Source organism: Anomaloglossus baeobatrachus, chromosome 1 (assembly GCF_048569485.1).
Source record: "Anomaloglossus baeobatrachus isolate aAnoBae1 chromosome 1, aAnoBae1.hap1, whole genome shotgun sequence".
NCBI lineage: Eukaryota > Metazoa > Chordata > Amphibia > Anura > Aromobatidae > Anomaloglossus > Anomaloglossus baeobatrachus.
In genome coordinates, this window is record NC_134353.1 from 898,584,699 (window position 1) to 898,696,081 (window position 111,383).

Here is a 111,383-nt window from a genome sequence, read left to right on the forward strand (position 1 = left end):
CAGCACAATAGGAAGGACCGGGCGTCCTCCCACATACTTGCTGCGGCTGGGGGTTGAGCCGGGCTTCCTCACACCTGGGGGTTGGCTCCTGGCCCCAGGCTCGGCCCATTTAAAGGACAGCGTCGTGCAATGTGGCCCGCCTGGCTGCAGCGGTGGCAGATCGGTTGTCCCGTTGAATCATACCGGTCTGTGTCTCTGCCTCGGGTCGGCGGAATCCTCCTCTGTCGCATCCAGGGGACGTCATCTGGGCTGGAAGCCAACTCGAGTCTTGGAGGCGATGGGGTCACTTGTAGAGACTGCACGGTCTTGGCCAGGGCAGCTACAGTCTTGGTCAGCTCCTGGACCTGCTGTCTGAGCTCTGCAGTGGGGTCCTTATCCAGGGACTGCGCCTCAGCCCCTGCAGCGGCTCGTGTTGCAGGCACCACCCCGGGGTACGTGATAGCAAGAGGCCGGAGGGACACTGGGTCATTCAGTGTAGATTCTCTCAGTACCCGGATGGCCTGGTCCTTAAACTTTGCAAAGTCCAGAGCAGGGTTCTGCAGGACCATGATACGCAGCTGTGTCCTGTGGGCATCTGACAGGAGCCCTTCTATGAACTGCTCAGTTAGGAGTTTGTGTTCTTCTTGTACACTCTCTGGGTCCACCTGTTTAACTGCTTTCAGGGCCTCCTGCAAGTTTAAGGCATAGTCCCTTATGCTGTCTGTGGCCCGTTGCTTGCACCCAAAGAATCTCATCTTTATCTCTGCTGCGGTGCGGGTGTCAAAAGTACTCTTTAGCTTGGCCAATATCTGGGTTACTGTCCCTTTATCTGTATCAGGCCAGGACTTCACTTCACGCTGGGCCTCGCCTGCTAGCTGCCCCATTAATATGCCCACCTTCTGGCTCTCAGTCAGAGGATACACCCGGAACAAGCTGTGCAGGCTTTCCCTGAAGTCGCTCAAGGTATGGGACTCTCCGGAGTACTGCGGTAGCCATTCTGCTCCCGGGATGTACGGCATTGTGATCGGCATTACCGGCGCTGCAGCGGGGGCTGGGGCGACGGCGACTGGGATTGCTTCGGCTGGTGCTGCGGCGTCTCGGGCTATGGCAGCCACCTGCTTTCCCTCTGAGTCGGACATCTTCCTCCCCCTTAGTGAACCTTACCAGGCTCCGTTCACTTTTCAAATTTCCTTCCGGGTCGCGCGGGGTTAACAGCGCTCTGCTCTGATGGCGCGCTCCCTTCGCGCTCTTTGTCAGGCACGCCCCCCTTCTTCCTGCGCTCGGCGAGGCTAATGGCGACGGCGGTTTGCAGACAGTACACAGTCTTTTAAGCAGAATTCCTGCAGGCGCACAGTACCCGGTGTGACCGGGCACGAAATCCTGTTCGTGACGCTAAAAGTGACTCGCCCACCCCAGGGCTATGGGACACCCGGTGCCGGGCCGGACTAGTCCGGTTGTAGTCAGTGGTGGCTGGGCCCGGCTCCGTGGCCCTGGTGGGTGTCAGTAGAATATGTGGCTGACGACTTTAAGTTTGTGTTCGTGACGCCACCTGTGGTATGCGGCTATTAAGCCGCCGCTGCTGTGTAAGGCCTCCGGGGTGATGAAGTGGCAGCAATGGTGATACTGCTCCCCACAGGTGGAGTGGTGCCCCGGGACACAGTTGGTGCTTGTGGAAGTCTATGGTGTTGTGTGACTAACACGGTGCAGGGCCGACAAGCAATGAAAGAAACAGGCACAAACGGTAGTCTCTTTACCTTCTCCTCTTTTACTCGTCAGAAGTGTAGTCCGGGGAGACCATCACAGATGGTAAAGATGGTCCGGCCGGCCTGGAAGTTCCTGGGGTGATCTTTGGCCAGTTGAGTATGAGGCCTACTCCCTAATCTTTCTTTGCTGTTTTTGGACACTGCACTTTGGGTTCGCAATTGCCCTCTTGCTGCTGGGACTGGTTGTTCGTCCCTTTTTCTGTGTGGTAGACTGCGCAGGCCCTCTCTGGTGCTTCTCTGCTGGAGTCCACACCGGGCCTTTGGAATGCAGCTGTACCTTCAGATTACTTCTGGGCCAGGGGGCTTGCAGCTCTCCTGCCCTCCGGATTCAGCTACCAGGGATGGATTTTATGCCCTGGCAACCACAGACTCCGATGTCCGAGTCTCTGCTGTGCCTCTCTGCACCTCTTGCTTCACTGGGCCAAGCTATCCCAGCTCTAGGCCCCAGTTCTACAAGGCAGCACTACTCTCCGTCTGTCCTCCTTCACTCCTGTCTACAGACTAACCACTACTTCCTCCCTCCAGCCAGACTTAAGGAATGCTCCATGAAGTTCCAGGTTCAGAGCTCCCCCTGCTGGCCGGAGGGAGAACTGCGTTTGATGTTACACTTACTGGCCAATAGATCTCCCAATTACCTCCAGGCTCAGCATTAACCCTTTGGAAGGGCAATGCTGTTGTGGCGACCAGGTCCTGGGGCGCCACACATGCAAATAGTGTGTGAGTACCCGCCCCCTTCCCTGCACCCGCCCACACATCCCCTCGCACCCCGTACTCTCCCCGCCCACGGTGTCACCGCCAGCACCGGGCCCCCTGCTCAGGAGAGCAGCAGGAGTGCCCGTGGAGTCTGTGTCCCGCTCCAGCCCCGCGGCTGCCTTCATTGCAGTGTGTGTCTGCCCGCATGCAGATTCTCACCCTGCACTGCTGGCAGCCGTGGGGATAACGAGCGCTGCTGCCAGGAGGCAGATGAGATCATTACCTGCTGTGACGATCTCCTCTTCACTCCTGTCAGCGCGGTCACTGCCGCCTATGCCCGCTGCGTTCTCACGTCACTAGCGATGACGTCACGGTCGATACTGCTGAGAACGCGGCGGGCATAGAAGGCAGTGACATCAGTTGAGAGGAGTGTAGTGAAGATCATCACAGCAGGTAATGATCTTATCTGCCTCCTGCCAGCAGCGCTCGTCATCCCCTGCAGTGATCTGGGCTATTGATGTTAGCTCAGGTCACTGCATTGCTCCCCAGCCAATGGGGAACATTCTGTTCTTCATTGACTATGGTATAGTGGACTATGGATAGTCATGTGTCCCCCTTATTGGATTACGCAGGACCCGGATTTGATTGTTCTTTTCAATAAATTGGTGAAAGAGGGAATGTTTTGGGGAGTGTTTTTTCAAATAAAACTTTTTTTGTTGTCTATTTCTTATATTACTGACTGGGTTGGTGATGTCGGGTATCTGATAGACACGTGACATCACTAACCCCAGGGCTTGATGCCAGGTGACATTACACATCTGGCATCAACCCCATATATTACCCTGTTTGCCACCGCACCAGGGCAATGGGATGAGTTGGGGAAAAGCGCCAGGATTGGCACATCTAATGGATGCGCCACTTCTGGGGCAGCTGTAGCCTGCTATTTTTAGGCTGGGGAGTGTCCAATAACAGTGGATCTCCATAGTCTGAGAATACCAGACCCCAGCTGTCCGCTTTACCTTGGCTGGTGATCCAATTTGGGGGGGACCCCATGTTTTTTGTTTTAAATTATTTATTTAATTTAAAATAACAGCATGGGGTGCCCTCTGTTTTGGATTATCAGCCAAGGAGAAGCTGCCAACTGTGGTTTGCAGGCTGCAGCCATCTGCTTTACCCTAGCTGGCTACAAAATATAGGGGGGACCCCACGTCGTTTTTTTTTTTTAATTATTATTTTTTGGCTAAATACAAGGCTAAGCACCCTTTAGTGCCACATGAAAGTCACTAAAGGGTGCCAGCTTAGAATATGCGGGGGGATAGGACATTATATGTCTTTCTCATCTATCTATCTATTCGTCTATCCATTATCTGTCTAACAATCTATCTATCCCTCTATTCATTCATTCATTCATTCACCCCTCTATCTCTGTCTCTATATCTATCTATTCATCTCTATATCTACTCATCTATTTATCTATCTTGCTGCTTCCATTTTTTGCGGTCCGCAAAAAAACGGAAGGCACATGGATGCATCCGTTAAAAAATGGACTGTGTTTTGCGGACCGCAAAAACGGAACGGTCATGTGAATGTAGCCCACATGTGTTCCCTATGGGGGTAGGGGTCGGTACAGAACAATGGTGGGGGGGGGGGGGGGGTGTCGGTACCGAGCGCCGTGTGTGGGTTTGTGTGTGTGGGTGGAGGGAGGGTTGGAGAGCCTGATGTGATGTGATGTGGGGCACAGAGCCGTGTGTGTGTGTGTGTGTGTGTGCAGAGCCCGATGTGGGGCTGTTTTTTCCATTGCTAGAGTGATACCAGGTCAGGTGCTGGGCAGAATACTGAAGGAATGTGTGTGCAGGGGGCGGGCAGAGGGTGCGGCTGGACACTGGGGTGGGGCTGGACACTGAGGCTGGGCGGTGCCAGCTCTGACTGGGAGGTTTAGCACAGGAAGTGGTCAGTTTGTTGGAGCTGAATGTAAACAAAGAGCTGCAGAGAATAAAGGGATAATTCAAGAGTAACAAAAGTTAGAAAAGAAAAAATAACAATGTAGGGGTGATTTATATGACAATACAGCACAGATAAACTCAACATTTTTTGGTAAGCTAATGTCGGACAACTCTTTTAAGTGTCTTTCTGTCTCTCTCCCACTCTCCCTGTCTGACACTCTCACTCTCCCTCTCTACCGGTCTCTCTCCCTCTCTGTCTGTCTGACTCCCTCTCTCTATGCCTCTCTGCCTGTCTGTCTGCCTGCCTCTGTCTTTCTCTGTCTTTCTCTGTCTGTCTCTGTCTTTCTTTATGTCTGTCTCTGTCTCTTTGTCTGTGTCTCTCTCTCTGCCTCTCTGTCTGCCTGCCTCTGTCTTTCTCTATCTGTCTCTCTTTCTTTATGTCTGTCTCTGTCTCTTTGTCTCTGTCTCTCTGTCTGTCGCTGTCTCTCTGTCTGTCGCTGTCTCTCTGTCTGTCGCTGTCTCTCTGTCTCTCTGTCGCTGTCTTTCTGTCTGTCTTTTTCTGTGTCTGTCCCTGTCTGTTCCTGCCTGTGTGTCTTTCTTTGTCCGTGTCTTTCTCTGTCTATCTGTCTCTGTTTCTCTCTCCGTCTCTCCACCAATATCATATTACCTCACACATAAGCTTCTTATACTAAGAATGTCCTTCGTTGCTTATAGCAACCAATCACAGTTCCTATTAACCCCTTAACGACCCATGACATACTGGATACGTCATGGATCGTGTGCCGGTAAGCCCCGCCCCCTGCAGGCGGCGGCGAGACGCGCACATATCAGCTGTTATCAACAGCTGACATGTGTGCCTGCTAGCTGCGGGTGAAATCGCTTCCACCCGCGGCCATTAACCCCTTACATTTTGCTGCTAAAGTCTTGGCAGCGATATGTATATGGGCGCCGCCATGACAGTGACTTACCCCGCCCCCACCGGAAGTCACGTGACATGATCACGTGACTTTCGGCGGTTGCCATGGTAGCACAGGGTCATGTGATGATGCCTGTAGCTAACATGACTCACTTCCTCTCAATGCCGGAATACAGCCGGCATTGAAAGTGAAGCAGCAAATCTGCAGTTCTCAGCTCTGTAGCTGAGATCTGCAGATAGTGCAGAGCGATCGGATTGCTGATCGCTATAGCCCCCTAGGGGGACTAGTAAAATAAAAAAAAAGTTAAAAAAAGTTTTAAAAAATTAAAAAAAAATAAAAAAACCTAAAAGTTCAAATCACCCCCCTTTCACCCCATTGAAAATTAAAGGGTTAAAAAAATAAAAAAATACACACATATTTGATATCGCCACGTTCAGAAATGCCCGATCTATCAAAATATAAAATCAATAAATCTGATCAGTAAACGGCGTAGCGGCAAAAAAATTCCAAACGCCAAAATTACGTTTTTTGGTCGCTGCAAATTTTGCACAAAATGCAATAACAGGCGATCAAAACGTAGCATCTGCGCAAAAATGGTACCGTTAAGAACGTCAGGTTGAGACGCAAAAAATAAGCCATCACTGAGCCTCAAATCCTGAAAAATGAGAACACTACGGGTTTTGGAAAATGGCGCAAAACGTGCGCCACGTTTTTTGGACAAGCTTGTGAATTTTTTTTAACCCCTTAGATACAAGTAAACCTATACATGTTTGGTGTCTACAAATTCGCACTGACCTGAGGCATCACATAGATACCTCAGTTTTACCATATAGTGAACACGGTGAATAAAATATCCCAAAAACTATTGTACAATCCCACTTTTTTTGCAATTTTTCCGCACTTGGAATTTTTTCGCCGTTTTCCAGTACACTATATGGTAAAACTTATGGTTTCATTTAAAAGTACAACTCATCCCGCAAAAAACAAGCCCTCATATGGCAAGATTCATGGAAAAATAAAAAAAGTTACGCCTCTCGGAAGAAGGGGAGCAAAAAACAAAAACGCAAAAACGGAAAGTGCCCGGGGGCTGAAGGGGTTAATAGCCTGTAGTTCCGAGCTCCATTGACTTTAATGTAAGCAGATTTTTTGGCTAATAACTGTAAAGCGCGGGGTTAATTCGTCAATTGCGGTGTCTGTGCAAAATTTCGTGATTGTAAATGCAACGGTGCGAATTCCTTTAGTGGACATACATATACACACACACACACGCACACGCACACACATAGCTTTATATATTAGATGATTTTGCACAAGATCACAATAGAATTTGATTGTTTTTATCTCAGTTAAAGACTCTGGCCTTTAATAACACAAAATGGCTCTTGTATTTGAAATGTTTTTTGACATCACTCCATCATGAGCTTAAACCTCAATCATCACCAAGGCTCCATCATAATTCACACAAACCACATCTTATGAACATTGGCGGAGATCCCATATACTCATACAAAGTACATAGAGGTGGAGTCCTAATGAGATTATCCGTGTGGCATCTGGTTTTTCTCACATCCACTTGCATTGGCGAGTCTTGTCTGATTTACATAACCACTTGCAACACAATATGGTGAAATTTTTTTTATTTTTTTTTCCTCAGCTGAGAAAAAAATAAATAAAAAAATCGCAGAACTGCAGTGTCTCATTGAATAACATTGGTCTGAGTGCATTCACTTATGTTCTCGCATTACACTCTTCCGAACTATACGCCAGTTTGAGCAGACCATTCTAACGGGTTCTTTTTGGGGTTTTTTAAACTGGTTTCAATTGGATGCGTTTTTCTTTCATTGAAATCTATAGAAAACTGATCTGTTAAATAGTTGTCCATTAGTCTTGTATTTGAAAAAAGGATCCATTTTTGGTGGATCAGTTTCAAATACAAGATAACAGATTCGTTTTCCATAGACTTCAATGTAAAATAAAAAGATTCAGCTGAAATAAGTTTTTTAAAAACGGAGAAAAAAAGTTGTGTCTGTACAACTTTTTTTGCTAAGGGATTGTTGCTGGATCCGATCTAATGGATGATTACTGGACATGTGAACAGAGCCTAAGCCAAAACCACAAGTGGGTAAAAAATGGTGCCGGTGTTTCTATTATACTTTTCCTTTGGCCTCTGACACACATCCGCTAAAAACGTGCGTGTTTTGTCCGTTTCCGTATATACCGGAGACACGGACAAACGTGCACGAATGTTAATCTATGTTTGTGGTCAAACTTGCGTTTTTCATCATGTCCGTGTGTCCGTGATCCGTATGTGTTTCCGTTTTTAATGGCAGCATGTCCGTTTCCTGCACGGAACATGCACACACGGACACCATGAAACTCAATATTTGGTGCGCACAAGTACGTGACACGGATGCATCTCTGTCTGCTCCATGTACGTTTTGTGCTAATTTCTAGCGATGTCGGTTATTCTTTCTTTTCCTGTGTATGTCGGTCAATCTCCCTCAGTCCGTCGGTCGGTCTCTCTGTGTCTGTCTGTCTCTCTCTGTCTTGTCTGTCCCTCTCTCTGTCTGTCGGTCAGTCTCCCCCCTCTCTCATATTTACCGATCCCCGATCACCAGTGCGGCGCTGCACGGCATTCACACTGCTCCGGCGGCTTTTACTATTTTGAAAAAGCCGGCCGCTCATTAATCAATCTATTATTCCCTGCTTTCCACGCCCACAGGCGCCTATGATTAGTTGCAGTTAGACACGCCCACACGCTGAGTGACAGGTGTCTCACTGCAATCAATCACAGCCGACGGTGGGCGGGTCTATAATGTGCAGTAAAAAAAAAATAATGAACTAAAAAAAAAACGGCGTGCTGTCCCCCCCATTTTGATACCAGCCAGGGTAGAGTCGCACGGCTGAAGGCTGGTATTCTCAGGATGGGGAGCTCCACGTTATGGGGAGCCCCCCAGCCTAACAATATCAGCCAGCAGCCGCCCAGAAATGCCACATCCATTAGATGCGACAGTTCTGGGACTCTACCCGGCTCTTCCCGAATTGCCCTGGTACGTTGGCAATCGGGGTAATAAGGAGTTAATGGCTGCAGCCCATAGCTGCCAATAAGTCCTAGATTAATCATTGCAGGCGTCTATGAGACTCCTCCAATGATTAACCTGTAATTTAAAGTTAATAAACACACACAACGAAAAAACCTTTATTTGCAATAATAAACACTAACAAATACCCTTTGTCACCACTTTATTAACCCCCAAAAACCCATCCATGTCCGGCGTAATCCACGGAGGTCCCGCGTCGCTTCCAGCCCTGCTTCATGAAGGTGACAGGAGCTGCAGAAGAACACCGCCGCTCCTGGCAGCACCATGCAGCAACTGATGTAAGTATCGTGATCAGCGAAGACATCACTCAGGTAACTCGCGGCCACCGCTGGATCCTCCAACTGTGACAGCAAGTCGCCCGGGTGACAGCGATGAAATCACAGGTGAGTTGCGGTCTCGGGTGAGTGACTCCAGCAGGCCTCGGGTAACCTGAGTGACAGCAGCGAAAATCACGCTGCTCACTTCAGTTACTCTGGGGATTAGCGGTCACCGGTGATTCCTTCACGGGTGACCGCTAATCAGTATGCGACACAGACAGAGCCGCGGTATGACAATGAAGTCGGGTGAAGTTCACCCAAGTTCATTCTCATCGCACGTCACTGTCTGCTGTCAGCGGGTAAGAAAGCCATGGACCCCATAGGGGGGAGGGGCGACATGACCAGTGGGAAGGGAGGGAGTGAGGGGTTAATAAAGTGAATTAAAGGGCATTATGGGCCCTTATAGGGGATTGGTGGAATAGGGTCACTGTAGGGTGGGGAGGGGGCTAGTATATAAACTATAGGGGAGGGGTCTTACCTTCCTTGTGACTCCGGACAGCAAAGGATTCAGACCCAGGACCACGGACCCAGCATGGCGGACCTCCAGGAGCTCGATAGGCTCCTCAGATCGGCGATGGCGGTGCACGGGGCCCAGGCAGTGCAGTCCCACGTCAGGGCTGCCTGGGCTTCCCCGTCGGCACCTGCCCCTTGCACCCCCCCATAGATGCGGGCGGCGTTCCAGGCCCCCCCCCATCCGATATTCCCCAGGCGCAGGGGGGGCAAGGAGGCACAGCGAGAGCCCCCCTCGGGACCCTCCGCGGCGGGGCGGGCAGCGGCAGCTCCCTGCGTCTGCCCCGGCCGCCGGGAGGAATCTCCGGCGAGGCCGCGGTGGCCGAGAAGGGGGTGTGGCCAGTCCGGGGGCCTTCTTCCGGTCTCCGGCCTCGGGCTGGAGTCCGAACCCCTGCGGCGTCTCCCGGCCGGGAGCGAGCCCGGCGATGATGTGAGGCCAGCGGTGGCCTGGATGGGGGCGGGCCCGGCCTGGGGCCTACTTCCGGTCCCAGGCCTCGGGCTCAATTTTCCAGGCCGGCGGCAGCCCGGGATCGGGGGCGTGTCCGGCGCGGGACGGAGGCCCGGGGAGGGGGCGTGTCCAGCCTGGGGCCCGCTCTGGACGCCAGGCCCCCGGCGGTGGGGCACGTCCTGGCGGCAGCTACCACACAGGAGCGTGCCCGGCAGAGGAATGAGGCCGGCAGTACCCTCCAAGGACCGTGGGGGAGCCGAGCGCAGGCAGCCAGCAGGGGGACCGGTGTGGGCAGGCGCCACCCGGATACCTGCAAGGCTGGGGAGAGTAGGGGGGACGGCGGGAGCCCGGCGGTGACTGCCAGGTCCCTCATATCAGCTGCACTGCGCCCGGCGGCCGCGGTCTCCCCCGGGCGGGGGAGGACCAGTGGAAGGTTCTGGTCGGAGGCCCTGGAGGGCGAGGGACGACGGTGGGGAGCCCCCTGAGTCCGGGGAGCGGCTCCTCCAGGAAGAGGCCTCGGTCAGCGGCGGCCCAGGGGACAGGACGGTCTCGTGGGCTGTCGCCGCACAGCAAGCGACGGATGTCGACCACCAGTGCCCACGCGGCGGCCCAGGAGGGCGGCCGTGGTGGAGGGGACGCATCGGCTGCGTCCTCTGGAGCTGGAATGGTGGAGGACGCCTACAGCGAGGAAGAAGAGGGAGCCCTCAGGTCGGGGGACGAATCTGACGAGTAGATGGCGGAGGACGTCGCGGTACCAATTTCCATTTCTGCGCCACGGTCGGGTGAGCTAGCCGTGGATTCGGCATTGCTTGCGGCGCGGGTTGCTAGTTTTGGGGAGGTGGCTGCGGGCACGGCAGCGCCAGAGGGGGGGGTCAGCATTGTTTAGTCAGTTGCTAGGCTTGTTGCGGGGTTTAGCGCGCGCGCGCGCCGGCGGCAGCAGCGGCATGGACGGGTCGGCGGTGGATGGCGCAGCGTCGGTCAGCAGCGAGGCGGCGCCGATAGGGACGGGTGCGGTTGGTGGAGTAGTGGAGCCCGCGGGGTAAACAGCGGTAGAAAGGTAAATGGGGATGAGGTGGTGCGTTTGGATGATAGGGCCAAGTTTACGTGTGCTTTGAGGGACCGTTAGGGGCTCACCTCAAGAGGGAGGTGAGGGACAAGATTTGGAAGGGGGAGTATGTGAAGATATTTTCCCTGCTACCCTAAAAAAAAAAAAAATTTAATCTGGACAAGGTGAAGCCGAACGACTCCAAGAAGGAAAGGGAAGAGGAAGAAAAACGCCGTTATAGGCTCATTCCTCGTTCCTTTTCCAATTGGCTGCAGGCGTTCGCAATTTTGGCAAGTGTAATAGGGGAAAAGGAGCCGGAGCACTGCTCGGCTCTGTTTGGTTATCTGGATGCAATGGGGGAGGCGTATCGCACGGACAGGGGCTTGCCATGGCTGCGGTATGATGAGCAGTTTAGGCAGCGGAAGGCGTTGCGGCCCGGCATGCGGTGGGACCATGAGGACATTTCCTTATGGATGCGTTTAATGGCGGCCCCGAGCCAGCCCTTTCATGGCGGCGCCGGGGGGAACGGGAGCCGGGCCCTCGGGTACCCAGAAAAAGGGAGTGTGCTGGCAAGTTAACGACGGCCGGTGCAAATTTGGGGCAGCATGCAGGTTCGAGCATGAGTGCTCCGGCTGCGGGGGGACGGGTTTGGTAAAAGGGAGGACGCCAGTGAACATAGGGGCAATGGCGCCATTTACATAGGTATCCGGACGGGGCAGCGGCGTCAATTTTGCGGTTTGGTTTTATACGGTTTTCAGATTCCGTCAGCGGTTGAGGCATTGCCTCCGGTTTTGTCGTACTTTACGGTCGGCGAGGGACCACCCTATGGTTGTGGGTGGGAAGTTGGGGACAGAGGTTGAGTTGGGCAGGATGGGGGGTCCATTTGAGAGCCCGCCGTGCAGTAATCTGGTGGTGTCCCTGTTGGTGGTGGTGCCAAAGACGGAGCCGGATAAATTTTGGCTCATCCATCATCTTTCATTTCCGGGGGGGTCGTCAGTGAATGATGGCATCGCTCCAGAATTGTCGGCAGTGTACTACGTCTCGTTTGACAAGGCGCTGGACTTGGTGCGGGCGGCGGGACGCGGTGCATTGATGGCAAAGGTGGATGTAGAATCGGCGTTTCGTTTGCTGCCGGTGCATCCGGAGAGCCAGCACCTTCTGGGTTGCTGGTGGGGTGATGAGTTTATGTTGATCGTTGTTTGCCTATGGGCTGTTTCAATTTCTTGTTGTATTTTGTGGCGTTTAGTTCCTTGGCTGAGTGGGTGGTGCGGGACGTGTCTGGCTTGTCCTCCATTATCCACTATCTAGATGATTTTCTTGGTGTCGGTCCGGCGGGATCCATGGTTTGCGCTGGCTCGTTGTTCGCCTTACAGAGAGTGGCGGATAGCTTTGGGATTCCTTTTGGCACAGGATAAATCGGAGGGGCCGGCGATGGTTATGCGGTTTTTTTGGGGATTGAGATTGCCTCTTTGGCTATGGAATGCAGGCTGCCGGAGGGGAAGATGGTGGACTTGTGGTGAGTGGTAGCAGCACTGCTGGCAGCACGGAAAGGGCGGCTGAAGGTGGTGCAGTCTTTGCTCGGGAAGTTGAACTTAACGTGCAGGCTTATGCCAATGGGGCGGGTGTTCGCCAGGATTTTGGCGGCAGCTATGGCAGGCGTACGGCCCCCCGGCGCACTTTGTGCGGGTCACGCGGGAGATCAAGGAGGATTTTCTGGTTTGGGATGTTTTTCTTGCAATGTTTTAACGGCCGAGCCTTGTGGTTGAAGACGGTGGTGCCCAATGGTGTGCTCGAACTGTACAGGGACGCGGCCGGGTCGGCGGGTTTCGTCACCCCCTTTTTCAGGGACATTGGTACATTGGGAGGTGGCCTGAGGAATGGCGGCAGGTTGGTCTGGTAAGGAATCTGGCCTTGCTTTGGTTATTTCCGATCGTGGTGACGGTGGAATTGTGGGGGGGTCGCAATTTTTCAGAACGTAAAGTGTGCTATCACTGCGATAATCGGGCGATGGTGCATGCGATAAACAGCTTGTCAGCAGAAGTCCGGACCGGTAGTGGCTTATCTGCGGCATTTGGTGCTCAAGTGTTTACTGTGAAACGTTCATGTAGTTGCGAAACATGTGGTGGGGGTGATAACGGGGTGGCGGACGCTTTATCTCATTTTCAGTCCGCAGGTTGTGGGAGTTAATGCCGGGGGGCAGACGAGATCGGAGCAGCGTGTCCAGAGGACTTGTGGAGCCTGGTGAGGCATTGATTGCGGGTTTAATTAGGAATTCGGTGAGTGGCAGGAGCTGCTGGGAGTTATGTTTGGTGACGGGCGAGCAAATTACTTGTTGGCGCTACTGGCACTGGTGAGCGGGGATTTCAGGGCTGGGAAGTCAGCATCAGCAGTGATACTTAGGGTGGCGGCTGTGGCCTTTTTTGGTTGAAGGTCAGGGGTGAGTGGGGCGTGCCGCGGAATTTTGGGTGCGGCAGGCCTTGAAGGGTTTTCGTAAAGGGGCGAAGGAGCGGGACACTAGGCGGCCCGTTTCTTTGGTTTTGTTATGGCGATTGGTGGATGGTTTGCGGGAAATTTGTGTCTCAGTTTATGAGAGGGTGCTTTTGAAACGGCTTTTGTGTTAGCCTTTTTTTTTTTTGGGGCGTTGGTGAGCCCTTCCAGGTTCAGGGGGGGTGGTCTGATGTCCGAGGTTGTGGCAGTGGTGGGACGGAGAGTAGAGTGTCGGCTTAAGCGGTCCAAAAACAGACCAGATGGGTCGAGGCAGGTTGGTTGTGATGGATGCGTTGTGCCCGGTGCAGATGGTGAGGAAGGCGGTCTTCTGGGCTCGCTGTTACGACACGTGGATGGGTCTTGGTTGTCTCGTTACCAGTTTGTGACCGTACTGAGGAGTTGTTTGCGCTGTGCGGGGGAATGCCCGGGAGATTACGGGCCTCATTCCTTCAGGATCGGGGCGGCTGCGGAGGCTTCGCGTTGTGGCCTGGGTGATGACATGGTGAGACGAATCGGTTGGTGGGAGTCTTATCGTTTTCGGGGTTATGTACGCCCACAGTTGTTGTCCCAGTGAGGGCTTTATGGAGTAGTTGGTTGTGGCTTTGTCGGGGTTCCTTGCTGCAAATTGGTGTTGGTGGGGTGTGTTTGTTAAAGTTTCTGTGGTTGTAGGAATTTGCCTGATATGGATTCTGGGGTACTCCTTCGTGTTCTGGGGGGCCCGTCGGGCCGACGCTCGCCTGAATGGTCAGTTTGGTGGGGACAGATCGCTTGCGTTGGTCAAGTGGTTCGGTGTGCGGGGCATGGAATGGAGCAGGGTCGTGACGGAGTTTGAATGCTATGGCAGGGTGGATAGACCTCCGAACGTGTTGGTTTTGCACGTGGGGGGGGAAATGACTTGGGAGCGCAGGCATCACGTGATTTGATCCGGGACATCAAGATGGATCTATTGCGTTTATGGACCAGGTATCCGGGTTTGATAGTGGTATGGTCGGATTGTGGCCACATTGGTGTGGAGGGGGGCACGGTCCGTTGAGAAGCTGAATTGCGCCCGGGCTCATGTGAACAGGGTGGTTGCGTGTTTCGTGCGGAGAAACGGCGGTATTGTAGTGTGACGTGCGGATCTGGAGTCGCCAAAGTAGCAGTTTCGAAAGGGTGATGGGGTTCACCTTACTGTGATTGGTTCTGACCTATGGGCCTTGGGTTTGCGTGATGGTGGAGCAAGCCTTGGGTGTGTGGCGGGTCCAGGCCACGTAAGGTGTCACGTGTCCTGTCCTGTGGCGGGGGTAGGTCTGGTCCAGAGGCGGTTGTAAGGGATTGGTGGCTGGACTGAGAGGCACTGTCTTGGTATGGTGTCTCCGGGTTCCGGTAAATTGCAGGCACGGGGTTCTGCAAGGTTTGGGGGGTATTAATCCACGGGGTGATTAATACCTCATCTCTGGGTCGGAGTGTTGCGGCCAGGGATATTGGTGGAGGAAGTGGTTTCTGGACCGGGCCTACATGGGGTTACATGTACTGTTATTATTTATGTGTTACCTATTATTTGTTTGGGGTCGCCCGTTGGACGGCGCCCCCTTGTGTTAGAATGTTAATAATAGGTAATAAAGGCTGCTGTGGCCAATTTGTTTAACCAAGTCACATGCAGTCGGTGTGTTATTTATTAGGTTAAGTTGGGTATACTAACCATCACGACCGGAGAATCCTTCCTCAGTGGTCAAGAAAGCCATGGACCCCATAGGGGGGAGGGGCGACATGACCAGTGGGAAGGGAGGGAGTGAGGGGTTAATAAAGTGAATTAAAGGGCATTATGGGCCCTTATAGGGGATTGGTGGAATAGGGTCACTGTAGGGTGGGGAGGGGGCTAGTATATAAACTATAGGGGAGGGGTCTTACCTTCCTTGTGACTCCGGACAGCAAAGGATTCCCGCCCACCCGCCCTTGTGTTTTGCGAGTTCGTTTTGGCTATGTTTTGTTTTTTTTAAAAAAAAAAAAAAAAAAGTGAAAACAAAATGAGAAAATGGAATGATGCAGTTTTTTAAAAAAAAAAAAAAAAAAAGGGAATGCAGGTTAAAAAGAGTCGTATGTTCTGTCGCAGCAGCGGGGGTAGGTCTGGTCCAGAGGCGGTTGTAAGGGATTGGTGGCTGGACTGAGAGGCACTGTCTTGGTATGGTGTCTCCGGGTTCCGGTAAATTGCAGGCACGGGGTTCTGCAAGGTTTGGGGGGTATTAATCCACGGGGTGATTAATACCTCATCTCTGGGTCGGAGTGTTGCGGCCAGGGATATTGGTGGAGGAAGTGGTTTCTGGACCGGGCCTACATGGGGTTACATGTACTGTTATTATTTATGTGTTACCTATTATTTGTTTGGGGTCGCCCGTTGGACGGCGCCCCCTTGTGTTAGAATGTTAATAATAGGTAATAAAGGCTGCTGTGGCCAATTTGTTTAACCAAGTCGCATGCAGTCGGTGTGTTATTTATTAGGTTAAGTTGGGTATACTAACCATCACGACCGGAGAATCCTTCCTCAGTGGTCAAGCATCAACGTCATTATGCATCAAACACTTACCATTTCACTCGGACAAAACACACACACGTCAGTTATGTATCTCACGCACACACGGACATTCCACACGCACACACGGCTAGCATACGCTGTTCACACGGATGCCACACGTACCATAAAAACAGACATAAAAATGGATCACGGACCTGAAAAACGGCCCGTATTACACGTGCGTGAGTTTGTCGGAGGCCTTTGACTGTGCCACTCCTGGTTTTGGCTTTTAAGTACTGGAGTAAAAAATTCACGAAATACTCAAACGTGTGAACGTGGCCTTACAGAAGCGAAAGAATGACAAACCTTTTACATTTGGTCAAGATTCCTACCACATCCATTTATCATTTGTTTCTACCCTGGAAGGAAGAGATGTTAAAGGGGGCATAGGACTGTGCTGGTGTATCTGAAACAGCTGGGACCTATGATTTAATTTTTTTTTTTTCTTTCATAGTTTTTTTTTAATTTAAGCCTTACTATATGACGTCTTGCTTGTTTGCAAGGTGAGCTGTAGTTTTGTTGGGTTTTTTTTAGTACCATTTTGCTAAACATGCCTGTAGGGCTGCATTTTTTTTCTACTGCATGGTGCCCGCACCAAAACCATGCCATAAAAATCTTCTCATTGTTATTGCCAAACAGGTGTATCAGCAGAAATATAAAATAAAAAAAGATATAGATCTCAGAATATAGCAATGCAAAAACAATTATTTTTTTCTATAAAATAGTTTTTATTGCACAAAACTAGCAAAACATAAAAAAAGATATATCGTATTTTTCGTTTTATAAGACGCACCACTAGAGGCACCCCAAATTTAGAGATAAAAAATGTAAAAAAAAAAAATGGGGTCCGTCTTATACTCCGGTGTTGTCTTACAGGAGGGGGGTGACAGTGGTGGTAGAGCGGAGTCGCAGGAGGCAGAGGCTGTGCTGGCAGTGACGGCGAGTCAGTGGTGGCAGCGGCGGGTCAGAGGTGGCAGCGGGTTGTCGACGGGTCAGTGGTGTCAGCGGCGGGTCAGTTGTGGCAGCAGAAGCTGCAATGGTTGTGTGCTAGAGCAGGCCGGTGCGGCGAGTGTCCCAGTCTGTCCGCGGTCCGGGCTTCAAAGAAATGGCGCCTGGAGCGGCGCGTGCGCAGATGGAGCTCTCATCCAAAAGTGCCATCTGCGCACGCGCCGACTTCCGGCACCATTGTTTGAAGCCGGGACAGCGGACAGACTAGGACACCCGCCGCACAGCCACCCGGCCGACCGCCCGCACAGAGTGGCAGCCAGCAGGCCACCCGCCCACCCGCACAGAGAGGCAGCCGGCCACTGGGACAGAGAGGCAGCCGGCTGCCAGGACAGAGAGGTACCCGGCTGCCTACATGCACCGACAGGCACCCGGCCACCCGCACACAGAGCCGCACAGACAACCCTCCGCTAATTCTCCGCCTCCTGGTAAGCTATAATCAGATTTTAAGAGGCACCCCTTATTTTCCTCACAAATTTTTGGGAGGAAAAGTGCATCTTAAAATCTGAAAAATACAGTAAATAACTCTTTCAGTATAAGTGCAAAAAAATCATAGCTTCCAAAATATGACAATGCAAAAACCTTTTTCATGAAAACATAAAAAAGTGTGTCTTAGTGTGCAGTAGTAGTAAAGCATAAAAAAAGGATATAAAAATCGTATTGCTGTAATTGTACTGATCCGAAGAATAAACCTGTCTTATCACTTTTGCTACATGGTGAACGGCATAAACTCCTCCCCCCCCCCCAAAAATAAAATAAAAGAAACAATTCCTGAATTGCTGCTTTATGTTCATTCTGCCTAATTAAAAATCAAAACAGAAAGCGATCAAAAAACATAATGTACCCAAAAATGGTACTAATAAATACGTCAAGTCGTCCCACAAAAAATAAGATCTCACGTGACTCATTCAGCATAAGTATAGAAAATCATAGCTCCCAAAATATGACAATGCAAAAATGTTTTCATGGAAACATAAAAAAGTGTTTCTTAGTGTGCGATAGTAGTCAAACATAAAAAAGGATATAAACCTGGTAGCGCAGTAATCATAGTGACCCGAAGAATAAAGTCATCTAATCACAAATACTACACAAGAAACAACCTCAGGCCCCCTTCACAGATCCGTGTCTCTGGTACAGGTGACGTCCGTTTTCACATGTAATAGAGACATGGGCACTCATAGACCCATTAAAATCAATGGGTTTGCGCATACGTGCGTGTTTTAACATGGACCGTGTGGAGCATACGTGTGTCCATGTGCTCCACACGTAGACATGTCTAGTTTTCTCCGGCAGCACGGGTGTCACACAGACCGCACGGATTTGATCCATGTGACATCAGTGAGACACGGTCCGGAGAAAACCACGTTTCTGTGAAATAAAATTAATTTCTACCCTCACCTTCTCCAGCGCTGCTGTCTCTGCCGCTGCTGTCACTTGCTTATGACCCCCGCTCATTATGGTCATCGCAAATGCACTGCACCGTGGACCGGAAGCAGCAGCAGCGGGCAGTCAGCAGGGCCGGAGACCGCAGAGTGGAAGACATAAGCACCACGGACAGCAACGCCAGGGACAGGGGACCAGAAAGTTCCTGTTCTCATCACGGATAGCACACGGAGAACACTCATGTGCCAAAATCACAGCACACTGAGAACAATACACATCTTTTACACGTCCGTGCAAAACGTGCATTGTTTTTCATGGACATGTGAAAGAGGCCTAAAAAAGTAATAATCAATTCTTGACCTGCTGTTGATTTTTTTTTTTTATTTTGCCTCCTAAAGATCACAGTAAGGCTCACATTTAGGTTACATTCCCGTGATAATTAACAGTTGAATTTCTGCACCATCTCCGCACTTTAGTTTACTTCATTGTGTTTTTCATGCTGCATTCTTATTGCATTTTTTATTCAGCATTTTTTCTCTGTTTGGTGTGTTACCCTTTCAATAAAGCCATTTTATTTTTGAAACTTCTTGGTTTTGACTTTCTTAGGTGTGGATAACATGCGTCCTTGATGCATTTCCGCCTTGTAAACGCATCAAAAACGCATGTGTGTCTTACCAGCAGATTTTCCACCATTAATGCAATTCTATTGGGAAAATCCGCAGTGAAATCTGAGCATTCCTGCAAAAGAAATCAACATGCTGCGGCTTGGAAAAACCCACCACAGGTCAGATTACACAGCGTAAAACAGAAGTGCAGTGGACATCAGATTTCTATAAATCCAATCCACTTTGCCTGTACTGGAGATTGTTGCCCGTGCCCTGAGAGAGAAGGGCCATTTAAGGAAGGCCACCTTCCGTGTCAGAGGGCCGTGGCGCAAGGGCCATGTGAAACATTTTGACAAAGGTGGGGGTTCCTCTGGGAAGCGAGCCTCCCGGAAGAGGTGTTTGTCTCTCGGAGAGATATAGAACAACATCTCCCGAGGGGACACCCGGGCCGTAACCTGGAGCCGGGAGAGGTGGTTACCTACACTCAGCATTGGAGTGAACGGGGTTGGTATGCCCTAGATGTGAAGAGGTTCGCTATGGTTAACGAGCAGGTTCTACCAGCCGCCGCCGTTGATTACCAGCCTCCAAGTGAGCATATCTGCAATGTGAAAAGTATAACTAGTTAGGTATCTGTGTTTTCTTTTATTGTTTTTCAAAGTTTATTGTTTTCCATATAGAGTAATATTATGAAACAAAAGAGTTTTAATCAACCAGGTTTAAATCAATAGAGAAAGTCACCTGATTACGAAGAAGTTGATATAGTGTGTGAATCAGGTGCATGGACTTCATTATATTTATGCATCTGTAGTTTAGTAGTAAATGGACCATGGTCACGGGACTGGTTGTGACCAATACAGACTTGTGTATTGTAAATAGTTGCACCTCCTGTGCCCACCAGAGTCGTCTTTTACAACACCCAGGACCTTAACCTGGTCACGGACCCATGAATAGGTATGCAGCAGATTATTTTGGTGGTGGGTTGATGGGATGCGGGACGCTGGGGCTGGACTGTCGCAGGAAGAGGCTGCAATGGAGCAGGTTGAGCCTCCGCTACTAACATAACCGGTAGCGTTCCATTGTTGATATAACGAACTCAAAAGTTATCGTAACGTTTAAGCAAAAAGCCTCCCTAATGTGGGATGAAACTAGTTAATAAATATGTTCTTCTTTTTCTATTCTACTATTCTATTTTTGGAAAAAAAAATAAAAAATAAACCTCTGATGTCCTGTAGCTCGAGGACGAGTTACATTTAACCAAGGGGGAATGTGACGCCCCTGGACTATCAGGTCGTCATAGGGTATTGCACAATCTGCCCTCCCGTGCAGTATCCACCTCCTTCTTGGTTTAGGGTCCCTAACTACATGTTGTTGCCTACATCAGCTAATCAAATCCTAGATACACCCTGCACCACACCCACCAAACACACAAGTGAACGGCTTGAGTGGAATAGAGTCGCCCACCTGGGGGATTGGGGAGAGGAGGTCAGGAGTGTCAAGAGAGAGTAGAGTCTGAGAAGTGAAAGTGAGAGGAGGTTGGGAGCTGGGCTCCTGGGAAGTAATCTAGGTGGCAGACGGTGGTCTGGGCATAGAGGAGCTGGACTCCTAGTCGCAGGGCAAGGGGCACGGATCTATCGAGGACGACAGCCGGTGGCCTTGCACCATCACCGGGCTGGGTCCAAGGCACGACTGGGTACGTGGACCCTAGGTCAGGGAGTACCTGCAGGCAACTCGATAATTTACCCGAGGAGAACGGAGCCTTCAAGATCCGTTCCCACCCGCTCCAAAATCGGGGCATTAGTGCAACGAGGGGGATAGGACTTTCCAATTCAAAACGGTCCAGAAAATCCCAAGCGTGAGCCCTGAGAGCAAACTCCCACACTTAGCCATAGTGGGGAGCGGGACCCGGCAAGTTTCACACTACCGGGACCACCAAAGAAGTTAACTTAGTGCCAGGAGGCAGGTCACGGATCACCAGGCAGCACCATTGGGGACGGGACCCGAACTAAGCTCCCCTCAGTGGCAGCGGCATCCAGAGACTTGTTTGACCAGTTGTCGGTGTCAGCTTAATGGACTGAGTGAGTACCAAAATGACCCCTTTGCATCCAACGGCACTCCCCCTTCAATCACCGAGTCCCGGGGTATCACCCCTACCCGTGGAGGGTCACAACACCTGGTTGCCCCACTCCATCATCCCCGGGTATTCCCAACTGCAGCGGTGGTACTCCTAATTACCACACACCACGGGTGGCGTTGCGAACTCTATACACTCCCCTTGTAAATACCCCCCTTCATTTGAGTAGCCGCACGACCCCCGGGTCCGGAGACCCTCGAGCCACTGAGAATCCGTATTCGAGCAGCTCGGCTGCTGGCACGGGGGCGGCACACCTCCATCCAAAACATGAGTAAAAGGGATTGAGCACTCTAATCCTGCGCTCTATGTGGAGTGCTTAAAGTGAGGTTTCCGTGTAAATCTCTAAAATACATGATTCAGTCATTGAAAGAAGCTGCTCCACTGTAACCAGAGCACCACACAATACTAGTCACTCGACTGAGCACCCCAACGCTGACCAAGTAACGAGCAGTGGCGAGCACGCTCATCCATCACTAATTGTGACGACATGGACACCCAATGCCTAGCATGGGTTAAAGTTTCTTAAAATTCAGCCAGATGTATTGTTCTTCTGTGTGTTAACTCATGTTTGCTAAACTATTGTTTGGGACCAGACCTTCTGAGCATTCATTGTAATGTAGTTGTGTATTGCTAATCTAATGTAAATTACCTTAGTAGCCATTGTCTAGTCTGTGACTTGCAGACTACATGTAGATATCCTCAGTCTTTCTATCCACATCATTTAAATGAACATTATCCATGCAGCTTGAAATTCATCCAATAAGAGAAGCAACCTTGTACAACCAATCCGATAAGGGCACAGTTTATCCTAAGGGAAGGTTATGGCTATAAAAGGGATTTCTTTAAGTCACCAATGGTTGATGGATGTGCATGATCCAGTCTAAGCTCTTAGGAGCTGGCTAGAGGATCAGGATACCTTGTGGCTTCAATCTAGGGACTCCGGTTCCGATTGGAGACCATATCCACAGTCTAGGGATTTCGACTCCGGCTGCCAGGATTATATCATCATACCAGAGACTACTTAAGGAGGAAATCCAGGTTGGGACAATTTGGTCACCTGGCTACAGACTTTGCAGACCTCAGCCAGCTTCCTAAATCTGGCGTTATTCCAGTCTCGGGTGCCCGCCAAAAGCGGGATGCTGCTGGATTGGAGTAAGTAGCCCTAGAAGCTCTGAGGCATGGACATTCTAAATCCCTGGTGAGCCAGCGGAAGGGTGAGACTCTGTTGCCTATTACATTTGTGTGTTTTGCTGGTTATGTGTTATGTGCCGTTAATATTTTGGGGATCCAATAAAGTCTTAATATTGTGATTCCCTCACTCTGTGTTGTCTGAGTAGTGTTCCGCCCACGGTTAAGGAGGTCGTGCATTCAGTTGGGATGGGCCCTGGACCATGCTGTCTTTCTAAAGGCGGTCGGTTCAGCGGACGAGAGCACCCACTGAGCCCCGTGTTTCCACAATTGGTGGCAGCGGTGGGACACTACTCAGCCTGGGTTATCCAGGGGAGCTGTAGAGGACTGGTGTTCATGGACACCGTCCAGGGCTCAACAACCAGGGAGGCACATAAGCATACCCAGCAGGCCATAGGGGAGGCATTCAGGTTTCGGACGCTGCCATGTCCAACCCCACCAGCTCAGCCATGGGACAAGGACCAGAGAGGAGATATGACCGAAGCAGTAAATGGATGCTACAGGATCTGTGCCAGAGGCTAAAGATTAACTACAGGAACTCTGACACTCAGTTGGACTTGATCCGGAAATTAGTCCGTTGGGATGCCCAGAATGATGCAGAGGACGATGAGGATCCCGCCGATATTGACCCAGAAGATTTAATCTATGTGCCACATCATGGATCTAGTGACAATCGGGAATCAACTTGGTCCAAAATGGCCCAAGCCACAGCGTTGTTGACTGCATTGGGGCCTAAATCCTCAAGAGAAGAGAGGGCTTGGGTTCTGGAATATGTTTATGGGGTTCCAGCTGCCATACTGCTAACACCAGCCCCTCGAGAAGGATGGTCCCGCTACCCAGCAGAAGCTGCACCAAAACAAAGGTCTACAAACAGGGCCTGTGACTTGCCCAATCTATGGCGCTGTTATACATGTGGGTGCTTTGGACATATGGATAAAGATTGCCTCCAAAACCGAGGCTCCAGGCTTGGAGCCCATCTGCCAGCTCAGCCGGTCAAGGTCTGTGACATACAGAGCCAGGGACTACGAGATACTGGTTCCTCCATTATCCTGGTAAGCCCAGTTATTGTTTCCCCAGAAGACCATTTACCAGATTCCCAATTATCCATCTCCCTGGCTGAGGGCCAGCGCTCGGACATCCCTCTGGCATGTGTCCAGTTAGACCTAAGGACCGACCATGGAGAGGTCGAGGTGGAGCTTGTGGACAGCCTCCCCACACCTGGTATTTTGGGGACTAACCAGGAAGCGATCGATGTGGGACTTGTGAACAGCCTCCCCACACCTGGTATTTTGGGGACTAACCAGGAAGCGATCGATGTGGGACTTGTGAACAGCCTCCCCACACCTGGTATTTTGGGGACCAACCAGGAAGTGATCAATGTGGGGATTGTGAACAGCCTCCCCATACCGGTCATTGTGGAGACTGATCAGAGCAAGGCTGATGTGGAGCTTATGAACAGCATCCCCACCCCTGTTATTTTGGGGTCTGACCAGGAAGAGGTCCATATGGAGCTTATGGACAGCCTCCCCACACCTGTTGTTTCGGGGACTAACCAGGAGGAAGTAGATGTAGGGCTCATGGATGGTCTCCCCACTTCTGTTGTTTCGTGGACTAGCCAGGAGGAAGTTGAAGTGGGGTTCATAGATGGCCCCACCAAGCCTGTTTCGGATACCACTCAAAGGGAAGTGAAAGTGGGGCTTGTGGATTACCTGCTCACACCAGTCATTTTGGAGAATGACCTAGGACAAGGACTATCCAGCTAGTTTGCTACCGCCATCACCCGCAGCCAAGCCAAACACCATCCTTGTGCAGATGTTTCTACCAACCCATCCAAGGGGAACCCTCCTCCTCAATATTCAGCCTCCTCCTCAGATGCAACGAATGTGAGTACCTCAGACCCAACTGTGGCCATTGACTGGGTGGAGATAGATCATAAGGAATTCAGGGAAGCCCAACTCACGGACCCCACCTTATTGCTTGTCTGAAATATGGCTGCTCAACCTGGGGGAGGTAATCAGGAGGAGGTGTATAGATGCGACCCTCTGTTGTTGACCTCACCATTAAAAAGGACAATGCCGTCAAGAGGAGAAGGGTGATCGAAAGCCCATCTTGTCTGGCTAATATTAAGAAGGGGGAGGAATGTGACGACATGGACACCCAATGCCTAGCATGGGTTAAAGTTTCTTAAAATTCAGCCAGACGTATTGTTCTTCTGTGTGTTAACTCATGTTTGCTAAACTATTGTTTGGGACCAGACCCTCTGAGCATTCATTGTAATGTAGTTGTGTATTGCTAATCTAATGTAAATTACCTTAGTAGCCATTGTCTAGTCTGTGACTTGCAGACTACATGTAGATATCCTCAGTCTTTCTATCCACATCATTTAAATGAACATTATCCATGCAGCTTGAAATTCATCCAATAAGAGAAGCAACCTTGTACAACCAATCCGATAAGGGCACAGTTTATCCTAAGGGAAGGTTATGGCTATAAAAGGGATTTCTTTAAGTCACCAATGGTTGATGGATGTGCATGATCAAGTCTAAGCTCTTAGGAGCTGGCTAGAGGATCAGGATACCTTGTGGCTTCAATCTAGGGACTCCGGTTCCGATTGGAGACCATATCCACAGTCTAGGGATTTCGACTCCGGCTGCCAGGATTATATCATCATACCAGAGACTACTTAAGGAGGAAATCCAGGTTGGGACAATTTGGTCACCTGGCAACAGACTTTGCAGACCTCAGCCAGCTTCCTAAATCTGGCGTTATTCCAGACTCGGTGGGTGCCCGCCAAAAGCGAGTGCTGCTGGATTGGAGTAAGTAGCCCTGGAAACTCTGAGGCATGGACATTCTAAATCCCTGGTGAGCCAGCGGAAGGGTGAGAAACTGTTGCCTATTACATTTGTGTGTTTTGCTGGTTATGTGTTATGTGCCGTTAATATTTTGGGGATCCAATAAAGTCTTAATATTGTGATTCCCTCACCCTGTGTTGTCTGAGTAGTGTTCCACCCACGGTTAAGGAGGTCGTGCGTTCAGTTGGGATGAGCCCTGAGCCACGCTGTCTTTCTAAAGGCGGCTGGGCCAGCGGACAAGAGCACCCACTGAGCCCCGTGTCTCCACACTAATTACTACCAATAAAGAATTTCTTTAGCTTAATTTCAATTGTATTACACCTGTCATTGTGCTTAGATTTGTGATTGGTTGGCTTCTCTCATGTGATAGTTGCAGGATATGACATAATATGCTAACAACTCGCTTTTTTGTATTCAATGATCAAGGACTCAAGTCCCAAATGCTGTATATCTGCTGCATTTAACTGTCTTTAATGGTGCTTCAGCTGCTGGACTCTCTATTTCTTCCTTACATTTAATGTTCTGCAGTGCCCAAGGATTGGAGCTTTCTTTGGGTTAGCTGACTATAGAGATTTACTCTACCTTTTTTTGCATACTATAATACTGCCTGCTAAGCACAAGAATATAACTATTATAATACTGCTCCTGTGTACAAGAATATACGATAACTACTATAAAACTGTCTCTATGTATAAGATTATAACTACTACAATACTGCTCCCTATGTACAAGAATATAACCACTATAATACACCCCTATGTACAAGAATATAACCACTATAATACTACCTCCTATGTACAAGAATGTAACTACTATAATACTGCCCCCTATGTACAAAAATATAACTACTATAATACTGCCCCCTATGTACAAGAATATAACTACTATAATACGCCCCTATGTCCAAGAATATAACCACTATAATACTACCTCCTATGTACAAGAATGTAACTACTATAATACTGCCCCCTATGAGCAAAAATATAACTACTATAATACTGCCCCCTATGTACAAGAATATAATTACTATAATACTGCCCCCTATGTACAAGAATATAACTACTATAATACTGCCCCTTATGTAAAAGAATATAACTACTATAATACTGCCCCCCACATACAAGAATATAACTACTATAATACTGCCACTATGTATAAATACTATAATACTGCCCCCTACAGTATATGCAAGAATATAACTGCTATTATACTGCTCCCTATGTACAAGAATATAACCACTATAATACTGTCCCGTATATACCACAATATTACTATAATACCAAAAAGGGTCAGATATATTCTTTTACATAGTGGGCAGTATTAATGTTTTCAATTGCAACACCAGATGCGGAATTTTGGCACAGATTTATAAAAATAAAAATATAACATTAGAAGAATAAATTGAACGTTTTACTTTATGTTCAAGTCTTCCTGAATGAATCATGAAGTTTCCTGTCTGAAATGTTCTCAGGTTTTCAGACAATAATAATGAACTATTGTCTTCAGGAACCAAAAATTAAATAATCGCAGCGGGAGCAGATTTCTGATGCTATGTGCTCCTGCCAGTAAATGTTATATAATATAGCTATAAATATGGGTGTATATATATACATAACATATATATATATATACTAGAAGGTGGCCCGATTCTACGCATCGGGTATTCTAGAATTTACGTATTGTGTAGTTAATGTATGATTTTTGTTATATATATATATATAGATGTTGTTGTCTGTAGTTACCAAGTGTTTGTGTAGGGGCTGTACATGTTCTGGGTGTTGTCTGGGTGTGGCGGGGGGTGAGAGCGGTGTTGTTTGTGTGTTGCGTTGTTTGTAGAGCGCTGTGTGTCTGTAGCGTTGTGTGTGTGTGTGTTGCGCGGTTTGTGTGGGTGTGGTGTGTTTTGGGGGGAGGTATGTTTTGTGCAATGTGTGTGTGTTGCGTGGTATGTGCGTATATTTATGTGTGCCGCAGTGTTTGTGTGTTGGGTGTTGTGTGTGTGCAGCGTTGTCTGTGTGTGTGTGGGTGTCTGTGTAGGGCGGTGTTTGTGGTTCCCAGTGTGTGTGTGTGTGTGTGTGTGTGTGTGTTGGGGGGAGGTGTGCACCTCCCCTCGTGCTCCATCCCCCATGCTGCGCACCCCCCATTGTGCTCCATCCGCCATGCTGCGCACTCCCAAACATGCTCCATCCGCCATGCTGCGCACTCCCAAACGTGGTCCATCCGCCATGCTGCGCACTCCCAAACGTGGTCCATCCGCCATGCTGCGCACTCCCAAACGTGCTCCATCCGCCATGCTGCGCACTCCCAAACGTGCTCCATCCACCATGCTGCGCACTCCCAAACATGCTCCATCCGCCATGCTGCGCACTCCCAAACGTGGTCCATCCGCCATGCTGTGCAGTCCCAAACGTGCTCCATCTGCCATGCTGCGCACTCCCAAACGTGCTCCATCCCCCATGCTGCGCACTCCCCATCGTGCTCCATCCCCCATGCTGCACCAGCATCAGCCTCTCTCCTCCCAGCATCAGCCTCTCTCCTCCCAGCATCAGCCTCTCTCCTCCCAGCATTAGCCTCTCTGTCCCCAGCATCAGCCTCTCTCCTCCCAGCCTCAGCCTCCCCCAGCATCAGCCTCTCTTCTCTCAGCCTCCCCCCTCCCAGCCTCCCCCAGCATCAGCCTCTCCCCTCCCAGCCTCCCCCTCCCAGCCTCCCCCAGCATCAGCCTCCCCCAGCATCAGCCTCTCTCCTTCCAGCCTCCCCCAGCATCAGCCTCCCCCAGCATCAGCCTCTCTCCTCCCAGCCTTCCCCAGCATCAGCCTCTCTCCTCCCAGCCTCCCTCTTCCCAGCCTTCCCCAGCATCAGCCTCCACCTCCCAGCCTCCCCCAGCATCAGCCTCTCTCCTTCCAGCCTCCCCCAGCATCAGCCTCCCCCAGCATCAGCCTCCGCCTCCCAGCCTCCCCCAGCATCAGCCTCCGCCTCCCAGCCTCCCCCAGCATCAGCCTCTCTCCTCCCAGCCTCCCCCAGCATCAGCCTCTCTCCTCCCAGCCTCCCCTAGCATCAGTCTCCCCTTCCCAGCCTCCCCCAGCATCAGCCTCTCTCCTTCCAGCCTTCCCCAGCATCAGCCTCCCCCAGCATCAGCCTCTCTCCTCCAAGCCTCCCCCAGCATCAGCCTCCCCCTCCCAGCATGAGCCTCCCCCAGCATCAGCCTCTCTCCTTCCAGCCTCCCCCAGCATCAGCCTCCCCCAGCATCAGCCTCCGCCTCCCAGCCTCCCCCAGCATCAGCCTCCGCCTCCCAGCCTCCCCCAGCATCAGCCTCTCTCCTCCCAGCCTCCCCCAGCATCAGCCTCCGCCTCCCAGCCTCCCCCAGCATCAGCCTCTCTCCTCCCAGCCTCCCCTAGCATCAGCCTCCCCCTCCCAGCCTCCCCCAGCATCAGCCTCCCCCAGCATCAGCCTCTCTCCTTCCAGCCTCCCCCAGCATCAGCCTCCCCCAGCATCAGCCTCTCTCCTCCCAGCCTCCCCCAGCATCAGCCTCCCCCTCCCAGCCTCTCCCAGCATCAGCCTCCCCCAGCATCAGCCTCTCTCCTTCCAGCCTCCCCCAGCATCAGCCTCCCCCAGCATCAGCCTCCCCCAGCATCAGCCTACACCCTCCCAGCCTCCCCCAACATCAGCCTCCCCCAGCATCAGCCTCTCTCCTTCCAGCCTCCCCCAGTATCAGCCTCTCTCATCCCAGCCACCCCCAGCATCAGCCTCCCCCAGCATCAGCCTCTCTCCTCCCAGCCTCCCCCAGCATCAGCCTCCCCCAGCATCAGCCTACACCCTCCCAGCCTACCCCAACATCAGCCTCCCCCTCCCAGCCTTCCCCAGGATCAGCCTCTCTCCTCCCAGCCTCCTCCAGCACGCCGTGCTCCTCTGCCGACACTCACAGATCCGATCGCATACACTCACACACTCACACACCCACCCGATCGCATACACTCATACCCACCCGATCGCATACACTCACACCCACCCGATCGCATACACTCACACCCACCCGATCGCATACACTCACACACACCCGATCGCATACACTCACACACACACACCCGATCGCATACACTCACACACACCCGATCGCATACACTCACACACACACACATTGACGATATTGCACATACGCGCTCACTCACAACATCCGGAGATACCACATGCTTCTGGCCATGTGATCCTCCGGCAGGTCCTGGAAGCTCACTGCAGCACAGTATCGCGGCCGAGAAGCAAGTGACTCGCCCACCCCAGGGCTATGGGACACCCGGTGCCGGGCCGGACTAGTCCGGTGGTAGTCAGTGGTGGTTGGGCCCGGCTCCGTGGCCCTGGTGGGTGTCAGTAAAATATGTGGCTAGATGAATAGAGTTTGTGTTCGTGACGCCACCTGTGGTATGCGGCTAATAGGCCGCCGCTGCTGTATGAGGCCTCCGGGGGATGTGATAGCAGCAATGGTGGTACTGCTCCCCACAGGTGGAGCAATGCCCGGGGCACTGTTGATGCTTGTGAGTGTCTATGCAGCTGAAATAACAGGGACCACTTCAAGGGTGCAGTTCAAGTTCTTTTACTCACACTTCTTGTCACAGCTGTAGGGACCCTCGGACTGCTGGGACCACTGTCAGGGACCTCCGCCGTTTCTGGGTGATTCTGAGAGTGAAAGCCGGTACCCTTCTCTTAGTGTCTCTTTCTTCTGCTGTCTTCCTTAGCCTTGCCTTTGTTAGGATGGACCTGGCTTGGCCTCCACTACAGCCTCCAGGCTGGGGGGTCACCTGTCGGCTGATTACCCCTTTTCTGGAAGTCTGCTATGGGTTCTAGCCCTGGGAATTTACAACGTTCCCTGGGCCTCAGTTTTTACTGTTTGGAGATGATTTTGCACTCCTCCAGTCTCTAGGGACCGTCCCCTGTTGCAGCTTAATCCCTCCACCGATGTGATTGTGGAACAGGCCACCGCAGCCTACAACTACCCGTGGCGCCTCTAGGCCCTCTCTGTTACGGTTGCTGTGAGCACTGGAGACTATGTCCAGATTTCTTGCTACTGCACATGTGCGAGCGCTGGAGACTAAGTCCAGATTTCTTGCTACTGCACATGTGCGAGCGCTGGAGACTAAGTCCAGATTTCTTGCTACTGCACATGTGCGAGCGCCGGAGACTAAGTCCAATCTTGGAGCCATTGCACATGTGCGGGTGACATCATCGCTGACACGAGGTCACATGTCTCTGACACCTTCTATGCCGATTGGTCGCTGGTCATGTGCTTGTGACGTCTTGCTCGGTGATAGGCCAGCATGACGTCACTCCTGTCGTTCTGGAAGCGGATTGGCTCTGGTGTCCTCCATCTTGGATGAGGCACAGAGTCTATATAAGACCCTGACACACGCCGCATGGTGCTCAGTCCTCTTGGTTCATGCATATGAGTAGACGCTCTGTGCGCGTTCCTCTAGGCATTCCTCTGTCTATGCTAGGTGAGCGCTACCGGCAGGGTAGCGTTCTTATACCTTACAGCTTCGGCTGCTGTCCGTATCCTTACCTCTTAGGGGAGCGGACATAGGCAGGTGCCTGAGGCACATGGTCTGGCTGGGCCTTGTGATTGTACTCGTAGGGGGACGTTGCCGCTAGGGTAACGTTCCTTATACTGCGTCTGGCAGTTGTTCGTATCCTCGCACACTAGGGGAGCGAACAGAGGTAGGAGCTTTGTGCGGCTTACGCTGCTGTTCGTCTCTTTTGCACCACTAGAAGAGCGGACCTAGGCAGGTGCCATATCTAGTGGTTCGTGTCCTCGCACACTAGTGGAGCGAACGCAGGTAGGAGCTTTGTGCGGCTTACGCTGCTGTTCGTCTCTTTTGCACCACTAGAAGAGCGGACCTAGGTAGGTGCCATTTCGCACACATTGCCTTTGTCTCTGTGATTATTAACAGAGATCATTCCACACACCCTCCAAGTAAGGGAGGAATTGCTTTACTTTCTTATTATATCCTTCTGTGAGTTAACAGAGGTATTGCACTCTGCCATAGTCTGCAGCAAAGTCTTTGCACGGTGGACCCTGACTGTCTGATACGCCTTTCGGTTATTATCAGACAGCCCCCCGTAACACTCTCCTTGGTACCTCTAGGACTGCTCGTGGTACCTCTAGGACTACCCGTGGCCCTGCGACTCCTTCTGTCTTCGTGTGGTGTCACCTGGACCTCTGGGTCCCAGGATCTTCACCAGGAAGCGTCTCCTGTCTTCTTTCCAACCCCTGACTGACTTGGGGCTTTTCTTTCTGTCTTTCCTTCTTTCTTTCTTTTCCCCTCCTTGCCTGCCTCCAGCAGGCCTCCTCCTCCCTCCTTTCTCTTGTTCTTCTTCTCCAACTACATGCTCACTCTCTCACTCCCTGAGGTAGACTTCCTAAACTTGACCTTCCTCTCTGTGTTTGCTCTCTTGTGGCTCCTCCCACCTCCCCAGTTGCTAAGCTGTACCCTATAGGAGCAGGGATGGGTCTTACGACCCCTCCCAGCATGCAGCATGGAAGGCTGTCTGCCACTTTCCCTGGTCCCAGTATGTACCTAACAATGGGTGTAGTGTGGATTTACCAGGGGACCGGAGTTCACTCTCTTCCTCTCTCAGAATGGGGCATCACACCGCTGGATGGGGTGCAATGACCTGTGGCGACGGAAGCCTCAGGGGCGCCACACTAGCAATATCTCCGGATGCTGTGAGTGTGTGGATGGGATCTGATGTGTGTGTGAGGTGTGTGTGAGAGTGAGTCTGATGTGTGTGTGTGTGTGTGTGTCTGTTGTTATGTGTGTGCGTGTGGATGTTCCGCCGTTGCAGGACCTTGATGCGCTGGTAACTATGCTACCATGGTTACCAGCGCATCCTGTCCCCCACTCGCACGGGAGCCCACACCAGCATACGGCGGCAAACCCCAGCAATGTGAGGGTTTGTGTCGGCTGGGTTGGCGGCGTATGCTGGTGTGGGCTCCCGGGGGTACAGTACTCACCTGGGAGTCGTGTCTCCGTGTCAGTTCGGGGGATGGGGGCGGGGCCAGAGCGAGCGTGCATTGCGTGAGGGGGGTGGGGCGTGGCCGAGTTGCCAATACGTGCAGGGTGCCGGGGCGAGAGGCCAATCCGTGTGGGGGGCGGAGCCTGTGCGAGCGGCCGGCCAATCCGTGTGGAGGGGGAGCCAGGGCGAGCGACCAATCCGTGCGGGGGGGCGGGGCCATGGCGAGGCCAGCGGCCAATCCGCTTTGTGTCACCGTAAGGACACAATTTTGGAGCAAGACAGACAGACAGACAGAATAAGGCAATTATATATATATATAATACACACACACTTGAAATCAGAAGTTTCCCTCCACTCTCTATAAAGACACATATGCAGGTTTTTCCCTCCACTCTCTATAAAGACACATCTGCAGGTTTTTCCCTCCGTTCTCTATAAGAAACATCTGCAGGTTTTTCTCACTATCTGACATGAAATCAGAATAAACCTTTCCCGTTTCCGGTCAATTAGGAACCAAAATTATTTATATTTGCCAAATGCCAGAATAATGAAAGGGTGAGAGAGAATGTTTTATGTCATTTTTATTACTTTCTGCAAAGTGAAACATTTCCATACATTTCATTAGTATTTGGTACCATTGCTCTTACACTGTATGACTTGGGTGAAACGTTTTGGATCTAGATTACACCTGCTTCTCACAATAGTTGGTAGGAATTTGGGCTCATTCTCCCTGACAGAACTGGTGTAACTGAGCCATGTTTGTAGGTCACTTTGCTCGCATCAGCCTTTTCAGCTTTGCCCAAAATTTTCAATAGGATTAAGATCAGGGCTTTGTGATGGCCACTCCAAAACATTGACTTTGTTATCCTTAAGCCACTTTGTAACCAGTTTGGCAGTAGCTTCGGGTCATTGTCTGTTTGGAAGACCCATTTCTGCCCAAGCTTTAAGTTCCTGGTTGATGTCTTGAGATGTTGCTTCACTATTGCCACATAATCTTCTGCCCTCATGATGTTATCTATTTTGTGAAGTGTTCCAATCCCTCCTGCAGCCAAACAACCCCACAACATGATGCTGCAACCCCCAGGTTTCACAGTTGGGATGGTGTGCTAAGGCTTCAAAGCTTTTCCCTTTTCCCTCCAAGCATAACATTAGTCATTATGGCCAAACAGTGCAATTTTAGTTTTGTCAGACCACAGGACAGGTCTCCAAACATTAAGGTATTTGTTCCTGTGTGCATTTACAAACATTAATCTGTCTTTTTTATGTTTATTTTGGAGTAATGGCTTCTTCCTGTCAGAGTGGCCTTTCAGCCCATGTTGATACAGTACTCATTTCACTGTGGATAATGACACAATCTTACCAGCTTCCACCAGCATCTTCAAAAGGTCTTTTGTTTTTGTTCTTGGTTTGATATGCACATGTCTGACCCAAAGCACGTTCATCTCTGGTACAGAGAACCCGTCTCCTTCCTGAGCAGTATTATGGCTGGATCTTTCCATCTTGTTTGTACTTGCGAATAATTGTTTGTACAGATGAACAAGGCACCTTCACGTATATGGAAATTGTACCTAAGGATGAACCAAACTTGTGCAAGTCCACTATTCTCCTCCTGAGATCCTGGCTGATTTCTTTTGACTGTCCCATGATGCTACACAAAGGAGCAGTGTTTTTCAGATGGCATTAAAATACATCCACAGGTGTGTCTCTAAGTCAGATGTTGCCTATAAACATCTGCTTGTTGCTTGTCTGTGTACATGTGGCCAGAATTGCATTAAAGCGAATTTGTCAGCAGAGTTTGCTATGTTAGCTGAAGCCAGTATTCTGCAAGGGTTTATAACACAAAAAATTCAGGTCTGCCTGTCTTGTCGCAGTCCAATCTCTTGTTTATTTGCTGTTTGTTTAAGCAGCAGTGCCCTTATCATTGTAGGACTACAAAGTCACACGCACAAGAGTCCGCACCCCCACACCTCTGCTTGACATCTCAGTGTACAATCTGTGTATAGAGAGCCTGATGTGGGCAGGGAAGCTTTCTCCGCTCTACTACAAGACTAAAGCTAAAAATTCTGATTGCGACACAACGGCTACAGCCAGTATTCCAAGTGAATCAGAATCTCTTTGCCTACATCCTGCTCCTCTCAGATGAGGTAGCAAAAACCTGCTGCCAGATTCCCTGTATGTTAACACCTTGTGACATAAGTCAATTACTCATGGGTGAGCTGAGAGGCAGGGTAATTGGATGTTCCGGAGTCAGGTATCAGGAGAGCTCGTCGTGGATACAGGCAGTAAACAGAGGCGTAGTCAGATCACGGTTATGGGGTCAGAATACCAAAAGGATAGCGGAACAGAGCCAAGGGTCAAGACAAATTGGTTGTTTGAAGGTCCAGTATCATTGGTCAGAACAAACAGAGCACAGGAATTCAGGCCTGCTGCACCACTGAGCAGAATGCTGCAACTGGCAGAGTTCTGGGAGAAACTGCTCAGCTAAGTAGGTGGGCAATCACCGGAAACAGGGAACACTGGAATAACCCAGTAAATCCCAGAATAAGATTGGGTGACTGAGCTGTCATTCAACTCACCAACATCTCAGCACGCCCCAGCACCCAATGGGATGACTGAGCTGTCACTTACCAAACTGACAGCTCAGCACGCCCTGGTTCCATAGTTACAGCAGACAGTCATTCATTGCGTCCTAGATGCACCGAGCAGAGAATCGTGACACACTTGTGAACGTAATAAAGTGCAAAGCATGAAACATCCGCACTATGTGTCACAGTTCTTGTGTAATCGGTATAACAGAATCCTTAACCGGGCACCCTTCTCTGACGGGCATCACTCCAATACTAGATGTGGTCTGACGGATGACACGGGAATGGATGGGAGGGGATAATGGATTCTGAGTCCACTTTTCCTGATTAACATTCTCCCCTCAACCTCTGGCTGCTGCCGCCTGACAAAAGAAAACTCCTTCAAAGTTTTTCTTTTCCATACGCGAGGCCTGATTTCCCATCATTGTGCAGACCTCCTTCCCTTACAGGAATGGGCACTCCACCCTAATACTGAGAAGCCGGACTCCCTGCATCTCCGAGGAGTTCACATCTTACCGAACTCAGGGCTAGAGATAAGAGTTTAGTCTGATATTACAGGAGATAATGGGGATTCCCAGTCTGTGGCTGCTGGCGTCTCTCTGCATCCTCCCGAAGGGTAAGAAATATTATTCTACAAATGATGATACCAAATACTGGCAAAATAATAATAATAATAATAATAATAATAATAACAATAATAATATAGCACTAATTAATTATGTTGATGATTATGTTCCTAGAATTATTCAATTGTATTGTTATGATTTTTAGTACATTATACTACATACACATATATTATTATTCTATTGTTTTTGTATTATGTTATACTATTGGATTATTATTATTATTTTTAATAATAATAATAACAACAACAACGTGTTTTTGTTATCAATAATATATTATTATGCTGTTGTTATCAATATTTTTTCATTGTTATTTTTATTTTTTATTATTATTTTTATTTTTTATTATTATTATTATTATTATTATTATTATTATTATTATTTTGTTGTTATCTATATATTCTTATTTATTATTATTATTACTATTATTATTTTGTTGTTATCTATATATTCTTATTTATTATTATTATTACTATTACTATTATTATGTTATCAATCATTTTTTTATATTGTTATTATTATTATATTATTATTATGGTGTTGTTATCAATATATTATTAGTATTATTATTAAACAGATCAAAGAGTCAAGCACAATAATTCTTAGGTCCCAGGTACAGCAGCCGAGTCTATGCTTCATGGCAAACCTCCTACTCCCTGCCGGCATCTTGGGTGCCTATTCTGATTTATATGCCCTGCAATGTCATGATGTGTCAGCACAGTGGATGTTATGACATAGTCATGTTGTCTTGGAGGTCTACTAATAAGAAGCGGCACCAAAGATTCCGGCAAGTAGTTGCAAATTCACAGGATTCTAATCCAGCTGCCACCATTTTTATCCTGATCTATAAACACATATATATATTTGTGGCTCGCCAATGGTTCGGATTTCTGTGAACCTATATGAATGTCAAATTTATATATATATATATATATATATATATATATATATATATATATATATATAATTTTTTTTTTTTTTTTGCATAATTTGACATTCATATAGGTTCACAAAAATCCGAACCACTGGCGAGCCACAAAAATATGCACCAGGAGGATAGTTTCATATTTTTATAGTGCTCTTAACGTTGAAGGTAGACTTAAGTCTATCAAGTTCAACCCATGACCTAACATGCTAATCCAAAGGAAGGCAAAACCCCCCATAGGGCAGACACAAAGCTCCATGTCAAGGGAAAAATCTGCATCTGTTATTATGATTAAGCCTTCTTCCCACTAGATATAGTGGATGCCCCCTTGTCCCTGTTGCAGGCCTAGGTGTAAAAAGATCATTAGAGAGCTCTGTACTGTCCCCTCATATATTTCTTCATTGTAATAAGATCGCCCTGAAGCCTTCGTTTTTCCAAACTGAATATCCCCAAGTTTAATAACCTGTCTTGGTATTGCATTACCTCCATCCATTCCTCTAATAGGCCTGGTTGGTCTTCTCTGCTCTAGTTCAGCTCTGTCCTTCATATGCACTGGAGACCAAAATTGTACACAGTATTGTAAGTGTGGTCGCACTAGTGACTTGTATAGAGGTAAACCTATATTCTTCTCATGAGCATCTATACCTCTTTTAATGCATCCCATTATTTTATTAGCCTTGGCAACAGCTGCCTGACACTGGTTAGTAAAGCTGAGTTTGCCGTCCACCCATACAACCAAGTCTTTTTCAATGACCGTTTTACACAGTGTTTTATAATTGAGTATATAATTATACATTTTATTTCCTCTACCAAAGTGTATGACCTTACATTTATCCACATAAAACTTCAATTGCCATTTCTCTGCCCAAGCCTCTAGCCTACATAAGTCCCTCTGCAATAATAAATTATCTTCCTCTCTATTGATTACCTTGCATAGTTTAGAATCATCTGCAAATATTGAAATTCTACCGTCAATGCCCCCTACAAGGTCATTAATAAATATGTTAAGAAGAAGAAGGCCCAATACTGACCCCATTGCGACTTTTTGAACCTGCAACGTACAGTGACGTCCTTAGAGGAGATGAGGGGTTTAGAGATTTTCACGGAGACTCAAGTTCCAGAGAGGTAAAAAAATACACATGCGTTTTTAGTGTGTTCCTGCTGCATCTAGCCCGCACCTATGTATATTAATAAAGTTTTATCAAAGCCAAATTCCAGGAAATATAAAAAACAAAGCAACTTTATATAAAGCATGACATTCCAGAAAGAGTAAAAAATGTGATCTAAACACATGATAAAATAACACAAACAAAAACACCATGAAAAACGCTAGTCCCCTAATTTAAAAAAACAGGTGCAAAAATAGTGCCGAAATCCTGCAACATCAAAAGCTCACAGCTCAATACATTTCGGCAGGGTTTCTGAACCCTGAAGTAGTTAAAGAGGTTTTCCACTGGTTTTTACATAGATGGCGTATCCTTAGCATATAGGTCATCAATGTCTTGTTGACCTGGTTCCGATACCCCTCACACACGCCAATCAGCTGTACTCTATGCCGGCGGCAGCAGCCACAAATGATTAGTGCTGGAGCTTCCCTGTCTTCTGATAGCGGCCAAGGCTGGAAACTGCACATCCGCCTCCTATTGAATTGAATCCTAAGGATAGTTCACTCAGTATCTCAGTACTCAATGAAAGCAGTTGGACACTCGCATGGGCGCGACTCGAGCACCCAAGTATAATGGAAGTCAATAGGGAACTTGAGGACTGACTTCTATTGTCCCCCATTGACTTTCAGTAAACTTATGTGCTTGAGTCACACCCATTTAAGCATCAACTGCTCTTATTGAGTACTGAGCACGCAAGCATGGTAGAGCTCGTTCTTCACAAGTCATCAATTTTTAAGTAGTGGATAGTGATGATTGACCGTGCTCGGCACTGCTCGTTGCTTGACTGAGCTTGGGTACTTGCGAAGCTCGGCCGAGTATCGCGGGTGTTTGGATATTTCGAAACAACGACCACAATGCACAGGCTTGCTTCACTGCATGATGTGTGCAGGCACCCCAAGGAGAGCCATTCCCATTTACAGTCTGTGAATGGCTCTCCTGGGGGATAAAACTATGTTCTTGGACGTACTGTGACCAACAACAGAAAAAAACCCAACAAAATCCGCCCTCCCTTCTGCTGGAAATGCTCTGTTTATGGCTGCTGTATGTGGGCAGAGACCCCCAACAAGCCAATCATTGACTTTCCATACTGCTCGTTACTTGTGTAGAGCTCGTCTCACTTGAATCAAGTAGCAAGTATTCAAGCATTTTAGTCCTTGCCCCTCACTAGCCATGGACAACCTCTTTAAGGCTTTGGTTCCACTTGTGCATCGCTTGAGATGCGAGAGTATCGGAAGCGATATGGTAATGACCCTCTGCTGCGAGGGTCAGCCGAGAGTCATGCGACTGTGATGCGATCTTGTGATCGGATCACAGCTGCAGAGAAGAGGTAGAACTTTCTCTCCATCTCCGCTGCCTGTCTCTGCGTACATCACACTGCAGTCGGATGACATGCGAGTACAGTGCGATGTTTCACATGCACCCATAGACTTGTATGGGTGCATGTGAGCCGAGAATTGCTGCCAAACGCAGCATACTGCGATTCATTTCTCATATTGACATGGCAGGAGAAATCAATCTCAGATGGACACTGTCCCGTAGTTTTGCACTGGTGTGAGTGCAGTCCAATGTTTTATCGGATTGACTTGTAGCACCCACGGGGGTAGGTGTTAACTGTACTCGTCACCGGGCCTAGTGATGTCGGGTCTGGGGATGTCACGGGTGGCCCGGCCCGGCTTTGTGGCCCCGAGGCATACAATAAAAAAGGGGGTAGGATGATGGGGATGATTTGTCTCCTGACGCCAGCTGTGGAACACGGCCAGGGATTAGCCGCCGCTACTGTCGCTGTCCTCCGGGGCGGATGGTTGTAGCAGCTAAGATGTTTCTGCTCCCCACAGGTGGAGCGGGCCCCGGGGAGGATGATGAGGTGGCTGTTGGTGCCGAAGCGCAGGGCGACGGAGTCGGCAAGGACAGATGGACACAGTCTCTGCGGGTTCAAGGTTTCTTTACTTACAGTTCTAGATCACTTGGCAGATACCGGTCACCGCCGTGATGGGCCCCAGTCGATCCCAGATCCGTTGGATGTCAGATCTCTAACGGTGGACGGTGGACCCTTCCTCCTTGCGCCTTTAAAGGTGGATCCCCATGGCCTGAAGCTACTTGGGGACCCCGGTTCTTGAAAAGTGAACTCCTGTCCCGTATGCAGGTGCCGCAGGTCCGTAGTGGGGCCTGACTTAGACCACGACTCCAGACCCTACTGTGCTCCGAGAACTGTGGTGGCCAGGGGGACATATCCCCCTGTCCTGCAGATTTTGGTGATATAACTCAAAGTCTGTTCCACCCTAGGATTCTGCACCCTTAACTGCGCCGGTCCCGAGGGAGCAATTAAGCTCTCCCCTCGGCGACCGTCTTGACTCCTGCGTCCCACCAGAGCCACCAGTCAACCCGTCTGCTCTCTTCTTCTGCTGGAGAACTCCCTAACTGTTGTGTGTCTCCTAACTCCCCTGGTGGCTGCTCCTCCCCCAGTTTCCTGTCACTAGTGGGTGGCAGCCCCCAATGTTTGGTGACTACCTTAAGACCCAACCCTAGCCCTGTCCTCAATGGTGAGGGCAACCTATTGGTGCATATGAGTTTGTGTGTAATGGAACCGGTACTGACCTCCTCTGGATCCAGGATGATTACCGCACCTTAAGTGAGGTGCAGTACCCTGTGGCGATTGAAGCCTCAGAGGCGCCACACACTCGTCTGTGCAAACCGCAAGTGGAACCAAGGCCTAACAGTAGTAACAAAATACTGAACATGTGCACTGCAATGCCGCTTTCATATTGCTTTACAGTAAGTACATTTTTTACATTGCTTCTTCAGTGCTTGTTCAGACGGACTTTTTTGAGAATCTGCCTGAAAAAGATGTAGTATCCACATAACCACAAGGCAGAAACTTTCAAGTCATCTTCAAAAACTTAAGACTTCTCAAAGACTTGGAATTTCCACTCCAAGAACTCGGCAAAATTATTTCTTGTGAACACACCCTAATTGTTCCCGGACGAGTTTACATCATTTACCTACTATTGGTTTTCTTAGGAATTTTGCTTATTTCAGCTAGTGAGAAAAGCTCTATAGAAAAACTGAAAGCATTAATTGGTAAAACTTTAGCCTACCCACACACTTTCTTGGCAGCATGACATTGCAAAAAAAAAAAAAGTGTCAAACTTCCAAACGTAGATGCCTGAACAATGAACATGTTGCTTTATTTATCACCTCTAGGGTTTTTTGTTGTATTTTTTTAAAGTTGTGTATTTAATATTTGCAGTCAAGTCATTGAGAGATTCTTCTTAGGCCGGAGTCACACTTGCATGTGATTTGCGCGAGAACTGAGTCACATCACTTAGCACGGCCTGACGCTATCCGGGAAGGAGTGTATAGCTGCATGTATTTCTATGTATTTGCACGTTCCTGTTTGAAGAGCGGCAGGCCGTGCCGGGTGATGTGACTCGGTTGTCGCGCAATTCACATACAAGTGTGACTCCGGCCTAAGGCGGGCTTTGCACGTTGCGACATCGCAAGCCGATGCTGCGATGTCGCACGCGATAGTCCCCGCCCCCATCGCAGGTACAATATCTTGTGAAAGCTGGCGTAGCGAAAATTATCGCTATGCCGGCTTCACATGCACTCACCTGCCCTGCGACCGTCGCTCTGGCCGGCGACCCGCCTCCTTATTAAGGGGGCGGGTTGTGCGGCGTCACTGCGACGTCACACGGCAGGCGGCCAATAGGAGCGGAGGGGCGGAGATGAGCAGGATGTAAACATCCCGCCCACCTCCTTCCTTCCGCATAACCTACGGAAGCCGGGGTGACGCCGGTAGGAGATGTTCCTCGCTCCTGCGACTTCACACAGCGATGTGTGCTGCCGCAGGAGCGAGGAACAACATCGGACCGTTGCGTCAGCGTAATTACGCCGACGTTGCACCGATGATACGATTACGACGCTTTTGCGCTCGTTAATCGTATCATCTAGGCTTTACACACTGCGATGTCGCATGCGATGCCGGATGTGCGTCACTTTCAATTTGACCCCACCGACATCGCACCTGCGATGTCGTAGTGTGCAAAGCCCGCCTAAGAATCACGAGTGATAATCAGTAGATGGAAAACAATCAGTTATGCAAATGAAGACTGATGATCAGGGAAGTACTATTGGTGAAAATTAGGATACATACAGACATAAAATGCCCTCTTTACTCTTCTGCCACTGATTTCTGCAACTAGAGGTAAGTGGCGCTGATGACGCCCCCTCAGGAGGTCCTTCGCCAGCGCTGATCACCTTGCGATGCAGAAGTCAGGGTATGTACACATGATGAGTTTTTCTAGGGAATTCCACCACAGAAACCCTCGAAATAATGAACAAACAGATTACTATGTAAATACGACTTGCTGCTCATGTCGCGGGCGGCGGGGCGCTGCGCTCGCTAACGCTCGGGTCCGGCGCTACTGCTGCTGCTGCTCGGTGGCTCGAGCGGTGGGCCGGATACAGGGATTTGAGCGGCGCTCCTCGCCCATGAGTGAAAAGGGGGGTGGTTTGGTTTGGGGATTTAGTCCGTGACGCCACCCACGGGTTGTGGTGAAGATGGGCACCACCGCTGCTGGTAACGGGGATCCCGGGAGCGATGGTTGGGAGCAGCTGGGATGTTGTTTTCCCCCTCCGTGGGTAGGGGTTGGTGGTCCCGGGGCCCGGTGGTGTGACGGGGAGGCAGGGTCGGTGAGGTGCAGGGTTGCAGGGGCAGCGCGGCACGGTGCCGGTTGGCACGGGTGTACTCACTCAGCAAGACATGCACAAAGTCTCCGGTAAACCAAACGGCTGGATGGACAGGTCCCGCAGCCGGCTGCTGTATCTCTCCCTGGACAGGTGATGGTGGCTGTCTTTCCCTGCACCTTTGTCAATATCTTGACTACCATGGGTCCCCAACGGTAGTCCGCTCCCCGGTGTATGGATGCCGGAGGAGCCCGTTTTTCCCACAGGCGCTGGCCCTTGGGTCTCTAGCCGTTGGCGGCCACAAACCCAGACACTCTCCACTTTACTCCTCTCACTTCAGCCTCCTGAACTTCACTGCTCCTTTTCCCGCCTCCAGGCCTGTGAACTCCTCGGTGGGTGGGGCCATCCACCTGGCTCCGCCCCACCTGGTGTGGACATCAGACCCTGGAGGGAGGCAACAAGGGTTTTATGGCTTCAGATGTCTAAAAATGACAAATCGTTAAAGGGAATTTGCCACTACATTTGACCTATCTAACCTATTAATGTAGGCTTACTGGTTATAGAATGCTGAATAAACTCCTACCTGTCTTCCTCATATCAGAAGCCTTGCTGTGGATAAATTTATATTTTTTATCACTTTATATAAATGTGGTGAAGACTGATTCGCAGCGGCGCACGTGCAGATGTAAAAAAAAGTAATGTACGTGTCCCTGCCACTCATAAGGGTACTTTACACGCTGCAATATCGCTATTGATATCACTAGCGAGCATACCCGTCCCCCGTCGGTTGTGTGTCACGGGCAAATCGCTGCCCGTGGCGCACAACATCGCTTACACCCGTCACACGGGCTTACCTTCCCTGTGACGTCGCTGTGGCTGCGAACCACCTCCTTTCTAAGGGGGCGGTTCGTGCAGCGTCACAGCGACGTCACACGGCAGCCGTCCAATAGAAGCAGAGGGGCGGAGATGAGCAGGCGGAATATTCCACCCACCTTCTTCCTTCCCCATTGCCGGTGGACGCAGGTAAGGAGATGTTTGTCGTTCCTGCGGCGTCACACATAGCGATGGAACGACGAACAACCAGCAGCATGCACCACCAATGATATTATGAAAAGGAGCGATGTAGCAACCATTTTTGACGTTTTTGCAAACGTTTATCGTCGCTCCTAGCTGTCACACGCTGCGATGTCGCTAACGACGCCGGATGTGCGTCACAAACACCGTGACCCCGACGATATATCGTTAGCGATGTCGCAGCGTGTGAAGCACCCTATAGTCTTCTCCACAGCGTCTTCAATAAAATGGCGCTAGAGATTGCGGTACATGCATGCGCGGACTCTGGCACCATTTTAATGAAGACATAACTACTGTGGCAATGCGCATGTGTAGTGCCCCTGAGCCACTCAGGGCACTACTAGGTACTACAGAAATAACGTCTGGAACACCAGTTCTGAGTCTGAACTGGGAGCAAAAACCTAAAAAAATCTACACTATATGAAGAGAAGGTATGCACACCAGTGACTATGTAAGGGGAATATATGAAAAGCAGAAATTGCTGTGTGAATACTGACATGAAAAATCCAATAGCTAAAAATATGAAAATGGAATCTGCATTACTGCCATGAATATATGAATAAAGAGAAATTTAGCTACTGAATTGATCAATGCAATAGAGCCCCAACACTACACCAAAGTATTTCTCTACGTTGGGGTCCCTAGCTTGTGTGTGTCCTCTCATGCAGTTAAAAAACTTACCGTGTATGGGAAGCTGAGACCCAGGCTATTTATGCGTATAATGTGAACTGGCAATAGGTGTGGTGGGGCCGGGTTCACAAACGAAAAACTACAAAGCAATTAAGAAATAACATCTGGAACACCATTCTAAGTCTGAACTGGGTGCAAAAACCTAAAAAATCTACACTATATGGAGAGAAATTGCCAGTCCACATTATACGCATATATAGCCTGGGTCCCAGCTTCCCAACACGGTAAGTTTTTTAACTGCATGAGAGGACACACACAAGCTAGGGACCCCAACGTAGAGAAATACTTTGGCGTAGTGTTGGGGCTCTATTGCATTGATCAATTGAATAGCTAAATTTCTCTTTATTCATATGTTCATGGCAGTAATGCAGATTCCATTTTTCATACTTTCATTCTTACATATAGCTATTGGATTTTTCATGTCAGTATTCACACAGCAGTTTCTGCTTTTCACATATTCCCCTTAGGGTAAGAACGCACTTTGCTTACCTGCTTTTTTGCTGCTTTTCCAACTGCAGAGTTTATTGCCAAAATCGATGTGTTCTGCTTTTCAAGCAAAGTCTATGGGAATTTGGTTTTCTAAACCGCACTATGCAGTTCAAAATGCTGCATTTTTGTGGCAAAAACTCTGCTTTGCAGTTCAAAACTCAAATGGCAAAAACAATTGACATGTCAATTGTTTTTGCCACGGGGAAAATCGCTGATCGCCCGGCGGCCGGCTTTTGAGAGTGATCAGCTAATTGCCCGGCGGCAGGCTTTTGAGAGCGACCAGCTGATCGTTCACAATAGCCTGCCGCCGGTTAAAACGGTAAAAAAAACAAAAAAAACAAACGGATCGTTGTTTTGCAGCATTTTTGCGGTCGGTCTCTCTATGTCTGTCTGTCTGTCTGTCTGTCAGTCTCTCTCTCTCTGTCGGTGGGTCTGTCGGTTGGTCTCTCTCTCGGTCTCTATCTCTCTCTGTTGGTGGGTCTCTCCCTTTCACCCCCTCTCTCATACTCACCAATCACCGGCGTGGTGCTGCACGGCTGTCACAAATCTCCGGCAGCTTTTCCTCTTTTGAAAATGCCGGACGCTCATTATTCCAACTCGTATTCCCTGCTTACCCCGCCCACTGATGCCTATGATTGCTTGCAGTCAGACATGCCCCCATGCTGAGTGACAGCTGTCTCACTGCAACCAATCACAGCCGCCGGTGGACGGGTCTATATCGTGCAATACAATAAATAAATAATTAAAGAGAAACGGCATGCGGTCCCCTCCAATTTTGATACTAGCCAAGATAAAGCCACACAGCTGAAGGCTGGTATTCTCAGGATGGGGAGCCACATGTTATGGGGAGCCCCCCAGCCTAAAAATATCAGCGAGCAGCCGCCCGGAATTGCCACATCCATTAGATGCGACAGTCCCGGGACTCTACCCGGCTCATCCCGAATTGCCCTGGTGGGGTGGAAATCGGGGTAATAAGGAGTTAATGGCAAAAGCCCATAGCTGCCATTAAGTCCTAGCTAAATCATGGCAGGCGTCTATGAGACACCCACATGATAAATCTTTAGTGAAAGTAAATAAACACAAACAACGAAAAATCCTTTATTTGAAATAAAAGACAAAAAAAACACCCTCTTTTCCCACTTTATTAACCCCCAAATACCCCTCCAGGTGCAGCGTAATCCACACGAGGTCCCACGACGCTTTCAACTCTGCTACATCGGAAGCTGACAGGAGCAGCAGTAGAACACCGCCGCTCCTGTGAGCTCCACGCAGAAATTGCATTGAATCGCGCTGTCGGCGGGGATGTCACTGAGGTAGTGCCGGTGTGTGCAGTGATTATGAGGGCAGTAGTGCTTGGGTGTGTGCGGTGATGATAGGGCCAGTAGTGCCGTGGTGTGTGCGGTGATGATGGGTGCGGTAGTGCCGGGGTGTGTGCAGTGATGATGGGGGCGGCATTTTTTACGCCCAAAATGCCGACCCCCCTGACACGTGCCGCCCGGAGCGGACCACCCTCTCCGCCCCCCCCCCCTTTGCAACGCCACTGGTGGCCAGATGCCTAGGGGGCTGCATTATACATGGATATTTATGAGACTGCATTATACATGGCGGTCTATGGGGCTGCATTATACATGGAGGTCAATAGGTCTGCATAATACAATATGAAGGACACCTTATACATGGACTATGGGAGTGCATTATAAAATATGGAGTACTATGTGGTAGATTATAGTATATATAGAACTATGGGGTGAATTATAATACATGGAGGACTACGGACGTTGCATTATAATAATTGGAGGACTACTTTATACATGGAGGACTATAGGAAATGCATTATAATATATAGAGGACTATGGGGGTGCATTCTAAGATATGAAGGGTTATGTGGGACCCTTTATACTATATGGAGGGCTATGTGGGTGCCATTATTGTCTTTGGAGAACTATATATGAGGAGGGACAAAGATAGAAGCGGGGATGGGAAAGTTTTGTGCTGAGGGAAAAAGTCTCTTTACCTCAGCACCCAGCTTTTCCATGCTCTGATATACATCTTCTCTCAGCACCCAGCTTTCCCATGCTCTGATATGGGAAAGCTGGGTGCTGAGAGAAATATGTATAACCGAGCATGGGGAAGCTGAGTGCCTAGGACACGATGGATATCAGAACATAGGAAAGCTGGGTGCTGATAGAGGGATTTCAGATCATGGGAATCCTGGGTGCTGAGGGAAAGAGCCAAGTGTCAGCATCATTATCAAGTACCCCGAGTGTCAGCGGAATTATCCCATACCCCAAATGTCGTTGTACGTGGAGGGCGGGGCCCAGGTCCAAACTTTGCACCAGAGCCCATCATACTCTAGTTACACCACTGCAAATGAAGCTCTGATCGCTAGCACTGCCAGGTCAGGGCGACGTCAGAGAAGTTAGATGATAGTAAGGTAAGCACTCCAAGTGAGCAAGAGAAACAGGAGTGTTATTGGTGGGAGTGTAATCTTGTGAGGTGACTTGTATGGAGGAAAGGAAAAATGTGAGGGGACAGTATGTGGGGAAAAGTGGTGTGAGACTGTATGATGGGAGGAAAGTGTGAGAGGTCTATAAGAGGGGGGGAGTGTTCAGGGATAATATTAAGGAGAATATTGGGACGGGACAGTATATTCAGAAAAAATGTTAGGAGACAATATGGAGGGAAATTGTGAGGGGGCAGTAATGAGTAAGAAAAGTATTAGAAAGTAAAATGAGGTGAGAAGTATGAGGGGACGGTATGGGGGGAAAAGTTTGAGGTGATAGTAATGGGGAGAAAAGTGTGAGGGAACAGTATTGAGGGGAATACTGTGAGGAGACAGTATGGGGCGGAAAATTGTGAGGGGAACTAATGGTGGTTCAGAAGATGTATGACTGTACTTTTGGTGGTTCTAGTGTTGTATTTCTGTATTGTTGGTGATTCTGGTGTTGTATTGGTTCTAATCCTGTACACATGTGGCAAGCCATAACATGTCAGATAGCTTGATACATGGCCATGTTATTAGTGCATTGTGTTCCTTGACATCAGTTACAACATATGTATTTATTTTAGGAGTCTTAATTATAAAATTAAGCACTGTATCATGCCAAATCCTAACAATGTGTAATATACTCACTGTTTGGATTTGGTTCTGCTTGCCGATTCCAGCATTCATGACATAACCACTAATGTGATTTTCATACTTACAGTCACATGACAACTTGTTTCTTCTTGCTTTTTTTTTCAGTGAAGCAGTTGCTGTAGATTTTTACTGAACAGTAAGTAAATTAAGAAGAGCAACTAGCTGGCATGTGACAGTAAGGCTATCTTCACATGCAATGTTTTTGCAGCATTTTTTTTTCTGCAAATTAAAAGCAGCAAAATTTGCAACAGGTCAGTTCTTTCAGCATTTTTGCAGCGCTTTTTATCCATAGAAAGCAGTGAGAAAATGCTAAAACGTAAAAAAAATTGCAGCAAATAGTCCTTAGTGCATTTTTAGTGAATATAATTAACTTTAATGAACATGTACTGTAGAAAATCATATATGTATTCCACACCAAAAAAGCTGGAAAAAATGTGAGGCAGCATTTGCAAGAGAACAGGCTTTGGAAAGAAATTAAGCATGTGATCATAGCCTAAGTATGGCAATCGCATATGAGCAGTCACATAATGACTACTCGCACTGCTTCAGCTGTGTATGGGGAGGGGGGACGCCACAAATGAATCTTAATTATTTTTTTATTTGTGTTCATTGTTTATTAAAAAAAACACTACAGCTCTGCAGCCTTAGTTTCTTGCACCATATTGTTCTCTGGCCATGGTATGTATAAATTAGGTATCATAGTAGGAATTCTGCAGGAGAAATAAAATGAAGGAGCCGTCTGTATGTAAATGTCTTCTGCGCTCTTGTCCGAGTGCGGGTATAAAAGCCCCTCTGTCTGCGCTCAGCAGCTTAGAAATAATCACTAGTTGACTTTTCTTCATTTACACTTTTCTAGATGCAGCCTCCTTATTGGAGGATCAAAGATTTCATTATTTAATATATAGAGATAGATATGCGGTATATTTATATTTATGTGTTATTGTTTAATTTAATTAATATTGTAATATTACCATATCTTCTCTGCTATGGTGGTGGTTGACCATCCAAATTCTGCAGTTATAAAAGACTAGAAGGTGGCCTGATTCTAACGTATCGGGTAGTCTAGAATGTGTATGTAGGTTAGCAGATTGTATAATAATATAATCATCAAGTCTTGAATAATGATGGTTCATTTCTTGCTCGTTGGTCTCGGTGTATCCATGTGTCGCGGGCGGAGGAGGGGACGCTGCACTCACCCACTGCTCGGGTCCGGCTGCTGCTGCTGCTCGGTGGCTCGAGCGGTGGGCCGGATCCCGGGTACTCGAGCGGCGCTCCTCGCCCGTGAGTGAAAGGGGGTGGTTTGGTTTAGGGATATTGTCCGTGACGCCACCCACGGTTGTGGTGAGGATGTAACACCACCGCTGCTCTGGACGGGGATCCCGGGAGCGATGACAGGGAGCAGCTTGGATGTTGGTTCTCCCCTCCGTGGGTAGGGGGGTTGGTTGTCCCGGGGCCCCGGTGAGGGTTAGGGATGGCAGGCGGGTTACGGGGCCTGGTGAGGTGCAGGGTCGAGGGGGCAGCGCTGTGCTGCACGGCACGGTGGTACTCACTCAGCCAATGATGAATGCAAAGTCTCTGGTAAAACAAACGGCTGGATGGACGGGTCCCACAGACGGCTGCGGTAGCTCTCCCGGTAGGTTGATGGTGACTGCCTTTCCCTGCACCTGTGTTGTGTCTACGGTTCCAATGGCTTCCCACCGGTAACCCGCTCCCCAGCTTGGATGGGTGCTGAAGGAGCCCCTTTTGCCCGCAGGCTCTGGCCCTGGGAACTGTAGCCTTGGCGGTGACTGTGTTTCCCTTCACGGTGTGAGCTGTTGCCTTCAATCGGGTCTTGACTGCTGGGAAACCCCGGAGGTTCCCTTCGCTAACGGATTTCACCAGTATTACGGCGACTCCTAGCCTGGTCGGGGTCCATAAGCCCTGCCGGATGGTGCTGGCTTCTCTTTGCTCTCCGATCCGGTACCGTCGGGCCACCGCCCGTCCACTGTCCTTACGGTTCGCTCCAATCAGCCTCTCCTGCAGACTGTCACCACCGTCTGCCAACCTTACTGTACCGTCCGGGCCACACACCCGGACGCCGTCAGACTGCTCCTCTACCACTTCACTCCCTCCAACTTCAAAACTCAACTCTAATCGGACTCCTTTTCCCGCCTCCAGGACTGTGAACTCCTCGGTGGGCAGGACCAACCGCCTGGCCCACCCCCTGGTGTGGACATCAGCCCCTGGAGGAAGGCAACAAGGATTTTTGTGTTTGACTTCGGTGAGCCTAACCAGGGTGTGGGGTGTGTTGGTGTAGTTCTGTGACGACCTGGCTTGTCCAGGGCGCCACACATGTGTGTCTGCTGTGTGTGTATACACATGCATGTGTGCTATGTGTGACACGGACGTCTGAAAGCAGCCGTACACTGTGTACAGGACAGTGGCTGCGCCGCAACTTCCTGGCCACATGACAATATGTGATCGGAGCTTATCGCGCGGCAACTGTAGTGTACACAGTGCACGGGAGCGCGCCGACAAAGTGGAGAAAAGGTAACTATTAAAAGCGACAGTGCCGACGTGTGCGGGACCCGGGGTAAGCTAGTTACATCGGGTAACTAAGGAAAGCGGTTTCTATAGTTACCCGATGTGTACTATAGTTCCCAGCCTACGCCGTCTCCGGCACACGTGTGCCAGCAGGCGGGGTAAGCTAGTGGCTTTTCTCCACTTAGTCCTGCCGGTGTGGGCTTCCGGGGCTGCAGCAGTCACCTGGAAGTCGGGCGTCTCCGTGTGGGTTCGGGGAATGCGTGCGGGGGGCGTGGACAGGGCGAGCATCCAATGCGTGAGGGGGCGGGGCCTGGCCGAGCGCCCAATACGTGCAGGGGGCCGGGGCCAGGCCGAGCCGAGCGGCCAATCCGCTGGTTGTCAATGTACCGACACCATTTTGGAGCAAGACAGACAGACAGACAAAATAAGGCACTTATATATATAGATTTATTCTACTCGTGGCTTGTTTCATATATACCAGAATGTTTATTTGGGTTCCTTCAGATTTAAAATATAAAAGAAAAAAATCTTCTGTCATAGAAGAATTAAAAATATCCAAATTCCAACCACAGGACTACAAGGCAGACCCTAATTTTAACATAACATTTTTTTTTTCTTCGTACTTAGTATTTTTCTTCCTCCTCTAAATTTGAGGTGCACCTTAAAGGTCAGTGCATTTTATAATCCAAAAAATACAGTAATTCTATTAGAATTACCCAGCCATCACTGAATTAATTGTTACAACATCAAGACCTTTGTCATGCTTAGGGGTACTTCACACACAGCGAGATCGCTGCTGAGTCACGGTTTTTGTGACGCAGCAGTGACCTCATTAGCGATCTCGCTGTGTGTGACACTGAGCGGCGATGCAGCCCCTACTGTGACACACTGTTACACACAGAGTTGGGTCATTTTTGGTCTTTGTGTGGCGCCCTGGACAAGCCAGGGGCCACAGAGCACAACACCCACACACCCCACACTCCTGGTCAGGCACACCGAAGTCAGACACAAAACCCTTGTTGCCTTCCTCCAGGGGCTGATGTCCACACCAGGGGGTGGGCCAGGCGGTTTGTCCCGCCCACCGAGGAGTTCACAGTCCTGGAGGCGGGAAAAGTAAGCAGTTGAGTTTGAGAGTGGAAAGTGGAAGGAAGGAAAGTGGTAGTGGAGCAACTAACTGACAGCGTCCGGGTGTGTGGCCCGGGCGGTACAGCAAGGTTGGCAGACGGTGGTGACCGTCTGCAGGAGTGGCCTATCGGAGTCTACAATAAGGACCGTGGAAGGGCGGTGGCCCGGCGGTACCGGACCGGTACGCAAAGAGAAGCCAGCACCATCTGGCAGGGGCTTACGGACCCCGGCAAGGCTAGGAGTCGCCGTGAATTTGCCGAATTCGTTAGTGAAGGGAACCTCCTGGGTTTCCCAGCAGCGAAGTCCCGACAGAAGGCAACAGTCCAACCAAGAGAGGGAGACACCGCCACCGCCAAGGCAACCGTTTCTCAGGGCCAGAGCCTGCGGGCAAAAGGGACTCCTCCAGCCCATATCCAAGCTGGGGAGCGGGGTACCGGTGGGAACCCATTGGAACCATCTACCGTACATAGGTGCAGGGAAAGGCAGTCACCATCAACCTGCCGGGAGAAACACCGCAGCCGTCTGTGGGACCCGTCCATCCAGCCGTGTGTTTTACCGAGAACTGTGTCCTCATCATTGGCTGAGTGAGTACCACCGTGCCGTGCGGCACAGCGCTGCCCCCGCCACCCTGCACCTCACCAGGCCCTGTAACCCGCCTGCCATCCATCCCTACCCCATCACCGGGCCCCGGGACAACTAACCCCCCTACCCACGGAGGGGAGAACTAAAAACAAAGCTGCTCCCTGTCACCGCTCCCGGGATCCCCGTCCAGAGCAGCGGTGGTGTCACTAACTTCACCACAACCGTGGGTGGCGTCACGGACAACAATCCAATCCCCACCATACAATCAAACCCCCTTTCACTCACGGGCGAGGAGCGCCGCTCGAGTCCCCGGGATCCGACCCACCGCTTGAGCCACCACAGAGCAGCGGCAGCAGCAGCCGGACCCGAGCAGTGGGAGAGCGCAGCGTCCCCTCCTCCGCCCGCGACAACTTGGCGTCACGAACAGGATCCTACCATTCTACCAACTGGTGGAAGTGCGCCTTGTGTAACCGCCAGAGGTGTCCGGCCGAAAAATTTGTGAAGCCGCCATCTTGGGCGCGAAGAATTCCCGCTCGAGCGTCTCCTCGAGTAGTGGAAGCGCGAAGGCCAAAACCCCGCCCATGTACAGGAGGAGACGGAAAGAGACTAAGGGGGACGAAATGGTGGCTGGCCGCATGTAGCCGCGGCTATAAAAGCAGGGACGCCAGGACCCTGTGGCCATCTTGTTCCTGGGAGAGGCCGCCAGCAAGATGTACATGCCGTCCTGTAGCACCGTAGCCCCCGCGCCTGGAACCGCGGCATGGGTGGAGATCCGGACCGCGCAGCTCCAGCAGAGGCTACAGGTCAAAATGCAGCTCCTCTTGGAGGAGTGGGAGACCGACATGACGGAGGTCATAGCGACCGTGCGGAGACGCGAGGAGGAAGTTGCGGAAGGGAGGGTGAGTGACCCATGCCCCGGTACCCCAAGTGGGTCGGTCATCGTGGCTGTGGGGCCCGGTCTGAACCCGCTCGCCCTGCTGCCTCCCTCGCTACCCGTCCCGGCTGCCGTGACCCCGCCACTAGGCCCGCTACCACCGCAACCGGTAGCGATACCCCGCATGTCCGCCCAGGCGGACCAACCTGTAGCCGGAGCCCGTGACCGACCGGAAGTGCTGCCCTGGAAAGTCCAGAAGCCTGAGCCGGAGGCAATTACAGAGACTTCCCCCGAGCCGGAGCAGACAGGCCGCTCCGTGCAGAAGGCCCAACGGAAGAAAGCCCCTGTGCCCATCCCCCACACCTCGGCTGAGGTTGCGCCGGGTTGCCGCTGCAAAGCAGCACCCCAGGCCAAGTCACCGCGGGACCTTCCACCCAGATCACCAGTGATGGGCAGTGTTCAGAAGGTCTCGCGGGGCCCGACCCGTGCGCCGAAGCTCGCAGCAGCACCGTACTGGGATAGGTAGCCGGTACCGTTGGGCCCGGAGATCGCAGAACGGGAGAAGAAGAAGGCAGAGATGGTGGCCCGTACAATCCGGGAGAAGGAGAGCCTGAGGCAAGCGACCTTCCGTGTCCAGGGCCCCCTGTATGAAGGGCAGGTGAGGCGGTTTGATGTCCGCCGGGGCTATGGCTTCATATATGAGCCGGGCCTAGAGGCCGAGGTCTTCATAGCCCGGCGGGACGTTAACGCCCACCTGCCAGAAGAACACCCAGGCCGCAACTTGATGCCAGGGGACCTGGTACAATACACCCGGCACTGCGGGGAGAGGGGGTGGTTTGCGCTGGATGCGAAGTTGAGGGGCAGCCAGGAGGCCCGTGTGTGCACCGCGCTCCCTCCCCCAAGTGATACCGAGGACTCAGAGTGATGGCAGCGGAATACCGTTGTCCTTGTCCCCGTTGGGACCACCAGTGTGCTTGAAGTTAAAATGAATGATAAGTGAATGATTACCGTGGAAGTTACCTGATTTGCTGCTGATTTGCACCGGCAACTGGTCCCCGTTGGGACCCCCTATACAATTAGGCATAAGGAACTCCTTATGGACAAGCCTGAGAACTTGCAAGGCAACCACAAACTTGTGGCAGGTAAATAATGTTGTTATGGCTTTTACCGTTACCGCCTCTGGAGAGGCAGATTGGAGGAAGGGCCCGCAGTGGAGCAGGCTGGGGCACAGCCACCACCAGAACCGGTGGCGATCCTCTGGGGGTTTCAGGGGTTCCCCGTGGACGTGGGTCCCCTGAAAAGGACAGAACCCGCTCGGGCAACTTGTGCAGGACTGGGGTCAAGGGGTGCTGCCTGTTTGATTAGGGGCAGCATCAGGGCCAGGTTGCTTGGGTGGGAGAGAGCGGAAGCCGTAACCGTAACGTTTAAGTAAGAGTACCTCCCGATGTGGGAAGATGTTATTTTAATTGTAATCCCTGTTTTACCGTTTTTCATATTTTTCAGTTGTAAAAATAAAACCGGTGATGGACGGGCAGCCCGCGGATGGTCTGCATTTAACTAAGGGGGAATGTGGCGCCCTGGACAAGCCAGGGGCCACAGAGCACAACACCCACACACCCCACACTCCCGGTCAGGCACACCGAAGTCAGACACAAAACCCTTGTTGCCTTCCTCCAGGGGCTGATGTCCACACCAGGGGGTGGGCCAGGCGGTTGGTCCCGCCCACTGAGGAGTTCACAGTCCTGGAGGCGGGAAAAGTAAGCAGTTGAGTTTGAGAGTGGAAAGTGGAAGGAAGGAAAGTGGTAGTGGAGCAACTAACTGACAGCGTCCGGGTGTGTGGCCCGGGCGGTACAGCAAGGTTGGCAGACGGTGGTGACCGTCTGTAGGAGTGGCCTATCGGAGTCTACAATAAGGACCGTGGAAGGGCGGTGGCCCGGCGGTACCGGACCGGTACGCAAAGAGAAGCCAGCACCATCTGGCAGGGGCTTACGGACCCCGGCAAGGCTAGGAGTCGCCATGAATTTGCCGAATTCGTTAGTGAAGGGAACCTCCTGGGTTTCCCAGCAGCGAAGTCCCGACAGAAGGCAACAGTCCAACCAAGAGAGGGAGACACCGCCACCGCCAAGGCAACCGTTTCTCAGGGCCAGAGCCTGCGGGCAAAAGGGGCTCCTCCAGCCCATATCCAAGCTGGGGAGCAGGAACCCATTGGAACCATCTACCGTACATAGGTGCAGGGAAAGGCAGTCACCATCAACCTGCAGGGAGAAACAACACCGCAGCCGTCTGTGGGACCCGTCCATCCAGCCGTGTGTTTTACCGAGAACTGTGTCCTCATCATTGGCTGAGTGAGTACCACCGTGCCGTGCGGCACAGAGCTGCCCCCACGACCCTGCATCTCACCAGGCCCTGTAACCCGCCTGCCATCCATCCCTACCCCATCACCGGGCCCCGGGACAACTAACCCCCCTACCCACGGAGGGGAGAACTAACAACAAAGCTGCTCCCTGTCACCGCTCCCGGGATCCCTGTCCAGAGCAGCGGTGGTGTCACTAACTTCACCACAACCGTGAGTGGCGTCACGGACAACAATCCAATCCCCACCATACAATCAAACCCCTTTTCACTCACGGGCTCGAGTCCCCGGAATCCGGCCCACCGCTCGAGCCACCACAGAGCAGCGGCAGCAGCAGCCGGACCCGAGCAGTGGGAGAGCGCAGCGTCCCCTCCTCCGCCCGCGACATTTTCTCTCCTGCTGTGAAGCACACATCACTGTGTGTGACAGCGAGAGAGCAATGATCTGAATGTGCAGGGAGCCGGTGTCTGGCAGTCTGCAGTAAGCTGTAACTAAGGTAAACATCGGGTAACCAAGGTGGTTACCCGATATTTACCTTCGATACCAGCGTCTGCAGCTCTCATGCTGCCAGTGCCGGCTCCTACTCCCTGCACGCATAGCCGGATTACACATCGGGTAAATAAGCAAAGGTTTGCTTATTAACCCGATGTGTACTGTAGCTACGAGTGCAGGGAGCCAGCGCTAAGTGGTGTGCGCTGGTAACCAAGGTAAATATCGGGTATCCATACCCGATGTTTACTGTGGTTACCAGTGTCAGCAGCTTCCAGACGCCAGCTCCCTGCAAGCGCAGCGTCGCTTGCACATCGCTGCTGGCTGGGGGCTGGTCACTGGTCGCTGGTGAGATCTGCCTGTTTGACAGCTCACCAGTGACCATGTAGCGACGCAGCAGCGATCCTGACCAGGTCAGATCGCTGGTGGGATCGCTGCTGCGTCGCTAAAGTGTGACGGTACCCTTAGAGGTTCAGGGTGAACTTCATTTAGCATCATGCGCAGAACACTTGTATGTGTTCACTAAGATAACACAGTCCTAAACCATGGATGGCAGGAAGAACAAACAAATCAATTTTGGAACAAATCATGCCAGACCTGTCACTTGAAGCAAGGATCACCAAGCTACAACTCATCTACACATCATACGAAGATAGCGATCACTGGAGAAGGACATCATGGTGAGAAGAATAGAAGGAACATGGCGAAGAGGAAAACCAGTAACCCGATGGCTTGATACTATCTAGATCAGGGGTCTCAAACACGCGGCCCGCGGGCGCATGCGGCCCCTCAGGGTAGCTCGTGCGGCCTCCAGGCCCGTGCCCCTGGTCACTATCGCGGCAGGTGCAGGGGCCGCAACCACTGTCTGCACTTTATGTCAGATGAATGTGTTGCTGGGGCTGCGCTCTCGCGCCGGCATTACAATCATCTCATATAAATCACTGACAGTGACACTGCAACTGCTGCGATAGTGACCGGGGGCACAGGCCTGGGGGCCGCACGAAGCAGAGATGAGGCAGCGGAGGGAGCGCGGGACAGGTGAGAAGAATGGTGTGTGTGTGTGTGTGTGTGTGTGTGTGTGTGTGTGTTGGACGTTAACCCCTTAGCGACCTATGATGTACTGGGTACGTTATGGCTCCCTGGTACATAAGGACCCATGACGTACCCAGTACGTCATGGTGAAATCGCGGCCCCGGTTTCTGCGATGGCTTCAAATACCTTAGATCCAGGGAGGAGGGGACCTCAGGAGGGGTGGTGTCTTCTCCCCGGACCTACGGAGGCTGTGATTGGCTGAGCGGCGTTTGTCAGCCAATCACAGCAACTAATGTTTCAGCCATTGAAAATCGCTGAAACATTGAAATCCAGCCAAGATCAGGGCAGCTGTAGCCCTGATCATTGGCTGGAGCTGGGTGACCTGTGTTTCACCCGCCCCCAGCTCTGATTGGAGAGACCGGCCTTGTGACCGATCTCTCCAATCACTGTGGATCTGGGGCCGGAGACCGCCCCCTCAGCTTCACTCCGGCGTCTGTGGAAGGTGAGGGGAGCTGCTGACCCATTACTACAGGATGGGGACAAAGTGCGCACATTACTATGAGATGGGGATAAGGCTGGGGACATTACTATAGGATTGGGACATTACAAGGATGGGCACAATACTATTGGATGGGGACATTATTACTATAGTATGGGGACATTAGGATAGGGACTAGGATGGGCACATTACTATAGGATAGGGACTAGGATGGGCACATTACTATAGGATAGGGACTAGGATGGGTACATGACTATAGGATGGGGACAAGGCTGGGGACATTACTATAGGATGGGAACAAGGTGGGCACAGTACTATAGGATAGGGACATTACTACAAGGGGACAAGGATGGGAAACATTACTATAGAATAGGGATAATGCTGGGGACATTACTATAGGGTGGGGACAAGGTTGGCACATTACTATGGAATGGGGACAGTACTATAGGATGGGGACATTGCTACGAGGGGACAAGGATGGGGAACATTACTATAAGATGGGGGACATTACTATAGGATGGGGACAAGGATGAACACATTACTATAGGATGGGGACAAGGATGAACACATTACTATAGGATAGGGACTAGGATGGGCACATGACTATAGGATGGGGACAAGGATGAACACATTACTATAGGATGGGGACAAGGATGAACACATTACTATAGGATAGGGACTAGGATGGGCACATGACTATAGGATGGGGACAAGGCTGGGGACATTACTATAGGATGGGGACATTACTACAGGATGGGGACAAGGTGGGCACATTACTGTAGTATAGGGACATTACTACAAGGGGACTAGGATGGGCACATTACTATAGATTAGGGACATTACTACAAGCGGACTAGGATGGGCACATTACTATAGAATAGGGATAATGCTGGGGACATTACTATAGGGTGGGGACAAGGTTGGCACATTACTAAAGGATGGGCACATTACTATAGAATGGGGATAGTACTATAGGATGGGGACATTGCTACAAGGGGACAAGGATGAGGAACATTACTATAAGATGGGGGACATTACTATAGGATGGGGACAAGGATGGGGAACATTACATTAGGATGGGGACAAGGATGAGCACATTACTGTGGGATGGGGACTGGGATGGGGCACATAACTACAAGGGGACAAGGATGAGCACATTACTGCAAAATGGGGACAAGGATGGGGAACATTACTTTAGGATGGGGACAAGGATGAGCACATTACTGTGGGATGGGGCACAATACTACAAGGGGACAAGGATGGGCACGTTACAACAATATGGGGAACATTACTAAAAGATGTTGGTCAAAATTTCTATATAGTGCTAATTGTAAGACTATTAGTTACAAGAAAGGGATAAAATGTAAAAAAAAAAAAAAAAAAAAAAAAAAAGTTTATATTTAAACAAAGAATGTGCACGTTTGCTATAATGAACAAGTGAATAAGATCGAACTTAATACGGAGTGTTCATCCATCAAGTCGCCATGGCACAAGATCAAGTTGAAAGCCGTAAAACCTCCACCACAAATCCCTAGATGCACTGGTGGACACAGGCAAAAAAGAGCCCCTGTGCAACAAGTCTATTGGAAAGGGTGTAACAATTGCAGTCGCAGAGATCGTAACCGGGCAAGGCGCCCGCCCTGCAGAGAAGCAGCCGGCTCATCTCAGTGAGAGAGGAACTACGCTGTTCAGTGGGGTACTGCCAATGTCAGCAGACCATGCGGCTGCTATGGGGCCGGTGAGTTAGGGGGATCAATGGACCCCCAATCCCATGGGCCCTCATCCGTCATCACACAAAGCAATGATAAGAGAGGGAGCAGAACACTCCATCCTTCATTCTGTGCCTTCACTCAATATCTCAGCGTAGCGGAGCGAGGTGACGTCAGTACTGCGTGCCACTGTGCTGAGATATGCAGGACACGCTCACCGGAGCAGTGGGGGAACAAGGAGAGGTGAGTACATGTTTATTTTTTTTAATCAGCGAGTACACAATGACCAGAGGCCTATGGGGGTGCAATAAATGGTATGTGGGCTGCATAATACAATATGAAAGACTATGGACGATACCTTATGCATGGACTTTGGGTGTGCATTATAATACATGGAGGAATATTGGAGTGTATTATAATATATAGAGGACTATGGGGTGCATTATAATATATGGAGGACTATAGGGAGTACATTATACAGTAATATATGGAGGACTATGGGGCAGCATTAGAATACATGCAGGACTATGGGGGCTGCATGATAATATAGGGAGAATTATAGAGGCTACCTTATACATAATTATGTAGGTGCATTATAAAACATGGAGGACTATCTGGGTGCAGTATAATATATGGAGAACTATGGGGTGAATTATAATATATGGAGGACTATGGAAGGTGCATTATAATTGGAGGACTATGGCGCTGCATTCTAATTTATGAAGCATTATGTGGGACCCATTATACTACATGGAAAGCTATGTGGGGGCCTTTATAGTATTTGGAGAGTTATGAGGAAGCCTTTATACTTTAGAGGCCCATTATTCTGTATGCAAGCAATTATGCAGTGTGAAGTTTTGTGTGCTGAGGGAAAGATGTATAGCAGAGCATGGGGAAGCTGGGTGCTGAGGGAAAGATGTATAGCAGAGCATGGGGAAGCTGGGTGCTGAGGACAAGATGGATATCAGAACACAGGAAGGCTGGGTGCTGATAGAAAAAGGGATTTCAGATCATGGGAAACCTCGGTGCTGAGGAAAAGAGGAAAGACCCAAGTGTCAGCGTCAATGTCCCATACCTCGAGTGTCGATGTCATTTCATTTACCCAGACTATTGGTGTATGGTGGGGGGGACAAATTTTGCACGGGGGCCCATCAAACTCTAGTTACACCACTGTCTATAGGGGCCCTTTTCAGTGCAATAACTCCAAATACACAATTCCACCTGACTTGGAGGTAGTCATGGGCTCTCTTACCTCTTGGGCCCCTGTGCACAGGGTGAACCAATGATGTGCACAGGTTGAACCAATGATATGCCCAGATGTATGAACAGGTACCCGAAGTGTTAAAATATTACTGCCATCTAGTGGTGAACTATCACACTGCACAAACAAATTTTCCTATCTATAAGCAACAAATCCCTGGAAATAAAAATGTAATCGTAGTTCATCCTGATAATGGCATTGTGGCAAAGGATCAGATCACTGCAGAATAAAAAACTGTATATACATTTTTGCATTTATTGTTATTGCATTTTTCCTTTTAAAGGAGCAATTCTAGGGATGAGAAAAAGGCCAAAAAACCCCATTATGAACCCCCTAAAAAAACATTTTTTTTACCTTAATATTTGAATGGGATTTCTGAAAAATAACATTCACTTCAAGGATAAGTTCCTTGATAGATCTCCAGAAATAATGTAGAACTATACAGTTCATATTCATTAACATTATCAATTTTTATAATCAAATAATATTTGCCACGTTTAGTCTCACAGGTTTTCTGTAGCATAAGGCAAAGTTTTTTGGGGCATTCAAAACAATACGTTTTTCATAATCCTCTTTTTTTTGGACATATTAGAAGTTTTTCATTTCCTTAAGAGTTTTTGAAGAGTTTAGAGGAAATAGGTTTTGGTTTTTTTCAGCTTTTATTTGCAGAGTTTTCTTTAGGATCTACTTCAAACAAGTCACAAGCACTATTTTTCCCACCAGAAGTTTTTCAAAACCTTTTCAGGATAAAAAAAATAAAAAAGGTAAAATAAAAAACTCTTTATTTGGTGGATTTTTCATAATAATGCATAGGAAGAGATTTTCAAGTATTTTAGACTAATTATCAAGAGGAACCACTGCCAAAAAAATCCTCCGAAAGCTCCATTTGAACATAGTCTGAAGGGTATGTGCACATAAAGTGTTTGTCAAGTGGATTCAGATTTGGAATCTGCCCGAAAAAAAGTATTAGAAAATGCTAAAAAGAAAGAATATTTACATTTGTATGTAAAAATTGACTTGCTGTTTATATGTTCCGGCATTTGAATGTCTTTAAACCTTTTCTTTCTAAAAATGTCCAATGGTTTAAAGAAATTACTTGTCCTTACTTCAGGTGCTTTCTACTCGGATACTCAGAAGACACTTTGTACTTTACAATACAGGTCAAAGGGAAATCTTAAGACATGCCTAGATGTGTTTTGTCATCGTTTTTGCTTTTTTTTTAAAAAAAAAAATACTAGTGGTTTTTTCATTATTCAAAGGAATAAGAAAACAGTAAAAAAAGTTACAAAAACCATGAGAAAACTCTCCCAAAAAACTCAAGCAGTTAAACTGTCAGAAAAATACACTCAAACTGAGAAAGCGACACAAAAGATCCATCAGGAAAATAAACTCCAGAGTTTCCTAAAGCGTCTTTTACTTGAGTTTAAAATAAGTCATGTGCATATAGCTTAAATTTAGGCCATTCAGATACCTGGCCGTCCATTTAATGCTTGATCCAGCTTTCCACTACTCAAACAACTCCTTCTCAATCCTTGTTTACCCCCAACAAAAGACCAACAACTACAGTAAACTCACCTCCGGCACCATTCAAGCTGTGTCGACACTTGTTCTTTTGGGGATTACATAGCATTGTTATGTCAGGTGATCCCTATTGCCAATCAGCACCGGCTTCATTCTTCCTCCTTTGGAGAAATCAGACATCCAGACTAAGGCCATGTGCGCACTAGAAAGTGCCTTTTTCTTAAAAAAAAAAAAACCCGGACCCTCTGAAAGAATCCCGCACCCGTGGTAAAAACTGCGGTAAAACCGCATCCGCGTTTTTGCTGCGATTTACCGCGGATTTTCCGCAAGTTGATCCCTGCGGTTTTTACCATTATCTATGGCAAAAACCGCAGGTACCTGTGGAAAAGAAGTGACATACTCATTAATTCCGCAGCGGAAAATCCGCGGGTAAATCCATGGGTATAAAAATACGCAGTGTGCGCACAGCATTTTTTTAAAACCCTCAGGATTTGCTGGGGAATGACTGGAGCAATGTTAGACACTTTTTCTGCAGCAATTACGCGGAAAATCCTCGGCAAAATCCACGGTAAATCTGCAGCGTGCACACAGGGCCTAAGTGAGATATTTGGCTATCCTCGCACTGATTGCGGATGGCAATTACATTCATAGAAAAGGAGAGTGAAGCGGGTGAGAGTGAATTGCAGGAAGAGGCAGTGCCAACACCGCTGGAAAAGTGCCGGCACCAGAGGTGAGTATAGGTGTTATTCTTTTGTACACACTGATTGAGAAGGGGGGTTGTCCGAGTTGTGGACAACCCCTTTGAGTGCACTGGAAAGGGAGATCCCCTTGTAGAACGGCTTTTTCTTCTGGCTCATACTCGGGATCGTAAGTGGAACCCCCTTGTGTATGACATTCACATGCCTAAATGTCAGTGCACAATTAAACTTAATAAATTTATTAGAAAGTATGGAATTAGATATATTGAAGAAATCCGACAAACAGATCAGAAATAATTTGCATAGCAAATATATAACCTCATTGTCCTTTTGCTGTGTGTATCCGGCAGGAGCAGGTATTTCCTGTCTGACTTCTTAATGTTACTGTTTCTTCCCATCTTGTGATCTGCGAGACAATGGCCTTCCCTCTGGGCTCCTAACAACTTTTATGTATAGCGGCCAATGTTTACATTTCTTATCAGTATATCCATAGCTCACAATCTGCGCTGATATGAGAACAAACACACACTAGTGAAAATGATTTCTGGACACACAACATGTTATAAGAATTCCCATAAAAGCGAGAACAAAAATGAGCGTATTCCATTATCACATGCAACATTAGAGAAGGCACCTACTGTTATCACCGATATCTCAGTCTATATCAGTGATGGAACATGTATGAGCATTGCACACTGCAATATAACAGGTGGTATAATATAATATAACAATATAACAAGGGGCAGAGCCCCTGTGCAAGAAGTGTGTTTGGGCCCCCTTCCTTTTATGTGGACAAACCTACAGATTATATATATATATATAGATTACATAGTCTACTCTTGTTATGTACTGTATATTACTTTCATTTATTACATAGTGTCCTCTCTTGTTGGGTAAAGGACTGTACCTGAAATATTAGTTCCTCTTTTATTATTTTATAGCGCTCTGTCTTAATTTTATAGTGTCCTCTCTTATTAGATATAAAATCAAATGACTGCTGAGGAAATATGGTAAAGCCTGTTTTGTTATGGAGGAGGCAGATGAACTGGTCTTTTGGATCAGCTGCTGCTCCATCAGCAGTTATTTTATATCTAACAAGAGAGGACTATCTATTAAAGATAGGGCGCTGTGAATAACAAAATAATGAGAATACGCTGTGTAAGGGGCAATGCTATACTTAACAAGGTATGATACTATGTAATAATGGGATGGTGCTGTACATAACAGAAGACACTATATAATAAGGGATGGCGCCATACATAACTAGAAAAATGCTGTGTTAAAAACAAGTGGTATGCATAATAAAAGAGATGATATGTAAGGATGATACTACAGTTAGGTCCAGAAATATTTGGACAGTGTCACCAAAACATATTCAAAATATTAGAAAAACAGAGACCAAGTAGAGCGGACCTCATATTTGTTGTAATATACATGGATCCCATAGAATACATACAAAAACTTGTGAACAAGAAGGGGTATTTATCATGTTTTTTTAAGTAAAACTACTGTACCACAGATGTGAAAAAATATACAGTTTTTATTATTACAAAAAGTGCAAATATCAAAAATCACATGTGATGACAATTAGTAGTTAGACATACATAGTTAAAATCCAATTAGATGAGACAGAGAGAGAAAAAGGTCCCAGGGAGGGAGACAGACTACCCTAGAAAGGGAGTCTGTCAGCCTCACATGTGGACCCGGTCCCGACATGTGTTTCGCATGTGCTTCAACGGGGTCCTGTTGAAGCACATGCGAAACACGTGTCGGGACCGGGTCCACATGTGAGGCTGAAAGACTCCCTTTCTGGGTGCTATACATACCACAGGTAGGTCCTTCAGGTGCCAATTTACCCACCACTATATGACCTTTTCTTTTTTTTTTCTGAGATTATTCTGGTGGTGTTACATACTGGTGTACTCAGGCCCTGATTTGGACCTTATCCTGATGGTTACTGTTTAATGTATGGACATTCCATCACTCCACTAGCCCAGGGGGTATACTATTGATATCTTTTGGTTACTTATATGCCCCCCCCTCCCCCCCGGATATAGTAATACTACTTTCTTACCAGTTTTAGTTAAGGGGTAGTCTGTCTCCCTCCCTGGGACCTTTTTCTCTCTCTGTCTCATCTAATTGGATTTTAACTATGTATGTCTAACTACTAATTGTCATCACATGTGATTTTTGATATTTGCACTTTTTGTAATAATAAAAACTGTATACTTTTTCACAACTGTGGTACAGTAGTTTCACTTAAAAAAAACATGATAAATATTCAAAATATTGTTATATAATCAATATGGGCTTAAAGTGCAAAATCTCAGCTTTAAATTGTGGGTATCACATACTAATTGGAGTAAGGGTTTAGCAATTACAGCTTTTTCATATAGAGCTGCCTGTTTTTCAAGGAACCAAAAGTCGGTCAACTATCTCAAAAGCTCTTCAATGGGCTGCATGGGCAATACCCTCATTAGAACATTATCAATTAAGGTGGTAAAATGTCTGGAGCTGATTCCAGGTGTAGCATTTGCATTTGGAAGCTGTTGCTCTGAACCCACAATATGCGGTCACGGGAGCTCTCAGTGGATGAGAAACAGACCATTATTAGGCTGAAAAAAAGAAGAAATCCATCAGAGAGATAGCAGAAATGTTAGAAGTGGCCAAACCAACAGGTTGGTACATTCTTCAGAAAAATGAGCACGCTGGTGAGCTTGGGAACTCAAAAAGGCCTGGATGTCCCCAATAATACAATAGTGCTGGATGACAGTTGGAAGCATATGAAATGAAGTCTCTCAATGTATTCAAAAGCCAAGAGGTGTATGTCCAGGCCAATTATTGGAGTCAACAAGTCAGCTCATCACAAGGTTCTATCAGTTCTTGCACAACAAACACTGCAGTGGAGGCGGCTTGTGTGCTTCATGATAGTGAGATCACAGATATCCATGCAAGCACCGTGTGACGCATTTTACACAAGTCTCGAATGGTGGCCCGAAAAAGGTGAAGAAGCCTCGACTTCAATATTGTCATAGAAGACTTGGCTCAAGTTTACATAGCAGTACAAAAAGTGGACAGTAGAAGATTGGAAACAGGCGATTTGGAGCGATGAGACAAAACTCAGTAGACTAGGCTCTGATGGGTGCAAATGGGTCTGGAAAAAACAAGGGAAAAAGAGGTTAACGGATCAAGAAATTGAAGGAACCGGCAAGTTTGGTGGAGGAAGCCTGATGATATGGGGTTGTTTCTCAGCCAAAGACGTTGGATACTTGACAAGGATTGATGGTGGTCTCAATGCTGAGCTGTATGTGAGAATCCTACAGGATGAGTTACTTCATACACTCGAGTACTATGGGTATGAAAAGGATGACATAGTGTTCCAGCAGGACAATGACCCAAAGCATATGTAGAGATTGATGAAGAAATGGTTCAATGACAATGAAGTAGAGGAGCTTGATTGGCCCCACAGTCCCCAGACCTCAATCCAATTGAACACTTCAGGGTAGAGTTTAAGAAAAAGCTGTGCACATCCCCAAGTGAGTGACCAGTATACAACAACATTGGGACTGTGTAGAAGAGACCCTGTAGATCAGATTTTGGTGTAGACATGCTTGAATCTGATTATGAGCCCAGAAGGATTCAGGCAGTGCTGAAAGCCAAAAGTGGATTTACAGAATACTAACAAATAATACAAACTTAACTAGATTTTTAGGAGCAAATGCAGTGACATGACAAGAATCTGCATAACTAAACATATGCTAAATAGTTACAAGTCAAATGTATGTATGAGATGGCCAAGATGATTGTCTATAAAATGAAGGTTGTCTTATGTGCAAAGTTGTAGTGAATGGTGAGATATGGAGCCTGAAAGGCAAAAGTTCAAAACAGTGTTACCCTTTTGCTTGTCAGTGTAAACCTCGCTGTCCCTATGCTAATTAGTCCTTGAACAGTCACAGGAGTGTTAGTTCCCCGGACTTGTTTCTATATGTAAAAAGTCCCTACCATATTTGTCTATGACTTTTGAGACCTGTTTGGTCAAAGATATTTGGCTAATGTTATTGGCAGATGCAATGGATGGAGTTTTCAATTAAAGGACTTTTCCCTAAATCTCAACTTTTCCCATTCATATTGTTCCATTCAAGATGGAGTCCTTTTTTCGAGGTTTCGGAATCCTGTTCTTAGGATTGGTCAAGGGTCCAACCCATCCTATAGAAAGGGAATAACCTGTCCGGGCTCTTCCTGTATGCCAAACGCCTTTTCCTCATCTCTGTCATTAGTATGTTAACGATAGTATAAAATGCTTGGACTCGAAAAGTGTCTCTTGCAGTTATTTCCTTTTCTGTTTCTCCTTCAAACCAGATATTTATTTAGCATTTTCTGTCTAAGCTTTGTTTACACTCTGCATTCGGAAGAAGCTCTTTTGCAGCCTTTTCAAACTAATTGAATTTTTCTTCATTTCGAATATTAGCCAAGTATTGCATATCCGTCATATAAGTTAGCGATTGTGCATAACTCTATTCCAGGTTCTTGAACTGTTTTGATTAACAAGTTGATGTTTTTTAAGATATCTTCCCAAATGATGGTCATTAAAACCATTTCTAATCTGTTCAAATGTGTTAGAAAAGCATTGAGTTAGTGAACAACTGCTGGTTTTTGTCCTTCACTGTCAGGAATATGAACTAATACTGTCAATATAAGACTATAATCTATATAATATAATTGCCTTATTCTGTCTGTCTGTCTGTCTGTCTTGCTCCAAAATTGTGTCCTTACAGTCACAACCGTCGGATTGGCCGCTGGGCTCGGCCTGGCCCCACCCCCCCACGGATTGGGTGCTGGGCTCGGCCTCGCCCCGCCCCCGCATGGATTGGCCGTTTGGCCAGGCCACGCCCCCTCACGCGGTGTCACTAGGCTACGTCCCTCACACGGTACCGCTAGGCCCCGCCCCCTCACACTATGCCGCTAGGCCACGCCCTCACACTATGCTGCTGGGCCACGCCTCCGCACTATGCCGTTAGGCCACGCCCCTCATACGGTCCCGCTAGGCTATGCCCCCTCACACTATGTCGCTACGCCACGCCCTCACACTGTGCTGCTAGGCCATGCCCCCTGACACTATGCCACTAGGCCACGCCCCTCACACTATGCCGCTAGGCCACGCCCCCTCACTATGCAGCTAGGCCACGCCCTCCCCTATGCCGCTAGGCCACGCCCCCTCACAATATGTCGCTAGGCCACTCCCCCTCACGCTATGCAGCTAGGCCACGCTCCCTCACACTGGCGCTAGGCCACGCCCCTCACACTATGCAGCTAGGCCACGTCCCCTCATACTTTGCTGCTAGGCCATGCCCCCTCACACTATGCAGCTAGGTCACGCCCCCTCACGATCCCACTAGGCCACGCCCTCTCATGATCCCACTAGGCCATGCCCCCTCAGACTATGACGCTAGGCCACGCCCTCACACTATGCCGCTAGGCCATGCCCCCTCACAATATGTCGCTAGGCCACGCCCCCTCACACTATGCAGCTAGGCCACGCTCCCTCACACTGGCGCTAGGCCACGCCCCTCACACTATGCAGCTAGGCCACGTCCCCTCATACTTTGCCGCTAGGCCACGCCCCCTCACACTGTGCCGCTAGGCCACGCCCCCTGACACTATGCCACTAGGCCACGCCCTCACACTATGCTGCTAGGCCATGCCCCCTCACACTATGCAGCTAGGTCACGCCCCCTCATGATCCCACTAGGCCACGCCCTCTCATGATCCCACTAGGCCACGCCCTCACACTGCTGCTAGGCCACGCCCCCTCACACTGGCGCTGGGCCACGCCCCCTCACACTATGCCGCTAGGTCACGCCCCTCACACTATGCCGCTAGGCCACGCCCCCACTGTGCCGCCAGGCCACGCCCCCCGCACACATTGGGCACCTGTACACCTCCCCCCAGGACAACTCCTCCCATTATACTCCTCCTATTATACTCCTCTCTGAGGGGTTTTCAGCATGGGGGATGGAGCACGATGGGGGGTGGACCATGATGGGGGGTGCCCAGAATGGGGGGATGAAACACGATGGGGGGTTCGCAGCATGGGGGATGGAGCACGATGGGGGGGTGCAGCATGGGGGATAGTGCACGTTGGGGGGTGCCCAGAATGGGAGGTTGAAACATGATGGGGGGTGCGCAGCATGGGGGATGGAGCACGATGGGGGGTGCAGCATGGGGGGATGGAGCACGATGGGGGGTGCCCAGAATGGGGGGGATGAAACACGATGGGGGGTGCCCAGAATGGGGTGATGAAACACGATTGGGGGTGAGCAGCATGGGGGATGGAGCACGATGGGGGTGTGCAGCATGGGGGATGGAGCACGATGGGGGGTGCACACCTCCCCCCAAAACACACACACACCGCCACACACGCACCGCACAACACACCACACACACTGGCAACTACAAACACCCCCCTACACAGACACCCACACACACAGACAACGCCGCACACACACAACACACAAACACCGCAGCATACACAAATATACGCACATACCGCACAACACACACACATTGCACAAAACATACCTCCCCCAAAACACACACACGCACTCCACACCCACTCGCACATAAACTGCGCAACACACACAGCACCACACACAGACAACACTGCAGACACACAGCGCTCCACAAACAACGCAACACACACAACGAAACACACAAACAACACCGCTCTCACCCCCCACACCCAGAACATTTACAGCGCCCTACACAAACACTTGACAACTACACACAACAACATCTATATATATAACAAAAATCATACATTAACTACACAATAAATTCTAGAATACCCGATGCGTTAGAATCGGGCCACCTTCTAGTACTATATAAAATAATCTAATATATAAAGCTGAGTGTATCTATGTGTATGTGTATGTGTGTGAGTATGTGTGTATGTCCACTAAAGGAATCCGCACCATCGCATTTACAATCACAAAATTTTGCAGACACAGACACCCCATGCGACTCCGGGAAAATCATAGACTATGTTTTGACAGGAAAATTTAACCCCGCGCTTTACAGTTACTCTCCAAAAAATCTGCCTCCATTAAAGTCAATGGAGCTGCGAGCTGTTAGGTTATTAATAGGAGCTGTAATTGGTTGCTATAGAAATGAAAGACATTGTTAGTATAAGAAGGTTATGTGTGAGGTAATATGATGTCGGTGGAGAGACGGCTAGAGAGAGACAGAGACAGAAAGAGACAGACAGACAGGGAAAGAGACAGAGAGAGACAGACAGTAAAAGAGACAGACAGAGGCAGATAGACACAGACAGACAGGGAAAGAGAGGCAGACAGGGAAAGAGACAGAGAGACAGGGAAAAATACAGACAGAGAGACAGAGACAAGGAAAGAGACAGACAAGTAAAGAGACAGAGAAAGAGAGACGGAGAAAGAGAGACGGGGAAAGAGACAGACCTGGAACGAGACAGAAGGGGAAAGAGAGAGACAGACAGACACAGAGACAGAGAGAGACAGACAGATACAGAGATAGAGAGAGAAAAACAGAGAGACTGATACAGACAGACAAAGACACAGACAGACATCAGAGACAGACAGACACTAGGAGAGAGACAGAGGGACAGTTACTATCCCGGGCAACGCCCGGGTACTACAGCTAGTATTATTATATTATATACTAGAAGGGGGCCCGATTCTACGCATCGGGTATTCTAGAATTTACGTATTGTGTAGTTCATGTATGATTTTTGTTATATATATATATATATAGATGTTGTTGTGTGTAGTTACCAAGTGTTTGTGTAGGGGCTGTACATGTTCTGGGTGTTGTCTGGGTGTGGCGGGGGTGAGAGCGGTGTTGTATGTGTGTTGCGTTGTTTGTGGAGCGCTGTGTGTCTGTAGCGTTGTGTGTGTGTGTGTTGCGCGGTTTGTGTGTGTGTGGTGTGTTTTGGGGGGAGGTATGTTTTGTGCAATGTGTGTGTTGTGCGGTATGTGCGTATATTTGTGTGTGCCGCGGTGTTTGTGTGTTGGGTGTTGTGTGTGTGCAGCGTTGTCTGTGTGTGTGGGTGTCTGTGTAGGGCAGTTGTTTGTGGTTCCCAGTGTGTGTGTGTGGTGTGTTGTGCAGTGCGCGCGCGCGTGTGTGTGTGTGTGTTGGGGGGAGGTGTGCACTTCCCATCGTGCTCCATCCCCCATGCTGCGCACCCCCCATCGTGCTCCATCTCCTATGCTGCGCACTCCCAAACGTGCTCCATCCGCCATGCTGCGCACTCCCAAACGTGGTCCATCCGCCATGCTGCGCACTCCCAAACGTGCTCCATCCACCATACTCCGCACTCCCCATCGTGCTGCATCCCCCATGCTGCGCACTCCCAAACGTGCTCCATCCGCCATTCTGAGCACTCCCAAACATGCTCCATCCGCCATGCTGCGCACTCCCAAACGTGCTCCATCCGCCATGCTGCGCACTCCCAAACGTGGTGCATCCGCCATGCTGCGCACTCCCAAACGTGCTCCATCCGCCATGCTGCGCACTCCCAAATGTGCTCCATCCGCCATGCTGCGCACTCCCAAACGTGCTCCATCCGCCATGCTGCGCACTCCCAAACGTGCTCCATCCCCCATGCTGCACCAGCATCAGCCTCTCTACCCGCAGCATCAGCCTCTCTGCCCGCAGCATCAGCCTCTCTCCTCCCAGCATCAGCCTCTCTACCCGCAGCATCAGCCTCTCTCCTCCCAGCATCAGCCTCTCTGTCCCCAGCATCAACCTCTCTGTCCCCAGCATCAGCCTCTCTGTCCCCAGCATCAGCCTCTCTCCTCCCAGCATCAGCCTCTCTCCTCCCAGCATCAGCCTCTCTCCTCCCAGCATCAGCCTCTCTCCTCCCAGCATCAGCCTTTTCTGTCCCCAGCATCAGCCTCTCTCCTCCCAGCCTACCCCAGCCTCAGCCTACCCCAGCCTCAGCCTACCCCAGCCTCAGCCTCCCCCAGCATCAGCCTCCCCCAGCATCAGCCTCTCTCTTCCCAGCATCAGCCTCTCTCCTTCCAGCCTACCCCAGTCTCAGCCTCCCCCAGCATCAGCCTCTCTCCTCCCAGCATCAGCCTCTCTCCTCCCAGCCTACCCCAGCCTCAGCCTCCCCCAGCATCAGACTCTCTCCTCCCAGCATCAGCCTTTTCGGTCCCCAGAATCAGCCTCTCTCCTCCCAGCCTACCCCAGCCTCAGCCTCCCCAGCATCAGCCTCTCTCCTCCCAGCTTCCTCCAGCATGCCGTGCTCCTCTGCCGACACTCACAGATCCGATCGCATACACTCACACACACACACACACACCCGATCGCATACACACACACACACCCGATCGCATACACTCACACACACCCGATCGCATACACTCACACACACCCGATCGCATACACTCACGCACACACACATTGACGATATTGCACATACGCGCTCACACTCACAACATCCGGAGATACTACATGCTTCTGGCCATGTGATCCTCCGGCAGGTCCTGGAAGCTCACAGCACAGTATCGCCGCCGAGAAGCAAGCGATATCCCAAGATGTTGTGAGTGTGTGGATGCGATGTGATGTGTGTGTGAGGTGTGTGTGAGAGTGAGTGTGATCTGATGTGTGTGTGTGTGTATGTGTGTGTGCTGTTATGTGTGTGCGTGTGTGTATGTTCCGCCGCTGCAGGACCTTGATGCGCTGATAACTATGCTACCATGGTTACCAGCGTATCTCGTCCCCCGCTCGCACGGGAGCCCACACCAGCATACGCCGGCCAGCCCCAGCAGTGCGAGGGTATGTGTCGGCTGGTTTGGCGGCGTACACTGATGTCGGCTCCCGGGGGTACAGTACTCACCTGGGAGTCGTAGCTCCATGTCGGTTCGGGAAATGCGTGGGGGGGCGGGGCCAGAGCTAGCGTGCATTGCATGAGGGGGGCGGGGCGTGGCCGAGTTGCCAATGCCTGCAGGGTGCCGGGGCGAGAGGCCAATCTGTGGGGGTGGTGGAGCCTGGGCGAGCGGCCGGCCAATCCATGTGGGGGCGCAGCCTTGGCGAGCGGCCAATCCGTGCGGGGGGGCGGGGCCATGGCGAGCCCAGCGGCCAATCAGCTTTGTGTCACCGTAAGGACACAATTTTGGAGCAAGACAGACAGATAGACAGACAGACAGAATAAGGCAATTATATATATATAGATAATATATCTAATATATAAAGCTGAATGTATGTATGTATGTATGTATGTATGTCCGGGATTGGCATCTGCACCGTCGCAGCTACAGCCACAAAATTTTGCACACCCCGAGAGCGTCATAGGCTATGTTGTGAGGTGAAAGTTTAATCCCGCGCGTTCCAATTTACCAATCAATTTTGCCCCTATCTACATAATGGGGAAAAAGTGAAACGAAAAGTGTATACGCACCGTCGCATTTACAATCACAAAATTTTGCACAGACACCTCATGTGACCCAGGGAACGTCGTAGACTATGTTTTGACAGGAAAATTTAACCATGGGCTTTACAGTTACTCTCCAAAAAACATGCCTCCATTAAAGTAAATGGAGCCTGGAACTACAGGTTATTAGTAGGAGCTGTGATTGGTTGCTATAGGAACAAAAGACATTCATAGTATCAGAAGCTTATATGTGAGGTAATAAGATGTCAGTGGGGAGACGGATAGAGAGAGACAGACAGAGAGACAGACAGAGAGACAGACAGAGAGACAGACAGGGAAAGAGACAGAGAGATAGAGACAGATAGGGAAAGAGACAGGGAAAGAGACAGACAGAGACAGACCTGGAAAGAGACAGACCTGGAAAGAGACAGATGGGGAAAGAGACAGATGGGGAAAGAGACAGACATATATGCAGACAGGGACAGAGACAGGCAGATAGGGAAGGAGGAGACAGCTAGAGAGACAGACAAAGATAGATGGGGAAAGATACAGACCTTGATAGAGACAGACGGTGAAAGAGACAGAGAAATAGAGACAGACAAGGAAAGAGACAGACAGAGACAGGCAGACAGGGAAAGAGACAGACAGGAAAAGACACAGACAAAGAGACGGGGAGACAGACCTGGGAAAGAGACAGACATAGAAAGAGACAGATGGGGAAAGAAACAGAGAGATAGAGACAGACAGAGACACGCAGAAGGGGAAAGAGACAGACAGGGAAAGAGACAGACGGGGAAAGAGACAGACCTGGAAAGAGACAGACGGAGCACATTACTTGGCCAATTTAGTTAAATCTGTGTGGAATATCTGTGGTGTTGAAATATATGTTGTGAAATGCTTCTATTAGCTTAGTTTTTGCCTTTTAATAATTACATTTCTATCTATTTGTTTTGTGTTTTTTGTGTGCACAATACATTTTTAATACATTCTATTTTGTTAACAACAGTTATTAATCCGGGCGAAGTCGGGTAGTACAGCTAGTATTATTATATAATACATAATAATAGTAATAATAATTTTTTATTATTATTATTATACTATAATATAATACTATAATATAAGCAATATAATACTAATACTAATATAATCACTGAAGTTTATTTTCAATGTCCTAACAGCCTCATAATATGAAGACCGCCTTTTATCTGATAACTTTTTCACTGAAATTGTATTTTCAAATGTTTTAAGTCCGCTAGACCATCTTTGTGGCAAAGCTGCAAAAAAAGAAAATAGTGCTTGTAACATGCCGAAAAAGTTAACAGCAGCCAAGCAGATTTCTGCAGCAGTTGTTGCCACTAAATTACTGTTTCCAATGGAGTATGGAAACTTTCCATACATTTTATATTTAGGTTGGTGTGCCTAGGGAAAGACCTAAATCCAGCTCTGGTCAGATGTTTTATTAGACAGGGTCATTAGGGTCATCTGAGTTTGACCAACAACACTAAAACTACTGGAGGACAGATCAAATGACAACAGACGGTAAAGAGAGGCCTAGGGAGTCATCATTGGGGAATGATAACTGTAAAACACTACAGATTTAAAAATAAGTGTAACACCCGCCAGTGATGAGGTGACGAATGGGAGTGGACCCACTGAAACACCTGGGTGGACCCGGACTTACCCTGATGTGGCAGGGGCTTATCTAAAGGTCCAGTCACACTAAGCAACTTACCAGCGATCCCAACAACGATAGGGATCGCTGGTAAGTTGCTAGGAGGTTGCTGGTGAGCTGTCACACTGCGACGCTCCAGCGATCCCACCAGCAACCTGACCTGGCAGGGATCGCTGGAGCGTGGCTACACGAGTTGCTGGTGAGCTCACCAGCAACCAGTGACCAGCCCCCAGTCTCCTAGTTACAGCACACATCAGGTTAATTAACCCGATGTGTGCTGCAGCTAAATGTGCACAGAGCAGGGAGCAGCGCACACTGCTTAGTGCTGGCTCCTTGCTCTCCTAGTTACAGCACACATCGGGTTAATTACCTGATGTGTGCTGCAGCTAAATGTGCTCAGAGCAGGAGCCGGCACTGACAGTGAGAGAGGCGGAGGCTGGTATCATAGGTAAATATCGGGTAACCAAGGACAGGGCTTCTTGGTTACCCGATGTTTACATTGGATACCAGCCTCCGCAGAAGCCGGCTCCCTGCTCACTGCACATTAGTTGTTGCTGTCTCGCTGTCACACACAGCGATCTGTGCTTCACAGCAGGACAGCAACAACTAAAAAATGGCCCAGGACATTCAGCAACAACCAACGACCTCACAGCAGGGGCCAGGTTGTTGCTGGATGTCACACACAGCAACATCGCTAGCAACGTCACAAAAGTTGTTCGTTACCAGCGATGTTGCTAGCGATGTTGCTTAGTGTGACGGGGCCTTTAAGCGACTGCAGGGTAGATGGCAGTTGCCATTCCCAGGGCAGTGTGCCGCCCTTGTGGCGGCAGCCTGCCACTGCTCGGGTCTGGGCCTTCTGGTGGGTGGCTAGAGGGTCTCCGGACCCGGGGGATCCCGCGGACACTCCGAATGAAAAGGGTTGGGGGATGGTGGATGTAGGACGTATACAGTTAGGTCCAGAAATATTTGGACAGTGACACAATTTTCGCGAGTTGGGCTCTGCATGCCACCACATTGGATTTGAAATGAAACCTCTACAACAGAATTTAAGTGCAGATTGTAACGTTTAATTTGAAGGTTTGAACAAAAATATCTGATAGAAATTGTAGGAATTGTACACATTTCTTTACAAACACTCCACATTTTAGGAGCTCAAAAGTAATTGGACAAATAAACCAAACCCAAACAAAATATTTTTATTTTCAATATTTTGTTGCGAATCCTTTGGAGGCAATTACTGCCTTAAGTCTGGAACCCATGGACATCACCAAACGCTGGGTTTCCTCCTTCTTAATGCTTTGTCAGGCCTTTGCAGCCGCAGCCTTCAGGTCTTGCTTGTTTGTGGGTCTTTCCGTCTTAAGTCTGGATTTGAGCAAGTGAAATGCATGCTCAATTGGGTTAAGATCTGGTGATTGACTTGGCCATTGCAAAATGTTCCACTTTTTTGCACTCATGAACTCCTGGGTAGCTTTGGCTGTATGCTTGGGGTCATTGTCCATCTGTACTATGAAGCGCCGTCCGATCAACTTTGCGGCATTTGGCTGAATCTGGGCTGAAAGTATATCCCGTTACACTTCAGAATTCATCCGGCTACTCTTGTCTGCTGTTATGTCATCAATAAACACAAGTGACCCAGTGCCATTGAAAGCCATGCATGCCCATGCCATCACGTTGCCTCCACCATGTTTTACAGAGGATGTGGTGTGCCTTGGATCATGTGCCGTTCCCTTTCTTCTCCAAACTTTTTTCTTCCCATCATTCTGGTACAGGTTGATCTTTGTCTCATCTGTCCATAGAATACTTTTCCAGAACTGAGCTGGCTTCATGAGGTGTATTTCAGCAAATTTAACTCTGGCCTGTCTATTTTTGGAATTGATGAATGGTTTGCATCTAGATGTGAACCCTTTGTATTTACTTTCATGGAGTCTTCTCTTTACTGTTGACTTAGAGACAGATACACCTACTTCACTGAGAGTGTTCTGGACTTCAGTTGATGTTGTGAACGGGTTCTTCTTCACCAAAGAAAGTATGCGGCGATCATCCACCACTGTTGTCATCCGTGGACGCCCAGGCCTTTTTGAATTCCCAAGCTCACCAGTCAATTCTTTTTTTCTCAGAATGTACCCGACTGTTGATTTTGCTACTCCAAGCATGTCTGCTATCTCTCTGATGGATTTTTTCTTTTTTTTTTCAGCCTCAGGATGTTCTGCTTCACCTCAATTGAGAGTTCTTTAGACCGCATGTTGTCTGGTCACAGCAACAGCTTCCAAATGCAAAACCACACACCTGTAATCAACCCCAGACCTTTTAACTACTTCATTGATTACAGGTTAACGAGGGAGACGCCTTCAGAGTTAATTGCAGCCCTTAGAGTCCCTTGTCCAATTACTTTTGGTCCCTTGAAAAAGAGGAGGCTATGCATTACAGAGCTATGATTCCTAAACCCTTTCTCCGATTTGGATGTGAAAACTCTCATATTGCAGCTGGGAGTGTGTACTTTCAGCCCATATTATATATATAATTGTATTTCTGAACATGTTTTTGTAAACAGCTAAAATAACAAAACTTGTGCCACGGTCCAAATATTTCTGGACCTAACTGTATGTACGGGCTGGGCCGTACTAGGTTCGTGACGCCACCCACGGTATGTGGTGAGTTTGAACACCACCGCTGCAGTTACGGGGCACCCGGGGGAGATGTTGTGCAGCAAGTTGTTAACCCCTCTGTGGGCAGGGATGGTGGCCTCGGGACCCGTTGGGTGCTTTGTTGGTGCAGGGAGATGGGTGGCCGCAGGGTACTGGTGTACTCACTATTGAAGGAAACACACGAGTCTCTGGTAAACCAAGGTGATGGTGGTTGGTGCCCGCAGCCGGCTGCATTCTGGTTCCCCCACCCAGCTGGTGGTCTCAGTCTTTCTCCTGCACCTTTGTGTAATGGTGGACTGCCTGTGCTTGCAACTTCAGGAGTCCGCTCCCGGCTGGATGTGGCCTAAGGAGCCCTTGCCCACAGACGCTGGCCCGTGGGATCTCTGAGCCCTGGCGGTGGCCTTTTATCCCCCTCGTTGGGCTGTTGTCTTCTAATAGGGAGTTTGGGTGGGACAGGACCTCTAGTCCTGGCCTCAATCGGTTAATTAGCTGGTTCCAGTTGCTTCTGGTCCGGGCTTCAGGGTCCGTGTACCCCCCTGTGTGCTTCGGTTTCCAAGTCAGTTCCCCGGGTCGGTACCGGCGGGCCACTACCCTGTCCCGGTCCACCTCGGTTCCACTGAGCCGTCTTCCCGGCTCCTGCAGACGGAGACCGCCGTCTGCCTCCTAGCCAAAGGCACCAGGGCTCCTACTCTGGTGCCGTTCAATTTGGGGTATTCGCCTCTGCTGGAGCTGGACACAGCTCCAGCCCACACTCCTCTCCAACTTGAACTCTAAACTGAACTCACTACTTTCCCGCCCCGGACTGTCTAGACTCCTTGGTGGGCGTCTTCCAACCGCCTAGTTCCGCCCCCTGGTGTGTCCATCTAGCCCTGAGGGGGGGTGACTAGGGTTTTGAAGGTGGCTGATGTCACCTGTGAGGGAAAGGTGTTGTGCAGGGGCCTATTTGTGACTACCTGGTCCGGCCAGGGCGTCACAGCAGTGTCTGGGACTGTGGTAACTGACCCCCGGGGTAGGAACGTGCTCAGGTACGGACAGGCAGAGTCTCTAGTGCTGACAGGTGCAGGCGGGACAGCTGGTAAAGACAGGAGAGCAGATACGGGCACGTATGGATAGCATGGCAGATACTAACAAGTATGAGACACAGGTATGTGTAGCGGGCAGTGGACAAACAGGACCTGACAACTAGTTAGTTAGACAGACAGTAGCTGACTGAGCATGTTGCTCAAATCCCTCACCTAGTGGAAGGATACCTTAAATACGCAGTGTCTCTCAGCAATAGGCTGAGAGGCAGGTCTAGGTAAAAGGGTGCTGGTCCTTTATGATAAGGGAAGGCGCACACGCCCTAAGTGCACTCCTGGGAGACCTGTGCGGCGTGCGCAGGCACCAGGAGCAGGAGGCAGCAGATACCCATGTGAAGGACATGAGGAGGCGATGCAGGGTGCAGTCCAGTCATGGTGGTGAGTGAGTCGGCGTCCCTGCTGTGGAGAGGCCTGGTAGTGTAGGGACGCCCGCGCTACAATAGGTTGTATTACACAAATTATTAACTATGTACATAAGAAAGCTGAGACCAAACTCTGATTTTGGGAATATCTCTATAAGTATGTTGAAAGCCTAAAAATAAAGGCATTACCGTAATCCAAGTAGGTAATAAGGAACACTTTTATTTTCTGAATTTTTTTTTTCTCTCCACAATGAATGATTATTGGGTAAAATGTGACAAAGTTTTTATAGTATTGCTTTTTTTTATTCACAGTCACCCAAGGTCAGCACTTTATGATAAGAAACTTCCAGCTGGAGAAGTGTATCCACGCGGCTGAAGACACCGGCAGAGTCTCACTGGCCAAGTGTAAAGTTTCTTCTCATCACCAGTACTGGACCTGGGAGCTTGGCACCAACTCCATCATCAATGTTCATAGTGACAAGTGCCTAACAGTGATAAAGTTCCACAGCCTTCACACCCTGAAGATAGAAGCTTGTGAGGGAAGAAGGAACCAGGCCTGGATGTGTGACCCGAGGGGTTACCTTACGCTCTATGGTCATAACTTACATCTGACCGCCAAGCAAGGGACCAAAAAAGTGTTCATGTCAAGTGGAGTGGATAAGTTCAGCAAATGGAAAACGCTGTTGGACTCATCAGTTTGTGGAGAAAGCCATAGTCCAGGAAGCTTCACCCCAGCGTCTTCTCCTGACCAAAGTATCCAGGAAGATCCAGAGCAAGTGACAACAGTCGCCTCGGAAAGTAAGACAAGAATTGCATTTTAGAGACTATCTCATATCTAAATAATAATCTTTATTTCTATAGCGCCAACATATTCCACAGCGTTTTACAATTCAGGAGGATCATATACAAACATCCATATGTAAAAGTCAAAGAAAATACAATAATTAAAGCAAAAATAATGACATCCCTGCTCGTAAGAGCTTATAATCTACAATGGAGTGAGGTGGGGGTGACAAGGTACAGCTGCTTATTTACAACGATGGTCTAGCCATCTGAGAGAAATGGGGGATAGATAATGCGGCATGAGCCGGTCATCAGCCAATCTTTGTGATACTTTTGGGTGCGGTGGAGTCTGACGGGGAGTTATGTTCTGAGAAATAGTGGAGGGGATATATATGAATTGACTTCGATTAGGGAGTGTGATAGGTCACCCTAAAATGATGTGTCTTTAAGGAGCATCTGAAGCTAAGTTTTGAATCGTCATAGTTTCTTGGGGTAGAGCATTCCAGAGGATTGGTGCAGCTCGGGAGAAGTCTTGGAGCTGGGAGAGGGAGGTTCGGATTAATGTGGATGTTAGTTGAAAGTCATTTGGGGAGTGTAGAGAATGGGTAGAGTGATAGACAGAGATATGGGTGGAGATGTGGGGAGCGCCGCACTGTGAAAAGCTTTGTGGGTGAGAACAAGCAATTAAATTTGGATCCTATGATACATAGGCAGACAGTGCAATGACTGGCACAGAGCAGAAGCATCTGAGTAACGATTATCCAGATAGGTGACCCTGACTGCAGCATTAAAGATGGACTGTAGAGGAGAAAGTCGAGTGAAGTGGAGGGCAATTAATAGAGAGTTACAGTAGTCAAGGCGGGAGTGGATCAGGGCCACGGTGAGGGTTTTTGTTGTTTCCATGGTGAGAAAGGGGCGGATTCTAAAGATGTTCTTCAGGTGTAAACGACAAGAGCGGGCAAGAGATTGTATATAGGAGGAGCGTAATTAGGGGATATGACATGCATAATGTATGTATCGTTGTAATATTAGCCATGTGACAATCTCATTACAGCTCGAAAACCACAAAAAATGTAATATAATTTTTGAGAACAAGGCATAAATGCATCAGAGAAAAAGAATTTAGGTGTTTTTTTAATATTTCCCATTCCTTTTATATCCATTAGGTGCTTAGGCTAATGAAATTATCCCAAAAGCGATTCCAGGCTCACAGACAACCATATTTTTGGTCATTGTGCTGTCCGTGTACACAATGCACCCCACACAGCCAGCAAGTTGACCAGTGTTTTATGACAAGCAGGTCTGACTCCCATCCACAAAGCAACCGGCACAAGGAGCTGCACATAGAGCCAGACACATCCGCAATTTGCTTTGTTACTTGCATGACAATGTCAACATTTATATAGTGCATGCCTAAGGAAATCTCCCAGCATATCCCCAAATGTAAAGGCTTGATGTATTCCTCTGTTTGCCATAAGGTGGCATATGTCATCCATAGGTTCATGGACAAGAACATGTGAAAAGGCCCGATCATTGCAATGGATCCATGATCTATCCGTAAAAAGAATGGACAGCATGTGTACCAAAAATACTACTGTATGAAAGAGGCTAGTTAGGGAATCTGCAACACAATTATTTTCTTAAAACTAACCACATGGTTTTGAAGGTGGAATAATAATAAAAATTGTAATTTTTGTTTTTAACTCCGCTAATCCATTGCCCCAAAATAGTTTATTGTATATATGCAAATGGTGCTTGATGTACCCTTGGCATGGCTATATACCTGAGTGCATCGTTCCACCCACTTATTTAAATTACTGTCGCTCCTATGTTGATTGACAGAGCTGGTTTGCCCAGAGCCTGCACAGTCTGAAAATACAGCTCCGTTATGTGATCACTGTTCTTGTGCAGGAGAGAGCACAAATCACTATCTCTTTGCAGCTGATATTACTACTCAGCTATACACGAGCGATGTCATCAGCGAGGAGAGAGTGATGTGTGTGTTCTCTCCTGCACTGAAGGGATAGCAGAGGACACAAGCAATGTCAGAAGCCTGGAGAGAGTGATTTGTGTGTTCTCTCCTACACCGACGTGATAGAGGACACAAGCTTTGTCAGAAGCATGGAGAGAGTGATTGGTGTGTTGTCTCCTGCACTCAAGTTATAGCCGAGGACACAAGCAATGTCAGAAGCGTGGGGAGTGTGATTTGTGTGTTCTCCTGCATTCAAGTGATAGCAGAGGATATAAGCAATGTCAGAAATATGGAGAGAATGGTTTGTGTGTTCTCTCCTACACTGATGTGGCAGCAGAGGACAAAAGCACTGTCAGAAGCTTGGAGAGAGTGATTTGTGTATTCTCTCCTGCACTCCAGTGATAGCAGAGGACATAAGCCTGGAGAGAGTGATTGGTGTTCTCTTCTGCAATCAAGTGATAGTAGAGTACACAAGAAATATCAGAGGCATGAAGAGAGTGATTTGTGTTTTCTCCTGCACTCCAGTAATAGCGTACGGTCCGTGTGACCCCCATGCTGCCGAAGAAAAATGGGCATGGCACGCGTGTCCGTGTGCTCCACACGGTCTGTGTGAAAACACGGACATGTGCGTAAACCCTTTGAATTTAATGGGCCTTCATGTGTCCATGTACGTGTGAAAACGGAAGTCACACGTGTGACGGGGTATGCGACAGAGCAGTAAGGGACGCCAGGCCAAGGAACAATCCAAGAAGATTTAATGAGGCAGGGAGCATAAAACATGCAATATTAAAATGGTTCTTTAGAGTCCACACAAAGGAAATAGGTCCGGGGGCGCCAAGGAGAATGCAAAAGTCCTCAAAGTCCAATCGTCCATGTACGGGCGATAAGGAGCTGGCCTTAGCACAGGTCCTCACCCTTCACTCAACAAAGCATAACTAAAAACTAAAACATGGGGCTGAATCTCCCACCCCTCCTTAGATCCACCCCCTTAACATTTGCTACTTGTAGCTAGAAAAGGGTTCCTAGACACAGCCTCCAGAGATTGTGTACTAGGCAAGCCCCCTGCACAGGAGAACAATATATATGCAACACCCCCCCCCAAATCAAGGACAATAGCTACGGCTGAAGCCTGATTGCCATATGATACAGGCTGGGGGGATATAATGTTACAACCCCTTCCCCCCTCAATTGGTGTACGGACTAGTGACCTCAACAGGTCGCTTGTCAAGTACACGTAAACATGGTGGACCTCACTCAGGGCTCTTCTTGCCTGGACAATCCATCTGCATTTTGGGTGTTGGCTCCAGGTTCTTTAGTGTATGATGAAGATGTAGGGTTGAATGTTCGGGTCCAGTTTATATCCTCCTTCACTTAAACTCTGCTTCCTGCACCCACAAATCGGCATTGTATATCTCCCACATCATTGCCTAGGAGTATGTCTGCAGGAAGGCCGCTCATCACACCGATTATGCATTGTTTTGCCCCAAAGCCATAATCCAGGGTCACACTCGCTCTTGGAATGTATCTTTGAGTACCTCCAGCCAATTCAATGGCAATTCCTGGTCCCTTTTGAATTGCTTCTGGTTGAATTACTCGGGGATCTGCGATGGTGAGAAAAGCCCCAGTGTCACGAAAGCCAACAACTTTTTGGCCATCCATCACGACCTCCTGTAGATGTTTATGCTGAAGATCATAAGAACGCGTGGCTGTGGCTCGCACTCCATAGACTCCTGGTAGGGAAGTCAAGATATCAGGGTCACTTGGCAAATCATCAGGGCCTGAATCCAGCTCTTCTCCTGCTGAAGATGTCTGTAGATAATGGACAGGCAAAGGTGGTCTGCAGCTGTTCTGCCTGTGAACACCTGGACAGTGAGCTTGCAGATGACCAGGCTGCCCACATTGATAACATCTGCGCTGCGTCTCACTCCGTCCAGTTTGCCTTCTGGAGAAGTAGGTAGGAGACCTTGGTGACTGATAGGGAGGTGCAGGTGCTGGAGGTGGTTGTCGATTTGGAGGATGACTCCACTGGATAGATGGGCATGTGGCCCGCAGATGTCCGGGATGCCCACAGCTATAACATCTCTGCTCTTCTACTTTCTCTCCTCGTCGTATTCCAAAAAATGTGGTAGAAACAACTGGAGGCACGTACACACGGGTATCCACATGAGGTGGTGATCTAGGTCGAGGAACATTGGACACTGAAGGACAAGGAACCTCTGGTGTTGGGGAGCTTGTCATTTTTGCTCCCTCTGCTAGCAGCTTCTTCCATTGAGGCTTGATAGTGAGCACCTCATCAGCTAGAGCAGCAGCTTGTTCCATTGTTTCTGGTCTCCTCTCACGCACCCATTCCCGAATCTCAGTAGGGCACTTGGCATAAAACTGTTCTTTTAGGATGACCTGGATGAAGGTCTCCCAAGTTAAGGCCCCCTCTCCCTCCAGCCAGCGATGGCATACTTGTTTCAGTCTGTGGGCAAACATCTTGAAAGACACTTCTCCATCACAGGCTAATGTACGGAACTTAGTCCTATAAGTATCTGGGGTCACGGCATAATGTTCCAGAATGGTCTGTTTTATCTCCCCATACTCACAATTCCACTGAGGGTCCATAGCTCTATAGGCGTCGGCAGCTCCACCCTCCAAGAGGCCCACCAGGTGTCTGACTCGCTCTCTTTCTGGGACTTCCATTAATCGGCACTGATGCTCAAAGTCCTGAAAGAAGCCCTCAATGTCACCTGCAGCTTCATTAAATGGCTTAAAGTCCTTGCGGGACACTCTGGAGAATTCCCTCATAGTTGGTGCTGTGGTTAAAGTTTGTCTGGAGCCTCTAGCTGTTTCCACAGCAAATCTCTCCAGCAATGCCCTCTCCTTAGCTCCGCGAATAGCCTCCCTCTTATCTTCTATGGTGGCCTCATCTCCAAGCAGTGCCATCTCCTCCTCATACCACACAATCCATTGACTTTTTTGGGTATTTACCTCCAGCTCCCGTCTTTCCTCCCTTTGCTGTGGAAATTGTTCCTCGGTGCCATCTTGCAGGCAAGCGTTTTCCAATGCCTCAATTAGTTGCTCCTTAGAGAGTCCTTTGTAACCGACTCCTAATTCACGGGCCATTGTTTGTAGGCTCACGACAGTCCAGTTCTTGTACTCTGAGGTTCTGATTCCAGATGTTAATGGGCCGTTGTCCTCCATTCTTTCTGCTCTGATCCCGTCGCTGCCACCAGTTTGTGATGGGGTATGCGACAGAGCAGTAAGGGACGCCAGGCCAAGGAACAATCCAAGAAGATTTAATGAGGCAGGGAGCATAAAACATGCAATATTAAAATGGTTCTTTAGAGTCCACACAAAGGAAATAGGTCCGGGGGCGCCAAGGAGAATGCAAAAGTCCTCAAAGTCCAATCGTCCATGTACGGGCGATAAGGAGCTGGCCTTAGCACAGGTCCTCACCCTTCACTCAACAAAGCATAACTAAAAACTAAAACATGGGGCTGAATCTCCCACCCCTCCTTAGATCCACCCCCTTAACATTTGCTACTTGTAGCTAGAAAAGGGTTCCTAGACACAGCCTCCAGAGATTGTGTACTAGGCAAGCCCCCTGCACAGGAGAACAATATATATGCAACCCCCCCCCCAAATCAAGGACAATAGCTACGGCTGAAGCCTGATTGCAATATGATACAGGCTGGGGGGATATAATGTTACAACACGTACTGAAACCACAGACGTGTGAAAGAGGCCTTTGGGCAGGTCTGCACTGTCAATCAACATAGAATAAAGTGGCAGTAAGTGAGTGGAACCTTTAAGGCTATGTGCCTAGGTGCACCGAGAATCCTCATTTGCATATTACAATAAAGTTGTTTTTTGAGAGGGGATCTTTGGAATTGGTTTAAAAAAAAACTTGAATTATTTTTATTGTTGCTCCATCTCATACAAAGCTATGTGTTTAGACTGAGGTGTAAGTTTGGGGGACAGACTCCCATTTACCAGTTCTGACTTGGGCTATTTTCCCCTGTTCCTGACAAGACACATTTTGATGTTCTACCTTACATGGACTATAATGACTTTAAAAAACATTCTCATTTGGATATTCAAATAATTTTTCCTCTTTTTTTATGGTACATGGGATTTAATTTTTATGTCATTTTTATAGGTAGGCATTTTAACCTACTGTATTAAATTATTTTTTATTTGATTTCTTCTGTAACTAGAACTGGTAATTTAGCCCCAGTTACAGGACAAATTCAGCATCCTGGCTGCATGCAGAGCTGATGGAATTTCCTAGGACCAAGCATCTCCTGCTCTCTGTTTTTAGCAAGTGATGACATGATTACTGAGTCCAGAGGAGGAAGTATAGTCAGTGTTTCCTAAACTGTATACACAAGTGTTGGATCAATAACACTAATAAACCATGTTTACATTCTTTGTGGGAGTCTGGCTGTGTCTGACAGTCGGTTCCCCCTCCCCACAGCTACACAATCTCCTGCAAGCTGCTTACTCTGCATTGACATTTTAGAACATCAGTGCAGAGTAAAGGGTGGACCGCCCAGAAGAAGTTCAAGAGATGAAATTTGCCTCCTGTTTGTTCAGTGTCTGGACAGATATTATTTTAGTGATTTGCATAGTAGAAATTGTGACCAGCTGTATGAAGGGAAATGTAATTCCCACTTCCCCCATAATCACAAGAACTTAAAGGGATTGTCCCGTTTAACTCCATAAGTCCACAATCACTCTGTTTAAACGATGAAGTGAGAATTCACCGGTTTCACAGTTGGGAATAGTGGTCATGTGACCGTGAGTAGGCGATATGCATACTTCCGACCAGAATCCGACTAGAGGGCGGTGGGCTCATTCAATACATTTGTATTGAATGAGATTGTGCCCTCTAATTGCAATGTGGCTGGGAGTATGCAAATTGCGTGATGGCCGTCCCCCTCTCTGAAAACAGTGAATCCTCACAGTGCATGAGACAGTCACATAGAGTGACGCATGGAGTGACTGCAGACTTACTGTATGTATTTAGACCTGCCAACCCCTCTAAATACTGGAAGAGTGTCTGATGACAAAATATCAAACAGCAGAATAATGAGTTCAGCTCTGAGGAATGATCCAGACTGTAACTCATGATTATTACAAAAACAGTGTAATATAGAAAGATCTATTATGTTGATTGATTCTATTTACAGTATGTAAACTGTCAAATGATGTTCAGATGTGATCTGAAGGGGTACTCTGAAAAATGTCATAAAAATAAATAACTAAAATAAATAAAATACAATAACCATGTCACTCCCGGGCAATTTTTGATTTTTCGTTTTTTACACTCCTTTCTTACAAGAATCATACCGTTTTTATTTTTCCTTCAATATAGCCATAGCGGGGCTTATTATTTGCAGGACGAGTTGTATTTTTGAATGACACCATTCATTCTGCCAAATATTGTAGTGGATAACGTGAAAAAAATTCGGTGTGGTGAAATTGCAAATAAAAAGTGCATTTGCACAAATATTTTGGGGATTTTTTATTTACCATGTTCACTATTTTGAATAACTGACCTGGCAGTATGGTTCTCCAGGTCAGTGCGAGTTTGTAGATGGCATACATGTATAGTTGTACTTTTATTTAAGTGGTGAAATTGTTTCTAGAAGGTTGTGAAAACAAAAAAGAATTGCGCATTTGTCGCCATTTTCCAATACCCGAAGCATTCTCATTTTTCGGTATCTAGGGCTCAGTGATGAATTATTTTTTGTGTCTTGAGCTGACATACAGTATTTAATTATACCATGTTTGGGTAGATGTTATGTTTTGATCGACTGTTATTGCATTTTAATGCAATGTTGCGGCGACCAAAAACCATTTTTGGTGTCTGAAATTATTTTTTTCCTTGCTACACCGTGTACAGATAAGATTAATTGATTTTATATTTTGATAGATCGGGCATTTCTGAGAACGGCGATACCAAATATGTGAATTTTTTATTATTATTGTTTTATTTTCAATTGGGCAAAGGGGAGTAATTTGTTTGTTTTTTTTTTAAACCTTTTTTATTTTACTTTTTTTACGGATTTTACTAGTTTCCCTAGGGGACTTTATAACTGTACTCTCTGATAGCTTCTCCTCATCAGAGTGATGCTTCAGTATCAGCAAATGCTGCTCTCCTGTGAGTGAGTGCCGGCGCTCCGCCGACATTCACAAGAAGTGACCTTGCACTACCATGCCAATCACATCACGGGCCACTAATGGTGTCAGGGGAACAGCGCGAATCGGAGCGCATTATATAGCGCTGTCTGAGTTAGCGCGATTTAAGGGATTAAAAGGCGCGGATAGATCAGAGATTAGATCAGCAGACATGCGCGAGGATGACACCACGCGAGCCCGCAGTAACAGGACAGACATGGCCAAGGACGTACTGGTACATCCTTGGTCATGAAGGGGTTAAAATATAAAAAATTATAATAAATACTTTTTTTTTAGCAAAAATGTAGCAAAAAGGTAATCTTTATTTAGTGTACAGGATTTGAAATACGTCAGCTCCCAGCCGTTTCCCAGCTGTTCCACGTCTTAGGACGTCTTAGCACGGGCTGCATAATGACATCTGCTGGGGACAGACATCGGGTGAGGGCAGCGTCCTGTCAAGTATTGTGAATGCTTTTTCCTCTGTTCACTGAACCTGACAAGACAAGTGGAGGAGCAGAGTGCACACTAAAGCAGAGTATAATCTTTATAGATGACTGAGATTTATCTCATCAGCCTGATAGGTTTATTGGAGGCAGGAGGATGGCAAGGAGCTACTGGAATAAACTATACAATCTGTCTTCCACTTGTCCTGTCAGGTTAGGGGAACAGAGTAATATGCCTTCACGATACCTGATAGAATGCTGCCCTCATCCGATGTCTGTCTCCAGCAGACGTCTGTACGCAGCCAGTCCTAAGACATGGGACAGCTGGGAAACTGCTGACATATTTCAAATCCTGATAGTGAACTAACTAAAGATTAACATTTTGCTAAATAAAGGTATTTAGTAACATTTGTATTATTTAAGTGTACCTTATTTAAGTTATTTAATTTTTATTACATTTCTTGGAATACCCCTTTCATATTACAGGAGAGATAAAAAATGAAAGGTAAAATTTACACTTATAAATTTCAGAATACAAATATATAAATGTTTCCTTTGTGAAACTGAGACTTTTGTATTTTAAAAGCAAAATCCAGCAATATCACTGATGGAATAAAAGCTACTCCCCGTCTGCCAAACATAAGTGAAAGGACCACAGTGACACAGATACATGGACAAGCTAACACCACAGACACCGGTAAGTTCAATTGACTACTACAAATGCTGATGAATACCTTTACAGTATTATGGAATTTCTCTGGAAACTATTAAGGCCCTGTTACACACAACAACGTATCTAACAATATATCATCATATCATCCGGGGTCACGGATTCTGTGACGCACATCCGGCATCGTTAGCGATGTTGTTGCGTGTGACACGCACGAACGACCGTTAACGATGAAAAATACTCACCAAATCGTCCATCATTGACACGTCGTTCATTTTCAAAAAATCGTTGATTCTTGAGGACGCAGGTTGTTCATTGTTCCCGAGGCAGCACACATCACTATGTGTGACACCCCGGGAACGACGAACTACAGCTTACCTGCGGCCGCCGGCAATGCGGAAGGAAGGAGGTGGGCGGGATGTTACAGCCGCTCATCTCCGCCCCTCCGCTTCTATTGGGCGGCCACTTAGTGACGCCGCTGTGACGCCGCACGAACCGCCCCCTTAGAAAGGAGGCGGTTTGCCGGCCACAGCGACGTCGCTAGGAAGGTAAGTATGTGTGACAGCTCCTAACGATATTGTGCGCCACGTGCTAGTCTTTTTCTGACTGAGCACTCCGCCCTAAGACCTGGCTGTGTTCATAACCATTATAGCAGGAGCCTAGCTGCCCATACATGGAGGTTTGTAGTCCAAATAGTGGCATTTTGCCCAGATAAGGATGTTTTTAACCTAGATAGTGGCATTTTAAGTTAGGTTCCCGGATTACAGAGATATACCTTGCCATTGGTCTCCGGGCTTACATGCATTGGCCAATACATAAACTAAATATCTCTCTTTTGCAGTAATGCAGTGCCATATTTTCCTTTGTACATTTTTGGCTTTTTCAGTGTGCGACTGTATGCATTTATAGTTACTATGTTTTTTCAGTTAGCACCTGTTCACATTTGTTGGATGTGCGGGTCAGTTTTTTGATACACAATGATGTTCCCACCTCTACATTTCACTGTTGGTAAGGTATTTATGGGGTGATATGCAGTGTCTTTTGGCCTCCAAATGCGGTGTATATTATGGCAAACAAAGAGTTAAATTTTGTTGTCATCTGGCCAGACTATATTAACTCAATATTTCACAGGCTTGTCTAAATGTAGTTGAGCAAAATGAGCTTGAACATGCTTTTTGTTCAGCAATGGAGTTTTGTGTTGTGAGTATGCATACAGGCCATGGAGGGTGGGTGCATTAATTATTGTTTTATTTGAACAATTGTATCTGCTGATTCCAAGTCTTTCTGTAGCTCTCCACCGGTGATTCTTGGCCCTTGGACAACTCTTCTGATAATTATTTTTGCTGTCTGATATCTTGTAGGTAGCACTTGGGCATGGCCCATTTATGGTGAATGATGATCTTTCTGGATTAGGGCCCTAACATGCTCACTGGAACCTTCAGTACTTTAGAAATTCGTCTGTAACCACTGCCATCAGAATGTTTTACAACAATAAAGTAGCAAGACAGCTCACTTGTTTTACTCATCATGAGATGTTTGTTGTGTAGCACCCTGGTAATGAGATACCTATTTATAGGCCATCAGTTAAACCAGCTGATATTATTTTTCACTAAATTGTGGGATTGCTTTATAATTATTCATTGTTTTCAGCTGGTGTCATGACTTTTCATTGCGTTTTGCATCTCTCTTTCTTCATGTGTCCAATACTTTTTCCCTGTATCATTCCACATAATTTAATTTATGGACATCTATGGTTTGATTTATTTGCCTTTGTAGATTGGATGGGTTGTTACTGACATCTGTTGAGAAATTTATGTCAATAGCACCTTTAGTAGTGTATTTGCTTACAAACGTGATGATGTGTTCATTACATATTTCATGCGCTGTGCATAGATTCAGTAGAGGAGGTACAAATCCCAGTGACCCTGATCCATAAAATTGAGAACTGGTAATCTGAGAACTAGCTACAAGACAGGGACAAAACGTGAGGGGATAGATCCCATTATCAAGACCCTGGCTTGGCTCCAAGTAAGCTTGCCTTGCTTGTCAAGGAACTGAGCCTGCTCTTATAATCCCTGGAAGGAATGGATCTGTCGGTCTTAAGGTGGCTTTACACGCTACGAAATCGCTAAAGCGATGTCATTGGGGTCACGGATTTTGTGACGCACATCCGGCTGCATTAGCGATGTCGTTGCGTGTGACACCTATTAGAGATTTTGAATCATTGCAAAAATGTTCAAAATCGGTGACATCCCCCCTAATCTCAATTATCGTTGCTGCTGCAGTAACGATGTTGTTCATTGTTCCTGCAGCAGCACACATCGCTATGTGTGACACCGCAGGAACGAGGAACCTCACTGTGAGGTAAATCCTGGGATATGAAGAGGAATTATGACTAGAAGTCATAATTGCTCTCATCACTCCCTGGCAGTGCCCCCCTCCCTTCTTGTGCTCAAATGTCCAGCATCTGTGAAGGTGTCACATCCCACTTACACCTCCAACAGCCATCTCCTCTGATATGGGGGCCGATGTGGCTGCCTACTGCCGTTCGTGTGAAACCTGTCAGAGAGTGGGGAAGGCGGGGCCACGCCCCAAAGCCCCACTGGTATCTCTGCCAATCATCGATGAGCCTTTCAGGAGGGTGGCTGTGGATCTGGTCGGCCCGCTGGCCATCCCCAGCAGCTCCGGGAAACGCTTCATACTGACGGTAGTGGACTATGCCACCCGGTACCCAGAAGCAGTGGCCTTGTCGTCCATTCGGGCTGACAAGGTGGCCACCGCATTGCTGGAGATTTTCTCCCGAGTGGGTTTTCCCCAGGAAATGCTCACTGACCGGGGGACCCAATTCATGTCCCAGCTGATGGAGACCCTCTGTAAGCAAGTCCAGGTGCGACATCTGGTGGCCAGCCCGTACCATCCACAGACTAATGGCCTGTGCGAGCGGTTCAATGGCACCTTAAAGCAGATGCTTAAGATGTTGGTCGACTCCCATGGGCGTGACTGGGAGCGGTATCTCCCACACCTGTTATTTGCTTACCGGGAGGTTCCACAGGCCTCAACAGGATTCTCACCGTTTGAGCTCCTGTACGGGCGACGTGTGCGGGGCCCCCTGGCTCTGGTGAAAGAGGCTTGGGAAGGGGATTTGGCCACCCCTGGAGTGTCGGTTATCGAGTGTGTCATGCGCTTCCGGGACAAAATGCAGGCCTTGACGCAACTGGTACACGACAATATGGCTCAAGCCCAGGCCGATCAGAAGCGTTGGTACGACCAGAACGCTTGTGAGAGGACCTACCAAGTGGGTCAAAAGGTGTGGGTACTGGTCCCCGTACCACAGGACAAGCTTCAGGCAGCCTGGGAAGGCCCATACCTCGTGTACCAGCAGCTCAACCCTGTGACGTACCTGGTCACCCTGGACCCTGCCCGTGGAAGGCGGAAGCCCTTCCATGTGAACATGATGAAGGCACATCATGAGCGGGAGGCATGTGCGCTCCCCGTGTGCAACCTGCCCGAGGAGGGAGAAGCGGAAACCCTCTTGGATATGCTAGCCCAGGTTAGGGCAGGCGGATCCATTGAGGATGTGGAGGTTGGCCACCAGCTCTTGGAGGACCAACGGTCCCAGCTGTGGGCCACCCTACACCCCTTCCGGGGGTTGTTTACCAACCAGCCCGGAAGGACTGACTTGGCTGTCCATCACGTGGACACTGGGGATCATCCCCCGATCCGGCGTTCAGCATATCGGGTCTCCCTGGAGGTGCAGCAACACATGCGCCAGGAGATTGACGAGATGCTGGAGCTGGGGGTGATCCAGGCATCCAACAGCGCTTGGGCCTCGCCTGTAGTCCTCGTCCCTAAGAAGGACCGAACCACTCGGTTCTGCGTGGACTACAGGGGGCTCAATGCGGTCACGGTCGCCGATGCGTACCCAATGCCACGCATCGATGACCTGCTCGATCAGTTGGCCGGGGCTCAGTACCTGACCATCATGGATCTGAGCCGGGGATATTGGCAGATCCCCCTGACTCGCAAGGCCAGGGAACGCTCTGCCTTTATTACCCCATTTGGACTGTACGAGTCCACGGTGATGCCATTCGGGATGAGGAATGCCCCTGCCACTTTCCAGCGGATGGTCAACCCCCTGCTCAAGGGACTTGAAGGGTACGCGGCCGCGTACCTGGATGACATTGCCGTCTTCAGTCCCACCTGGGAGGACCACCTAGAGCATCTAGCACAGGTGCTCAGGCGGATCCACCGGGCAGGTTTGACCATCAAGCCGGGAAAGTGTCAGCTGGCCATGAGCGAGGTCCAGTACCTCGGTCACCGGGTAGGTGGGGGAACGCTGAAGCCCGAGCCTGAGAAAGTGGAGGCCATCGCATCCTGGCCCACCCCCAGGACCAAGAAGCAGGTGATGTCCTTCTTGGGGACCGCTGGGTACTATAGGAGGTTTGTTCCATGCTATAGTAGCCTGGCAAAGCCCTTGACGGACCTCACCAAGAAGAAGCTGCCCTCTGCAGTCGATTGGACAGTGGACTGCGAGACAGCCTTCCGGGCCCTAAAGGACGCCCTGTCCAGCCCGCCCGTGCTACAGGCAGCCGACTTCACGCAGCCGTTTGTAGTACAGACCGACGCCAGTGACTTCGGCCTCGGTGCGGTGCTCAGCCAGGTGGACTCTGCGAGCCAAGAGCACCCAGTCTTGTACCTGAGCAGGAAGCTGTTACCAAGGGAAGTGGCCTATTCTACAATGGAGAAGGAGTGCCTGGCCATAGTGTGGGCCCTGCAGCGTCTGCAACCCTATCTATACGGGCGCCACTTCATCGTGGAGACGGACCACAATCCCCTCAGCTGGTTGCACACCGTCTCTGGGACGAATGGGCGATTGTTGCGATGGAGCCTTGCGCTCCAGCAATACGACTTCACCATTCGCCACCAAAGGGGCCGTGACCACGGTAACGCAGACGGGCTGTCCCGACAAGGAGAGGTCGCGGACGGGCGCACGGGGGAACACCGGAGTGTGCTGCCCCCTAGCGCCCTCAAAAGGGGGGAGGTGTGAGGTAAATCCTGGGATATGAAGAGGAATTATGACTAGAAGTCATAATTGCTCTCATCACTCCCTGGCAGTGCCCCCCTCCCTTCTTGTGCTCAAATGTCCAGCATCTGTGAAGGTGTCACATCCCACTTACACCTCCAACAGCCATCTCCTCTGATATGGAGATGAGATGATGTGAGGACAATGGACCCAGGATGACTCCCTGCCGTCACCCTGTAACAAGAGTTGTATCTCATTAGCAAGGCTTGGAAGTAGCCAGACAGAACGACTCCAGTAAAAAATGGTTCATATCTCGCAAGCCATATCTCCGATAAATATGGCAACCATAAAAATGGTGTTTGCGCAGGCGGACGATGCTGGCACACCTTTTTTATGGAAGGGGGAGCTTGGGAAATACCCCAGGCGTGATATCAGCCATATGGGAACTCGTAGACAGGTCATGAGTCCCCTCGTTCTGTAGCTAAATTCATAACTGTCACAATGAGAGCATTGGCGTCCGCCTACGACGCTCCCAGGCAAAGTTATGGCCCATATTCCATGTTGTGAATTTGTCCATAACTCCAACCAGGGGTGGAGCAGTGCTCCCTGTGAGGTCACTAAGGTAGGAGGGGACCTGGATTTGCCCAGGTTGATAACCCTACTTCGGCCATTTTCCAGTGTTCTTCTGCTCGGGGGCCTGGTTGGGAAAGACCTGTGAGGGAGTTCCTGGAAACCTGGTCTACAGCGCCCCCCTGTGGCCAGACACACAAGGTAACTGATGTAATTGTATACCTGTTTGTAACCCATGCTTTATCTGTAACTGTACTCTGACATATGTATATTCTGTAGATTCCCTATTGTATATATTGTAGTTTCTAGTGTGCTTTAGGCGATTAAATTATATAATTAATCTTGGGCTGTTCTGTTATCTCGATCTTGAATCCCACGTCCGTGTGTTCGGCTAATAGTTACCGTAAATCGGTTGGTGGCAGCGAGTTGTGCCAAGGATTATTGTGGGGAGGCCAGTGAGATTCGGGGAGAGTTTATATATTCCGCCCGCGGAGGTCGGGGGAATATATACCCTTCTCTCGCCGGGGGCCCTTCAATAATCGGCATAAGTAGTATAGCGGCCTCCTTGCTTATTGTCGGGCAATTCCATAATTGGCCTGACTATAAGAGGGGCGCTAGAGAGCGCGTCACGTGCTCTGTCTGTCGGTCGGGAGGTATAAAGGAGGGGGACGCCCCCTTGCTACCCCCCGATTGTGACGTACTGGTAGCCAGCGCGGGGGATTTCTGAGTGACCCCCCCCCCCCGGTGGTTTGTGACACTCACCTTACCTGCGGCCGCCTGCAATGAGGAAGGAAGGAGGTGGGCGGGATGTTCGTCCCGCTCATCTCCGCCCCTCCGCTTTGATTGGGTGGCCGCTTAGTGACGTCACTGTGACGCCAAACGAACCGTCCACTTAGAAAGGAGGCGGTTCGCCGGTCACAGCGACGTCGCTATGCAGGTAAGTAGTGTGACGGGTCCGCGCGATGTTGTGTGCCATGGGCAGCGATATGCATGTGACGCACAAACGATGGGGGCGGGTACGCACGCTAGCGATATCGGTAACAATATCGCAGCGTGTAAAGTACCCTTTAGTCTACCCACCCCAAAACAAATATTGAATTTTACTAAGTGACATCGCTAATGATCTCGTTAGCGATGTGACACGCCAGATCGCAGATGCAATCTGCCGAGATCGCACATACTGTAGGTCGTTTTTATAGCGGCGGTCACATGTGCGATCTCGGCAGATCGCATCTGCGATCTGGCGTGTCAAATCGCTAACGAGATTGCTAGCGATGTCGCAGTGTGTAAAGCACCCTTTACAATTATGAAAATTTGGACATTAGCCGTAATCTGTACTGAAATGAATCCATATTGATGTCACATTTATTTTCTCCATTAATTAATACTTTTCTAGGTAATGAGTGGGAGGTCAGTTCCTGGGGGAATTTAACTGAAAGGATCTACATTGTGGAGGCAGACGGTGAGTTATGTTCTAGATGGCTTGGTCTTTTGTAGCTGTAGTTTTACTGGTTTATACAATTTATAGATTAACGCTTATTACTTTTTTGTGGAAAAAATAGTAAAAAAAACAAACAAACAGCAATAACAATTTTTTTGGTCAATTTTGTTCCCTTTTGTGGCATTTGCTAAAAATTCTATGTTAACTACATTCTATTGGTTGATTCTTTTGCAGCAATTCTGCTTAAGGATATTTTTTACAGTAAATCATTTTTTAACCCCTTCATGACATTTGATTTACATGTATGTTACATGGGTGCGTGACTACTCGAGACATGGGCGAGGCTGGCTGTGTTAAAAAAATGACACCCGACTGTCAGAAATTATTCCAATTTTGGGAATTTAAAAGTCAATAGCAACCACGTCATCTAAGTGGTTGAAGCAGGATGTTCCATGTCTTTCACCCCAGATGCACTGCAATATGCTGTAACAGCACTTGAAAGTTCATAGATTTAAGCCTTGTAGGGGAACTTAAAGGGAACCTGTAACCAGGTTTTTCCTAGGGGGCGGTCCTGTCCGATGGGTGTCACGGCCCTTGGTCGGGACCTCCTCTCTTAGGCCCCTTTCACACGTCAGTGATTCTGGTACGTTTGTGCTTTTTTTTAAAACGTACCAGAATCACTGACATACGCAGACCCATTATAATGAATGGGTCTGCTCACACGTCAGTGATTTTTCACTGCATGTGTCTCCGTGCAGCGTACCCGCGTGTGCGTGATTGCCGCACAGAGACATGTCCATTTTTTTCTGGCATCACTGATGTCCCACGGACCACGTAGTGGTGTGGTCCGTGAAACACGTGCCAGAAAAAAACGTGCTTTTAAAATAATAAACATTTTAACTCACCCGGCGTCCAGCGATGTCCTCTGCAGCCCGTGCAGCTTGCTGCTTCTAAGCCGGCTCATTACTGTCGCGCATATTCATGATGCGCGACACAGCCGACCCGGAAGCAGCTGCTGCGGGGGTCAGCGCCGGCCGGATGGTGCACCGCGGGAGCGATCAGCACCATGGAGAGCGGGAGCGGGCGCAGGTGAGTTGATTACTAAGTGCAATCACGGGCCACGGAGAACGGAGCCCGGATTGCACTTAGACAACCCACGTGTGCCGTGATTCACGGCACACGCAGGGACATGTGCGTGTTTTACACGCCAGTGAAAAACATCAGTGTTTTTCCCTGACGTGTGAAACGGGCCTTATTGCGATCGCCATCCTCCTGCCTAGCTCAGTGTACATGACACATCTTGCATCATTCACACAGTGCCCTCAATGATGCTCCTGTGCATGCGCACTTTTATGTGCCTTGCTGCGGGCAGAGCAAAGTACTATAGTGCGCAGGCATAAAGAAAGGTCAAAGATCGTCTGCGCATGTGAACTACAGTACTTTGATTTGCCCTCAGCTGGGCAAATCAAAGTGCGCATGCGCAGGAGCGCAATGGAGTTCTTTCTGTGAATAGCGCAGGATGCGTCATGCACATGTTGCTGGGCAGGAGGAGAGTGATCACACAAGATTGAGCAGGCGCCAGACCGAGAGCAGCGACACCCATCTTCTGTGATCACAGTTCTCCTGCCCAGCCCCCGTCCATGACGCATCCGGCGTCATTCCCACTGAGGCCTCCATTGTGCTAATGCGCAAACGCTCTTTGCGCCTGGCTGAAGGCAGATCAGAGTATTGCAGTGCGCATGCGTGGGCGGTCTTTGACCTTTTCTCGCACCTGCGCATTAAAGTACTTTGCTCTGCCCTCAGCCGGGCAGATCACAGTGCACATGCACAAAAGTGCAATGGAGCACTCTCTGTGAAGGACACGTCAGGCACACGGGGCTGGGCATGAGGACGGAGATCGCAGAAGATGGAGGAGGCGCTGGATTGAAACCAGCAACGCCCATCGGACCGGACCGCCCCCCTGGATGAGTATAATAAAGGTGTTTTTTATGTTATACAGATCGGCTTGGATTCTTATATACAGTATTCTAGAACACTGTATATACGGGCTCACTGGTGGTGGCCACAGGCTATAAGGGAAAAAAATGGCGACAGGTCCCCTTTACAGAAATGTAAAAAGAATATATATATATATATATATATATATATATATATATATATATATAACTTCCCTTTCTTAAATAAAAAAATATGTAAAAATAAGAATTAATTTTTATTGGCATTATTGTGTCTGTAAAGGTAGGAACTGTAAAATATAATTTTATCATGGATAGTGAACACCATAAAAAATTGCCAGATTTGCTGTTTTTGAGTCATTTAACAAAAAAAAGATTGTATAGAAATGAGCAAAAGTTAATAGTACACAAAAATGTACAGCACACTACACAAAAAAGTCTTTACCAAGCTACATGGATGAAAATATAAAAAAAAGTTATGGGTCTCAGAATAAGGCAAAAAAAACTTTTTCTGTTTAAGTTATTTAATTTGTACAATTGGTAAAGGATAAAAGATTATTATAAATTTGAGATTGCTGTAATTTTACAGAGCTACAGAAAAAGGGAAACTTGTCATTTGTACTGTACTGTGACTACTGTAAAAACGTAACCTCAAAATCAGTGGCAGAATTGCTGGTTTTTGATAGTTTGGTTTTTATATTCCACCTCAGGAATATTTTTTCCTGCATTTCAGTGCATGATATGTAATAGTAAATGTAGACCTTAAAAACTGCCAAGTCCTCACTATGTAATGTCACAAAAGAATAACAGTAAAAGTTATAGCTCTTGAAAGGTGGGCATAAAAAAGCAAAAAACTTTACAAAAAAAGAGAAAACTGGACATGACCTGGTTTATATCCAGTTCATATAATAGAATAGCACCAAATTTCTATAAGCTCTACTTGTATGATTGCTGATGTGAAACTTTTAGCTTACTGAGGACTAAAGGGGGTGTTACACACAGCGATATCGCTAGCGAGCGTAACCGCCCCCGTCGGTTGTGCGTCAATGGCAAATTACTGCCCATGGCGCACAAGAACGCTAGGCCCCGTCACACGGACTTACCTGGCTAGTGACGTCGCTGTGTCCGGCAAACCGCCTCCTTTCTAAGGGGCGGTTCGTGCGGCGTCACAGCGACGTCACTAAGCGGCCGCCCAATAGAAGCGGAGGGGCGGAGATGAGCGGCCGTAACATCCCGCCCACCGCCTTCCTTTCGCATTGCCGGCAGCTGCAGGTAAGCTGTAGTTCGTTGTTCCAGAGGAGTCACACACGGCGATGTGTGCTGCCTTGGGAACGACGAACAACCTGCAACCTCTACAATCAATGATATTTTGAAAATGAACAACGTGTCAACGATGAATGATTTGGTGAGTGTTTTCCATCGTTAACACTCACTCATTGCTGTCACACGCAACGACGTCGCTAACTATGCCGGATGTGCGTCACGGAATCTGTGACCCCGGTGATATATCGTTAGATACATCGTTGCGTGTGACAGCAACGAGCGAGTGTTAACGATGGAAAATACCAAATCGTCCATCGTTGACACGTCATTCATTTTCATAATATCGTTGATTGTAGAGGTCGCAGGTTGTTCGTCGTTCCCGAGGCAGCACACATTGCTGTGTGTGACACCTCGGGAATGACGAACCTGCGGCCGCCGGCAATGCGGAAGCAAGGAGGTGGGCGGCATGTTACAGCCGCTCATCTCTGCCCCTCCGCTTCTATTGGACGGCCGCTTAGTGACGCCGCACAAACCGCCCCCTTAGAAAGGAGGCGGTTCGCCGGACACAGCGACGTCGCTAGCCAGGTAAGTCCGTGTGACGGCTCCAAACGATGTTGTGCGCCACGGGCAGCGATTTCCCGTGACGCACAACCGACGGGAGTGGTTACACTCGTTAGCGATATCGCTTGCGATATCGCTGCGTGTGACACCCCCTTAAGAGGTTTTTCCAATGCAGTTTGTTTAAAAAACAAACAAACTGTGCCTTACTCACTCTCCCTGGGTCCAGCGCTGAGTCTTTGGTGCTGCTCCTGGTGTCGTTGTCTCCCACACTGAAGTCACGTTGATATCACCATAGCCAATCAAATTAAAGCAGGAGATTTGCGACCCTGTATTTATAAGAAAGCACGGTAGTCTAGAATGTTCACTTGCCATTCATAAAAGTTTTTATCTAAATTATTTTTCAAGTATACAAAAATAGTGAATAATTGAAATGGATATTCACCGTAAATTACAAACCTTCATAATGTCCAATCATTTTCCTAGAATCAGTGTCCATATTTCTCTAGCGTTTCATTGGGGGACACAGGACCATGGGTTATGCTGCTGTCACTAGGAGGCTGACACTAAGTAAACAGAAAAAGTTAGCTCCTCCCCAGCAGTATAACCCCTGAGCCGGAGGCGGGCTCAATCAGTTTTTTGCTTAGTGTCGTAGGAGGCTGATGTGGGCCGACTGGGCCCCCTTCAGCCACTTGATTTTTTGCGTATATTTTTTCATTTTTTCTCTCGGCGACGCTCGTCGCTCTCATCTGTGGTAATTCTCTTTTTCTACAGGTATCGTTTCTCTACCTCAGCTCTCGCAGCCCGTGTGGGTACCACTCCCCTGGGTCGCAGAGGCTTGAGTCGTCGGGCCCTCTCCCCCGTCCAATTCCACGGTACCACTCCCGGGTTGGCACGCGGGGCTGAACTTTACTGAGCACCCCCTATTCACCCTGCGGTATCACCCCAAAGGGTGCAAGGGGCATACAGCAGGGACTGGACCTCGCAGCGCGTCTGGATTGTATGATGGGGCCCGCAGCGCTGCTACACTTCAGAGGGGCTTCCTCCCCCCACCGGCGTCCACCTCCCTGCCTGCCTGCCTGCCTCATTCTTCTCCTGCTGCCGCAGCCAGTCATCCGGTGTGCGGAGCACAGGGGCACGGGTGCAGAGCTCCACGCCTGCACACTGGCAGATGCGACGCCGCCCTTCAGGTAGGACACCCTCTCCTACCTTCTCCCGGGCGGATGCAATCTTTAGGCCCCGGTCCGGGCCTACTCACCGGACGCCCCCACGTCCCCAACCGGTCATCGGGCGGCTGCTAAAATTTAGGCCCCGGTCTGGGCCTAGTCGCCTGGCACCCCGGCCACGTCCGCGGAGATCCCTGCCGACATCCGAGGTCGGGAGGGTCCGCATCGCCGCTGCGCCGCCGCCGCTTCGTGAGTGGGTCCGCCGGCGCTGCCTCTGCCCGCGGCGGCAGCTTCCAAATTTAGTCCCCGGTCTGGGCCTAGCCGCCTGGCACCCCGGCCACGTCCGCGGAGCTCCCTGCCGACATCCGAGGTCGGGGGGATCCGCATCGCTACTGCGCCGCCGCCGCATCGCTACTGCGCCGCCGCCGCTTCGTGAGTGGGTCCGCCGGCGCTGCGTCTGCCCGCGGCGGCAGCTTCAAAATTTAGTCCCCGGCTTCGGCCCTGTCTTCGGCGTCCCAGGCCCGCCTCCCGCGCAGCGCTATTGGCCGCCGGCCTCTCTGCCTCCGCCCTCCGCTCTGCTCCAGGCATCACTAGGGGGGTGGTGGATAGTTTTTCCCGCTCTCTTGGGTCCGCCTCCAGCCCCCTCAGCGTCCATTTTAAATAAAAAAAAAAAAAAAAAAAGAGGATCAGGGCAGACTCCTGATCTGCGGATTGCTGAGGCTGCAGCATCCCTTATCAGGGAAAAATGGGCCCAAAAATAGCCACAATTTTTAACGATAGTAGGTTTTTTATGTTCATGGGTTGAGTTATTACTATATATGTAGATTGAGTTTATTAACTCTTACAGGTCTCAGCTTGAGATATTTGTTTTTGGACCGGTAAGCTCAGGTCTACGCTTCCCTCAATTGTTTTTTACATCCACCGCAGCCACTGGCACTGCACGCCCCTGCTCCCCGCCCCTGCCGAATAGTTGGCGCCTGGCTCTGGCTAAATCCCCTCGCTGGCGTCCCTCGGGTTGGTGCGCATGCTTGCGTCCCTGGCCGACGCTCTGTCAGATCATCCACAGGACTGGCGCAATCCCCTCGGGGAGGTGAGTCCCATACCAGGGGCCGGTTCCTCTGCCGGAAGCGGACCCGCCAGGTCTCATCTTCTGCGGCCCCCCAGGTTTCACCTTAATCCCCGGTCCAGACTGCCTGTCCTTCGGTAGCCTTTCGACCTCTCGGGTGATGGCCCAGGCGTTCCACCTCTGGTGAACTCCGAGCAGGACCTGGATGTTTTTGCCGCATGACAAGTAGCCTGCTAGGAATGGTGAGTCAAGCCGTAAGGCTACGGACAGCCCTCTTCTCTCTGTGCACGCAGGTCTCCTTTAAGACATTTGGAGCGGACCCTTGATGTAATCAGTGGACATCCAGAGTTCGCCGAGTTACCGCGTGATCACTGACAACAACCGGACACGAAGTTTACCAGCGGTAAGTCTTGTCAGTATCATTATGCCTTTCTCCAAGAGGGTTTTCGGACAAAATGGGCATGCTACACTGGAGTCGCTGTTTGATCACGAACAGCAACTAGACACTGCGTTTCCAGCGGTAAGTCGTGTTATTGCCATTATCATTCCCCCAAAGGGCTCCGGAGAGAGGGGGCATGTCATCTTGAAGAGACGAATGTGGCGGGCCCCTGCGGTTTACAGGGGACATCCAGAGTTCGCCGTGCTGACTGCGTGAGCATGGTTATTTCCCAGGCACGATGTTTACCAGTGGTAAGTCCCTTTACTTGTCATTACCCCTTCTCGAAGGGGGGCTCCGAAAGGAAGAGGCGCGCTACCCTGTAATCGACCCGCCTGGGTTCCTTCTGGCTTCTCGTCCCTAACGTGACGCTCCGCAGGGTCTCCGCGGACACCCTACGCGGCGGACCACGTTCCACCTATGCCGACCCTGGACTGGTTATCTTCCGTGAGTACCCTCTCTTCACAGACCTGGGTCTGACTGCGGCTCGGCCTGAGCCTCTAGCATCGGTGTGTACACCCGTCGAGACCTCTGACTCAGGATTAGGAACTGGAATCGACGTCTAAGGAGTCGCTGACTTCCCTTCCGACTGTACGAGAACGCCCTTCGGAGATGGGCGGGGCCAGTTGCTCCCCTAGGCTACGTCAGGGTAGAGTACTTCTCTCCACTAGGCTACGTAAGGGAAGAGTACATCTCTTCCCGGCATTGGCCAGACGCATCAGGATCGTCCCCCTACAGCTAGGTCCCAGTCCGTTCACGCCGCACCCGTCAGGGCGCCTCTATCCCTCCAACAGTCCCTCCGCCTCGCGGGACAGTGGGCCGTTCCAGTTTTTTAAGAGCGCTTGCAGGGATCACTGTCCCTGCGCATACTACGCTACAGGGCTGCTAGGTTCACTCCGCCCAGAAACGACCTAGAGGACCAGAGTTCTCCCTTCAAGGGCCCGCGCTTGAGGTTTAGACCGTCATCATCACTTTTCGCTACTAGGGTAGCTGAGCTACCGGAGGGAGTCCTCTCAGATCCCTACCCGGTAGATCATCTCTTAGGCACGGTATCGAGCCCGTCCACGGGTAGCTACTCCTCACGCAGGAGTAGTTTTCTACCGGGCACAGAGTCCCGCGTACCCTTTGCCATCCGCGCCCGTTTTTTTCCATCAGTTTTGCTATGCGAGCCCTCGGCAGTCTGTGGCGGGAATAGTGGCGGTGCACTTACCAGATTCATCCTTGACTCTCCAGCGGACCACTCTGAAGAACGGAGTCAGGAAGGTTCCGTCTTCGTGGGGGACTCGCCAATCCCCTCCTTGCGGACCAGTTTTCACAACCATCCCTTGAAGCTCCCCTTCCTCCTCTGGAGCGTGTTATCAACCGTCACCAGTCTCCCGTGCTAGGGTATCCTTCTCCCCTCCGGTTAGCCCGGTTTACAATTTATTCTCTTGGTCGGGGTGGCCCATTCAGGTTCCACTCGGACCATGCCACAGCGGTGACGTGCATCATCCTCCAGGGAGATGCAGGGAGTGTCATGGCAAGGGAAGAAGCCTAGAAGATCTTCCTCTGGGACAGGTCTCTTCACTCGCTAATCTCGGCTCCACATACCTAGCGTGGACGTTTGGACGGCCGATTCTCTCGGCAAGAAGGACCTCGCTTAGGCAAATGGCTCTTCAACAGGGAAGTCACCAGCCAGTTCCCCGGCGAAGGAAGATCTCCAGTCGTGGTCCTATTGGTCTTGCGATCCCACTTTCAGGTCAATGGGGCATCGTGGGTGCCACCTGCTCTGGACTAGGTGACGATGCCCTCGACCGGTCGTGAAGCCTATTCAGGCTCTTGTGCGTCTTCCCGCGGTTTCCCATGATCTTGAGGGTTCTCAAGATGGACCAGGGCAGAGGAAGGCTCTGGAGTAGCCCAGGTGAGCATAGTTCACATATCTTGCTCAACTCCTTGCAGATGCCCCGTGACTCCTTCCAGACCGCCCAGTTCATCCGTGTCGGGGCCCCTCTCTTCTACCAGGACTCAGAAGTCCCAAGTCCAACGGGCTCACCAGTGGATCCCGGGTTCTGGCTCGGTCAGGTCTGTTGTCAAGAAGATTGCAGACAAATGGTGAGGGCTGGGGAGTCCAGTTTTCCTCGAGGATTTAATTCCACTCGTACAGAGCTCCCCCGGTGGTATGAGGAGCACATCTTCCCTTCTCCTCTCTCTCCCTCCCCTCCTTCTTGCTGGCCTTCTTCCAGTCAGTTCTGGATGCGGCACTCTCGCGTTTCCCTGTATCGACCAGGTGGCTGCTCGATTGTTCGGGTTTTCGGAGTCCTCTCACTTTCCGTCCTTCGATCACGGCCTCCACTCAGGGAAGTGTCCATCTGGCTCGGCGGTATCTTCGGTCACTAGAAACGTGGGACCTTAATCCAGTGATGGTTTCGCTTCAGAGTACTCTTTTTCCCTGCTCCCACCTGTTTTGATAGGTGGGCTCCTCGTGGCCGTCTTTTGGTTACGGACGGCATCAGGGCGGGCAGCCCTCTTATCGCCTTTCCCCCTTTTCCGGCTCCTCTAGCAGGACAAGGGGGTGCTCCGGCAGAACCCTTCGTTCTGTCCAAGGCAGCTTGCTGTTTCTTCCAGAAGAGGAGTTTAGGTTTCAGTGTTCAGTTCTAGTCTCCTCTCTCAGCCAAAATGAGGGCCTAGTTCGTTCCAGGGCTGGTACGAGCCCTCAGTCTTTTAGGTCTGCAGGACACCACTTTTCGGTTACACCGACAGTCAGTCCATCCTTCCACCTGTTCCCAAGAGGCGCATGCCGGCGCCAAGGGCCATAATTTCACATTGATCCATTCCTCCATATGGTTAGGCTATCGCACGAAGGACGGACTTCCGCCGCGGTCTACCGAGCAAGGGATACCCCTTGGCCGGATGGACTTCAGACGTCGACTGGCCAGGTCCCCTGGGTCGCCACCTGATCTAGTCGGCATACCTTTACTAGTTTTGACCAGGGTCACACCCAAGCTTCGGTAGAGCCCAGTCTTGGCGTAAGGTTTGCGGGCGGCAGTCGCACACCTGTATCAAGGTAGGTGCTTGTAGGTCTGGGTCAAGCCCGACAGGGGGAAGCGGCTCCTTCCTATCTCTGGTGATGGTTCTCTTCCCACCCAGGGACTGCTTTTGGACGTCCCATGGTCCTGTGTCCCCCAATGAAACGCTAGAGAAAGAAGGATTTTTGTGTACGCACCGTAAAATCTCTTTCTCTGAGTCTTCATTGGGGGACACAGCACCCACCCTGCTTGTGTTTCTTGTTATATATTACCTGCCGGTTACCCCAGTGGCCATATTCCCATGCCACTGGGCACACGACTAATGATCATAGTTTTTACCTTGTTTTATCCAGGATTGTTTGGTTCTCCTCCTACTGCTTGTGCACTAAACTGATTGAGCCCGCCTCCGGCTCAGGGGTTATACTGCTGGGGAGGAGCTAACTTTTTCTGTTTACTTAGTGTCAGCCTCCTAGTGACAGCAGCATAACCCATGGTCCTGTGTCCCCCAATGAAGACTCAGAGAAAGAGATTTTACGGTGAGTACACAAAAATCCTTCTTTTCAGTATTGCACAGATAGCAGTTAATTTGTATGGAGTTGTTCAGGTCCACACTAGCGGGCTGCCGCGGTGGCGTCAGACTCTGTTCACATTGCAGTGTCCTTCTAAGGTCTTCTAGTTGTTCAGCCTCAGTCGGGTGTTGGCTGAGTCTTTTCCAGTACTTTCCAGTCGTGCAGGAGTTAATTCGTGTGGAGCTATTGGAGACTCAGGTTGCTAATTCCTATTCAGCACTCCTCCCTATTTAAGCCTGGGGAGTCTGTTTGTTTGCTGTCGATCATAGCTTCGGGATATGCTCCTGCGATTCCGGTCTTGGTAGCGAACCTATTTGTGGTGACCTGTAGTTTGCTGTTTGTCTGGTGTGGAAGTTTTCCTGTTGTGCGTTTACTTCCTTCCTTATTTTATTCCCTCTCATACTTGTATTGTCTCTCCTTTGCGTTTGTGTGCAGTGTGTACGAGTTTTGTTTTTTTTTTCCCTGTCCGTATTGTTTGTGAAGCTTTTTACGGTCTCTCCAGTCCACCCCAAGGGTGGGGGAAAGGGGAAGTAAAAACAGGGCCCGGACAGGAGTCAAGGTCATGCTGAGAGCTCAGACCTGGCTACCATCAAGCCTACCTCTGAGATCAGGGACAGTGCAGAGACCCCAGTCTAAGTTCGCAGCATTGGTTTCCCTGTTTGGTCATTTTATACCCCATGATATAATGTGAGCTAACATGTTGCGCCTGTTATGGGGGTCTACCCCATTTTTCAACGATGCATGTGGCACGATTTGGGACTGTATATTAGAAAAGTGAAGCCCTGAACCCTGTAGAGTTATATGATGAAATTAATTTACAAAGTGTTGTATAAGGGGATTCAAGATTATTCAGTATTTCTCCTCTTTTTATAGGCAGTGGATGGAGGACAGCCATGTTGATCCTAAGCCCCTTCACATTTATACTGGGGATGATCATACTTGTACTGAATGTCCGTGTCAACAAGTAAGTCTAGCTTGAAGATGTCCTGTTACCAGGCCTAAAGTGGCCAGAATTTGCTCTTACTTTATTCCTACTCCCGTGAGTTTTCCATTTTTTTATTCTTAAAAATCTGCCTTAGGCTAATTTCACACATCAGTTTTTGGCATCAGGCACAATCCGGCGTGTGCCTGATGCAACGGATCCGGCGCAGAATATGCAAAAACTGATGTGCCTGATCTTTTTTTTTTTTGACGGTTCCAATATACCTGATCCGTCAAAAAACGGATCCGGCGCATCCGTTTTTGCATCCTTTTCGTCCTTTTTTTTTGCTGGATCCGTTTTTTTCAATACATTGGAGCATGCTCAGTTTACAAAAACGGATCCGGCGGCCGCATGCGTTTTTTACCGCATTACGCCAGATCCGGAGTCCATAGGCTTCCATTGTAAAACACACCGTATCGCGCCGGGTCCGGCGAGATGCGGATTTTGTTTGCCGGACAAAAACAAGATATGTTCCCTCCGGCCGCCGCTTTAGGCAATTATGACGGATCTGGCAAAAGCCGGGTGCAACGCAAGGCCATCAGGCACAATCCGGCGCTAATACAAATCAATGGGGATAAAACGGATCCGGCGCCGGATCCGTTTTACCCGTTTTTTTCCGCATTGTGCCTGATGGAAAAAAACTGATGTGTGAAATTAGCCTTACGGTTCCAGAGATATGAGCCTTTTTTATCTAGTGCCAATTTTTATGGTCTTTACCAAGAGGGTGTGGTTCAGAGTTGTCTGAGTGGAGTGTCTTTGGCCTTCTATGTTTTACTACCCTGTGATTCACACCCCCTTGGTAATGTCAGAAATGTATCTCGTCCACAGGTTACATCTCGTGTTGGTGTGGATTTACTCTCATTTGATGCTGAAATAGTTAAGAACGCTTGCTTTCTGGCTGAGATTATTCATAGCCCTAATGACAGCTGCAATATTTTGTCATCATGCCCTTCCGCTATGTTTACCCACTCCTTGCTTTACTCCATGCTGGTGATAGATCTACTATACTGGCCACTTTGAAGAAGCTTGTCTCTGGAGAAGCTGAAGTGATGTTTCAGTTGCAGCTGTGAAGTTTCCCGTTGAAGACAGCAAGAAGGGTTATTTGTTGTGTCTTTTCCCACCTATTTGTCTTACCTTCCTTGTGTTGTTTTATTGCAGTAGTAGGACTAGTGTCTCGCTGACATACTCACTACTCAGGATAAGTTCAGGGTCAACGAGGACCTAGGCACATGACGGCAAATGGGGGAAGGACCTGTCTAAGGACATTAAGGGACTCAGGGATCAGTTATATGTGAGTGTGAGTTGGTGACCTTTTCGCCCCTCTCCCTATAGCCATGGTCTTCCTCTACATCTTCCCTACTTTTCCCTTTGTGTTGTGCTGAAAGTCAGACGTTCTCTCGCCCCTTTGTGACAAGTAGAGGCCATAAAAATTAGTAGCAAATAAAAAGGACCTTGGAACCGTAGGGTAGATTTAAAAAATTAGAAAAACAATATTCAGCAGGAATAAATTAGAAGCAGGAACTGGTCAAACGCAGGATCTCCTTAAATACTTATTACTAGGATAATAGAGAATATTTAACAAATGTTATACATACAGTTATAGTAATAATATTTTAATTTTATTTTACCTTTCAGGAAACGGAAACTTTTATCAGCATTACCGAAACATGTCAAACCTCACCATAAATTTGGTTCACCCTATGAGCAATCCCCATTAACTGGCAAAGTTGACCCGTCGGAGTATCCAAGTCCGGATTCTAACACGACTACCCTGAGACATGGAGAGATCCTGATAGAGTGGAAGGATGGTACAATCACTCCTCTGTATGATCCGCAGTAAAATAACCTAGATTTCTACATATTTGACCAAACCATGACTGACCCAGGCTCATCAACACATCCTCTCTTCTAAACTTTGTAAGGGTTCTATAACTATTACATCTTTGTAATCCCAACCAAGAAATATCCATACTCACATTTTTAGTATTTGGAGTCATAGCAATATTTGTCTTTTCTAGAACTTCCAAGACTATTAGGACCAGTGAACTCCTATCTTCCCACCAACAATCTGACTTTTATAGACCTTCTGTCGGGTGTATGACCATACTGTATTGTTTTTTTTCTTTCCACCTAATGAGCATTTTCCCATTTTCAGTCATTGGAATCTCAGCAACTGATGATTTTTCTAGGCTATCTACACACAGTTTTTTAAAGAGTTTTCGGAGCAGAATTTGAGTAGAACCTCTAGAAATCCTCCTCCAAAAATCTCGAAACTCCTTAAAAACTTTGACGCTGAGTGCCCATAGCTTTTGGCTATGCTCACAATAAGTTGTTTTGGGTTTTTTAACAGAAACTTTCCAAAATCCTCCTACAAAACTGCTTAAAAAACTATAGAGAAAACAGTCCAATTCATTTATATGGTAAATTCACTTTGTTGTTCATATGAGGAATTTTGGGAGCCTTTTTTCCTTGAAAAGGTTTTGAAAAACTCTTTTTTAAACTAGGCACTGTCTAATCAAAATACTGCAAAAAAAAGCTCTTCTAAAAACTCTTCAAAAGAGCTTCAGGAAAAGAACCACTCCTTTAAATCCACCCAAAGGCAATGTGCTCTCAATGTCTTTTTCAGCCAGATTCCGGGCATCAAAAAACTGCTTAAAAAAATTGAAATAATGCACAGGAATGTCAACATGACCGGCTTAAGTGACTTCTTTCAACCGCTTCAGGGTTCGGAAAAATTGAAGGGGTAAAAAGAAGTGGCATTCTCGTGCTTCAGGCAGATTCCGCTCAGAAGCTGCCCGATCTTAATACTTAACAAAGACGCTGGTAGTGAGCTGCTTCAAGAACGACAGCAAAGTCGCCGGATAAGTCACCTAAGGGAAACGATGGCCTGCATTTTCCTGAAGAGGTTTCGCCTGGGACAACTCAATGGCTATGCCGATATCAAAATGGCATTGTGTAGACCAGGGGTCGAGAACCTATGGCTCGCGAGCCAGATGTGGCTCTTTTTATGGCTGTATCTGGCTCGCAACCAAATCTTTAATAAAAAAAATACCAAATTTCCGGTTTGTAAGACGCACTTTTTTGCCCCTAAAACTGGGGGAAAAATGGGGGTGCGTCTTACAAACCGCATATGGCTTACCAGGGCGGCAGTGGTGGCGCAGGGTCGGCAATACTGCAGGAGTGTGGGGTGTCGTGGCGGCAAGCACCATTGATCTGCCGATGGACTGCGGGCTGCTTTGAATCTCCCACAGTTGAAGAGATCGACTTCAAGAAAATGGCCGTGGAGGCAGTGCGTGCGCAGATAGGACTCTGCAACCATTTTCATGAAATCCATCCCGTCGATCTGTACATGTGCAGCGGCTATTTTCTTGAAGTCAATCTCGTCAACTGCGGGAGATTCAAAGCAGCCCGCTGGCAGATTCATGATACCCGCCGCCATGACACCCCACGAGTCCGCAGCAGTATCGCCGACCGTCCACACACTGACCTTCTTGAGCAGCGATACCCCTTCTCTGTACCCGCAGCATCGCCTAACCTGCCTCCTGGGACCTTGTGAGTTGCTCCACCACCGCCACTCCCCCCTGTTGAGTATGGCTCTCACGGAATTACATTTTAAAATATGTGGCATTCATGGCTCCACCAGCCAAAAGCTTCCCGACCCATGGTGTAGAGATATACCAAACAAATGGAGGTTTCCTGAAGCAGTTTCTGCTTGAAAACTTGTGGGTTTTGATCTACTAAGAAAAACTCAGTGTGAACATAGCCTAAGGGGTACTTTGCACACTTCAGGATCACCGATGCTGCGATGCCGAGTGCGATAGTCCCCGCCCCCGTCGCAGATGCGATATCATGGTGATAGCTGCCGTAGCTTCACATGCACTCACCTGCCCTGCGATGTCGCTCTGGCCGGCAAACCGCCTCCTTATTAAGGGGGCGGGTCATGCGGCGTCATAGCGACGTCACACGGCAGGTGGCCAATAGAATCGGAGGGGCAGAGATGAGCGGGACGTAAACATCCCGCCCACCTCCTTCCTTTCGCATAGCCGGCGTGAGCCGCAGGACGCAGGTAGCAGATGTTCCTCACTCCTGCGGCTTCACACACAGCGATGTGAGCTGCCGCAGGAACGAGGAACAACATCGTAACATTGGTATTTCCCAATTCATGGAAATGCCGGACCCTACACCGATGATACAATAACGACGCTTTTGCGCTCGTTAATTGTATCAAAAAAAATTTACACACTACGATATCGACTGCGATGCCGGATGTGCTTCACTTTCGATTTGACCCCACCGACATCGCAGCTGCGATGTCATAGTGTGCAAAGTGCCCCTAACAGCTGTGGAACGATTAGATTCCTAACCTCCCACACAATCTATACCATTCCTGGTAATTGGAGTAATAGCAATCTTTGTCTCCTACAAACCTTCCATGGTTGGCAAGACCACTAGATTTCCATCTTCTGAACGAATATGGTACCATCTACCTGTCTTCATTACTTCTAGTGACATCAATGTTTCTCTAAATCTTCCAAATCTGACATGACCTTTACATTTCCAAAGCAATACGACCATGATCACATCTTCAGTCATTGCAATAAACCTCATTCCATGTCTCCATTAGATCTTCCTAAGGTTGCATGATCATTAGTGTATCCATCATCACCAAGAAGAAATCATTGGGTGAAGTAACAACAATCTCTGGTTCTTGTAATGCTCCAATTGGTTCAATTGCTATTAAATTCCTGACCAACCATCCAAAATATGACTGTGTCCTTCTTACTAAATGGACAACTAATCAGTGCTTCTCTTAGACCCATTTGAGTGGTGTATGATATAATAGTTGCCAATAATAAAATGCCATAATAAATTGATAATCTATAAAATGTATTGGATATAGTGGATGAATCCCCAACCTTGAAAGCCTAAACGCCTTTTTCACTGAAATTCTTGATAGTATATGGCACCGTAACCAGTGCCTGAACAAGGGGTAGGTAGGGTAGGCATCCGCCTAGGGCACTACGTCTTTCCTACCTGTGGCAGCATTTGCCTTCGACCGCAGGCAATCATCACACTGACGGCCGGGCTGCAGGTACACAGGTGAACAGTATCAGTCACCTACACTGCTCACCACGCCATCGCTTCCTCCCTGCACTCAAATATATCTCTGTAAGAAGTGAATACAAT

General features: G+C 48.9%; 1 protein-coding gene across 1 annotated transcript; it reads left to right on the forward strand.

The window, feature by feature from the left end:
- Positions 1-34,809: 34,809 nt before the first annotated feature.
- Positions 34,810-110,959, forward strand: LOC142255557 (uncharacterized). Its single transcript, XM_075327069.1, has 6 exons — positions 34,810-35,118; positions 78,439-78,924; positions 88,079-88,189; positions 95,152-95,217; positions 106,088-106,178; positions 107,832-110,959. The coding sequence occupies exons 1-6, from the start codon at positions 35,067-35,069 to the stop codon at positions 108,034-108,036; spliced, it is 1,011 nt and encodes a 336-aa protein (XP_075183184.1). The 5' UTR covers positions 34,810-35,066; the 3' UTR covers positions 108,037-110,959.
- Positions 110,960-111,383: the final 424 nt, after the last annotated feature.

Bases quoted from the DNA above. Each gene is read 5' to 3' on its own strand.
- LOC142255557 (XM_075327069.1), top strand. From the start codon at position 35,067: ATGGGGATTCCCAGTCTGTGGCTGCTGGCGTCTCTCTGCATCCTCCCG. The intron at 35,119-78,438 runs GTAAGAAATATT...TTTTATTCACAG, and splicing joins TCTCTGCATCCTCCCGAAGG to TCACCCAAGGTCAGCACTTT. The intron at 78,925-88,078 runs GTAAGACAAGAA...GTATTTTAAAAG, and splicing joins GACAACAGTCGCCTCGGAAA to CAAAATCCAGCAATATCACT.